The following is a 130,202-nucleotide window of genomic DNA, read 5'->3' as shown; positions in this document are numbered from 1 at the left end:
CTCAAGGCTGGCTGTACTGCACTTACATTCTTAAACCTCTTTGCACTATTAATCCTCACAATAGCCCGTTTGTAAGTTCCACTTCCCACTACAAACAGAAAAAACTGTTCAACACAGGAGATCAAGGAACTTGCCTCTAGACCCAGGGTGAGGCAACTTTCTGATTCAGGTTCCTCTCTTATCTATTGTATCTCCTAGACTATAACCCACTTCCCTCACCTTCCTTCATGGGTTTCATCCTTGTTTCTTCTACTTACCTACCACAGTTACTGTGAAACCCTCCTCTAGTGTTGATTCAGCCATGTAGGAACAGTTTTCCTGCTTTTCTGCCTCAACTAATCGCTTTTTAAAACATTCAGCTGAAAGTGCATCTTCATAGCCTACGCTCTTGAATTTTTCTCTTCCTCTGCAATTATTTACCCCTTGAAAGTGGTTTTATTTAGCTACAGTATGTATATTAAATATGAAAATGTGGTTGACTTTTTTTGGAATAGTTATTATTGGATGATTTCAGATTGCATGATGAACATGAAGTAAGTAAGTCTTGCTAAGTAGGTAGGCAATGGAAGAGTCAAAGGTCACTTCAGTGTCTCTAACAAGCATTTGGCTCTAGGTGCCACAACCTTTGAGGGTACAGGCTGCAGAATAAATTTGAGTTATAATTTGCTGGTGGACATTTTCAGGTCTTTGTCTTTCTTTTGTATAGATTTTTAGCTCCTATATGTCATACACTTTGCTCCCAGCATAATTTATGGCACAGCACCCAAGGTAGCTTGAGGCAGTAAGAAGACTTGTATTCTGCAGAGGGAGTTAAAAAGCAGTAATTTGTACCTATCTGTGCGCATGAGTACAGAAACAAACCAAACTCCAGACTTGGAGCATATGCCTCCTAAATTCAAGATAGTTTAGAAACCTGCTCAGTTAAGCTTGATCTGAAATTTGCCAGAGCTGTAATTTAGTTCAGATTTCAGGCAATCAGAGCCACTTCAGCTGCATGGGTTTCAGCCTCACTTGGAACAGGCTTTGCAATGGGCTTGATAGAAATATACAACAGACATCTGATCTCTGCGGCAGCACAGCTGATTCTGGGACCAGTTTAGCTGAGCTGAAACCAGTTTGAATTATGAACAAATGTTTGCTTTTACTGCTCTGATATAACAACATACTTCAATAGTGGGGCTGGCATGGTTTGTCTTAAGCATACTGTTCTCCACAAGGCTGGCTGTTTGTTGTCCTGTCCAGTCTTCATCAAGAGCCGATAATGGATTGCACATGCTATTCTCATTAATATGTTTGTATAATGTATATCTACGTCATACTACATCTACATAGTTTTCTACATTTCTCTGCACTTTTCAAAGCTTCAGTTGGCTTGAATCATAAGGCTTGAGTCTTGCTAGATTCAAACACTCCCTTTTATTTGGTAGGGTGTTAGGACTTCTCAGCTTGGACAAGAGATGTCTGAGTAGGACATGACAGAGGTCTAGGAGGATCACAGAGATGGGTAGGATATGACTGTTTTCTTTTAATATCAAAAGCAGGAATTCCCAGTTAATCTATCAGTCAAAAGCAAAAAGAGGCAGTTTTTCTCATCTGGTGCATTCTTAAACTGTGGAGTTCACTAGATGGTGTGGAGGGCAAAATTCTAAATAGTTCTAAAAGCATCTTCACACATTTATGGTGGGAAAAAAAAAACCCATTAAAATCTACCAAACAGATTGATGCAGATGTGGTCTTTGGCTCAGGAAACTCTCAGCTGCAGATATCTGGCTGCTGGGAGAATAGAGTAGGAGAAGGATCACTGTATATTTGCACTGTCTTTGCCTAAGCCTTTGCTGTTTCCTGTTGCAGTCAGAGAGCTGAGCTGGGTGGTCCTTTGGGTCCACTACCAGGCATGTGCTCTGAGAGTCTTAGCAGTATTTCTTTTAAGAGCATGCAAACAGCTTGTTTGGAGTCAAGTTAAACACTGGTGTTTAACTTCACCAGCAGAGGATGAATTCTTGTCAGGAATTATTCCTAGATATCAAGGGACAGCAGCAGCATCACTGAAGTTAAGACAGTCAATAATCATTTGGAAGAAATGTTAACAAACCTTAATTAAATATTAATGTTATGAGTCATAGGGAGTTCTTGGAGGTTGGGGAGAATGGGAAGAAGGCTTAACTGTTGGTGGAACCCTGTGAGGGAACTATGTGTTTAACATATCCAGTATGTGTCTGAGTAATACTCACGACAAAGGTCTTAGCTGAAATTTGGATCCCTGATACAAGGACTGTGTTCTAGCATCTTTTTAGCTGGACGAAGCAGAGAGTGAACTTCTGGCAACTTAACTATAGCAAAAATCTGGTTTTTTTAATTGACGTATACCTGTCTCTAAGCTTAGCAATTCTATTTTTAATATAGGAATTGCAGCAAATATCCTATATCTTTAATTTTATCTTAACCTCCTTGTTTGCTGTTAGAAGTGCCTTAGGGAAGACTGAACTCCAGAAGCTCTGTTCCCAAGGGAATGTTGAACCATAAACCACTCTCACAGTGTCTTGGGACAAACTCAAGCTCCCTCATTAATTTTTCTGGGCTTGTGTGAGAGCTGGCAACACAAGATGTCAACCTGGGAAAGCTGATTTCCATCAACAAAATTTACCCAGTCTGCTTTTAACGTGAAGTGAAATGGTGAGATGAATTCCTGAACCTTAAGGCTTCTCCATGAGTTTATAAAATCAGGCCAAGCAAATTTTGCAATAGTTGGGAGCTGCAGCGGAGGCAAGTCTTGGTGCAGTAGGAATGGCATAATGCGCTATTTTGTTGCTTTTGATTACCGGAGTGTTTTTTGCTTTGACCAGCAAAACCTCCTTCCTCACAGTTAGCAAAGGCATTTGTTTTGAAGCAGGGGGTGCCAGTGTTGGCATGTATGGGGACCAGGAGAGTAGAGGCCCAATATGAAAGGAGGCAGATTTTGAAACTGCTTATGATATTCCTAATGTCTGTTTAACTTGAGAGCTGGAGTATGTCACAAAAGTGATGAACACTTCATGACTTCTAACGACCTGAGCTTTGATTCATGCTCATGGAGGTGCCGTGGAAATACCAAGACCTACACATACCACACACCACAGCTCATTGCCTTCCTATATGAATTCCTTTCAGCTTTGATCTCTTTTGCAGTTCTTCATGTTTCCCACTAAAAGGGCTAATCTACCTGACAAGTGGCTGTGTCTGACATGCTACCCAGCTGCCCTCTCCCTTCCCTTCCTCATGCAATATATACTAAACAGATTCTCATTATTCTCCGGTAACCAGGCAACGACAAAATGTCAGCTTGGCCTAAATAAATAAAAAAGACATACATATCTTCATGTTATATTTATATCTACATACGTGTAGTTATCGATATATGTGATCATCTGAGCATGTCTATATGTGTGTGAAATCCTACTAAATGTGACAATACTTTTGTGCTTCCGTCTGTGATCTTGAAGCTTTTTGTTTAAGTATACCCATGCTCTCTTAATGGAAATATTATCACTGCCTCCAAGTGACAGGTAAGTAAGCTATGGTATACAGAAAAAAAGTGACATTTCAAGGTCATAGAAATACCCAGCCGAAAATGCAGGAACAGCTTCTTGAAAACTGTGTGCACAAATATTCTGTACTGAATCCAAATCATTCACTCTATCACTATTTCCAGTATTGCAAATAGCAAACTGGCATCTCCCTGTCTTTTCTCCATGCATCTGCTCCTCTTTTCCTCTCTCATTTTGCTCACTCAATGCGTCCCTGCAGTTGTTCCCCAATTTTTTCCTATTTTTTCCCTCGTGACTGTTCCCCTTCATCAGATGTACTTTTAATTCATAGACACACTTTCCTTAGACTCTCTCTGGCTTATTCTCCCTTCACTGCCACATCTCCTTTCTTCTCTCCAATTGTACTTCAGTCCACTCTTTTTCCACCCTTCACCCACATATGCAGAACTTGGCACAATGCAAAACACGGCCATTCTAAGAGAAACTAGTGGCATATCCTCAGAGCTGGGAGTGTCTATAGATTACACAGAAAAGCACTTCCCAATTTGGAGGTGCAGAATTCCTTTCGATAAGAGGCACAAGGATTACCTGGTGAGGAGGAAAGAATAACCACCAAATTTTGTTGCTGTCTGTAGCTCCTCTGCTTTCCAGATAAGGAGGATTTCAGGAAGTTTCTCTCATATGAACTGCATCTATGCGAATACTTGCTATGAGCCAGACATGAGTCTTTGCTTTGGCAATGCAGGACTAGTACTTAGGAACTTCAGTCCCCACTCAGGAATTTCATGGTATAAAAAAAAGCCCTTTATAGAGTTGTGGGCTGTTCTCGGCACCCTGCTTACTTGATGAGTCCAAAGCATCTTTGTGTATTGACAGTCTCTTGTCACCAACCAGGACATTTCCCAATATCAGGTCCAAAATAAAGCTTGCCTCCCCCTGTGAGTGCCTGGGAATTCCCCAGGATCTGTCTGTGTTCTTCTAGTGTGTATTTCTTAGAGGCTTAACCAAAATACTGTTTGGATGCTGTTCAAGACCTGGGGCAAAAACTGAGTCAGGCAAACATCAGGTCTCAGTGGATGTCTTGAGTTCTTCCTTGGTTGCCTAGGGAAGAATTCAGGTTTCTCAGGCTAAGGATCACTGCACTGAGTTGTTCAGCACTGAAAGAAGCCAGATCCCAGGTCAGAACTAGGGATCAAGGGCTGGGGAGTTCAGGGTTTTTTTGTTAATGTAATGTGCACCTGACAAAAATAGCAAGGGCCTGTACAGAAAACTGCATGCTCAGGGTCCATTTTAGTTAGGGATGTGTTTATACAGTCAAGAGGTTTGCTCTAACATAAGCACGACAGCTTATCCTGTGTAAGTTGAGTGGGCTTAAAAGAGGAGTGGGAGGAAAAGAACTGCAGCAGAGCTGGAGGCAAAAAGGGCAGGAGCAGCTACCTTAAAGCATGACTATTCCAAATTTCCTGACCCATGTGGGCACCATTCCCTTCCCTTAGCTGAAAACACACATTCAAGGCTGTGCAACTGAACAGATCTTCCATCACTCACATTCAGCCATGACAATCTTTGCAGGTCCATTGTAAGCCAGGACAGAAACCAGGGCGGATTTTCAGCTGGCTGCAGAAACCAAAGCTGCCACCAACCTTTCAGGGATGCAGTCAGAGCCCATTGCTGCTGACATGCCAGCAGCAGGCTGACAGGACTTAGTGGGTGAACCTATAAGAGAGGCAGTCTTTCCAGTGAGGCAGAACATCACTGCCTTCAACTCCCTGCTTCCCTCACGCTGTTGTGGTTTCTTATTCATCCACAGTGGGTGCTGAGAGAGCAGCCTGCCCTCCCACCTCCCCTGGAGTAGGGGAACAATAGCAAATGCTGATCATGAGAGTCTCTGTGAGTAGACTGGGCAGGGCCAGGGCACTCTCTGTCCCATGATCATCATGAACATCATGTGGTAGAGCAATCCCCAGCACAGATTTAGCCTGTGCCAACTCACAGACAAAGCCTGGCTCCAGCTCAGGGATGGCTTTGTCCCAGGAGGATGGACTGATCCCAGGAGGTGTGAAGGGACAAAAGAGGAAGGTAGCTGCATGGACATGAGCCCCACTGTGCCACTTGCCTTGCAAGTGAGCCCTGGACCATTTTAGCCCCTAGGATTCACTAAGCCAGCTGATTGCTAGTGGCAGAGGGCCAAGATAGGTGTAGAAATATTTTCTTTCTAGAATGCAAGGTGGGGGGCAGATGAGCCTCATCCCTGACTAGGCCAGACAGCTAGGTCACCCAATGATGCTAAATTGCTTAAAAAAGAGAATTAATGGCTTTTAAGTGATGTTTCCTACAGTAATTCTTCTTTTGCCTTCTACAGGGAAAGATTTGGGGCAGCTGGTGTTGTAGCTCCATCTACCAGGAAGCAACAAGTCAGGCTCCACTGTCAGTCACAGATGGTGTAATTAATTCTTCTAGGTAGTGTAATTAGTCCGTCCTATCAGCTACATATTTTCTCAGTCAAAATTATGCTAAACCTAATAATACATAAAACACAGAAAACAAAAAAGGAACCCAAAAAAGGGGAAGAAATAATGGGAGGAGAAGGGATTAGAACAAAATTTACCAGTGTATAATTTTTTCTTGTTGTACATTTCCTCTTCCCTTCAGCTTCAAACACAATTCAGAACAACTGGTGAATGTAGCAAGCAGAATGAATACAAATTGGCTTACTTTAAATAGCAGCATGTAGGACTTAGCCAAAGTCTGCTTTCAGATGCTGAGGCGAGATAAGGCATGGATCCTGCAACGAACTCTGTGCAGGCATTGTGTCAGGGCTGATGCTTCTGCACTGTGCCCAGAAGTGTGGGATGCAGGAATGCAGCGTGTCCACTGCTGATGAGTGCTTTTCTATGACTGGAGTCCCAGCAGGGCACAGCTGCTGGCAGGACTGTGTGTAAATCTGCACACAAGTCTCCTGCAACACATTGTGGGGTGTGTTGGATGTCTCTGCCTCCAAGCAAAGGAGAGGTACCCAGGGGTGGTCATCACAGATTTGGGAATTGGTTCCCAAAGCAGGGAAGCGCTGGGTTACCTGGAATGGCACCCATAAAAGAGGTCTCATAGCTATCCATAGATGGGGGACTGTTGCCCAGAAGACTCTTGAGGGCTTTTTTCTTTTCCAACTCAGGTGCTAATGCAGAGCAGCTCTTTCAAATGGCGTCTGGTTGTGGGAATAAAGAACCACCCCAAAATGTAGCTGCTGTGGGAATTTCCTTGGGGCTGAGGTTTGAGGGTTGAACCTCAAGATAGGAAACCAGAAACTGCTGGGTGAAACCTTCCTCCACCATGACATGAGTTGCTTCCCCAGAGGTTGGGCAGGAAGGTGGTAACTGGCCTGAGCAAGCTGGAAAAGGGACCTGTGGGGCTCTGAAATGTGTTCAGCCTGTTGTCATGTCACCTCCTTTCTCCCTGAGCTGTTTTGGCCCCCTGGCTTACCCAAAGCATCCCATGGATTTGCAGTGCTCAGCTTGGGAGAGGATGCAGGGGGGGTTTGTGGGAGGACGGGGATGCTGCAGCGCAGCTGGGGGGGACTTCTGTGAGCAGGACATGTCTGGCTCTCTGTGGTGGGAGGGAGGGCAGTGAGTGGTTTTGCAGAGAAAACTGGTGCTGAGAACATGAAGCTATTTTGGGCATAAAAGAAGAAGATTCAAAGCAGACTGCACGAGTCAGTCTCGGTAATGAGATACTTCTGAGCACAGTCGATCTCCGTAATCACTCTTCTGTGAGCTCTCCAGGGCTGGGCAGGCTCACGAAGGTCCTGTGGTGGCCCTGACTCCAGCATGGAGACCCGCACATATTGCCTTAGTGTGCTCCTGGCCTGGGGTGGCCCCACGAGCCAGATGCCCCACGGCACCTGTGTGTCTCAGCCTCACTGCTGAGTGACCCCATGGCAAAAGGAGGGGGAGAGATGGCTGAGTCTCTGTGAGCACAGAGAGCCTGTTTCCCTGGAGATAGAGTTATCTCTTTCTAAGAGTGGATTTAGCCCAGATGGGGGAAAAAGAAAAAAAATAAAAAATGCTGAGCAGGAACAAAGTCCTTTTTTTAGAGCTTGAGGAGGCACAGCCTTCCCTAGTGCTGACCTCTGAGTCTCTAAGAGCATCCCCTCCTCTGGGAAGAGGTGGTGAGGCAGCCTGGCCATTCCCACTGATACTAATACTGATATTGGTTTCCTGCGGATACTAGTGATGGCTGCAGTGTGGTATGTACCGGGAGAAGGCACAGGGCTCTGACCACTGGTGGGGGTTATCCCCTTTGCAGCGTTTGATGTCATCGGTCCTCCCCATGGCTTCAGGTTCAGGAAAACAAGCTATGGCAGTGCTCACTTGCTGCACCTCAGTGGGCATGGCAAGGGCTGCCTCGTGACTGCCTTTTGACAGGGCACTTTTTGCCACCTGGTGAGAGGCAGGTTCGAGGTAAATCCATGCACTGCAAATGGTGAAGACTTCTGCTTACAACCGAGCTGGTTACAGAGCTTCTGATATGCAGGTCAAAGCACAGGAGCCCACTGACCTGCAGCGTGGCTCAGGAGAATGCTGGATGTGTCCTTCACCCCATGACAGGTGGTCATGGTTTCTCAGGAAGGCCAGAGAGCAGAAGGGACTCTGCTACCCTCAAACTTTGTCATACAGAAACTCAAGCTTCAGGCACCGCACCCACCCCTTAGTCTCCCTGGCAATTTGGTTTCTGTCTTTCTCATCTCATTTTGCTTCAACATCTCTCCTAACACCCCCCCATCCATCCGTCTGTCTTGTTGCTAGGTGAAAAACTCAGAGCAGCAGCCATTGAAGCTGACTCACGGCCCGTATGTGGGAAACAGAGACACCAAATATTGCCTAATGCCCGGAGTGTGCTGCTGTCAAGACCCGACTGCCCTGATGGGCTGTAATTGCCCTGAGCAGCCTCATCTGGGACCCTCACCCACACACACTTTGCTCGTTAGCCTGGGCGTGCTATATAGCCTCAGCCTTGGTCTGTGCCTAAGCTATATAGTGAGCAGGTTTGCTCTTATCTTTCATGAATTTGGTTGGGCTTTCCGGACTGATTGTGGATTTCATTTGCAGTTGTTGGATGATTGCTGTATTGGCCCTGCTCAGGTGTTGTGGGGCTGAGCCTGTGTAAGTGACAAGATGATCCTGGAGTCCTTATCTTCTCTTGCCTTTTCCATGTGGAGAAGCCTGCCCCTTCTACTCCTTGAGAACCTGGTGGCAAATAGAGATCCTGGGAGGCGCTTGGGTCTTGTCTCGTCTCAGGAACCTCCCCAAGATGCTACACTTTGTTTTTCTTCATCACAGGTACTTCTCAAAGCATTATTGGAAGTAGTGTTGGTACTTCTTTGGCTTTCATTAATCCAGTGCAAAAATGTTCATGTAACAAAATGTGGCTATAAGGAAATGGCTGTTTAGCTACTTCCTGGAGACAAAAACCTCATTATAGCTATAAGACTCCTGCTGGTAATCTTGATGTTTTTGTTAATTTTGGATTGCTGTCCTTTTGTGCTGGTGACCTGAAAACTTTCTGTAGCAACATGGTTGATACACCACCTTGAACCATGTTTCTCCCGCAGCAGGGTGGTGTGAGGTGTCTCACTTTACCCTGTGACAGTGAGTACCAGGCAGTATGAAGAGATGGGGCTTGGGATGCTGTGATACTAAATATTTCTGGAAGAAATATGTAAGGCAGAGTGTGGGGAGCTTAGCCAGATTTTTTTCAGATTTTTCTTGATTTACTTTAGAATGGAAAGTATGCAGTGACTTGTAGTATCCATGGTGATCTTCATTCACATTCTTAAGTAAGACCTGATCACCAATTAGGCTAGCATGGCAATTTTTCTCTTTGGTACATAATGGTAGGCATTTAGGGTGTTGAATCTGTCCAGGTTTTGCATACCTCTAGAAGGCTGATGTAACTACTAACCACCAGCTCTGAAGCTGTCAGCCTGGCTTAGGGAGGTTATTGGAGAGGATGCAGGAGCATATAGCTCTCCATTATATCTTTCTACTCCTGCTTCTGATCTCATCTAAGTACTAAGGGTACTTCAAATTCATACTCTTAAATCTTCCTAGAGTGCAGAACCAAAGGCTTGATTTGGAGGCAGGTTAATCTGGCAGAATAATTGCTCCTCTCAGGATCAGGAGAGGAGAAACCAATTTATATATGTAATTTTGGGGCTTTGTCATGACTGCTCACTGCACAGGACAGGAGCTCATTACATGCAGTTGAAGCAGCCTGGGTAGAATTTTGATTTTAACCAGGATCAAATAATAGACTGCTTTAGGGTCTTGCCCCACTCTGGGAAGAGCATTGCTAAAGTGGCTAGAGTATATTGGCTCATATTGCATAGTGGCTGGGATGGAGTGCTGGGAGATAAAAAGCAGATTAATTGAAGGAATGAAAGACAGTTCACTATCAGCATAGCATAGAGATCTTTGCTTAGGTGTATTGTACTGTATGCTTTCTTCTTTACCATGTGTACTTCTCCTATTTGGGTCCATGGGGGAGTCCCATACATTGATTCATTTTAGAAGCCATATTCAGACCTTGAGTGTTGGTCAGCTGTGTAGGTGACGACAGGCCCTGTTCCTTGCAGTGAAAAGGGACTTTAATTTGGCTCTTTCATGAGGTCCAGTATTTGTGATGTATTCACATTTTGCATCAATAAAATGAAGTCTTAGTTCCTTCTTGTACTTATGTGTAGTGTGCTGTTAGAAATAGTACGTATTTTTAATGTTTTGATAGCTTTTTATTGAAATAAAATGGAAATGGAAACCACATTCCTTAAATGAATTTTATCTCTATGGCAGTTCCAGCAATTCAGATCTGTGTCAGTGCCAGTTTATTGCAGTCTATTTTCTCCTCAGTGAGCATCTGCTTAACAGTTCAGTGCAGATACAGACAGATAGGAACATTCTAGCATGCACCTAACTCCACCCTGGGGCATGGCAGAAGTTACTTAGGGTACTAATTCATCTCTCTTAAAGCAAAAAGATTTTGGTCAAACAAGATGTTTTGACCACTGAACAGGTTAAAATGATCTTGGAATAACAAAATGAAGATTATACTCTCCCTCTCCCTGTTATTTCCCTCAACCTGTTTTTCCTAGCAGCAGTATGTTAAACAATTGTTGCACAAATTGTATATTAATCTTTGCATGCTTTACCCTGGTTTACTATCTTAGGTCTTGTGTTGTAATGTAACATAATGGCTATGACCTACTGTAACAAGTTACAGAGCAATAGGCCATGAAGCTCCACAAACTCATGCTTTTTCCCTTCCTCTTTCTGCCCACTGACTATAGGATTAATTTATTTTTTAAGGCTTATGCACTCTCAAATCAAGAAATGGATCTTAGTATCATGTGGAGAATAAGTACAAGATTGAAATCAAAGTGCTCTTGTCGATGTTTATGGAATTGTTTAAGAAATACAATTTTGGTTAAGCTGAGCATGGAAACAGATATAATTATCCAACTAATGGGAAGAGTACTGTGAAGAAGGAGGAGGATGACTTCCTGCTCCAATAAAGGTAGGGCGCTTTCCTGCAGTGGAACTGCTGTCCTTGCCACTGAGCAGTGTCCAGTCAGCCATAGATTTGCGGTGCAAAATGAGGCCAAGGTTCTTTAAACAACAAAGAACTATCTACTATTTTGAACAAAAGAAAACTCCTGTGTTTGTACCTTTATGCTCCTTAAAGAAGCTGCTTTTTGAAATGTTCCTCTGTCAAGAAGCTTTCTCTGAGCAGTGCTCCTGGAAGGAAAGGATCTGGTTGTAAGGGTCTTGCTGCAGGGTTCGGATACCACTGAAGAGACCTCCTAGGTCAGTGAGCTTAGTTCACCACTCTGACAAGCCCTACCTTAGACAAGCACAGAGGTAGGTACTTGCTGATGGCCATGCTGTCTCTGGCATGCATATGCATAACTATGCTTCCTTATAGGGTTGCTTGCAGAGCTGGAGCTTGCATACTTGGTGGGGAAACAGGCATACATCCAGAGCAAATGGACCCATTTGCTGTCAAACAAACAAGAACCGTTTTGCCAAATAAGGTGCTCAGACTTTCAACTGGGAAAACGTGATGAATTATATCTATCTCCAGCATGCACTTCATGTAGAAGATTTCAAAGTGATTTTCAGGATTCTTACTGCTGTGTCACGATCTCGGCAAAATGGAGGGAACTGGCTGCTCTCTCCCATGAGAGACCATTGCAGGGACACAGCATTGTACTTCCCAGAAGAAGGTATGGTACTTGTGGTGAGGCAAGCAAATATCACCCAGGTGACTTTTGGACTATTCTTGGCAAAACTAAGGGCAGCCAGGCCAAGGTTTTCTGTTGTCCCACCTCCCCCTTGTTCCAGGCCTTAACTTATTTCAGTTTCTGCTCCTGATCCTTGTCACAGCAGTGGGAAGCAGAAAGGAATTCATTCATGTTTCAGAACTCCCTATCCTTCCCCCTTAGGCAGCTGTGTCTCTTCCTGTCAGACAAGTGAGATACCTGTGCCAAGACCCTGGTGCTGGTGCCTTCCCAGCCTTGGGGGGTCCTTTGAGGTCACCCTCCTGGCTTGTGATGGAGCATTGCCTTAGCAGTGCCCACACTGCTGGCTGCTGCTTTAGGCACACAAGAGTCTTAGAAAGGCTGCCACCTGCTTCTTTGCCAAAGGTGTGGTAAAACTGTCTGCAAGAGTGATGAGTCTAGAAATGCCCCTGGAGGGGGGAAGCAGTGATGGTGAGAATGGAGTAGGGTCCCCACAGCAGAGAAGTCCTCCAAGCATGTGTTTTGAGTACAGGGATCCCTCTGGCAGCAAGTGGCTGGTTCTCGCAAGTTTGCTACATGAAGCTTTGAGAAGAGAAAGTAATTTCACCTGCAAAACCATTAGATAGCACTCCCCCCACACTGACTTTGAAGTGGCAGACTGGTATAGGGAGAAGCTCCTACAGGAAGTGCATGGAAACCCAGCCTCTGGTCATCTCTGGCTGAGATTCCTACTCCTTTAGAGCAAGAAAAGTCTTTTAGCTTCTCATGTACCTGTGACCTTGGTTTGGCACGAAGTGAATACAAAGCAAGCAGCAGCTTAGTGCTCAGAAGTGTAGCTAGCTAACTACAGCTGTCTTGGATCGCCCTTCTGCAAGATCTACAGATTGCGAGGCAGGAGTGGGGGTGGGGGGAGAGGATTTAGTCAGCTGATGAGCCTGACTTCGCTGTCTCTTTCAAGAAAGCGGATTTATTGGTATTAAACATGTCTCTCTTAATTTGGGTGATTTAAAATGGAAACTGACTTTGAAAGGGGATTTCCTATTAACTAGCTGGGAAAGAAAAATAGGATAATACCATCATCCCTATACAGGGCCTATAGATGAGATGCTGGAACAGAATGATCTGGTTAACTGCTGCTGCTTCAGAAATTATAGCTTCTCTGTAAGAGTAAGCCTTGCTCAACTTCCTCTGTGAGGAATGGTTGTATGGATGCTTCCATAAAGTTATTTTTATGGAAAAATGAGCATTCTTACAGGGTCCTTTGGGGCTCAAGTAAGAACCTACTAAGTATGAATTCTGAGGGCAGGATCAGGAGTGTGCCCAGCTCTTCCATGTGTCATGTTTGAGGACAGATGGAGACACAGACATCAGAAGACTGGACTGAAGATTCACATTTATTACCATGCAATTAATGCCAATCAAAACTTGGATTAGTTAATGATTTTAATAAGAAAAATAAAGCCTTGTCTATACCCAAATTTGCAGTAGTTTAATCCAGGTTGGCCCAGTTATCAATTTAATTAAGTCTATGCAGCCCCTTTATGTGGAAGAATTGATTTACTTAATCTGAACCCTTTTAGTATGCTTCAGTTAAAATGAATCTGTATGAAGGGATGTCTGTACGGCTAATGGAGGTAGATGTATGTAAGTTACGTATGGATAAACCAAATCCAGATTTCATATCAACAGGCTACTGCACCTGGGCTGATTAATGGCAGGGGAATGCCACATTAGCATCATTGCATGTCACAATTAGGATTTTTTTAATGTCAGCATACTGTATCATGGAGCATTGTAGATGCGACTGTCAAGCCCAGCACTCAGTCTGGGGGCCAAGGCCTTTTCCAAGGTCTGTCAGTCAGGACACAAGGCAACACGTACTGGAAAGAAATAACCCCTTGATTAGGCTGAAACACCTTTGCTTTCATTGCTTGTGTCTGGGTAAGGAATGTGTCCTTTTGCAACTAATTTCCTCATTGCACACTCAGCAGTTGTGCAGATGCTGCTCAATGCTTGTGATAGGGAGATTTTTTTTTTCCTAATGTGGCCTGGGACTTGGGCTATGGGTGATGTGATGCAAAGTAAAACACAGATAACTCCAAGAGAAGGCAGTTCTGCCATGCGCCTCCTGAAAAGCTCCTTCTAAAACTATGCCTAGTGCTCAGAGTTTGGCCTTGAGCAAGGCAGTCTTCCTCTTAAGTCTTCTCCTTAGACAACTTGAAGCAAATCACGAGAGTGATCCCAAACCCTAATGGTGATGAGTAAAAACAGTGTATCTCAAGAGTCCTTTAGTTATCTGGACTGCCCTTGTATGCCACCCATACCAGACAGATGGTGCCAGCATGTGAGCCCCTGAGCTCAGTCATCTTCTAGGGTGGTTTCTGAGGTTGCCCAAGGCAGCCTAGGGAATCGCTTCCTCAGGTTGTCGTGATTTAAGCCTGAGTACACGCAGCAGCTGACTCACCCCAAAATGTCCACTTCCTCTGAACTCAGCTGGCTGCAGGCAGTGGGGCCAAACCTTCAATTTCTGGAGTGTCATGAATGCCTTACACGAGTTTGCTGCCTCCTACTTGCTCATGGTATTTGCTTAAAAACTCCAGGACAGTGAAGCACAGATAGGACCTTCTGTATCCAGCTCTTTTGTATAGGAAGCTAAATGATGGTGCGACAAGGGATTTGGTGTTTTGGAGTCACTCGTCCTGGCCCCAGGAAGTGCTGACTACCTTTTTCAGAAAAGCGGAAAAACAGATAAAAGAAAGAGCAGGGAGGGGCTGCAGCAAACAGGCACTTGTGGATCTTGCTGCTGTTTGTTTACCTCCTGCCATTGTGGTTTGCATTCCCTGGGAAACTTGTTAACAAAAGTGCGCAAGAGAAATTGGGCTCTGCGTGCCCTGTGGCTGTGGTATCTGGTTGAACCACTGCCCGCTACAGGATGGGCATGCCATTGCTTTTGCTGAGGGTCTGCAAGGACCCAGAGGCACATAAAAGCATTTTGCTTCTTTCTAACAGATCTGGGTGAAGCTGCAGGAAACGGTCAGTGTATTGCAACAGCCCTGTTGAGCCAAAGGAAAACATGAGGCAGGTGGCGGGTGCTTGGATCATGTGTCTTGGTCTGACGTTGGGGAGCTGACACTTGGTATGCTTGAAGTTTTTGAGACAAACGCAAAAAGGATCTCCTAACCAGCTCAAAAGATAAAAGGAACTGACAGCTTGTAATCGCTTGGGCAAACTGCATGGAGGCAGAGCAGGGACGGTGCTGCAGGAAGGTGGGGGGTGCTTTCCTGTGTTGTCTGCCCTGAGGCCGTGAAGATCAACTGCCCCGGAAACAAAGTGCCCGGGGAGAGCGGCACGGACGCTGCTGCGCCCTTCGGGGCACAACATGAACTGGGGCTGGGGCTCACCGGGTGCCCTGCAGTGAGCCTCCACCTGTGGGAAGGGTCCAGGAGAACCTGACCCTCTAAAAAGGCAGCCGTCCTGCAGTCCTGTGGTGCGTTCCTCCACCCTGGATCCCAGCAGGCTTACTGATCACAAGGACTTCAAGGACTACAACTGAAAGCATTTCCATTCCCTGCCCGAGAAGGCATTGCTGGATCCATGGGTGGTGATCCTATTTTCTGTTTTCTTTTTGTCTTCCTTTCCTTTCTCCTTTTCTTCTTCTAGTGTTTTATGTGCGAATATGATTTTTGTGCCTCCTGACACAGTTTAGGGAAGTTTGCCATAAAATTAATTGTTTCAGTTTTTAATCTCTGGAAAGCTTGTGGTTTGTCCTGTGAAGTGTGCAGGGTATTGTAAAAGACCACCTTCCCCCACGCACGCCGAGCAGAATGGGACAGTATGTAGGATGGTTATGGGAAGAGCAGAGATGGGGATAGGCTTTAAAACAGTGCTAAGCCTTCTCCTCGGGTCTCAGCTCTGTCTTTGGAGACACAGGAGGGCAGCCTGTTGCAGCTGTCAGAATGTAGAGAGGCCAGGGAATGAATGGGGGACAGGTTGGAGGTGTGGAGGGGTATATAAATGTAAGGCCTATGTTGAAGATATGACTGCTGTCCCAAGTTGCCCTCGTTGGTATTCTGCATGTGCAGACCAGACTGGTCAGCATGCCACCTGGAGATGGTACAGTTCTGTGTGGATGTTGTGGAGCAGTGTCCTCACCACCTTCAGTGTGTGACCACCAGGGTAAAGGGGAAGAGACAAGGAATAAGAGAAGACTGGTGATCCATGCAAGACAGGGAAGTGTTTGGTGCCTGTATGAGGGCCATTCCTGGTTGGACTTCCTTGGCCTCTGTGCTTGTGTGTGTTACACGTATTGATTAACTGTGGGCGTATTGGCTGCTTGGCAATGGCATGAGCGCCTTGGCCAGTGCTCGTGAGTGATAAGGGAAGAGAAAAGGATGAGTAGGAGTAGGTCCTAGTTATGGTTGGGTGGAAGAGCTGCTGAGACATAAAATGGTGGCGGGCCCACTGTCTTTTGAATTGATTTGCGATGGGTTGCTGCAATCTGCCGTGGTTGGTTGCTTGGAGGATTCGTGTTGCTTGGCAACCCTGTTGTCAGGTTCATCTGGCATTACTGGAGGAGGGGGCACTTTGGAGGACACTGCTACTGGGAGGGGAAGGGGGAGCTAGGGGAGGAGGGTAAGTATGATAACTACAGTGATACACACTGGTTGTGCTTTGCTCAGGGCTGTAGGTGGAGCAAGAACTGGGTCTGGTTATGCCTGTGTGTGTCCCTCATGGATTTGGTGGGGATAGGGAACTGGTGAGTATCTTGATGCTGCAAAGGGGTGTGGTCAGGGCAGTTGACGAGGGGGCTGGGCACCCTGTATTGATACCTGTATTTAAACCTTGGGTTTTGAAGAGGCATATGGGGTGTGAGGACCCTGCAGCATGCCTCCCCATAACCTTGTGAAGGTAGGCTGGTAAACATGGGGGCTGTAGTCTTCCCATCCAACATGGTCTTTCTCAGAAGTTTGGGCTCACAGACCCTGCAGAGTGTACTTCTGTACTTTTGCAGAAATTGGCTGAGGACAGGAAAGCCATGGGACAGGTTGCCCAGAGAAGCTGTGTAGTTTCCATCCTTGGGTATGCTCAAGACCCAACTGGTTAAAGCCCTGAGCAACCTGATCTGGTCTCTCAGCTGATCCTGTTTTGAGCAGGCTGTTGGACTAAAGCCTCTTGAGGTCCCTCCCAGACTGAATTATCCTATGATCCCATGACTCCCTGATGGTGAGGAGTGGCTGCTGTTCCTCTGTCAACTGTGCTGTGAGAGTCAAGCACTTCAGGTCAGTACAGCAACTCTGTAGTTTTCAACCGTTGCAGCCACCAAGAGAAGTTTGAAAACAAAAATATCAAATGCAATGACAGCCAGATATGCAGTTGATAGTGAAGCCAATTGTTCCTATTCACCACCTTAAGGAGATTACACTCCTTTCATTGCAGCACACTGAGACATCAAGCAGTTCTGACCTCTGTCAGACTTCAAAAGAAACAACTGATTTTAAAGGAGCCAGTCCTTTCTGATGAAAACTCTGAAACTGGTCTTGAGCTGTAACTCCAGGGGACATTTATCATCTGTACATATGCTAGATGCTCGCAATCATAAAGCTTGAGGTCTTCCATTATTACCTGAGATTGTGTGATCAGTTATTTCAGTTCTATTCAGCTGAGCTATAGCTGCTGTTGGTCTCACAGAAGAGTAACTGGTGTGTGGGGGATGGAATTGTCACCAGTCTGGTATTGCTGGTCTGTGACTCGGGAAGTTAGCCAGTATCAATGGTCTTGTCATGCTGTTTCCATGAATCAAAGGAACTATATACAACTCAGTGTATCTTTTGGGTGAGCCGATTTAGTTACAGCTGGTATACCTAAGGACTTGTTGTTTCCTGAACTCCTGTAGAAGCAGATGATAATAGCCAGTTTCCTTGCTCATAATTTCCATGGCTCTCTTACCAGTCAGCCCTCAAGGCAGGAGATAATCTAACACTGCTCCATGTTCGTGTCGTGTTCAAGTGCACCAGTGCCTCTCAGAAAAGCTGTCCTTTCAGAGCACTGGATTGCAAAGTGGTGCTAGCATTGTGCAGCAGAGATGTATTCAACACCAGCTCTTGGTGACCAGAATGGTCCACTTGCGAACCTTTGTAGCACACTACCACCAATCTGTATTCCAAATTATGCAGCTTATCTTGCTCCTTACATGTCTTTCCAAAAGTGTGTGGCCATTACAGGCATTGCACTAGGCCTTCAGCTCCTGCTAAATTGTCATAATATGCATGTTCAGTCATTTACTTGTAACAGCGTCTCAAAGTTTGCTGACATTTCTGTAGCCTGTTCTGGGTAACACAAGACAGCAAGGTCAACAAGGAGCCATCCCATCAACACTGGATTTTCTGGAGTCGAATCTGCTGTTGCTTAGCCCAACAGAGCCACCAGCATTGGGTTGACTCCTGGTAGGTAAAGGGTCCTCTTGATGTGTATGGGAGAAAGGAGTGTAATAACATAATTCAGAGCTAGAATTGCCATTTAATGGGTTTGTCAAATACTGTACCCTCCCAACAGTCTCATTATTCTCTTCCAGCATCTCTCTTCCTCCTTATGCATATGCTGAGATGCCACGAAGAACAATATAACAGAGACCCAGACCTCCTCTGATGGTTCTGAAGTCAAAAATATGTGGGAAAAGCAGCATTAGTGATACCTGTTTTTCTTGCATTAGGCAATGGACTGTCCCTTGTGCCATGTGTGCCACTGAGACAGTGTCCTTTGCAGGGGCTGTTCTACAGCAACAAAGCTCTTGGCTGGCAAAGGCAAGAATATGGGAGTCAATGGAAGTTGTCATGTGAGAGACACAGATCAATTATTAAAAAAAAAAAGAAGTACAATTCCTTCAGGTAGCATGAGAACCCATGGCCATCCTTGACCCGGAATAAGGACATGACCATCAAGGACACAACAGCCTGCAGGCTTGCTCTTTGTAGCATGAGAAAGCCTGGTAGCACGGCAAGCTCAGCAACCAACTTCTGAATGACATAGGGGCTGGAGCAGAGATGCCCAGCTGCTCTTTTGCCAGGAGAACGAGCTACAGCTCCCCAGGAGCATTATGTACTTGCATCTGAAGGGCATAACAAAGGACAAATGGCTCTATAAAACTGGTCAGAGCATAAATACAGGGGATTGCCATGAAAAGAGCACAGAATATAGTCACAGCTTCTCCCCTTCTCAGATAAACCTATTTATGAGGGCAAGAGGAAGCCAGACCTTTCACTGTAAGATGCTTTGAGCTGTCCTTCCAAATAAATGTTGCCTTGCTCTAGTGCCCAGCCTTTGTCCTTGGACTGGGAAAGTTGCCAGAGTGTGGCCAAAGCCCTAGGTGGGCATTTTCTAAAGATGATGACGGGAGAGGGACAGAACAGTGTGTGCTTTTCTGACCTCAGTGATTGGTAAGGGGGTGAGGAAAAGGCAAGGGAGTTCTTTCCCATGCCTGGGAAAGGTTCCTACATTCCATTTTCCCACCGCCAGGCCATAGAAACACAGTCACCACTTGGGTCCTCGTAGTAACATGTTGGGGAGAGGGCAAACTTACAGGCTTACTGGAGGAGCTCAGCTCGACCTCACTCTGTTGAGTTCATAATCACTGTGGAGGTGAAAGAGAGCTCATGTTTGAGTAAGGCCTGGTCCTGGGATCAGGTTTACAGCTGATGTGTGTTTAAAAAAAAGGCAAAAAAAACGAGTAGCCAGAGCATGAGCCTATCTGTGGGCTGTGCGTACAATCAAGATGCTGAGGCTTGAGTTTGGGTTAGGCCTAGAATGAAAGGGAAAATGCGCTGCTGGGCTTCAGCTGAGGTAAATGTCCTCCATTTCAATTTAACGGTAGATTAAAAGAGGCGGCTGAAGTGTACCAGGGGTATTTTGCTTATTGCCACTTCCTAGATGTCTAAGTAAAGGAGAGAAGAAGCTGGCAGTTTTCTTTAGAATATAGAGCAATCTGACAGAAATCTTAATGCTGCTTCTAGCTAGAGGGCTGAACTATTGAGTCAGCTGGCTCACCTGGAAACAGCTCAGGCAAAGGAACACTGTCTCCATCTGCATAAAGTAGGTAGGCATCCTTTTTTTTCGGGAAGGTGTGGTGGTGATGGGGCAGCATGATAACTGCAGTTGTTGGGGGTAGATACTCTCTTCTGGCCCTGTGAATTCAGATTTAGCACACACTTTTTCACCTTTTAACTTAATGAGACTACTAAATAAACAGGCGCAGGAGCAGGCGACCCTGATCCTGCTGGCTTTCAACTGACCATGGATGCAGTGGTTTTCAGAGCTACTTATAAGTTCGTTAACATCTCTCTTCTGTTTGCCCCTGGGCAAGGAGTTATCTCAGGAACCACAGCTGCATGTTAACTGAGATAATTTTTTACTTTTAAATGACCCTGCAGAAAACATTTGTCTTAAATGAGGTGGCCAATACAAATGTGCAATAAATACTGCTGTGAACACCTAAACCAAACCCTGTGGGAACATTACCAGCTTGCAGGCTCTTGGTTCACTGATGAAATTATTGTTACTTCTGTTTTGAAGAATGCTTTTCAGACCCACATCTCTGTTAGGAAAGTGATCCGCTTTCCCAATGCCATGCAGCTCCTTGTTCGGAATCCTTGTCAGTACGAATAATATTTTCTTTCGCTACCATTTTTCCCTCTGCTTGGAAAGTTATTTGCAATACCATCTGATTCACATGAGGGAGGAATGAGAGGAACAGAGAGAGCCTCAGTGCTGTTACTGACCCCAAATTTTTCTGGAAAGATCTGGGTCTGTTAGGAGGTCCTGAGAGATGGGGATTTTCAGAACAGTTGTACTGGCAGGAAGCTCAGCTGGTGACACTAACCAGTGCCTCTGCTTTGCCACATTGCTATGAAAGTGAATCCGCTCACTGGATATGCCCTGTTCGATATGTACGTGTGTATTAAATGGTATCAAAAGTTCTGACAGAGCTTGGCAGTGAAGAAGGGTATGAGAGGTGGGTAGGATTTAATCTTTGCTTTGTGCATATCGTTTTCCTGTGTTAAGGACTGAAAGGAATCCATGGAGAAAAGATAGGAACCATGTGTTTGGGAAGAAAAAAGTAGTGATGCTTTGGTGACAGTATTTTTAGGTCATAAGGTGTTTAAAAAAAAAAAAACATTCTTTGGAAGGAAACCAAATATTTGTGTATCCTGCTGCTGCCAGCTTTTGCCTCAGTGATGACATGTATATTTTTAAGAGGAATTTATTTTTTACCTGCAGTAATTTAATGTTCTGAGTGAGTTTATAATAGCATTGGTTAGCTGGTAGCATTTAGTTTAAGTGAAATACCAGCCCTGATGTCTGTATTCCACTTTTATCAGTCTCAGAGCTATTTAACTTTACTTATTCCTTTCACAGGAGGTGGTTCATGTTGTAGCAATGTCCCACAGAACAAGCATTAAGGATTTGAGGCTGTGTAAGTGAAGGTGAAGTATTCTGTGTAGCCTGAAGAAATCGGTGGGATAGCAAATGAAAAGCTGGGTATGTCCCACTACTGTGTCTAGACACCATTTGAAGGGAGTAGGATTTCTGTGTAAGAAAACTTATTTGCGGTAGCACTGATACTATTGCACTTTGACCCAACTATAACATACGGAGCAAAGAAATTTCATGTTATTAACTATGCTATTATCTACAACAAAGCAAAATAAAAAGTGAAAAGTAGGGAGTTTCAGTGACCAAATCTTACTGCCCTGTGTTTATGTAGTGGATGGTTTCCCTGGTAATACTGAGAGCTGGGAAGCTGAATTTCTTGGAATGCGGCTAGCTGAGTTTTTGCCTTTATGTGGATATTGTGTTAAAGACAAGACTGGCTAGGTAGAGCCATGGTATCCGATCCCTGAGGGTGTGTGCAGCAGCTCTCAGTAGCACGACCAGTAAACGAGATAATTGGTGTGTTGGTTCTCATCCAATAATAATTTATTTCCTGAGAGCAACTTCAAAGCTTAATCCTAGAATTAAATCCCCTATTCCTCCTTGGGATTTTAATTTAGTTTTGAATGCTCTGATGGATCCTCTTCTAGAACATTGAAGACAGCTTTCAGATATAAGGGCGATTTTCCTGGCTGCTGTATGTCCTGTATGGCGAATAGGTGAATGCAGGCACTTTCTTGAAAACACTCTTTTTTAGCTTTTCATCACAATCAGCTGGCAAAAGCTCCATCTTATCTCTTACTGAAAGTGGTTTTCCAGTTTCCTTTAAACCATGAAGGCAATCTGCCTAATCCATTTTGCAGCTCCTCCAGTAAGGAGAAGAGTGTCATTACTTGAATCTGGAGAGAACCAGTAAGGTTTTCATCAAGCAGAAAGTTGATTTTAGAAGAAAACCCCGATAATCTGTTTGCCTCGTTAGGGTTGGAACAGGACGGAGATGATTCCTGGAGGGCTGTGGTTTCCCATTCATTCAAGTGTGTCAGGAAATCATGCCTTGTTAAGATGAGCGAGGTGCAACAAATTCTCCAGCTACTGGAATTATCTTTGCACCCCAGAGGTGGAAGAGAAAGGCTTCTTTCTCAGTGCAGAGTGGTGTAAGGCAGTGCTTCAGCCTTTCCTTCTTGTTTCTGAGTACCATGTGAAAAGGTATGGCATGTAAGGCTAATGTTTGTTCCATGCTTTGATATATGGTACAGCATCTGATTATAATTACTATTTATTATTAGGTCTGGTGGCTTTCAATGGATAGGTTCTTCAGTATGGGTGAGCTGTAGATAGAGGAGCTATGTATCATCTTAAAAAAGTGACAGTGTTAGTTTGAAATCTAGTCTGTGCTTTTGCACTTTAAAAATAACACATTTCCATTTGAAAGGAAGAACTCCACAGTTTCTTAGTTGAATGTGTATGTATTTCATATATTAATGACCATCCAGGAAAACCAATTTCAGTGAGCCTGATCTTCCATACTCAAAAGAATAAACCAAGTCTATAAAGACACAGAGAAAGCTATTTCTCCTTTAATCTACTTCACACTTCTTTTGATTCTGCATGGCAAAAAACCAGTCTGTTAGTTGTTTAGGATTTCTGGGGACAGACTGACCATGGCAGAGACAGTAGTGGATGCTGCAATTATTGTGATGTAAAATGATGAGAGCTCAGCTAAGTGTCCTGGTATGACAGCTGAGAGAACATACATCGTTTCAAAGCAAATGCAACAGTGCTTACAGTTCTCTTCTGCAGAGCTGCTGGCAAGGGTGAGTGTCCTCTGAGCCAGCAAGCAAAGTGAGCGTTCTCTTTCTGCCCAGGTGTCTTTACAAAAGACTGACTAGAAGCACCCCAACCCCTCTGAGTGGCTTCTGGCTCATTCCTGCATTCGCATCTCTTGGTCCTGGGCCATGTGCAAAAGAAAGGATAAAAGGTTTCCTGCCAAAATTCAGCCAAGTCCTTCAGCCGGGTTGTGACACTGTCAGGATTGTGTGCTTATTTCTCTGTTTGCTTTCTTTTTAATTATCTGATAAAATTTCTTCCCGCTGCTCTTTATGCAGCGTAACATGGCATCCTTGCTTATGGATCTGTGGTCAACATTATGGTGGTGTTCTAAAAATGTCATAGGCTTTGTACCTCACCACCAGAACTTCCCACAGTATTTCAGATGGTGGGAAGATCTGAGATGTGAACATAGTCTTTTGTCCACTTTATAGTCAGATTGGCAGAGTGTACTGGGGTACAGAGCACTGTATAAAACAGCTGGAGACCTGGTTACCATGCTCTGCAGCCCATTGCAAACACCCAAAGGTATAATGAAAAACCTTTTTAAGGTGTGAATTATCCAGAGCAATTGATCCATTTAATTAATTATAAGAAATAGCTCCTCATAGACATGGCTTTTCTTACACTTGATGCAACTGCATCTGTGTTTGTGCAGATGACCTATAAATTGCCAGTCTTTTCCCTTAGCTGCAGACCCTATTTATCTAGGGACGTAATTCACTGGAAGTGGGCTCTGATTTTATGAAGTTAGTGGGGCATTCACTGAGAATTAAAGATAGTGGAGGGCCTTTGGTGTCTGTCAGTGCTGACAGATGCTGTTCTGTGGTGGCAGAACAGCTTTGCTGCTCAGCATCCTCCCAAACACTGTGTCTGCCATATCCAGCCCTGGTTGCTTGTAATATAAGAACTTTCATCCACATTCTTTTATCTTAGGCAGGACAAGAATAATATGGCCCTAAATTTATAGTAAGCATGGACACATTTAAAATAAATCCCTCAATTTGTCTTACAAATAACATTTAAGTGTTTTTGAATTGAGGAGATGGTTGAAAACCCATTTCCAGTCAGAGATGCTATTTGTTTCATTTTATGGAGTTCATTCATCTTAGTTGATTAGAAGAAAAATAAAGCCAACCCCAGCTAGTGAGAGTAAACCTTGTCATAATACTATGCTGCTGGAGATTTTGTAACAATTTTTATTTAAAGCCTAATTCCACAACCATTATTTACAATAAAGATTACATCTTAATCTAAAAGTAATTTGGGGGTTGGATGCCATACAGAATCTCAAGAAGATAATTCTGAAGCAGCCAGCATTTTTGCGTGCTCAATTTCAAACTTGTAATTGAGCCCAATTTCTTTGGTCGGGGGAATGGACCACCTTTCTCTGAGAAAGGTATCATATCAGACACTCGGGCCCCTAATCACTGTAGGGAACTTGGCCCTTTTGATTTGAGAGAATGATAAATTTACATAGATATAACATTTAAAGAAGATGTACATATACATCTATTAAGTAGAAAGGCAACTAGCCTTATCCTTAAAATTCAGCAACAACACAGGCTGCCACATACCATGTAACTGTGGACTTCTGTAGTTTTAGATGGAAAACTTGTGGTGGATTAATTCCTTCTAAGGTCACAGAGAATGATAATCTTAAATATTGCTGACTTGCTTAAAATAATTGCAGCTGTTCTCTTCTGATTGATGGGCCCCTTTTCAGAATGGTTCCTAAGATACTTCTTAACCCTCCATTTTGTGTTTCTAAGCAATATGCTGGATGACAACCATTCCATCTCTTTTTTGTAAAGCTCCTTCTCTGCTTGTTTCATCCCTAAAAATGTAGGAGGACCTGCACAGTCCTAGTTTATCCCTTCTTGCCATACAGAAAGGAAAAACATCCCTTGGCCAAATCCTATCTGCTATTCTTGTATCACTATCATCAGTGAAAGGAATGAGAAAGTCAAATGACTAATCTCTTCAGCTATTAGCAACTTCTGTATGTAAGTATCACTCTACATTCCTTTCCTCCAACTGTTCTGAGATAATTTCAGATTACTTCAGGCTTTGGCTAATATGTCTTCCATTTTTACTGAAATTAGAATGAAAAAGATCAGAGTCACTTTTTTTAAGCATGCCTAAAAATGTTAGGAAAATCTTTCCAACAGAACAGACCTTACTAGCACCCTCAAGAAGATCCTGGCTGTCAAAATTAAAATCTTGGTGTCTGCTTTTGGCAAGGAACTCAAGCACAGATTGATATTGCTTGTGGTCACTGCAGCTATGAAAAATACCATTGCACACTCACTGTACATGGACACAGAAATCCATTCGAGCTCCAGGTGGCATATTGATACATGCACAGGATGCTACAGCCACATTGTCATCCATAGCCTTCCTGACAGACCAGCAAACCCTGCTTGAGCCATGTGGATGAATTCTGAGGCACCAGATGTCAGGAGCTGAGGGTTGAGAGACAGTCCGGAGCTGCTGTGGTGTTTTTAGGAGGTTTCCTCCCTCAGGAACCTCAGCCGTACCTACGGCCCCGTAGGTACATACCTGCAGCAAAGGGCCAGCACTGAGCTCTTGGCTGCTCACTGGAACACAACTCTTCAGAATGTGGGATCCAGCCCTCCTTGCCTGTCTTTTAAGGGGTACATTCTTCACCACTCCTGAAAACAGAGCATGCCTAGGTAGGTACAGGCTACTGTGTTTTTCTTGAAGGATGCTTTTAGTGAGAGGGATGCAAAGGCTGGACTGTGCAGCCCACATCAGAAATGAAGCAGAGATGTGGTGTTGAGCATGGGGTCTGATTTCCTGCAGGATAAGTGCAACTAGCAGGGCAGCAGGGGGAGAGCTTTTCTCATTGCCCTTGTCTCCAGGGGGTCCCTGAAGGCCTGGCTGAGCCCTTCCAAAGTTCCTGCCAAGACCCAGCCAGTGGCAGGGTGGGAATTTGTGACTCTAATGTGACTACATATCCTGAAGGATGCATTTGGCATGCTGCTTGGAGGGGCTCTTGTTATCTGTCTTGCCTTGTTTTAGGGGTAGACTGCAGTGCTGTGAAGGGCAGATGGGCACGCTCTGCTCAGGCCACCCAAAGCTAAACCCGGGCATGGAAGTGAGAGGATTGGATCTGTGACCACAGAGGGGTTTGCGCCATAGGGGTGAGGCTGAGAGCATCCCAGGTAGCAAGGGCACAGACACCAGTGGGCAGGGCAGCGCGGGGTGTGCAAATGCATATTGCTTTCTGTTCAGACTGATTTTGTGTTGCTTAGCTTTCCAGGGGGCTCTGAGAATAGCAATTAAAGTGCTGAGTTTAATTGTGGAGTATCCAATTTGGATATTAGCATTATCTCCACTCTCATTCTTTTATTTCAGATCCAATTCTGCTGGCTGAGGGCCTGTTCCTTTCTTCTTATTACTACCATTTTATGGTTATTGTTAATAGAAATAAATATATATATATATTTAATCATTCCTAATCTCAGTCGCTTCATTCCACGTGGGTCACAGTCCCAGGGGGCCGCACCCACGGCTCGGTCTGGGTCTCAGCCCCGGCCTGGCTGCAGGCACCAGTGCTGCTGGGGGCCCTGTCCCGGGCTGCTCCTTCGCCCCTGCAGGGCACTGGGGGCTGGACCTGCCCCCTCCGGCAGCGGGTAGGGGTGGATCTCCTGTTCCCTGCATGGTCTCTCCTCCTCCTCTCCCCCCCGTTCTAACCACGGCTCACTCGCACAGGCTCCCGCCCTCCCCCCCTTCCCCGAGCCTCGATTTTTTTCCCCCCTCCCCACCATTTTCCTTGTGTATATTTTCTTATTACTAATCATTAAGCTGCTTTATCAGCTCCCCTTCCCGTGCTTTCTCCAGCTCCGGGAAGCATTCTTGGAGCTTTTCTATTGCAGAGGATATTTTTCTTTTTTTTTTCTTTTTTTTTTTTTTTTTTTGCTTAAATGTATTTTTAGGGTGATGCTCTGAACACTTCCCCCTCCCCGCCCCATATCTCCTACCCGGGCAGTGTCATAGAAGCGACTGAAGTTGAGCATGTCTGAGGCGGATCAGCCTTGCAGGGAGAGAGGGGGGCAGTAGCTGCTCAGAGCAGCCCCGAGTGCTTGGAGCAGGATTTGCTGGTATGTATGTGGGTCTGTGTTTTATGACAGCTCTAAGTGTGAATTGTTTGCCGTGAGAGATGGGAGGGGAGAGGGAAATAAATAAAATAATACCTGCGACTTCATTAAATAAATGCCTGCAGAGCTATAATCCCTGTCCGCGTGGGCTGGAGGAGCTGGGGGGGGGGATTGAGGGACGACCCCCAGCCATCAACCCACCCCTAGGAAAAAAGCATCCAAGTGCTCAACCCAAGCCCCAGATAGCCAAGGGCTGTTTTCCAGGGGGAGGGGGGGAAGCATAGTGCAAAGCGGCCACACAGCAGTTGACCCCCCCAACCCCACCCGTGGCAGTGCGTGAGTGTGTGTGTGCTCCCCGCGCAGCCCATTGAGCAGAGCGGAGCGGTGCGGGCAGCACTGCAGAGGGTGGGCACGGCCCTCGCCAGCCCGCCGGGGGCTGGGCCCGGGTGGGCGCGATGCTGTGCGTGCGTGGGGAGGGGGGGGCCTCGCCTTCTCGCCGCGATTCACATCGCGCCCGCTTCTTCCCTATCTCGTATGCATGCCTATCCCGGGAATGGTGTAGTCAGCCCGTATCTGAATTATTTAGACACCCGTGCCAGCTGGGTTTTTTTTTTTTCCGTTTTTTTTAATATATTTTTTGTAATTCCGCTTGTGTGCACTGTTGGGAAATGCGTTTTGCCTCCCTTTCTTCTCAAGATATTAATGTCTTTGTTGGGGAGCGATTTTTATCCCCTTCAGACCCCTCTAAAACAAAATTGATGCTTATTTTTCCCTTCAGGAAGGGGACGCTTTGAGGATAATCATGCTTCACAGAAGAGCGGCACCGACCTCCAGTTGCTTTAAACACAACCTCCTCCACTAGGGCTCCAGGAAAAAAAACCCAGAAAAATAATAAGAATAATCATAAAAAAGGCTAAAGGAATGCTTACTCTGGAACCTGCATTTGACGATCCTCACCACTTGTTCTGAATATCCGCTGAAGTGATTCTCTCCAGCTTTTGAATTTGCACTGCTTCAAGACGCAAGATTGCCACAAAGAATCCTCTATTTTTTTTTTTTTTACAGCCAAATAGGATTTTCTTTGTAACTCATTTCCCAACGTTTGCCCCCCCTGACCCTTATTCTTCTTATGTGGATATGCAAGCAAGAAGAGACTGGACATTCCCAACATGCTCTCTCCCTTGATCTGTCCGTCTAGAGGTTCTGCTTCTACAAACCAAGGTAGGGAAATTCCTCTTTCTCTGTTGTACTGGCAGCTCATTCTGGTACATGCGTTTGCCCAGGGAAGACCACTCATGGTAGAACAAAAGGTTTAGTGATACTGCTCTTAGAAGCAGATACAGGGGTAAAAAAAGGGGAGAAATATTCACCAGACATGTTGATTCCCTCTTGGCTCATCAAATAGGACATGAAGGAAAGGCGAGAGGGATGCTTTGAGCTATGAACCGCATTGTGAATCAGAGGAAAGTCCCTTGAGATTTTATTTTGAGGGTGGGCAGGTGGGGTCAGGGAGAGACACAGAAGGAGGAACATGGCTTTTGGAAAGGGTGAAACGATAATTCCTATCCATCTATCCATCCATCCATTCTTCCATCCATCCATCCAGCCGCAAACTGCCTCTTTCTTTTCACTGGTCCAGCGGCTCCTTGCCGTGCTTCGATGTGAAAATAGAGCTCATTAGGAATTACAGTACGTTGAAAGCTGCTTGTTGCCGAGGAGAGTGGTGCATTACTTAAAACCCACGCTGGCCTCTCGATCGTGAGCGGCCTAACACGGGGGCCGGGGACCCGGGGGGCAGGGGCCGCCCCTGGCTCCGCCGCAGGAGCTCGCCCAGCGCCGGGGCGAGTGAGCCTGCTTGCGTGGAGGTTAAGGGCTATTTTAAGTCCAAGCACGTCAAGAGACTTAACCTGAACCTACGAGGTGCTGTATTCAGGCAACTCCACGGGTTTTAATTTATCTCTGTCCGCCCCGCCCCCCCCCCCCCCCCCCCCCCCCGGTGCTGTCAGCGGGCATCGTGGTCTCTCTCTGACGCCCTCCCGCGCCTCACACCCCGCGTCCCCAGCGCAGGCAGCCCCTTCCCCAGCCCACTCGGGAGGGATGCAAAATGGCTATTGTGCCGCTCGGCTCAAGATACGTGAGAGATACCGGTGCATCCCGACCGTAATCGTGACATGTGAGTCTTTCCGTAAGATGGTGGCAAGACAAAGGGAGCGGAGTGCCGCGGGATGTGGGAGCTCCAGGCACAAGGTGTTGAGCGTCTCGGGGTTATTTTAAGCCTGAACCCGTGCCCGCCGCGCAGCTTTGCCCGGCATGCGTGGGGCTGCTCAGCTCCACGCCGGGAGAGGGGCAGGGGAGCTGGGTGAACTGCTGCACCCCCACCCCGGGGCGGACCCCCACCACCCTTACCCTCACTGTCAGCCCCCCACCCGCGCTCCCCCCGACCCGCCTCCCACTTCCTCTCTTCGCTACAGCAGACCGGAGGCCTGGCAGTGGGCGCGGGGTGGTAATACAGGGCGGGGGGCTCATCCCACACCCCCACAGGAAGAGTATGACGGAGGGGGGCTGTCCCCCCCAGCCCTGTCGCAGGGAGAGCCGGGGCGGTGGCGGGTCCCCGGCCCTTGAGGCACCCGGAGCATCCTGTGGCGGGGGCGCCTCTTCCACCCCTCCCTCCTTTGCCTTGATCCTTCCAGTGGCTCTTTCCCACATTTCCCAAGGAATTTTGTCATGCTATTGTTAAAAACCGGGAGCAGTTCCCTGTCGAAGGGTTGAGAACCACCTTTTCTGCCATATTCTGGCTGTGCTTCTATAAATATCTAAGGCTTCCCAGGATTTATCTGCGCCTGGATCCTCCCTGGCAGAGCGCTCCCTCCCTCCCTCCCGCTGCCTCCGCAAGTGGGAGTAGAAAGTTTACCTGTGCGGGGAGGAGGGCGTGTGGGAGCCTTTCTCCTGTTTCTGGGGGGAATTTCTCAGGCCCCGCATCCACCTTCGACCCCAGTAGCGACCAGGTTGGGAGATTGTTGCCTCCTCCAGCAGGTCTTATTTAGCCGTGAGAGCCCCTAAAAGCCCCATCCCCAGGGGGATGCCAGCTGAGTCTGGGTGGGATGCCTGGCAAGGGAAGATGCTGGGTGAGCCTGGCTCAGCCCTTGTCCCTCTGCTGCCCCCCCCCCCCCCCCCCACCTCCCTGGGCAGATTGGAGGGAGGTGGGGAAGCTGCTTTGCGTTCCTGGCAAGGGTAGCAGCCCCCCGGCAGCAAGGCTGGGCTGTGTGCTCCCCCAGGGCTGCCCGGTGCCTGCCACAGCCTCCAGCCCTGCCTGCAGGCACCGGGCCCAGGCAGTGCCGACTCCCTGCCATGGTCCTTCCCAGCTTTAACCTGGGCAAGGGTTAGGCAGAAGGTAGAGCAGGGTGGATGGGAACTGGGGAGGGGTCTTGTAGCTCTGATGCTCAGCCGTGGTGGCAGGAAGCATGGGCCCACATCCTCATCCTGCCTTTACCTCCCTCTCTCTCTTGCTGCTACCTTTACCTGAGACTTTTCCTCACCTTCCCTGCCAGCTCCAGCAGAGGTAAAATGAGATGTCTTCTAATATTGTCCCCCTAATCATTAAGCACAGTTATCTCAGGCCTTATAAGCAGTGTAGGGGTGCAGCTGGTTCCCCCCTGAGCTGCCCCTTGCGCAGGGAGGGAGGGCTGAATATGCAACACCGCAGTGCTGCCCCACTGCCCGAGGCCTTGGGGAGCAGAGAAGGGGCATGGCACCCTGGTGTGTGGGGTGACCTGGTGTGCCCCAACTGTAGTTCTGAAGAGAGACAGCGTGTGTGTGGGTGCAGGGTGCTCTGTCAGAGGGGAGGTGTGGGTATGGGAGATTTTGAAGTGCTCACCCACGCAGTCCCAAAGCAGCAGCTCTTGTCGCCTCCGCGTATCCTGGTTTGCTGTGGTCCTCACCAAAACAGCTTGTCTCCCAGTTCTGGTTGGGGGTCTCAGAGGGTTGGGACAGGTTGGAGCAGGTCAAGGGTGGAGTGGGGAAACAGCCTGTGGGTGGTGAGACCCACTTTATCTTCCTCTTGGCTCTGCCTCTGGTATGCAGGCGCAGATCTCAGCAGGGAGAAGGGAAGAAGCATGGTCAAAGCCACTACTCCCCTTTCCTGGGGACCCTGGGCTCTGATCCAGTGACACACACCTGCTGCACCAACTCAGCACAGCCTGCACAAGTCCTGTGCCTCTTGTGATCCTTTTGGCAGTGAGACAAAGCTGGGAGAAGGAAGGGGGCAAAGGAGTAGCCCCCAGCCATCCTGGTCTGGGCAGGGTATCTGTGTTGATGGCTGAGTTTTATGTTGTACCTGTGAACACAAAAGCACATAGAGATTGTGGAGAGATGGAAAATATAGTGCATGGGCAAAATTTCCAACCCTCTATCCTCATCTAATGATTTGGGCTTTGACTTGTTTTATCCTCATTCTGGATTATTGTCTACGCCTGTATAAACCCCTATCAACCTATGAACCAGCACCCCATACCCAAGTGCATGGCTAACAGGGGGAGAGGTGGCAGCATTAATTCCTGTGTTTCATTTGCTGTTGGAGCTCAGCTGGGGCCGTTTCTTGTGCTTGGTTTTGAAAAGGGGAGGTGGGCCTTGTCTCCAGTGCCAGAGCCATTCTGCGCTAGCGCATAGAGCTGCGCTTGGATTCCCACGCTGGACTCATGTCTGCTGGGCTGGCACTGGGAATCAGTTTCTCTGCAGTACCATGTGGGAGGTCTGGATTTGATTCCCAGTGCTGTTTTCTCATTCCCCCAAGCTGGCAGAGGATGGGAGTGCTGTACAGACAGTGCTGCTTGTCTGCAATGGGCTCCATTCCCCGCTCCCGTCTTTTGCTTAGGATGCGCAAAAGCTGCTTGTGAGATAGTCCAGGATGAGGTCTGGTCTCTAGAGGTTTAATCTTCCCAGCCTTCAGGGAGGCCACAGCTGTACTCTGCCTGTACCCTACTTATCAGCATGGCTTGGTGGGCAGTGGGGAAAGAGAGTTATCTTGCAGCTGGAGAATACACAAAGGGTTTTTTAAACATCTTTTTTCTTTGTGTAAGCTGCAGTTTATCACAAAGAGGTGGATTAGTTAATTGGAGAGATGGACTAGATGATCTTTTAAAGAGAGATGACTCCGTGTATTGTGATTACCTAATCTCCAGTGGAATACTGGTAGTAGTCGCTCTGCCTGACATCGGGGCTCTAGAACTGCCTGACTTTTGGAATTCTGTGGTTAGCTTTCTTCAAGATCTATGTATACCTGATAGAAAAGCAGGGAGTGGTTGGGAGAAGCATGGCTGGTAAGTTACCTGCTATTATGTGATCTGTCCTCTACCACCCGTCCACAAGAATTCTTTAAACCACAGTGAATCAACTAACTCATTTTGTTGCTTCACCTCAGTCAGACGGACTAGCTACTGCCCTGGGTGCCTCCCTGCATAAGATGAAATGGCCGTTTGAAGACTGCAGCACTTACATATGTGAAAGGGTAACCAGAGGAAAATAAGATACTTAAAGCAAGCATGGCCCTCCTGCTACCACTGCCTTGTCCTTTCTTCTGAGCCTTGTATTTCTGCTTCAGCCAAGTGCATCGTAATGGAAACTAAAAAGACTATTTCTCCAGCCACATCCCTCTGACTTCTCCATCTTTCTTGTCTGTTCATCTGAAGACAGGGAGGGAGGCAGGCATGGACTGACGCTTGCTTGGCAAAATCAGTACCATGGTCCTAACCACCTGGGAACCAGGAGGCTGACCCAGATGGGTTAAATGTCAAAGCTACTTTTCATGTTGGGGAAAGAAAAAAAAAATCATTCGAACAACCCCACCCTTTATAGTTCAAGAGCTCATGGCTTCCTTAAGCTGCAAACCACCAACTCCCAGGTCGAATTTCACATCAGTATGGAACTGGTGTGTGTAGAAGTCGACCAAGTGCATGGTGATCTGTGCAGCCCAGGCAGTGTACCTCCATGCGCCTGAGGTCAGCTGCACAGAGAAAAGTCTCTCTGTGTGCTCAGAAACAAATGCATGGCACCTAGGTAGTGTGCAAACTGTGCTGTGATCAAGCCAACTCAAACCATGGCTAATTTGTACCTCTTGAGGCAAGGCTGCTTTTTATTTAGTGTTTTCTTAGAAGCAGGAGAGAACGCTGGCTACGGGCAGGAGGAGGGACTGGCTTCTCTTTCTTCAATTTTTACACATATGCTGAATATGCTTAATGGAAGCGGAATAAAAATACTGCTTTTTCTGTACTCAGGACCACTAAAAGGAGGAGAAGGAAAGGTTATGTATTCTGAGACTCACTGTCAGCTGATACTTCCTAATACAGAGGCTATTTGCAGACTATGAAGTATGCTGGGTGGCTCCCTTTCCTTTCTAATGCAAGCAGTCAAAGACCACGTTTCAGAGCCTTCAATATAGATGGATTGATTAAGCATCTCGGGAAGAAAGAGAAATTATGAATGAGAATGTAGTTACTGGCTCAAAGCAAAAGGGATACTAAGCTGAGCCCTTTGCAACATTCACTCCCTATACCTCTAAACCCCACCCACAAGGAAGGTTCAAAACTGAAAAGAATCATTGAAAGTGGCTCAGGTAAAATGTTAGGTTGCCAGCTCTGAGTACCAAAGATGTTTCTGTACATATAGCATCATTAATACTGGTGTGTGTGTGTGTGGCTGTGCTGAAACACTCATAGGGAAGAAACACTTCCCCATAGGGAAAAATGGGAATTTAGTCTTCATGATCTATTTGGTTTCTTGTCTCCACTGATTGCTATCCACCAAAACAGGTGTGGGGCCACCAGTTTATCTGACCTGAATAATCCATGGGACATTATTCTGTCGCTTCCTCCTACACCTGGCATGTGAAGGGACTAAGAGCTCACTGCCAGTTAACTCTCCCTGCGACAAACTTCTAAGTTATTTCTCCAGGCAGCAGTCAGCCTACACTACTTTGTGTGTAGCTATATAGTTGTGAAATGGAAACAGTTCTTGCTTATTACACTCTACTCCTAGTCCGATTTGAACCACTGATCAAGAAATGAATCACTCTAGCTATCAGCATCCTAGAATCATAGAATAGTTAGGGTTGGAAAAGACCTTAAGATTGTCTAGTTCCACCCCCTCTGCCATGGGCAGGGGCACCTCACACTAAACCATCTCACCCAAGGCTTTGTCCAGCCTGGCCTTGAACACTGCCAGGGATGGAGCTTTCACAACCTCCCTGGGCAACCTATTCCAATGCCTCACCACCCTCACAGTAAAGAATTTCTTCCTGATATCCAATCTAAACTTCCCCTGTTTAAGTTTTAACCCATTACCCCTTGTCCTGTCACTACAGTTCTTAATGAAGAGTCCCTCCCCAGCATCCCTATAGGCCTCCTTCAGATACTGGAAAGCTGCTATGAGGTCTATCCTCTACCGGACCTGCTGTCTAGCCCATGGGTGAGCTCTATATGCAGACTTTGCTTGTTTGAAATGGTGAAATGGTATGTCTAGCACTTATTTACAGATGCGGTTAAGCTTGGATAACTGCATTCTGTTTGGGGACTGCACTTCTAAGAGAGGGAAGGGCCAGGGAGAGTGTGGGGGAGTGAACAAAGACAATGATCACAGATGAGAGAAAACAAGACCTGTGAAGAAAGGTTGGGAGAGCCAAGCAAGTTCAGCCTAGAGAAAAGACAACTGTGGGTGGATACCTAACTGTCTGCAAATGCATTAAAGATTGTTACAGAAAGAGGACAGGGGCCAATTATTCTCATTAGTCACCGAGGACAAATCGGGAAATAAATGAGTTTAAGATGAAGCAGAGAGAATACAGATTAAACATAAAATTAAATGTTTACTGCAATAATGGCTTATTGACAGAAGATGCTGATGAACATGGAAGAATGGTTGTGACTGAAGATATTTAAAGCTAGATGTAGGTGCTGAACTATAAGGATTTTGTATCTAATAAAGTCTGTCTCCGGTGAACCGTAGATCATGATAGTTACATGCCTAATGGACCAACTTTGGAAGAAAGATAAGGAGGCTGATCTGTTCTCTGTACAGGAGGGAGAGACTGACTTGTCCCGTTGGAGGAAACCTTCTCCACCTGAGTGAGCTTAGTTTGCGCTCCAAATCTCTCATGGTAGTTGTAGGAGTCAACATGGTGGTGTTGACTGGTGGCACAGCTCGAGCATATTTGGAACTCCCCAGAGATGTCTGTTTTCTGAAACCTCTGGTGTGTTGTGATGGTGTGTCCTGTCCCGGGGGGGATGGCTACAGCTTCAGTATAGAAATCTGTGCAGAAAAGACATAAACCTGTCCCATATGAACAATGCTTTAGTGTTTGCAGGCACAGTTCTTGAATTCTGGGATAATTTGGGCTGTTTCAGATTGCAACCATGTCCCTTTCATTAAGAAGCTTCACTGGTCTGTTGCCATTGCTTCCAAGGTTTTACACTATCACAGCACCTGAATACCTAGTGTTCCAAAACCTGAGACTGCAAGGGGAGGTGATGTATATCATCACATACTAAACAATGTGAAAATACACACCTTGCTATTTCATGATGTCATTCTTTTTTCTTGCAAGATGAGTTGCAGTTTAAAGGTGCCTTCTGTTTACTTACCTTTGCTGCTTCCTGAAGATAAAATTGGATCTGGGGAGCCACAAGCATTGAGGTTTCTGAAAATCATCACTTCACTAGCCAGCCTTCACAGTCTCACACCTCTGTGCTCTGAGTTGGAGGAGCTTCCTCTGTATGGTTGAGGTTTGGATGGGTGGCTCTTTTAATGGGTTGAGGGAATGGTCTCCCTAATTTGAGTCAGTAGAGATTCCACTGCCCTTAGGTGGGAGGGCTGAAAGTGCCATTTTGAGACTGCAAGTTTGGCTAACTTTGGGAATGTGGTGTGCAGTCTAAAGCCTATGCCAGTTTATATCCCCCTGTGCAGCAGCAAAAGCAGGGACTGTAGTGCAACCTTGCTAGTGGATTACACTTATTTTTCAGCAGAGCAACAAGCAAGTAATCCTGACCTCTGGTGCTTTCTGTAAGAATCAGGAGTTTTCTATGCAGGTGTCCAGGACAAACACAAATGCAAATGGAGGAAATGACATGATAAGCTCTCCTTTCTATTATACTTGGATTTAACATTTTTATTTCACCTCTTCTTGTAATCTCTTAGTTAAGGTTGTGGTGCGCTGTTGAAGAGCTAATATGCACAACTCTTTCACATGGATGTAGTTTCTTGCTTGTATGACCTCTGAAGAATTTGGGGGATTTTGCAAAAGGAGACAAATGTAAAATTTATAAAGTTCACTGTTCCAAAACAGACTAGAAAGTGAGATGGTTACTAAGAACCTGCTGAGACAGATGAGATTGGGTGTCATGAACTGCTGATAATTTACTAGCACAAATGCCATGTCCTACATCACAGCTGATTGCCTAATGAACAGAAAATTGTTTTCAGGTGATAGGTGTAATAGCCTAATGATAGCTGAAGACAGCAATGGCCCTGCATTGCCTCTGGCTGTGGGACACAGGTGGATATTGTGTAGGTGAAAGGTAGTCTGCCATAACAAGGGATTGTAGTTTTTCTTTGCACATGGGACTTCTGCTACTCCAGCATCCCCAGCTGGAAATATGACCCTGGAGACACCCAGTGGATGTTTTGAATGTGAAAGGTGAAAGCCCTAAATGAATGCCACCTGCAAGTGAATTGCAGAAGATCTGCTAGGAGCTTAAAGCTGGCTCTGATTCCGAGGGTAATCCTAAATCTTCACAGCATCTGAGGGCAGGTGGTTTTGAAGCCTGTGCAGTGAGAAGAAAGGCTGTACCACTCTATGGAAAAATGTTGGGATGCTGCCAGCCGCCCCAGGAAGAGGATGGAGAAAAGGTTGCTGCTGTTAATCTGTTTGTGCCAGGTAAAGTGGGATGTTAATGAATTGCACACAACTGGATTGCTGGGGATCTTCTGTCATAGGGCTCTGCTGAGAAACATATTTGAAGTGCATTGTGGAAGAAGAAATGCACAAAAATGCACGAGCTTGTGGCTACTCGCACGTAGGCACATGCTTGCGTGGAAAGCACGCAGGAGAGATCTACATAGCCCTGCATCCCTTTCTCTCCTCCTCTGTAATTCTCTGTTGTTGCTGGCTGCTGTAGTTAGTGGCCTAAGCATCTCAGGGGAGATTCCCTCATGTTAGATGTGTTTCAGCAGAGGCAAGCTGAAACATCAGAGGCTGACAATGCCCAAGGGAGAGTCTAATGAAAGCGACAGAATGACATAATCTGTTCTCACAGTCTCCCCTCTTCAGCTCTCCACGTTTCTGGTGCAACTTGAAATTACCCTTTAATATATTACTGAAAAGGTGACTATTATATATAATTAAAATTGCCAAGATAGTGTCCTGAAACATGGAAATTTGACTGATAAAAGCAGCTTGGATGTGTTCTGAGGTACCATGTATTTGAGTATTATGGGAGGAAGGTTTTAACATTCCATCTGGAGGTAGCAAAGTGTTAAATGCCACAAAAGCATAACTGAAATCTCAGAAAAAACATAGGAATAATTTTATTAACATGATGGGGCACCTGTATTCTAAACAGGAAGAGATAAAAACTAAATAGCTTAGAAGAGTAGGGTAGCTGTGGGATGGCTGCCTTGAAAGATACAGCAACTCTTACAGAAAGCTTTCTTTGAATTCCTGGTTTGAAAGTTTGCAAACTTTCAAACCAGGAATTCAGAAACAGCTGTGAGGATCATACTTTATCCCACTTTTAATTTGCACCATTTCAATGGGGCTAAAAGGCTCTTTGAACTTCAGGGTTCAGAGAACTTTGCAGGAGCTGAGCGCCTGTGCTGTGGTGCTCTCAGAAGCCCACAGTGGGTATCTTACATGAGTGACCCTTTTCTGTGCAAGGTTTTGTGTTTTTTTGGTGGTTCTTGGTTTTTGTTTTTGTTTTGTGGGGTTTTTTTTTGGAGATATATGTGTATATTCTATAATTTTTGTTTTTAATTTTTTTTTTTTTTACTGGAGGGAATAATACCTTTCAGAAACCAGATTATAGAATGCAAGATAGGAGATGAGTGTTGGCTAGTGACATACCTCACCTTAATACTCTTACACTTTTTCTCATTAAGACTTTGAGGTGAAATCACATTCCTTATTCACAGCTTGTCTGTGAGATCCCTGACTTATGATGTTAGAGATGGTGATAAAGTTTTTTGACAGAAGAGGTTTGTTATGGAGTGAACGTGGCAAGAAACGGGTTTACTGCCCCTCACAAAAAATTATTAATTTCATAGGTTTTGCTAGTTCTGCACTCAAATTAGAGCATTTGATGTGTTTTCATGAAAAAGAGAAAAGCCCAGAATAGCTAGCAGCCTAGTAAGTAGAAAAGTAACTGCATTTTGACATATTCCTGTTCTGCATACTTTGGAGTGGGGGCTTGACCCCGAGGCTGTCCTAGCCAGCATGAGAGCCCAGACTACCAGGTCCTCTGCAGTAATGCTTTTTCAGTTGGAGCTTTTCCAGTTGGAGCTCTTCTACTTTATATAAATGCCTATTCATTGTGATGGAGAGTGAATGCTCTAACAACTGGGCTGTGGAGGTAGTTTGTTTCTTTAGCCCAATATGAAGTAATTACTTATATAAAGGGAAATGGCTTCAGCATGAAAGAAATAGAGAAGCAGGCTCTATAGCCCAGAAGCTGTAGACTCCTCTGAGATATGTGAGACATGGGAGCTAGTTCTACCTCCCAATTAGGCAGTGCAGGTTTGATCTTGTTCTGCTTTAGATGCATTTGTATTTCTAGTGACAACAAAATGTTTCATTTAGCATCCAGATCCAGTGCTGACTCCAGGTGAGAGAAAAAGTGACAGGATGCGGTGAATTCCCAGGGAACAAAGACCCGATCCTCGAGCAAATGCTCTTTAAGAAAGAATGAGGGATGATAACTACAGAGGCACTGTACAGGAAACCAGAGTTATTGCTTCAATTAAAATTTTTATAATTTCTCTAATGTGCAGGTAGTTTAAAGTTGTCTCAAGATCTTTAAAATCACTGGGGATTTTCATTCCTGCAGATTGTATCCCTCGGCATATCTCCTCTCATTCATTACATGTTTGCTTTTATAATCTTGGTGAGATGTTTGACTTCTATATGGAAAGGGAAGTTTTTCCAGAAGCTAACATTAGCTTTGGGAGACTTATTTCCAGAGGATCTTGGGAGTCAGTGGAGAAAGGGGGGGGGTCCTTCGAAGGGCAGTGTAGAGGTGAAGCGCAATGGATGTAATCCTGAAGCTCTCTGGAGAAGCAAATCTCTATTGAGTACAAAGGCAGCCTATATATGTGAGCTTCCTAAAGGTTTCTATATCTCTCTTTTCTGTGTGTATGCATTTTAAAGATACGCAGGGCTTGGGGCTGGAAGGCAGGAAGTTGTATTAAATTATCCTGCTTTTACCACCCAGTTTGGAAAGCGGTCACAATCCAGGAGGAATCCAAAGTCTCCTAATCCCTGGTCTTCCATTTTGTGTTTTTCCACTGTAACAAAACTGGCTGCCTGATAGTCGCATCTTTTTGAATGTGAAGGCCTGGAGACCCCTCAGTCTGATATAAATGGTTTGCAAATGTGATTTGAATTTTCAAGAAATGGCAATGTCCATATAGCTCAGCCCACCTGTGATCTCTGGAATTCTCAGACCTTAATTTCAAGCCAGAGAGTGGCAAGTTGGCACATGAGGTCCTTTGACATGACCAGGTATCATAGGGCTGGTCCTTGCTGCCCCACAGAGAACTCTCAGGATGCTGCAAGAAGACTAAGGAGAGATGGCTGGGTCTTGCTTCTTCTATAACCACTGTGTCCAGGAGGGAGCTGGTGTAAGAATGACATTTAATTGTACATCTTCACACATTTTTTGCCTGCATGCATTTAGAAGGATTGCCCATTTCCACCAGGGCGGATCTTTCTCAAGAAAATACTGCTTGCATGATGAAGCATAAAAATCAAATAAAACAGAAAATTAGAGAGAGGGTTTGCCCCTGCAGTCTGTGTCCTTTTAAGTACACAGGCTAATACAGCAATCCGTGTACCTTCTCTGATGTGACAGTCTTCTGTGGTACTGCAGTTCATCAACTGTGGCAGGACTAATTGCGATGTGTAGCTACACAAGGGTTCAGGTGCATCCCAGAGGCCAGATCTACTCTCCCTTTGAAATCGGTCAGAATCTTGGCATTTGTGTGGTGAGGCTTGGATTTTGGGTGGCTGCCCTGTGGTTCAAGGCACAAGGGCTTGCAATATTTTTTCTCTTTTAAATCAGTTTCATTCCGAAGTATTGTTGTTTATGAACTTTTTGCTTTTGTCATCTGAGGAACATCTTAAAGAGCTATTGAGGTAATGTCTAGGTTGCTATTTTAATGCCTGCGATGAATGTTGCATAAAACTGTGCTGCATACAATGGGTGGGTTGTTTTTTTTTCATATTTGGTCAATTCCTTGTTTTTCAAACATTAAATGATGTGATTTTAAGGATACCAACACATTCATCAGCATTTGCTATGTATAAGTTTTCAGGTGTTTTCTTGATCGCATAATGTATTGCTTTTCCTGCAGTATAAAACAGCAATAAGTATAGAATCTGACATTCAGTTTTGGGATCAGATTAAGTTGTGCTGAGTTTCCTCCCCCAGATCCTTGTGGACTGTGCCTGGAGGAGAAAAATCAATGACTGTCTGTTAAGAATTGCTTAAAATGACTGTATTTGGCATAGCTGAAATTTCCATTTGAACAGAATTTGAAACTTTTAAAGCAACTTAATGGTGTTTTCTCATAATCTGAATGTCTGAATGACTTTGAAAGAGTAATACAAAATGATGGTTTAAAAGTTGCAGGGCAAAACTTTACGGAATATCCTGGAATCTGATTTTTAACGTCAGAGATCTAGAGGGAGAGAAAAAAGAAAGAGTTAAAGACCTAAATTCCTTTTCAACCGCCTAATTGCTTTTATTATAGGATGTCTAAACATTTAGTGAACTTAAAGGAGATGGCAGAAAGAAAGTGTGTGGTCCAATGCTTCTGGATATGAACGAATTTACATGCTCTTTAGGTGAAGCCTGGAGGTTTAGACAAGTTTGTATGCAAAAGACTCAACTTGAACCTTGGCTTTACTGAAATGCCACATTTATTACACCAGCTAAAAAAGTACAGAACTTGGATAAAAGCATCTGGAGATAGTCTGTTCAATGAAAGATCAGCACAGCAATGTAAAGAGAAGGCAAATTTCACTTGGAAGCAGCAGGTTAAGCTGTACCTCTTAATACAGCTGGAAGTAAAACATTAGCACAGAAGAACATACTGGGGAGCAGCTGTACAACCTTGAGCAGCACTTGCAGTCCAACAAATGGATGGAGTTTTCTGGTGCAAAACTGTAGGGTTTGAAGAAGATGTAATTGGAAATTGTCTCATTGTTTGCTAGAGCAAGATTGTAAGAGCCCTACTAAGGTTTTTCTTGGCCATAGTCAGGTACCATTTGCCTGAAGTGAAGCCGACCTTCTCCATCCCAGCTGAGCTGGTCTAGTATATGCTGATCAGCATTTGGCAGAAGGTGGCCATCCTTGGTCTGTGCCAGGAGATAGAGTCAGGTGGTTTGGCTGGAGCTTCTCTCCTCTAGATGTATGCATAGGTCTGGTCTTTCTTTCAGGCTAAAAGCATCCCAAGATCTTGTAGGCTAGTCTGCAAGGAGGACCCATGGACTTCAAGTAAATCCAAAGTGTAGAGGTGGAAGAAGTGTATGCATGTATATATACCATCTCACATTTTCTGAACATCCAAAAGATACATACTCTGCAGATTTGTACTTACATTCTGTTCACTTTGTTTTCCCTCTGCTGAAACTGATCCCGTTGCTTGTAGTGAAGAACTTAGTGGTGGCAGTAGCAACTGTTATAATTCAGCCCATTCACACACATTGTGGCTCTACAAGTGACTTGAGTTGGGCTAAGCTTCTTTCCTCACTTCTTTCTGTTGGTACACACACTGTAAAGTTAAGCAGACCTTCTCTTGCTGCTGGTGAAAACTGGGCTGATGTGGGTCATGAGAAAAGGTGGTGGCATGAGGACAGATTTATATACCTCATTGGACTTGCAGTGGCAGTAAATTGCATTCCAGTCCTGGGAAAGCCTGGACTATGAGGGACTGTGAGAGCTAACTCATAAATTTATCTGCAGTAGCAATACATATGCATGGGAGAGGGTGGGAGGGAATAGCTGGTGCTGTATTTTCCACTGTTTTCTAGGGAGAGGTAAACTGATGCTACATCCTGCTCAGTGCAGGTAGATGTGTCCTGCTTTGGTACAGGTAGATGTGTTCTGCTTCATCTGGGGCCCAGAGAAGAGGGGGAGCAGGCAGGCACAACCAGAAGCAGAGTGGCAAGGACCCCTTACCCACTTCATTTAGACACTGCTGAGCCACAGATGCTTTGTGGCTATTGGGAGCAGGCCTAGTCTGGACAGTATCTATCCCCTTCCCTGAGCTGAACAACCATGGAGGTGATGCGTCAGTGCTGCCTAGGGCTAGCTCTCCATCCACCCTTCATCCTGAGGCGCCCCACCTTCCCCTTGCTCCTCCATCCTCTTTTTTTCCTCCTTCAGGCAGGACAAGCCTGACTTGATTTCATTCTGTTACCCACAGCTTGGGGCTAGGGCAGCTCTGCAGGTGATAGATGGGGCTGGGGGAGCAAAGCCACCCTGCCTCAGAGCCTTTGAACTAGTCTGGGAGCTGTTGGAAGCTCTGGTGTCTGGGGAATGGTGGTGGTGAGTCAGAAGAAGAGTTCTGGAGGAGACTTCAGAGGGGCAAGATTTGGAGGAGGTGGAAAGGTTTTTACTTCTACTTCCTAAAAAAATCTTTGGTCTGAGATCCATGTTCTGTGACTGCCCAGTGTTTGGGCAGTGTTTGGGGTGCTTTGCATCAATGTGATCTTTCTCAGAAAGGCTTTGAAGAAATCTTCTCCCCCGTGTGCCCTGCTTTGTGATGAAGGAGGAGGGAAGCATTTGACAACACGGTTTGGAGTGAGCTGATGTTCATGCCATTACGAAAGTTCTTATGTCTACTATGAGGGTGCATATGGAGAAAGTCAGCATACAGAAATGTATCTCAGCAATGGTGCCTTTGTGTAATGCTTAATTGGCACCTGGCCGCTGCTCCCAGTTATTCTTGCAGGGCCCTGCACAGGTCTGAGGGGCCACTGTTTTTTGTGCGAGCATCAGGGACTGATGCAGTGGCACAGCATTGGTAAGCCAACAAAGCTGAACTGCAGTGTTTGAAAACCCTTTGGCAGTTTTCAGTGAGGGACTGATGGTGGGGACAGGTGTGTGAAAAATCCATATTGTCTTGTGATGTGCCTTGACTTTACTCTGATGACAAACCCCCGTGCCTTTTGCTTTGTGAGAGTATTTCCATTGGAAATCAAAGAGATTTGAGATATATAGCTGGCTAAGCAGTCATACCTCAGAATAGGATTTGGGGATTAGCAGAGGGGATAGTAAATTGAATAGTAGGAGTTAAAATCAGAGTACACTTGGAAAGAAAGCAGAGATGAGAAGTGCACCCCTAGAAAGCAGTGGTGCTAGAAATGACACAGGGGTTACGCCAGTTAGCAAATGAGATCTGGGCTCGCAATACAGTGCGGCAGCAAAGAGGCTGATGTGATTTCTGGATTGCATAAGCAGAACTGTTGCATCTTGGAGCAAGGAAAGGTTTTCTATGTGTTTCTAGTCATGTTTTCTTCATGTGCCTCGTCTGAGTGTACCTGGGCTATTGAGTTCATTTCTGAAGAACTCAGTGCCCCAAAGATGGCAGCAAATTAGAACAAATTCAGTGGAGCAACAAAAATGATTAAGATGCTGGAGGGATTGATCTAAGAGGGAAGATTAAAGTAACTAATTACATTTAGCTTGGCCAAATGACAATTAAATGAGAGATGTGATGACTGCCTTAAAATGTGTGCTTAAGAATGTAAACACTGAGGAGAGAGAGAACGAGGAACTGTTTAGTGGTGTTGGAATGGCTGTTGGTTAGATGTCTTGTCTGCACTGCTAAAGGAGTTGTGTAGGAGCCTAACCAGAACTGAAGAAGAAGTAGCTGTAACCAAACAATAGTAGAGAACAGAACAAAAGGAAACACTGAATAGACAGCACAGTTGCCACAGAAATGTGGCAGAGGCTGAAGTACCATTCCCAGACAAGCGATGGTATTCTCTGAATGAGAGTAGCCCTGGGAGCTTTGCTACAAGGTGTGTTGAAAATTCTCCAGAGAGGATGGAAAGGATGTAGTGTTCCCCTAGGAGTCTTCCGCCTCTAATTTGCAGGACCTGTAGATCATTTCCTCCCATCCTTTTGGCTGTGATTGTGTACTGTTGCATCCATGTCAGGATGTAGTGTTTTTAAAAGGTAGTTTGCAGGCTAGAGGGAGAGCAAGCAAGAGGCTAGGGGTAAATGACAGTAGGCAATAAGTTCTGTAAGAATTGCTAAGAGAGCCAGGCATGATCAGTCTAGAGGAAAGAAAACTTGTGGGTGTAAACCTAACTGCATATCTGTAAAGTACTGTTATAAAGAGAGGACAGGGGCCAATTATTCCCTTTAGTTACTAAGGGGAGATCTGTAAGGAATTCGGCCCTTAGCTAAAGCTGAGAAAAGCAGAATCCTTATGAAGCAGAAGTCTAAGTCAGGCGACAGGGAGGCTAGGAGGGGCTGGGGGAATTGCCAAAAGTATAGATACCCAGGGATGACATTAGACAATCACTTACCAGAGTGCAACATAGGCATCATGAAACCAGCCTTGTTTCAGTGATATTTCATATGATTTCATAGTCTTTAAAAGGCTGTTGAGCTTCTACACAAGCAAGTGCTGTGGTGCTTTTTCTTCGCAGGTTATTTGTTCATGACATGTTTGTTATTGTTTCTGTTTAATTATATTTTCTTCTTTGATTATGGATCTATCTGAATGCTGTCTTTTACAATGGAAGGACTACAGATGAAATGCACACTTACAAAAAATGCAAGGAGGAACTAATTTCAAGAGAGTGTGGATTAGATGGGTTTTTTTTTTTTCCCCCTTTGGTGTGAATCTTTTTTAAGGTATAAAATAGCTTAATTGGCTTTAAAAAAAGAGTCTCAATGCAGTACTGTATCTCCTCATTTTGACAGGCACAGGAAAATATCATGAAGAAAGAGCTGTTATCACAGTATTTCTTGTCCAGTTGTTTCTTAAGTTGTACTTAAGAAATTACTTTTTCGTATAAGGCCATTTTAATGTGAGGAGGATATTCCATACCTGCAAATTTTCTGATCTGCTTTTAAGACTGAGTGCATTTCCAAGTGAAATGAAGAGGTGAGGGTAAGAAACAGAGCCATGAGCTGGTGCAGTATCTCAGCTGGTGGCTTCAGTCTCTCTGAATGTTCACACTGATGTGAACAGCATCCTAAATTTATTATTTTGTAATACCTTTTTGGAGAGCCATTTGTAAAATAAATGTTTCAGCTTAGTTCCTTGTATGACAGTGACTGTGTCCCAGTGACACAGCTAGTTCCTGGGCAGTTTTAAGAGGGAGTTCAGAGTGACAGGAGCCCTGGATCAAAGAAATGGATTCTTGCTCGTAAACTTGGATGAGCACCTTTTAAAGAAAAGGCTGAAGCGCTGCATGCAAGTGGGGCTGTGCTGACCTGGGCTCCAGGGAAGACTCTTGTGGTAGAGCTAGGAGGTTGGTCTGCAGGGTCCCTTATCTAACGTTTCCATGCATTGACTCTTACTCAGTTAACCAACAGCTGTGGTCATTCAAGTAATTTCCCTTCCCTCCCCCAGCAGTGCCCTGCAGAATTTCAGTGGCCTTCACTGTTGGTTGAGGATAGCATGTCAGGCTGTCAACTGCAGTTGGTGAAGTGCATGCACGTGTCTCGTTGCCAGCTACAAGCAGTACCTTCTCACAACCATGGCAAGCTGGGGTTGGACAAGTCTTAAACAGAAGCATGGTTTGTCAGAGCCCAGGAGCAAGTCACTCAGTGTACCTGTTTGTCTGTGAGCTGGGATGACAGGACATGCACACCATACAGCTGTATTCAAAAGTCATGCTTTCTTTTGTGTTTGTGAAGAGCCCTGAGTCTTTTCAGCTGATGATGCCACAGAAAAATACTCTTTACTTGGTCTTGACTTTCAGAATTCTACCCTTGGCATTCTTCAGTGGTTTGGCACTTACTGAAAGAAATAAAGTGAAAGCATTGTACAGAGCACTTCACAAGGCATATTCTGATGAAGTCAGCTCCTTGAACAGCTGCTACAGGGACAGGGAGGCAGCCAGAAATGCAGAAAGGGGAAGGAATATGATGGGAGATTTATGCTTGTGAATATGGGTCTATGATAAGTTCTGCAAGTTCTATGCCTAGAGAAGATCTCAGTTCTGTGTTAGCTGCAAAACCCTCATCCCAGACTTGCAAGGCTCTGTAGGCAGTGTTAGATTTGCAGATGTCCTGAGTGATAAAGGGATTTAGATACAGTAATATACAACGCCCACTGCGAAACCAGTATGGGGCATGTTGCATGTTACATTTCTGTCAAGATTTTCCACTTAGATATCTGTCTGTCTATCTGTCTATTTATTTTTGGAAGGCAGCTGCTGGGCTCATGCACATTATGACTTGTCAGTGCCAGTGCAGTGAATCAACTGCGTGTCCTGGACCCATATAGTCCTTAGGAAGAACTGCACTCCTGTTGCTGGTGCATTGGATGATGGTGACAAACTTGGTTTGGAGCTCTCTGCAGCAGAGCAGAATATTTCTACCTTTAAGTTAGCTTTGGAAAATTTAAAATGTTACATTTTGTTACATTCTATGATTATACATAAATATATAAATAACCCCCCCAACCACATAATTCTAGGAATTAGTTTAGACAATACAAAATTATTAAGAAGAAAGTCTCCCTCTCTGGAGACTTTCAAAACCTGCCTGATCTGTTCCTGTATAACTTGCTCTAGGTGGCCCTGCCTTGGCATGGCAGTTGTACTGGATGATTTCCAGAGGTCCCTCGCAACCGTAATGATTCTGTCATTCTTGACAAAGGTCCAAGAAGCGTCTGTCTGGGAGTATACACTCAGGTCCAATGCCTCTGCTCAGGGACACCAGAGCTGACGTGGACAGCAGCTGCTCTGAAAGTAGTGTAGGTAGAGTCAGTAAAGTGAGAGCCTGCACTGGATGTGCAAACGTATGTGTGTGTATGCCCCTGTTAGCAGGTAGCTGGCCGTTCTTCCCCCTCACTACACTGCAGGACTGGCTAATGAGGTTTCCTACCTCAAAGGTATACTTACATGCATCCCACTAGTCCTGCCATGCTCTCGTGTACTGGAGTTAGGAGAAGCATATATAGGGTGTTCTGACCTGCTTCATGATAGACAGATGGTAGAAGCTGACCGCTGGAGGCAGCCTTTGGTCTGCTCGCAGGTTGGCTTCAGGGATTATGTGCAGGGAAGAGTAGGGCCATTAGAACTGCAGCCTCAGTGTACTGCAGTTCTGGGTGCTTGAGAGGCATGAACCTCACTGTGTGCAGTGTGCTGTGATTTCTGGAGGAGACAGTATATCTAACTTCTACTTGACTGTAGTTTGCGCTGGAAGCCAAGCTACATAAGCTGTGCCTTTCCCATTCCCTGTTTCTGCTGTTAATATCCATTGATAACTTTTTTCCTGAACAATGTTAGAGGTTGGAAATGCTGGTGGCACCCAGGGTGAATTGCTACATGTTGATGTATTTACTTTACCTGTTGCTCTGTAGAAGCCTGAGACCCAGACACTGAGGTTTTAACAGCTCCCTGCCAATCAGATTAAATATTTAGCAGCAAAAGGTTTTGGGCATCACATTCCTGACAGTGTATTTCATGCATCATTTGCTGTGAACGTTAGGAGATTTTTAGCTTGCGAAGTAACTCCCTCTCCACTCTCTCTCCTGTTATTATCTCCTCTTTTCACTGCCCTGCTCACTTTTCATTTTCATTCTCATCCTCTCTTCCTCTGCCCTGCTGCTTCCTTCCCCTTAGCGTTTACCCTTTTTCTCTGATTGTTGTTCGCATGCGCGTAGTTGTGTACGTTGCACCTGGAATGGATGTCAGCCTTACACATGACAGGAGGAGGGTGCAGGCTGGTGATCTTGGGGAGTGGGTACCCCTTGACTCATGGAAGCACCCTGAGGACAAGGAAAATAAAAACATCTCTGTCATCCCTCTCTCCATGATGCAGCTCATCTATCTGTAAGCACTATCTGCTTTGCTCTTGGCACATGTGCTGGCAGCCTCTTTTCAGCCCCTTTCTAGCTGAAACTTCTGTAGGAAAAGGGTGCATAGTCCCATCCATCCCCATGGGATTTTCTTGTCTCACTAATTGTAGGTTTGCAGCAGGATTCTGTGTCAGCTGTGCCCACACAACTGGCTGACACCCCCAGTGCTGGGATTGGGCCCCTCAAAACCAATAATCCAATGAAGGCTTGAAAGAAGAAGGAAAAGAAGGGTATCTCTAGGTGAGGTTTCAGTATGGGATGGTGTTTTCTATATTGGCAGAGGATTGTCTCCTGGGACACAGAGGGTGAGGAGGGGGCAATGATCTTCCTCCAGTTCCTTCAGTGTGTTGGTTTAACTTGTACAGTTGTCTGGTGATCATCTGAGTTTTCAGCCTTGATGCCTAAGGAGGTGGCCTTCAGAGGGTCTGTATGAAACAAGGATGAGCACTGGCAGGAGTGGTGGGTCTGGGCTGATACTGGGTTGAGGAAAGTGAAGTCTCCTGGGCCAGTGAGCTCCATAGGCAGGCTGGTGCACTGCCTGTTTTAAGCTGCAGAGCCTTCTCTAGAACTTGCTCTTCTTTCACCCATTGCTTGCAGTGTTTTGATGCTGCTTATTATAAGCTGTGGTCAGATGTTTTGGCTCTTCATTACCTTATTCCTTTGACTGTTTGGCATGTGGATTTTTTCCTCTGCTCTTGCTCCAAACATTCTGCATGTGAACATGTCATTGCAGCCCAGAGGAAGCCTGTGGTTCTCACTGCCTCCATGTTTGCCCTGTGTGATTGCTGGTCCACATCACTGCCATCTTACATCTGGTACTCAGCCCCAACTCCAGTGGTCCTGTGCTACCAGTCTAGGAGATGATGATAATTGGTGCCAGGCAGGGCCAGGTTTTTCAAGCAGTTTCTCTCCCTGCTGTGACAAGTCTGAAGCCATCTGGTGAAACATCAACCTCTTTGTCTCACATTTCTGTTGGCATGGACATATCCTCTGTTCACCAATGTCAGCTTGAGATTGTGAGAGAGATGGGACTGTCTCCTCATGGCCACTTTTGAAGTGGTGGTTGGGAGGGCGCATTGTTTTGAAAGCTGGGATGTGAATGCTTGTGTATGTGATTATTTTTGCTCATGAGATGATTGGGGTGTGTTTAAGTAAAGGAAAGAGGAGAGTGGGCCCATCAGGCCACAATGGCTAGAGAAGACGGCTCTTTTTCAGTGCCTACTGCAGCAGAGCAAGAAATCTTTTTGGCTGTGAGTATGCTGGGTTGGGGTCTGGTGGGCCAGATGGTTTGAAGCAGGTATTAGGACATTTGGGAAGATGCTTCAGAGGTAAAGAGTGAAAGACAAATGTAAATTCTGTAAGCATAATAACATATGTATCCTAACATATATATCATAAAGCATAATGGCTTTGCCCATAATAGTGATGGGCAAACCAACCTTCTTAATTTCTTATTTCTCTCTCTCCATCCAGCTCCACTGCTCTGGGCCCCTCCAGTCCGTTCACCTGCATCTGGTGGCTTATTTCCCAACAGGTGTCATCTTGGCAGTAATTCAAACCTAAGCACTTCTGGGGAATTTGTGCACTGCCTGAGCACTTTTTCTTTCTCTAATACTTCAGGACACCTGATTTTATTTTTTTTTTAAATGTGTACTTTTCAGCAATTGCTTTCTATAAATAAATAAAGATTTTAGCCGTGGTGGAAGCTGTAAAGCAAATGGATCTGGAGAGGACAGTCTCTTAGCTGCATGCCAGGCCAGCATGGGTAAATGACTCAGCTAGAGGGGCTGCACTACTTGCCCACTGACTCACCTCAGCTGCAGGGCCAGAAGCTCAGCTGTGGTCTGATATGTCCTCCGACATCTTTAATTAGGAAAGAGGAGTGATAAATGAGTATTACTTTTAGTCTTGCTGAAGTATCCCTGGCTTCTGGATGGGGTGGTGACAGGGCTGTGCTAGGAATATGGTCAGGGAGGTGGTTTAGGGTCCCCGAAGCTTTGCAGGCTCAGAAAATGGAGTACAAACAAGAGGGGGATCCCAGAGCAGGCAGTGTAGTCAGGTGATCATGCATACATGTCTTTGTTCCACCTTTTCCCTCTCTCCTGAGATAGGTACCAGGGAGCATGGCAAGAGGTCAGTAGCTGGATGTATGCTCTGTTAATAGATCATGAGCCCCCTCCCGTGGCATCCCATGCCTCACAAAGGTGCTAACTCCTGTGCAAAGTGAGTTTAAAACGCTGCCACATCAGATCAGATGGGCTTTACATGCCTCTGGCAAAGAGGTAGTGGAAACACATAGTGCAAAGGCCTTCGGGAATTTTACTACACTTGAGCATCTTCATTTTTGCTGCATGCGAAAATGCCTCCTGGCCTGGAAATTAGGTCGTGCCACAGTGTTACCTTGACAGGACACCGAAGCAAGGGGCCATGTCATAGAGGCTTTGCAGGAGTCCAAAATAACATTGGAGGGCTGATTTTTCTTCTTCAACTGAAAACAGGGACCAGTGGGCTGTAGTTCAACACTGTGGACTAGACCTGACCTGGAGAAGTGTGAAAGCTGCTATGAGAAGGAGAAACAAGGAAACCTATAAATGAGCATAGTCCCAGGAGGTTCCAGGGATGTGATTATTGTGTTTGAGGTGAAATTTGGAGGGGCAGTTCATACAGCCAACCACATTTGCTTTCTCTACTTTATTTTAGGGGTCAGAAGATACTAGCAGTGTGTAATCTTTGGCTGTTCAGTATGTGAATATTGGTTCTGTTATATACAAACAAGGGAGATACCTAGCTGAAAACTTTAGCCTGTTGCTCACTGAATGCTTTAATGTGATGGTTATCTGGTGCTATAACCTCAGGACAGTGCAGAAGCCCCTCACAAGGCAGAACTGGTGCCTCAGATGCTACTTTAGCATTTCAAGATGGCCAGTGTGAAATCAGCCCTGACTCTATATCCACCAAACCTCCACCTCCTGGCTGAGCGGTGCCTCTGCTCCTTCCATAAGCAACTTGTGGGAGGAAGAGCAGCTGCTCTGTGCCAGCGGCTGACCCCTGGCATGGCAGCAAGGTTTGGGTTTCTATCTTAGAAGCTGATTTCCTACAAAGGCTAGTCCAGGTGTAAAAGAGTTGCAGCCTGAACATTGTCTCCACTTCCTGTTTTCAGGAATACAGGGATTTAGTGCATTTAGGAACTGGTGCTATTTCATGTGTGGCAGGAAAGGGGTAACTGGTCATCCTGCAAAGAGTTGCTTCTCCCACCTGCTTTTCTCCTTCAAAGAAATGCAGCCTCATCTGCTGGCCCAAGATGAGGTGAAGTGCACAGATACTAATTTATATATATATATACCTACACACACACATACACTAGTATTTTATATATATAATAACAAATGTTTATGTATAAATATATAGTGTGTGCATATATTAAAAAAACCACATACACACCCTCATTTTACCTTATACATAATTCTGCAGAGGGCACTCACCATAGTCTTCCAACATTTGCTCTGTGGCAGCATAACCCAGAAAATGGTGGAAACTTGAAGAAGAATTTGAGTCGGGGTGGACTACAACACCTTTTCTCTTGACTCTAAGACTACTCCAGTTTTTATTGACTGTCCCTGGTCAACAAAAAACTCCCCCAGAGCAGACCAGTTGCTCTCTGTACAGTTATCAATGACAACAGACACCCTGTGGCTGCCAGCACTCCTCAAAAACTGTGTTTCTCCACAGGTCTCACTCAGGTGTTCAGCAGGTACAGCACAGCACAGTTTGTGACAACCACAGGGCAGCAGGCTGCATACAATTTGCCAGGCAGGGGCTCAGTCAGAGGTAGAAACTTACTTTTATTCTGAACTTAATGGCAAAATTCCCTCCTTCTCCCTGCAAGTATTGGGAAACTACAAGTTCAGAGGAACCAATAAAAGAGACTAATGACTGCAGAGAAGCTGTCAAAGCTATTAGTCTCTTCCCCTGCGTCCCAGGGCTTGTAGGGTTTGTAGCTATAGGGCCCTTTTGCTTGTGGCCTGGCCCGAGGGCATGAGTTATATGAATTATATCTGAAAACTTATTCTCTATGAATCCCAGGTTTTTGGCACCTCAGGCACTGTAGCCCTAGCCAGAACTTGGGGTCTCTGGGCTCTGTGGTGTAAGACCTGGTGTAAGACCAGGATTTTTGCTCCCAGGACTTTCAGGTCATGCTGGTGAACTCTCTGGCCACCCTCCCCAGATCTGTTTAAAGCAAGGGTCTCCGCTTTCAAGGCACTCACACCAGGAGATACTGTATTTTGAATTTCTGCAATTGAATTGAGATGGAGCTGGGCTTTACATTCCACTGTTAAAGAGCTGCTGGAACCAGGCTCCCTGGATCCGTGTCAGACCCCAGGGCAGATCTCTTGATGAAATAGGAGATTTCTAGGTCTGGATTGAAATTTCTGGATGGATGGGTGCTAGTGTTCAGAAAAGCTGCCCCTCCAGCCCAGAACCCTGGAGGCTGGCTGCCCACTGCAGCTCTGCCTTGCTCTCCAAAGCTCTGCATTGCTCTTGCTTTTCCTTGCCAGCAAGGAAACTGCTCTGGAGTAACTGAAAATTTGTCATTATGAGTTGAGATATTTTCATGAGAATAGGCTTAACAAACCAGCATTTGCTGACAACGTGTTGTTTCATCAGAAACTACTGATCAGCAGTATGTTGCAGTTTGAGTCGATGTGGCAAAGTCAATATTGAGTATCAGGGATTTTGCTTGGAAACCGACAGCTATTTATGGTATTACAGCAATTCTTCTCTCTCTGCTCCTAGCTAAACCAGGATTTATTGTCCTGAAGATCTTGGACATACAGGTTTTAATACACTCTACTGGGATCCTGTGAGTAATGTTGGGTATGATCTCACAAGAAGACATTGCTGCCTTCAGGGAAATGCAATAGAAGGCAATAATAATAATCTCAGCTCCTGTGAGGTTATTATCCTGTGAGATTATTATCTCAGCTCCTGTGGCTTCCATCGCTTAAGAGCCAAAAGTACTTTAAATACAATAAATAATTAAACATTATAACTCTATGAAGCAGAGAAGATGCATCTCTATCTCTTTGATGAGGAGAATAAGGCAAAGGGTGAGGAAGAAAACAGTGGTGTTTACACTTTCAAAAAATGATTATTGATTTTAGATGGTGGTATGAAGGATTAGAACAAGACTTCACTTGCTGTGGTGCATCCCCTACATGCTTTCAAGATTTGAAACCAGTTATCTAACAGTGTGAATACAAGTGAGCAAAGAGGTACCAAGGATGGACCAAAAATATGATAGTGAGGAATAGAATGACTGTGGGAGCCATGAATGACAAAAAAATAGTTTAGAGGTAAGTGATGGATAGAGAAATCTGAGAAGTGTGGTAGTTCATGGCATATATTGTACCTTGAAGGAACTTCATGTGAAATATTGTAATTCTGGATTTTCTTTTATACTTAAACTCTTACACTGTTCTGAAAGTGTAAACTGACATAAAAGCATAAGTAACTCACAGCTGCACTTTGCCCATATTATTTTTTTATTTACTGGTAGGGTATTCTTTATTGCGACAATTGTCCGGGCTTGGTGTTTTTTCTCTCTTACTACTAATGCTTTTTTCTCCTTATACGAATGTAAGCTATAGTGACTTCTTTTGTGTAAATGAGATGTGATCTAAGGGTGCTGAGCTGCACCCTGAGGGAGCCAGTGGTGGAAATGGGCTAGGAGGAGGCATGGGCTGGTACCTCTACACATCCTTTGACTGGCACATGGAAGAACAAACAGCTAGGTGAGCTACTGAAGAGGTAGCTGAAGCAGCCAGCATGAATGGATCCAGGAAGTTAGAGAAAACAGTAAAACAGAGGATAAAATGCATGGAAATGGCATTCAGCTGAACCAGATGCAATCTGTTTGCTTGTGCTGGACTGGGACTTCCCATCCCTGTCCCTGAAGCATCAACTGCAAGTGACTAGCTGTGGTCCAGATGTGGCTTTGCCTGTGCATGTTTCTGTCATTGCAACTCTATAAATATGATCGAGTGCTGAGCAGAGGGAGAGGTCAGTGGCTGCTGGGCTGGGTCCCTCCAGCTGGGAAAGCTTTCTGGACACTATTGATTGAAGGTCTTGGTGAGATGAAGTGGCCCTGACCTGTCATACAATTGCAGGCACAGCATGGTCCGGTGCACAGCACTAATGTACTGTGAAAGCATATTGTATCCAGAGGCTTCATGGCTGGTGCCTTAGTGGTCATTGAACTCAGGGAGAGAGAGATAGGGAAGGGGGAGAATGTTGGGTGGGGAGAGTAAAGAGAGAAAGGACAAGAAATATGAGACCACAAAGATTTCCTGATTTGCAGTTGTCAGTTCTCCCTTCATTCTGGCTTTAGAATTAATTGTAAGGATCAAGTCCTTTTAAATGGATGAATCCTTTTTTTCATGCTTCTGGGTTGGAAGTGTACAACTCCTAACATCTTGAATGGCACTATCTTTGATGACACGCACAGGGTTTCCCTTGTTACTTCTAGGCAGATTTTGTTATGTTTTTCTGTAAGTGCTAATAACAGGAGCATAGAAGTCCTTTACCAAGAACTGAAGTGAGGAAAATGAAAGGGACAAGGGATGGGCAATTACAAGGAAGGAGACTCACAATAATGTTTTCCGGGTACTCAGCCTTCTTTTCTGGTGGCCTGATCAGAGCTAGATTTTGACCCCCCTTGGTTCTGGCATGCCTTTTTGCCCATGCTAAACACATGTCTTGGTCCCTCTCACTTCCAGGTTAATTCCCTGCCTCGTTTCATGAGCAATGCTGGCATTTTCATGATGACCCTTGGTGACCAAACCCCATTTTCCAAAATGCTGCATCCTAGTGGAAATCAGAGGTCAAGGGCTCCTGAGAGGTGCTGCCAGTTTGTAAAATGTGACCCATCAGTGTCCATAGCACTGCTGCTAGTGAACCAGCTCAACGGATGTGTCTCTTTCTGCATCTTGGTGCCTCCACTTATTGGCTCCTTTGCCCCCCTCGTGTCTTTGCCCCCCTTGCATCTTTGCGTTTTGGGCATCAAGCCAACTTCTCTGCCATTTCTGCTGTTTGTAACACCTTTATGAAAGCCTGATCAAGTCTGGTGAGCTCTGGTACTCTGCTTTAGGGCTGTTTAAGATTTGCTGAAACAGTGTCACCGTGAGCAGAGGCTGTGAGAATAGTTCTCCTAGCTTGCCCTTGCTGCATAGGCTCCAAGACTGAAACATGCACTCATGGAGGTCTTTCCTAAGGGCCAGGCAGGTTTAAGTTTTGAAGCTTTATCCCATGTCATACACGATATCCGAGGAGATTGGCAGGGAACTGGATGACTGTATCCAAAGTGCAGGTGTAGTTTGAGGCTGTTTCCCTCTGGTTCAGGTGTCCTTTTTGGGGTTTTCAGCATTGTAGGAGAAGCTATCACTCAATTTCTTGTGGTATGTTTTAAGAAACCTTTTGAGATTTGGTTTTTATAGTATTTACATCTGGCATCCAAGGAACTTAAGATTCTCTCTTGATGTGAGACTTTAAGTAACCCATAGGATCCCAGCAGTGGCATAGCGTTTGGCAGCTGCCTTCAGGAGACAGTGCAGTCTCTGCCTCTCTGCTCCCTGTTTTTCCTTTAACAAAATGATGCAGGTAGCAAACAGGTACTGAGTGAGGTGCAATAGAGAGTTTCAGGAATGTAAAAGTCCTTCCAGCCTTGGAAGCAAAAATTCTCTTTTTTAAGTTTGAATTTCAATATAATAATCTGCCAATACACTAAATGCAGAGTTGATTAAGATGGAATAGAAAACCTCAGATTAATACAGCAAATAGTGAGAAATGAGGAGGATGTGTTCTCCAAGCCATCCAAGTGAAGTTAAATGTGCATTTCTCATGGGTATTAATGGATTGGAGGTATTTAAATCCTGAGCTTTGGAAAATGCTTGTTCTCATGTTGTTACTGTGCTGTTGATTCCTGCTTGGAGATGAAAACTGGAAGTGGAGAAATAAGAAAGGAAGGAAGGGATTGACATATGGATTACTGTATTGTTCCAGTTTGATTTTAATTGGCAAAACCAGTGTTGCTCTGGTGCGGTGTTCTGCTGCCTGTTTATACCCAGTCTTGCACTTCAGGAAGCAAAGCTGCTTTTGACCATACTGAAATCCCTTTGGAGGGGCCCTATGCACACAGCAGTGCATCCCTTGTTTTGTATGATCTTGCTGTGAGCCTGATCCAGTTCTGAGATGAGACAGATGACAGTTGGAAGTGGGAAATGGTGCATGTCTCGTAAACTTTGAAACTCTTGTTTTAAATGGAGCATGCATGGAGTGACAGCTGTGGTAACTGAACCCTCCAGGTGGTGAGGATATTTCAGTCTCTGGCAGGGAGGGCCTGTCTCATCCCCGTAAACTTGTCCAGCAGGATTCTGGTGGGGGGTGTGAGATCCTGGCAGGGGAATAGTGTCTCCAGTCCGGCTCTGCAAGCCAGGCTCGCAGAAGACGGTGGCTGTGCCAAGCCTCTATGCTCTGGCATTTAGAAGTTGGCACTGGGCAATGCCAGACTGACCTGCTGTCTTGCTTAATGGCTTTTGTGTGTGTGACACTGAGTCCCGCAGCTCTGCACGTGTGTACCAGCCTGGGTAAGCAGGTCAGACTTGCTCCTGCTCTCCATTGCCCAGCCATTACCTTCATCCTCCCTTGCTCATCCTGATGAGGACCTGAGGGGACTCAGCTTACAAGTAGTGGTGAACACAGCTGAACTTCTATTCCAGCAGAGGAAAGTCCCAAGGGGTGATCAGACAGCCATTTACAGGCATTTTCACGGTGGAAGCGGTGAGTCGAGAGGGAGAAATTGTTTAGTCTGAGTGAAGGAGATATTATTAAAGTAACATGGTAGCTGAGAAAAGGGAAAATTTGGATTGAGTTTAGGGAGATGTTTCTAAACGTGAGCCTTGGAGCCATCTCCTAGCAGTGGTAAAATCTTAGTAAGCCATTTCAGAGCAGGTAGTGTGCTAAAGCAGATGCCATAGACAGCTATCCTGAAGTGACTGGGGGAAGGGCAAGACTATTAAGCAGAGTATTTTAATTTGTAATTTCTATGAATCACTTGGTGTTGGTCTCAACAGAAGCTCTCAGGCTGTGGCTCTATCAGCTATCACCCGTGATATGCAAAATATGTGGGTGGGAGGGAGTGGGAAGGACACTGGGAACTTACCCTTGGGCAAGCTTACAATAATAAGACATAGTTCTTCATCTGTTAGGAATGATATGGGTCTAATTGATGATCAAAGCGTTCGATGTACTGCCTAAGTGTAGGGAGAGAATTCTCTTTTTCATGGGGCAGAAAAGAGAAGCACTTTTTCACCACATCCTTCTGTACACCTGTTGGATATACAGAGCAAGCTAGCCATTGAAGATGGGGAAGAATGAATATGTGATATATAGGATGAATCTGACACTGCCCAAGTCATGGAGGAGTTGTTACCTGGTTTAATTAAAAAAAAAAAAAAACCAAACAACAAAACAACAGCTTGAAAGAAAATAAATAGAGAATAGAAGTTAAATGTATGTGCTACTTTCCATCCAGCATCCATGGAAGGAAAGCTAGCAGCGAGGTATTGTGAGAGAACTCCAAGGGCTTTGAAATCTTTGTTTGGGGGTGTGTGATGCATTCCCCCAAATAAAAAGACTGACTTGAGAGAAATTTTGCAAGTAATTTAGATAAAAATTAATCTGTGGGACAGTACAGGCATGGATAAAGGTACATGTTGGAGAGGGAGTGGTTGTGAAGAGTAGAAAGAAGACCTGCCTAAAAGGCCTTGGAGAAACATTTCTGCTACTGTCATAGGAGCATTCATATATCAGAATGAGAATATAAGTGATGTTCAAAGCTAGTTAAAATAAACTGAGCTGCACAAGATTTCATCTAAACCTACTGAAATGCCCTTGGTGGAGTGTTTACTCAGAGTCACCATAATGAACCATTTTGGTCTAGGTGATGGATTGTTCTTGCATTCATCACTGTGCATGGCACTTTCCATTGTCTCCAGTCTTTGCCATCTTCCTACTGTGAATGTCATGCAGCATCATTCATTTTGTTTATCAGCACCTGAAGTGCGCAGGCACTTCTAAGACATATTCATCGTGCCCCAGATCCATCCCCCTCTTCGTCTTTGTTTACAAAATTCCTGGAACAACAGTGCTGTGAGCCAGAAGAAGATTTATGGGCACTTATGTCACCTGCCTAGTAAGCAGTAATAGGGGGAACAGCAGTGCAAGAGTTGTCAGCGTACAAATAGCCCGAGCTGAAGGTGCAGTAGGACAGTGGTTAAAGCAGTGTTAGAACATGAATAATGCTTCTTCAGAGGTATACAATAAGCAGTGTGTTTGGGCTGGGGATGGCACGAACCATGAGAATGGGAGGCTGTCCTAAGCTGGAATCAGGTTGCCAAAAATCAGGCAGTTGGAGAAACTTAGGTGTAAATTATAGCATGATATACAGCTTTAAGCCCCAGCTTTTAGGAGTAACAGTTCAAGACTGCAATCAGTCCTGCTCCGTTCTTTGCATGGATGGTCGTAGCACCTCAAGTTTGCCTGTAAGGAAAGTAGTAGACAGAAAGATTAAATATGTAGTAATTTTTTGCAGTAAACGTGGAAATCATGTTCTTCTTTGGTCTGGGCATAGAGTCATTTCCTTGCCAGACAGCCCAGTAGAATGCCTAGTGCAGTGTTAATTTCCCTACAGCTTCTTCTAGTGTACTTGCTATTCCCTGGTGCTGTGTTGGATACCAGGCACAGAGCATCTTCCAGCTTTGCAAAGTGTCTCACAGGTGAGATGGATTTCTTCCTACCCCCAGCTAGGGCCTGAAACACAAGGACTGCTTTTTGATTCATTGTCTGATGCTGCTCGAACTGTCAGATAAATGAAGGCAGTGTGAGTTATGATGCTATCAAAGATTATAAAATACTGAAGGATATGGTAACACTGATGGCTAATGCTGGGGCTGGCAGGACATTTCTTTCTAGGTAGCAGTGGGATTGAGGGTGGTGGTGAGTCCTGGAACGGGGCTAGGGATCAAGGATGAATGTAGGACTGGGAATTAGTATTGTAGTTGGTGCAGATGCAAAACTAGCTGTTGAATTTGGATCCTGTGGTTTGAAGTCCTTTAACCAGTACTGGGACCTCATTGGAGCTCCCAGTGAGCGGAGCCCAGAAAGCACTGGAATATGAACTTTCCCATGGCCCTCCAGGGAAATACAGAATAGGGAGGCTGGAGGTAGGGTGGTGCTGCTCTTCTTCCAATACGGAGCCAATATACCTGTGAAGTTCTCTTCGCTGCTGGCTAGCGCACACTGTTCAGCCTCCTGTCCCAAGCATTGTTGTCTTCCTAATTAGGAAAACTGCTTTCAAGACAGATTTTTGTTGGGGACTGCACTATCACAGGGCTTCCTTTCCTCTTGCTGTCTTGAGCTTGGAGATCAGGTTTTGGGGACCCTGCAAATATCTTCCCTAGAGGCTATTGTGCAAGGCTGCCTAACTGGCACGATTGCAGAAAAAGGAAGGACCAGCATAGGCACACGACAAAACTGCCCCCAAACTCCTGAGACCAGCCCATGTTCTCCCTCAGTTTCTTTATCTGACCTGAAGATTGCCTAGCGTTGTTGTAGGCTGCCTGAGTAGTACTCTGTTTACAGTTAGCCTGGTTGAGTGCACAATGACCTATTTGTGTACTTTCTGTATTTTGAAATATCGTCCAGAAATATCTCTAAATGCTGAGCTGTATTTTGTCTGTGCAGCCTAATAATCTTCTATTAATACCTATCTTAGGTCTGATCCACATAAAAATGCAGTGTCAAATAGGGTTCTCGTGATATTTTTAAGCAATCTAACCTTTGGTCCTGGCCAAATTCCAATCTGAATAATTACTGTCTGACTACCTACATTCCTCTTGTATTTTCAATTGGAGAAGTTAGCTTTCCCTTCCTGCTTTAACAGTGATTGTGTAACATTGCTCTGCAGCACTAAGTAGATACTGCATTCCTCTACAATGGTGGATGTGTTTTATTGGTAAGTAAAATGAGATTATAGAGGTGTAACGGTTTTACAGGCATGTTTATACCTAAATATAGATATGTCCCAAAAACACTTTGTCTAATGGCCTTGTCACATATTATTTTCCAGGGAGTAAGAGACAATACAGTAGTGTAGAGTAATGTGTAAAGGATTTTGCTTACCAGACTGGAGTTTGGGATTTGCTACATTCTTTTGGAGTGGCCAAATCACAGAAAAGACTCCAACCAGTGTTGCCCCACACCACCACTAAGAGAAAAACCTGCTCATGTAAAATACTTTGTAATAAAATATACTGGCACGTTTTAAAAATTATTTTTGATTGGTGAAATTAGACTCTAGCGATATTAAAGTTACTTCAAACAACTAAGGGCAAATACCCTGTTTCACAGCTGCAACCTTGTAAGGTGCTTTTGAAATTCTTCATCTGTGAATTTCTCCATTTCTTTTCCTTGTTGGACAAGAACATCACTCAGGAGGAGGTTTGCATGCTGCCTCCAGTGCTTCCTTGACTGTGTGCCTCAAACTTTTGCATTTGAACAGTGTAGAAATTAATGGATGAAACTCATGGCTGTGTGTGCAAAAACACATTTACACAATCGTTCTGCAGTCACCTTTGATAGTAAGTCTGTGCTGGCTCACCCGTGTCTCTCCTCTACTAGCGCACATTCAAAAGGGGCTTGTAGTGAGCCCGACCAGAAGAAAAAATGGAGATGGAGTTGGTGCTGGCACGTTTGTCCCTTTCCCCAGCACCTGGCATGTGCATGTGAGCAGAAGTGGCCCCGAGGAGCGTAGGGAAGGGATTGTAACACTGAGCACCCCTGTTGTAGTCTTGGAGCAGCTCAGCTCTGTGCTGTGAACCTGTTGCTGCCTTATGGGAGCTGAATAGTGGAGGCCACCACTCAGCACTGGCTTAGGTGTGATTTATTTGTGTTCCGCAGCCTTATTGCATCCCTGGGTCCCATCCTATGAGGGAGCCCTCCCTGGGCCTGGTACCTGTTATTCCCTCAGAAGGATACTGGTCTCTGACTTGCAGATTGCTGATCACCTGAAACACATCATGGTCATGACAGAAGTGTTATGTGTGAGTGAGAGAAAAAGAGAGAGCTGTTTTGGATGGTACAACACAGGCTATCTACATATTTCTCTGCCTGATCCAGAGAGAGCTTATAGCTGAGGATCCAAAATGGAGATGCTAGATTGGCTGTGGAGGCACTGATGACCTCCTCTTTGCATTAGCTTCTTCCTAGTTCTTGCTGCTCCCTGCATATCTGGCCAACTCCTGAGGATCTGGCACTGCATAGGAATTCCATTTTCCATTTATCTTGTATTGAATGGAAAAATCTGCCAGGGGGCCACATCTCATGAGCTAGACACCCGACAGATTGGCATGTGTGCTCTTCAGGATGTGGGCTCTTTGCTGCTGCTTGGAGGTAGAGATGCGAGAGATTTCTTGGCTTTGATGCAGGTGAAAAGAAGGGAACAGGGTTCTTGGATCTTGGTTCTTATTTTTCCCAGTGGGAGAACTCTGTATTTGGGCACGAAGGCAGACAGCTGCCATGATTGCCTGCATATCTCCTGCATATCACTGCTATATGAGCTCTGGGTTGCAAGGCCCTGTAAAGTATTCCTGGTGGGAGGGGGCTGGGAAAAAACTACACTTTGGTCCCTTGGCGTCACAGCTAGCCATTGCCTAACCAAGTGAAATATACTGTGTAAGTCTATGCAGAGGGATCACAGGAGACATATTTTAAAGAGAACAAATATAGCATTAAAGTCAGTGAGCAAGAGAGTGAGAGACAGAGAGCGTGTAGCATGCATTAAAGTTAATAAAGCATTGCAGGAGTGGGGACTGCATTTCACTGTGAAGGAATCTAATTTAGTGACTCGTAATTGGAGGATAACAGTCCTGCTGGAATGAAGTTATCTGTTCATTTTGCCAAACTCTCAAAGTCTCTTGGTTCTCCTTGTGAGCATCTCTTGGAAAGTGGATCCGTCAGAGAGTTTAGAATCGATTGGTGCTTCACACCCGTGGTCCCTTTCAGCCTCTTAAGTGGATTTGGTTCCTCCGGTGCATATTTATTATCTATTTTATTATCTGCTTATTTTTCTGGTACTATCAATGCAGGATGCATACCCTCTGCTTAGCATGACAATGAGGGAGCGTGTGCTGAGCCTGTATGTTCTCCTGGGCAGGACAAGTTGAGGCCCCTTGTGCTCTTTCTCTTTCTGTGGGTGATGTCAGCTATGGCTGTTTTTTGGACAACCAGCCTCCCCAAAGAATTGCCATCCTTCTCCATGCTCTTGTTGCTTTCTGTTCATTTGATAGAGGCACGTGTAGCAGCAAACAGTATGGAAGCGTCCTGTTCGTGGACCAGAAGTGTAGTGCAAAGAAGCACAGGGCTGGTGTATTTATTCCAAGCGAGCCTGGCTGCTGAAGAACAGTCATGGGTGTGAATAGCTGTCCAGGATGTTTTGTGCTGAGGGAAAGTCTTCTTTGGTTTGAAATGCCTGAAATCTCCTTGTGACAGCAGCATGGCCCTGGGTGGGCACACCGAGCAGGGCTGACTCCCACAGGGTTGGTGGGCAAATGGGGGAACATTGCTCAGCTGTTGCCCCCAGACCGGGGGTTCTGGTATTAGCACTGCATAGATGCTGCAAGGATTAATTCATTGGTGTTTGTGAAGTGCCTTGAGGATGAAAAATGCTGTGAAAATGTGAACTATTATTAAAACAAGACTGAATAAAGAAAGAGCTAGGAACAGTCCCGCAGGGAACAGTCCTGCTCAGGCAGGGGCTGGAGAGATGACCTCATCGGGTTTTTCTATTTATACTGTTATGATTACAAAATAAAGTGGACATGTTCAGGGATAAGATCTGTGTAACATCCCTGGCTGTAGTAGCTGAGGGTGAACCTTTGTAAGCTTTGTGGGTCTTTCTGCTTCTGGGCAAAAATAGCTGTCACAGGGGCTTGGAGGGAATGTCTTCCCCATGCTGCATTGATCCACTTTTGGACACAACTGATAGGGATTTTTGGGTTCTTGGATTTTGTGTTCCTGGATTTTTAAAAAGAAATGAACCTAGTATGGGTAAAAGGCATATGGCTGACTGTACTACAGACTGGAGCTGTGTGTGTCCTGGTGGTAAGAAGGTTGTGTTTAATGGATACACCATACACATAGATTCAATAGTCTTGCTCATTTGTCCTCACTTTATTCTGGAGGGGCTGTGCTAAGAAAGTAAAAGGAAGCCCTTATCTGCCTGGTCCCTTTAGCCTTTCTGCCTACACCTCCAGCACAAGACCAAACTGATCACAAGCACCAGTAATTCCTTTGTGTTGGGTATAAGTACTTAGACATGGCCTTGACATAAGCAATTAATTTCACCAAGACAGCTGATCAGCCCTCAAAGGACAATTCTCTATCAGTTTTGACTTGGGTCTTAGAGTGACATGGGACCTGAGAGATGACGTGATCCTATCTTCTGCTGACAGCTGTTCTTTGAAGTGACTCTAAACTCTGAACTGCAGATTGGACTGGTCTGACTCCTCCAAGTTCAACAGAGTACTGAATGCAGCCAAAGGGCTGGGTGTCAGGCAAGAAGGGATGGGTGGGAGGAGAGCTAGTGGCTGAGGAAGATCAATGGATCAGCCTTGAAGGCTGAGTGCATGATTGACTTGTCAATTAACCAGTTTCTCTTACTTTCCCCTTTTTCTGTTTTTTTTCTTCCTCACTCAGGGAGTGTAAGAGCCGAAGATGAGGCCCAGGGTGGAGTGCTACTCTCCAGGGTTTTGGCTGGTGCTGGCAGTCCTCGCGACAACAGGGAGCGGGGCCCGTGCACAGAAAAGCCACCCGAGCATTGGCATTGCGGTCATCCTGGTGGGGACCTCAGACGAAGTGGCCATCAAAGATGCCCACGAGAAAGATGACTTCCACCACCTCTCAGTGGTGCCTCGGGTGGAACTGGTGGCCATGAATGAAACAGATCCCAAGAGCATCATAACCCGCATCTGTGACCTCATGTCAGACCGGAAGATTCAAGGTGTGGTATTTGCTGATGATACAGACCAGGAAGCCATTGCCCAGATCCTGGACTTCATCTCTGCCCAGACCCTCACTCCCATCCTGGGCATCCATGGAGGCTCCTCTATGATCATGGCAGATAAGGTAAATTTCAGCTTTCTTCTATTGCACGCCTGCAGATTGAAACATAAAATAGAAAAAAATAGCTTATTCTGTGATCCTAAGGTGTAGTCTCATGGGGCCGAAGGGCTGGGGGACTAGAGATTCTCAGATTCAAAGGGAGATTAACAGAGCTAACTGTGTGTAGCACTGCTGAGAAGAGCCTATTTATCATGTGGAATTTTCTGCAACAGAAAAACCGAGAAGAGCAGGTAGAAGAGAGCTACAGAAGAATCAGCTCTTTTTTTCCTTCCTTAAAAGGATAAAGAGCCCCTGACAATTGTGATTTTTTTTTTTTTTTTTTTAAGGTTTTATTTTTCCCTGTATTTTACCTTGGAAGAGCCAGAGATGCTGGCTTGGATTTTTCCTGCATGCATCTGGAGGACATTGTGGTATTTTCAGGGACGCTTCATACAGCTCTTACATCTTAATTGGAAAATAATTGAATCTTTAATAAAGCCATTCTCTCTCAGAAGTGTTCATTAGCTCCTGAAGTTAAACAGGTGTTAGCTAGAGCAACTAACCAGTCTGAACCAGTCAGGCTAAGTCTTTCTTTTTTCCACTGCTCTACTTTATTCCTTCATATCACTGACGTTTCGCTGTTTTCCCAGGCCTCAGCCAGTCTTCTGGGGAATTACTTCACAAACAAGCCTTCGTGCTACTGGTCTTAAACAGGGCAAGATACAGAGGGAGCTGCATCTTTGACCAGCTGATAACTCTTAGTTTAGGGGAGCCTCCATGGGATGCAGCTGGACCTGACACAAGTCTTCCCCTGGGAGGAGCAGGGAACCCAGCAATTCCTACATGAGTATGCATTTGACTAGATGTTGTGGCTAAGGGTGGCCTTTGGGCTGCTGTGGGCCAGTGGGACTGCCTGAGGGAAGTGTGCTGTCCCTTTCCCTGCAGGCTCAGTGCTAGACTGAGTGAGGGCCAAGCCCTTTACTGGGAAGACACTTTTGACCACACTTTGTGCATGGTGAAAAAGTAAACAGGGACACAAACCAACAGCCTTTTTCTTTTAGAGGTCACTTTCATCAAATCTGAGACATTTAACTAGGCAGAATCAAATATAATTGAATGAAGGGGGAGAATTAAACTGGCCACTGTGGCAGCTTTTCCTCAGAAAGAGATCTAGTGGGCTGAGAAATACAGGCACTGTATGCTTTATTTACCTGGTAAATAAATAATCCAGTGAAGGTTATTGTAGGTGAGTAAATGGGAATGAATTAATCACTAATTATTTTCTCACTCTTTGACCAACTGTTCAGTTGTCAAATAACATTAATTTAAAATGCAGTGTTATTTTCTCGTATCAGCCTTTGCACTAAAGTAGTCACTGAATAGAAAAGTCACAGGTCTTTTTTCTCTCTCTCTCCTGGAATAGTTGCACATGTGATAAAGTCATTCTGCCCCATTCCACCCACATGTTTTGGAGGACAGGCAACAATGCTGCTTCTCCATGCTCTCCTGCGGGCTGCATTGCATGGTCATTGGTGTCTGTGCAAAAGGGGTCTGAAGCATTACTTTAGTGCTGCACTTCACACTTGTGGTGTTATTTTATATCCTCTTTGAACAAGTGTAAGAGTTACTGACACCAGACCTCCTAAGCACTGGGGAAAGGTCCTTGTGAATTTGAACGTGGCAGGCCAAATTCTGATTCAGATTCCTGCAGTGTAAATCCAGCATAGTCCCATTGCCTTTGGCAGGATTAGAACAGATTTACGCTGCTGTAATTCAAAGAGAAATTTGGCCTATTGCACTTTGCAAAGATCATTCTTTCTACCCCTCTAGTCTCTCCTTGGGAAGGCAGGATCTCCCATGTCTGCCCTGTGTACCCCACTGGTTCACTTCTAAAGAGTGTTCAGGCTGTCCACAAGGAGCAGAAAGGTGGAAGCCTTATGAATAGTGACCTCTGTTTTATCCAACTCCCTCTTTTGTAGTTTTGCAGAGAGGAGAAGCAGGTTACATACAAAGATCTGCAGTTTTAGGAAAGGCCAAATTTTATTTATTTATTTATTTATTAATATAAATTGAAAAGGCTGACCTTTACAGCTTCTGATTCACAAGTGCGTAATCTTTAATGGATAGTATTTATTTGATGAATTGAATTAAAATAGGGTAAAGAGTAGATATATTGATATTCTACTAAAAATACTGAAGTCAGCCTGGCAAGTCCTTAAGAAAAAAATAATCTATTTTCCACAGAGGGCCTTGACAGAGGCTTTGCTTTTAGTGACTCTTAGTCATATTCTTTGCAGATGAGTTGTGTGACTGGGGTTTGATCCTGCAAGCATGGATTGCTTCTTCCAGCATCCCCTCAACACCCACAGCAGTCAGCTGCGTTTGAACTTGCTCAGCATTTCACAGGTTCATCCCTGCACTTATAGCTTTGTTATGCTCCCTGTGCGTTTGTGATCAGTAGTGCCAATGCAAACCTAAAGAACACTACAAGCCACTAACGCCTTAGTGTGACAAATTAGCCCCTCTTCTCTGGAGGTTAAAGCAAAAAAACTCCTCAGTCAAACCACTTTTCTTGGAGTAGCATGCAAAATTCTTTCACTTTCATTGAGAGTTGTATAAGTGTTTCTGGGAGGAAATTTGAGTCCATGTGTAAAAAAGGCTTTGCAATGTACTATGAAGCTGGTAAATTACGACACAAAAGGGGAGGCAAAAAAAAAAAAAAGAAAAAAAGAGAGCATTTCAAGCTTGAATTTTCTTTTCTCCTGTATATATAGACAGAAATATTGTATAATGTGCACCACAGGCTGGCTTCCTCCCAGTTAATGTCCATCTAGCAGTTTGCTACCTGCCAGCTGGAGGTCTGGGCATTGTTACAACCAGTGGGGAGGGGGGAACCGCCTGAGGGCAGTTCACCCCACCCACCTTAGGGTGCCCTGAAATGCTCATAGGACAGTCCTGTCTCCCTCTGCCAAGTGCTGAAGAAGGCTGTATCCTGACTTGCTTGTGATGCCTTAAGTTAAATGCTATGAAACCTACTGCAGGTGTAACATAGCAGGTGTAGGTACGTTGCTGGAAGTGTAACATCTGGATTTCCTGATGGTTTTGTTCAAACTCATGCTCTTTAGTATTGCATTTGATTAGATTTTATGGATAATGTTTATATCTTCTGTTTTCCCCGTGTTTTGCCTTTTCCTTCTGAAAAATAAGTAAACAGGAATTTGCATGTGTTTTTTGCTGTTTCTTTCCTCGGTGCTGGTGTCTCTAATCCCACCTGCTTAGCTGTTAAAAAGTGTTATGTTTAATCTCTGCCTAATTTGGCATCAGAAGAAAATGACCAGATGATCTGTGTGCACACTGTGATCTCGGTTTAGTTCCAGGAAAACAGTGAAGCGTAGACACACGATGTGCCTCGCTTGAGCTCTGGAGAGACCACTTGGCTGAGGGAGAGTCTTGACATCACTTGTTCAGTCCGTTTAGTCTCTGAATGTGCCAGCAGTGACACCAAACAGTGTGAACTGCAGCAATCATTTTGTCTGGGCTGGGTGGCCTGAGAGTGCTGGCTGAGGGGGTCCAATAGCCACTGTGATAGCTATTCTCAGAGGAACAAGGTCTGCAGCTGTGAGGCAGGGTAGAAACCTGATCACACTTTTTCAGCCCTGCAAGGAAGCACCTGTCCTTGTTTTGGTAGTAATATCTTGAAAATGGACTAGGATGGTGGTATCATGTCACCTGGACCTTTGATGAGAAAGGGGTCACTGATGATCTGTGTTTCATCTGGAATAGATGAGATGGAAAGAAATGTGCACCACGACCAGTGCTAGGTTCTTGTGATCCAAGAACTTTGCTAGTGGAAGCTTCCTAGTCTCTTCAGTTTGCCTGAAATTGCCATAATGACCCTTTTTTTTACAGCTTTGTGATGCCTGATCTTAGACGTTAGTTTGCATTGTCCAGAGGACTGGAATGCACTTGTGACTGGTGAGCATATCTGCTCCCATTCTAGTATTTAAAATAAGTTCTTTCTCATTTGTTTTTTGAATGCAGAAATTTGATGCGATCACAGTATGGAAATAGATGATGGATAAGAATGCTGTGTGATAAGAGACTGATGGTGGAAGGAAACCTTTAAGGCTGCAAACCAAGCTTCAGCTCAGATAAAGCAGACAAACCAATACCTTCTGTTTGCAGACCTGAAACTGGAAATCTGGGCTGGGCTTTTTGTCATTATATTTTTAATATTAGTTAAAATAACTTCTTCCCGGAACTTGAAGTAGAGGAGCAGTTACAGAAAAGGAAATAGCAATACCAATATACATTCATACGTATCTTGTATCAGTGAATTATTCAGATTTAGGATGCTTATCATGTTGGCAAATATTTAGTTTTTTGCCTAAAAAATGACCACACCATTCGGCTGGTTGGTCTGTTTTGTAATGAGAGATTATTTGTTTAAAAAACATAACAGGAAATCTCAACTTGGTGATAATGAAAGCAGAAAAGGTAAGGACAGAAAATGCCTTGGGTGCTCTTTATAGCACAGCTGGTGATTATAGTTTTTGGTGGAACTGCCCCTCACTATTTCTCCACAGTCATGTTATTTTGCCAAAGCTTCTTGGCCTGTTCAGCTTTACAATAACACAGTAGTGCCCAGGCATCACCTAGGAAAAATATTGGAAGAAGAGGATGATTATGTTTTCCCAGCTGAAAATAATTCTCCTCTATCTTTGCATCCCTTTCTATTTTTTCCAGGGCTTCCCTACACAGGTTAGCCATACTGATGGAAATAAAATGTTAGGAAAGAATAATCTGTTAAATTCAGTTGTGTTTATAATAAAATCTGTATGAAAGCTGCATGAAACTGACCTGAGATCTAAAATCCCTGATCCATTCTAGGCCAGATTTTCCTTCATTTTCTCACACAGCACAGAGGTGACTTTTCTGCTACTCCCTCCACTACCTTGCTCTTTCTTCCCCATTCACACCAAAGCTGCACCTCCACCTTTCCATCCCCACTTCATAATTCTCTGTCCCCTTTCCTTTGGTTTTCTGTCAAGATTTCCAAGACATACTGTGTCTGTCTCAATGCTGAATGTGACTGTGATCTCCATGATGCAGCAATGGTATTCTTTGGTATTTTGATAGGGAGGAAGTCCAAATTTGGACAATAGGTGGAAAGCACCAGGAAAGAAAATTAGCTGCTGGTCAGAGTGCAGTGAAGTGATGCTGCAGGTACAGGGAAGCTAAAAAGTGTGGGATAAGCTGAGCACCTAGAGTCGCACTGAAACCAGGACAAAGTCAAAGACACTGGGACGGTGCTGCTAAAAGCAGAAGATCTGTAATTAAAAGGAAAGCACTTTCACTCTCTGGTTTCCAAAGGTTAAATAATAGGGATGCATGGGGAATGCAAACCTCATTGCTTGGATGCAAATTTGTTTCATTTCCATTAGGGATGGCATCTGAAATTTTTTGAGTCCTTTTGTGAAGGAAAAAAGCAAAAGAAAAAGTTCCCTTTGACTGGATTATATGAATTGAAGTGAAATAAATTCCAAACAAAATGCTGCTTAGAAGCAGGAAGGGGAAAAGACACATTTTGATCTACAGATGTTGAAAGAGTATGGTTCAATGTTGTCAGAAGATTTCTATCCTTTTTTTCCCTCCGAAGCAACACTATATGCAGTTCATGTAGTTTTACAAAGCATTTTCATTCCTCTGAAAAAACATTTGATGATAGTAGTAGTTTAAATGTTCTTCGACTAATCTAGTGGTTAACAAAGATGAATTTGATTTGAAAAAAAAAATAATATCAGCAGTTTCCCTTCAAGCTTTTAATAATTTTATTAAGGACATGATTAATACACTTCTGCTTTCGGTACTCAATTTCCTCTTGCTGCCAAATGAAAGTGCTGTGTTGCTTACCAATAATGAACTAAATATCATGTGTTCTGAAACTACAAGTCTGCTTGCAAAAGTTTGGGGAGGGAAAAGAAACAACATTGACATACAATACTGGCTTTATAGCACAGCTGGTGATTATATCTCTGTGAGATATAAACAATGAAAGCCAGTATTGTATGTCAATGTTGTTTTTTCCCATAACAGCAGGCCAGGTGGATCTGTAATTTGGTTATACATCTCTATCTAATCCACCCAAACAAAATGACATTTTTTTCATATAAAGAAAAGGAATATAGGTAGCGTATTTGTGTGGATTTTAATTATCATCTGAGAATTTCCCTAGAACAATTTTTATTACTTTACAAATGAATTACAGCACTTAAAATCCCTCAGATATTAGGAAACCTTGAAATGAACTTCTAAGAGCTTTAACCTCTCCCCAGGGCCATTAAATCCATCAATGTTAGCTCTCATTTTCTAAACAAAAGCTCAAGTGCTTTCATCAATATTATTTCAATTAAAAAAAAAAAAGACTTCAAAGAAATATTTTATTTCTTTTATTAAATATCCTATCAAAATAGCCTGCCTTTAAACTTGTGAAGTTTTCCTCTACTTTATCTCCCCCCCCCCCTTTTTTTTTTTTTTTTGAGGAAATACATTTCAAAGCCTCAACTTTTTTTTGGGTATTCTTTTCAAGAGTCACAAGAGAAAATAAGGAGTTTGATTTTCCCCCCACACACTCCACTTAAAAAAAAGGAAAAAAAAAAAAAATCTGGTATCTTTCCCTGAAATATCTCCATCCAGTAGTTTCTACTTGATTCACTTTATATCTGCCCTGAGCCTTGGAAATAAAAAGCCTTGGAGACCTGAAGCCTGAAGGCACCCTCTGAGCTTGAGTGTCTCAGTGTTGGGGAAGAGAAAACCTGGAGGGACCCTGGTGAGGCTCACACCCTCCCAATGTATCCTGGGTGCTTTTGGGCTGCGGCAGTGCTGGGGCAGGGATAGGGTGCTGAAGGAGAAGATGACTACACAGAGGCACGGTTGTCTTCTCTTGATACAAGTTGTCCCAGACCCAACACCAAGCAAAACTGAAGTCTGATTCCTTTACATCAGCCTTCTGTAGCTATTTATAAGCTACTTTATTTTGAGCCATAGAGTTCTTTTTCCAGAAGTACTGAGCATTAGTTTTCTTCTCTTGTTATAGTGATGTTTTCTTTTGAGTGACAGAAGACCTTTCCTGGCCTAGCTCTGAACGTAACTGCTACAACATACCTGAGGGAGAGGGAAGCTGAATTAACTTCTTTCCAACTATTATTTAAATACGGTGTTGCCATTGTCTACCTGGGAATAGAAGTATTGCAATATCTGTGAGGAAAAGACTGATTTCCACCCAGCTTGGACCTGGCAAGTAATGAGGCTTTTGTGAAGTTCTTTCTTGCTAGATTTCTAACTTTGATATTCACACTAATGATGTGTTGTTAGACCTCCAAATCTGTGAGCACTCATCTAAATAAAACCTGGGAGCTTGATGGGATCTGACCCATAGTTATTTATAATCATCATTATAACCCTTTTCTTCAAAACAAAAAAAAAAAAACCAACACAAAAGTATTAAATCAATTTGTGCCATCCCCAGCCGGACAAGGAGATTAGTTTCTTCATTCTAGAGCAGGCAGTCCTTTATTACAACCCCAAGCGGTTACTTGTCTCAGAAAATCTAAATTAATTACACTCAAATTTGTCCCTACCCTAAACTGGCCTCAAAATGAAATTGAAAACACAGAGTGTGAAATTGCCCAATGCTGCTGCTTTAGATCCGCATGTCATTCCCCAGTAACCGCAGGACAGAGAGAAACTGTTCTTTCCAGGGAATCTCTTATTCTCTTTGCCTTTTATTTGCCTCATTAACCAAGTTTGGAGGGGATGGATTATGAAGGAAGTTAAGGGAATTACGTATACACAAGCTGGAAAAAAACAGGGTATAGATAAAGGTATAATTGTAGTCTGTGACTGTTAAGGGTCTGGAGGAGCTGATATATGAAGACAGAGTGAAACAGCTGTATGTGTGTATTGTAGATTGGCTGAACAATGAGTCAGGGTGTGATTTATACACACAGTGAATAGAAGTAGACTGAGATTAGAGAAAATAATGCTTGGTGTAGCTGCCAGAAGTCAGAGAGACAGGATAAAGTTGAGGAAAATATATTAAATGATATGTTGTGATATGTTAAATGACAATATTAAATGATACTTTAGTGTATCAAGGAAAAATTCAGGCACTGAGTTTTATCAGGATGTGCTCTAGTCTCCTTAGGGAAGAGCGTGGAAACCATACTGCTGTTTTCAAGCAGGACTGAACCAAGTACTGGAGAATGTTATGTTGCTGGAGTGGAGGAGAAAGGAGATGAACAAGATGAGACAGAGGAAAGAAAACAGAATCTAGGATAGTGGGAGGAAAAACAATAGAGTAAGTTCTGAGGGTGACTGAAAAAAAAACCCTGAGCGAAATCTATAGGCTCTGTTGAGACATTTTTTTTTCTCTGTGTTTTAGCAATAGCTTCTACCTGTGCATCTGTGAGGCTTCTGATAATAACAACATATGTATGTTTCAGAGGAAGAGGGGAAGAAGGAATGATGCAGAGAGTCTAAAGGCAGGCAGGAAAAAGGCAAGAAAGGCAAGCACACGTAGTGAGGAGGACTGATCTACAGGGTATCTGCAGAGTCAAGCAGGTATAGTAGAATGGAGTCCGCTCAGCTATAAAACATGACTTTAAAACAGTTGCTCAACTTCTGTCTACAGCAATTTGCACTTTGCAAGAAGACGATAACAATGTTTTTGTAAAGTGCTTTGAGCTCTACAAAAGGCAAAAGCTACCTAATTGCTAGGGAGCAATTAACAGATTTTTCTAACTGAAGCAAATACAATGCTTGATATGAAAATGTGGACTCTAGAAGGATAAGCTGTAACTCCTATTAGAGGTGGTTGAATAGCTGCAGCATACATGAGAACTTGTATTCAGGGCTGATAGTAATGTCTATTGTAAGCTTGCCCAGCATTTCTCATTAGAAGATCCTCTTGGGGGTTTCCTGTAACTTTGCCAGGCCATGACTGTTTGTGCAAAGTGTCCTATGCCAGGTGTATGCCTCAAGCTGATGGATTTATTTCACTATTTATTTGGAAAATAAAAGAGCTCTCTCTGAAAATGTGGCACAGGAAGATGTGTGATTTACCTGTGTAAATGTGCTGGCACATTTTCCTTCAAAGGTTCTTCCTGATCACCACAGGTCCTCAGAGTAAAGGCACAGGTTTGATGCAGGTGTCTCACAGGGGAGGACTTTAAACCAGAAATGTGCTGGTTGCCCCAAGTTTGGCCTTGTTATAGGCATGATAAACTGTGTATGTGCACCAGAGTCTTTTTAGATGTCTGTCACATGTCTTTAAAAGATCTTGTCCGTGCAAACTGTGCTTCAAAACTGCACCTGGACCTTGGGGGCTGCACAGGTCATGCTGGGGCTGGAGCTCTGCTGTGAGGTCCTGGTGGGATCCAGACAGGAGAAATGTGCAGCAGGGAATCTGGACTGGGACAGGGAGAGTTTGGGGGGCACACAGGGTGTCATGGACAGCCAGTGCAGAGGAGGATCATCTGAAAGAAATACTGAAACAAGGAGATGGGCAGGCAGTTGAAAAAGGCAGAAAACAGGATGGGGAATAGGAAAAGGCAGAGAAGAAAGAGGAGGAGACGTGCTTGCCCAGGTGATGCTGCCCAAGTTGCCATTGAAGAGCAAAACCTGTCAGGTGAAAACTGGTTGAGGAGAGCAGGGCTTGGCTGAGGCAAGGCAGAGGGCAATGGCATCAGCAGCCATGCTTTCCCTGTGAGTGCTGCCTGACCCTTCAGTTAAACAGGAATGTTTCCTCCTTGCTCTGCACTGAGCCACAAAGGGAGTCAGAAATGGCTCCTTGGGGGGGGGGGGGGGGGGATGACGGACGACATGGGACGACAGGGACACTGTCATCAGTGCTCCCCTTGAGGGAAGGCAACCAGGTCTCCCAAAGTGTGCCTGGGGCTGACTTGGCTGCACCCTCCTTAGCCAATACAGCCTGTGCTAGGGCCCCAGGCCTGCTGGAGAGGGGGGAAATGCCCTGTGAGGAGAGGGGAAGACCCCACAGCCTCCACCAGCTGCGTGGCTTGGGGCCAGTGTGGTCACTGCTGAGGCTCTGCACTGGAGGGCACAGATGGGAGCCGTTGGGAGGATGCCCTGTGATAGAGCTGCTGACTCCTCAAGGTGTGCGCTCACGCAGTGCGGTGCTTTGTCCTGGCTCTTGCTCCAGAACTTGCTTTGCTGCTCCCTTTCTGCAGAGGCAGAGCTGTGTCCTTACCCTCCCTCCCCAGCTTGCTGCAGCAGTATGGAAGTGTGGGATGAAAAGCCACATGGCATGGCTCTGCCATGGGGCTGGGCAGCGTGTCCACTGGGATGCCAGCCTTCCTGGATCTCAAATACCGCTCCATGCCTGCTCCCCTTCCCCTCCTCTTGCTTCTTGCAGTTCCCTTCCTCTCACCCTCTCCTGTCTGTCACTCTACCCATTTCTTAATTATTGTTTGCACTGTGTTTTGAAAATGTGGTGTGCTGTATAAATGCTAAGTGTTTTTATTATTATTATTATTATTATTATTTCTGCTTTTTCATTTGCATCCCTCACCCTGTCTTCTCTCTCTATTGTGGCTTCCAGAGAGAATGTGTGGGCTTACATTATTTATAGCTGTGTGAGAGTAATTACAGAAGTGATTTAATTACTCAGTTAATACCGTTCTCCACATCACCAGCTTGTCAAGCTGGTGATCTTCTCACCACAGCTAAACATGAAGTTTAGTGTTGCCTATTCCACATTGTGGTTGAGCAGCTATGGGAGGTGAAGCTTGAGAGAAAGGTTTGTGACAGATTTATAAGTTGCTTGTTACTCCCCTTGGGCTAAGGGATGAGCCTGAGGGGACCTGGCCAGAGGTAAAGTGGTGTCACCTCAGCTGGGGCAGAGCTGCCTGTGAGGATGTTGTGTGTTGTGAGGGTTCATAGCTCCTGGCTGATGGGGACTTCCTCCAACAGAAACCTACTTGAGCTAAAGTTTAATATTTGGTGTGCTGCATTAATCAGCTGTTCATGTTTATCAAAGGTCAGAGATCTGGGAGGATTTTATTGTCTTAACTTCTATTTAAGCCTAACAAATCATAGGGTTTACACACCTGCATGGCCTGAGTGCGAGGTAATACTGCTATTTCCAGAAATTTTCATCCTTGCAAGTGGCTGCATGTAGCTCTCACCCTCTTGAAATAAATGAATTTTCCTTCTGAAGTGGATGTCCTGCTCTTGCTGAAACTCCCCTCATTGGAAATACAGTGTTTCCGTCATGTTCAGTTCATGAAGACTTGTGGGGAGCAGGAAATCTCCCGTTGCTGGTGCAGTATGGAAGAAGGTTGAGAGAGGAAAGGGCTTTCCTTGGGACGACACATTGAGCTGATAGTTACCAATACCATTTAATTATTTACTAGATACAGTTAAAAACAAACCTCAAACCACCTAGTGAGCTCAGGAGAAATGTAAGGAAGGTAACCCTTTTCTGAAGGTACTATAGATATAAAGGAGGGGTCAATGGATCCTTAATAAAGGAAACAGTCATTTGGGAAGCGTAGAGGCTCTTGTTGCATAGTGGCGCATTTTTTTGATAATGGCGTATAGAGGCAGCATCTCTCAGAAAGTGCCTGCCTTCTGTGTCTCCAAGTTGCCTGGCTCCATTTGGGCCCCTGCAGGGCCCTGGCTGTGGGTCAGGCTCAGCCTGTTCCTCGGCGCAGGGAACAGGAGGGTTGGGAGCAGGTGGCATCAACGCTGGTAGAGTGGAGTGCCTTTTCCATGAGGCATTGCATGCCAAGCTGCCAGGCGCAGGACACCCGGTAGCTGAATGGGCTCTGCCCACCTCCCAGAGAGTGGTGGCAATTGAAGAAGTAGGCGTCAGTGTTTTGGAGTATGAACAGTGATTATAGGTGCCATTTTTTTCTCTTGACATCCAGCATGAGGCAGGCTAGGGCAGCCCAAAATTGAAAAAAGGTTGGGTATCTCCACATTCTGAAAGTTGGGCCTTTCATGTTGTATCTCTGAATGGACATCCAGAGTCTCTTACCACTTTTGCAAATCCACACCAGAGGCTTTTCTGCCCCCAGTTTGGCATTAAAAGTGAATTTTATGACCTGACATTGGAATCGCTTGTTGAGAAGACAGAGTGAGTGGAAGGGTGATGGAACAAGTAGTTTTGTCAGCTCCCAAATGAATGAATCCTGTTTTCAGCAGATTCACATCTCATGGTTAATTGACTCTTTAAATGAATTATATACTAAGACTGTAATGTGAGCTCAACTTAGTAGACACCAGAGAGTCCACAGAGAAGAGAACCTGAGCTGGGTGAAGAGATTTCAGAAGAGCTGAACTCATCCTTCCCACAGTGGTGAGGACCAGGGGCCCTAAAAGGATCTAATTTCTCCACCCACTGCATTGCTTCAACTAGAAGACGTCCAGTCCAAGTAAGTGGGTGTGCAGCTTCAAGTTTTCAGGAGCTGACTACACCGCCCCCTACAACAATTCTATTCCTCCCCAGGTCTTCTACTGCTTTTCTTCCAGTTTCCACTGTGGTTTTTTATACCCACTGGCTGGGCAAAAGGGAGATGTACTGTTGTGTCCCAGGGTTCTGTTTATAGGGGCTGCCCACTACAGGCATGTTACCAAGGCAGGATGAAGTTTATTTGATTGCCTAGTGAGGCTTTAGCTGTGAATGAATGAATGATATGCACTGCTGTGGGGCCAGAGAAAGGACTGCATGCAGTTGTAGGCTGTATTTTATAGAATCATAGAATCATAGAATAGTTAGGGTTGGAAAGGACCTCAAGATCATCTAGTTCCAACCCCCCTGCCATGGGCAGGGACACCTCACACTAAACCATCCCACCCAAGGCTTCATCCAACCTGGCCTTGAACACTGACAGGGATGTATGCAGCACTGTAGGAATTTAATTCTTCTCGAGTCCTCTGCCCCTTTATCAAATCAGGTGGAAATTGGCCAGCGGGTCCAAGAGTTACTGGGAAGCTGACTCACATACACACGAACACACATGCATCAGGTTTGCAAGAGATTGTTTCCTAAAGAAAAGGAGCTAAAATTGCATAGAGAAGATGGGCAATGCCTCTGCAACATCTTGGGAGCTGTGATTTCTGCACAAGTGACCCATGCATAGCGTGTCCCAAACATGCTTGCAGCATGCTCTCCTTCCCTGCCACATGCTCCCATGGTGACTCACTCTGATTCACCCCAGTGCCGTCCTGCTTTGTGATTCGCATACGAGCATCTAATGTGAGTGAGCGGCACCGTCTCTCAGGGTTGGACGCTTGGTTCGCACTTGTGCTCTGTGCACATGTGCGCACTCTGTGACTCACGCTACCACACCGTGATGGCTTGAATTGCAGCAGCAAATGAGACATAGTCATGAACAGGAGTTTTCTCAGTGTCGCATGCTCATGCCGGTTAGCTTTTGAAGGAGAACATGGTGCAAGGCTTGGAGATTTTAATATTTCTATCCAAAACCGGACCTCTTTAGGAAAGAAATTGGCCCAATGACAGCAACAATAATTGGATTATTCCACCGAATTATTCCACTGGTATCCTCTGTGCCTTTTACTGTATTTTCAATGCAGAGACTAAAAAATTGCACTTAAAATGTGAATTGTACCTTGGTTTTCTTCGTAACCGACAAGCAGACATCTGTTTTCTGCCTCAATTTGTTTTCTGCCTTTGGGGCTGGCTGAGCTTTCTGTCTAGTCTTATTCTTAGCCTTGTGGCAAGTCTGCAGCAAACTGTAGTGGTCTGGGTTCCTCAGGTGGCACTGAAGGAGATCAGGCATACTCTAACCAGTGGGTACCTTCAGTTGGACAGAGGATGAACCAGGCAGCCTTCTCTCTCTGCTTGTTTTGGTCATATGACAGACTCCCTAAACTCATGGCACCTCCCTCTCTTTTGTTTTAAAAGTCTCTGATTATGTTTTGGTAAACTTTCGCATATTTGGAATCTGTCAGGTGAGTTTTGCTGCACTTTTGGCGCATCAAAATGTTTGCTACAGCCATTAACTGGCCAGAGAAGTAATTTTTTTGCTAGTCATTTAGTTCCTTAATTTAGATTTAATAAGTCACTTTGTGTTCCATTAATTAGGCCTTCATGCAAAATGTTTAATGCCAAAGTGTGCTCGCCTGCAGATGGTGGAACAGCTTCATTTAAAGGATGGTTAGAGACCTCACTTGGCTGCGCTGTTCCTCATGCCCATGATCTGTTCTCCCACAATGAGCCATGCTGCCGTTAACCTTCACTGTTTCCATGTCCTGGTGTGAGGCCATGGGGCTCATATTCACAAGGGCTTGTCCCAGCTGTTCTCTCTGTTCCCTCTGCCCTTTCCTGAGCTCCCTTAGAAGATTTAATGCATACATGTGGATTTTAAGTTTCATCTGTTTAATCGTTATAAACTGAAGCTGGGGCTGGCAGATTTCTCACCAGAGGCAAAACAGGCTGACAAGAACACGCTGTGATACTGACCACTGGGAGGAGAAATGGAGGTTGTGAGTGGTATTTGTCTCCTGCTGTGCTTCGGTCACATTTCTGTTGACAGTGTTGCTCACTGGTCACTGTACTGGTCCAGCAGTGTTACTCTATATAGAGACATGCCTGTAATAATACTCAGTAATATACAGTACAAGCTGTGAGGAAGCATTTTGTGCTTCCAGAGTGCCAGTAGCCAGCCAGCAGCTCCTGCCGTGCTGCTGCTATAAAATAAACCAATTTCTCAAATGAAACACCAATGGCTTTTTTGTTTGGTGGTAGGAGAGTGAGTTTAGTTTTTCTGTTTCCTTCTGTCTTGGTTTAGTCTAGATTGCAAGGATTTTATTGCTTGGCATATTTGGGTTTCTGTAGCCAGGGAGAAGTGGTTTTGCGTGGGAATCGGTAACATGGAAGAGGTGTGTCATGTCTCTGTGTAACCATGCCCATGCAGAAGTATGTCCTGTCATTCTCCATGCTGCATGCGTCCCAGCTATCAAGGAATCCTTTTGGCTGGCATTTTGCTGTTGCTTGATGAATAAATTGGATAAGAAAATGATGTAACATGAAAAGGTTACACTGAAGTTGACACAGATCTTGTTGCGACAATTTTTCTCTTTGCACTTAGGAATCTGTAGGGGATGGTCCTCTGGGAGCTCATCTCCTGGGATTTGTTCCTTCAGTTACAAGGAGGGAACCTCTAGACGGTAAAATCACATTCTGATATTCCTTCCTTGCTGCTCATCTGGCCTTGTTAGTCTTTGCACTGGTCCACCTCCATGTGCTAAGCACACTTTGGGGGGTAGCCCCTGCAGATGGGTGGGACTTCTTGTGGAGGCTGAGAAAAGGTGGTAGAACTGTGCCAGGGTAAGAAAAGAATGTTGAGACCTGCTGAATGGAGGTGTTCAATAAGACACAGCAGTGTGGAGGAAGGGCTCAGGGTACCCCAAGAGTGAGTGTGAAAGGAGGCTGGGGTGTGGAAAGATGAGGTTTGACAACATGTTCAGAGTAATTCATAGACTAAAGTGGCAGAAAGGTCTCAGGGTGAGATCAGATAATTAACGACTGTAGGGGTGCATCTTCCTTTCTCAGCCAGCAATATGTGCATTGTGTGACTTCTTGTAAGTATATCTCTCCCACCACTTCTTTTGCTTACCCCATGGCCACATGTGCTCAGCAGCCTTCAGCTTTCCTGAAAAGATCCTTTATGTGCCTGTTAAACACCACAGACCATATGCTGCGATGGCTGGTGGCTACTGTCACCCTGTAATGTGTTGGCACCTCCTCGATGACATGTGCTGCCACATTGCACTGTCACCATTGCATTTGCCATGCATTCCCAATTTCTGCCTTGTCCTGGGAGGTCTTTGTAGGGGACTTTGAAGAAAGGAGCGGGGGCTGTAGTTGCCTTTAGTTCGCATGTTGCATGGGAGACAGGATCTGGCCCCGCTGCTGGTGAGCACTAGGCTGGGGAGGGAAGGCAGTGCAGTGAGGAGTGACTCATTCTCCAGAAACGAAGCAAATGAACAATGTGTCTGCACCTAAAGATGGGGAAAAAAAAAAACTTAAGACTCAAAGGGTTCATTTTAGTTACCCAAGTCCCCCCAGAGGAAAACTCTTTGCTGCCAGATACTTTCCCTTACACAGCCCCATAATTCCCCCCCCCCCCCCCCCCTTAGTATTTTCTCTTAATGGTTGAACCGTTTAACACCACATACAAAGTCAGATCTGGCTGCTCTGGGGCGATTCTGGGTTGCCATGGCAATGAAGCCTGTCTTTCCAAATTAGGACATTTTTCCTGCTGCCTTTTTTATGCGAGGCATTCTCTCATCTCTTCTTCTCTTACTCTCCCTTGATGTCTAAAGTGAGGAGCGCTGCCTCCTCTCTCGCAGGCTCTCTGAAAAGGATCAGACTCTGCACATCTGAATTAATTCCTCTGAAGCCCGTGACAGGTTGTCATGTGCCGGCTCAGCGAGGACCAACTTTGTGCTCCTCAATGAACCCGCCATAGGATCAGGGCGAAGAGGGGTAGGAGAGGTGTAAAGGTGATGAGGTTAGTGAGGATGGTAGCGTGGGACCGTGGCATGCTTATTCCCTGCTTGGGGAATTGCCTCATCTTTGCCTGTGTGCTGTCTGGAGGTGGGTGTTGGGGAGAGAGCTGCTTAGCTTGAAACATTTCATAGGACTAGAAAAGCCAGTCGAAGAAACGTGAACATGAATGTGTTGGCATTCAGAAATCTGTCAGACAGCTCTGGCTCCCCAGGGTCCAGTCTTCTCTGGGGCAGGTACCTGCAGTGAGACCATAGGAGTCTCTTCGGGGTGTTGTACTGCTGGGTCTTGTCCCCTGGGTATGCTGAGCTGTGCCTGGTATGTGTCAGTGTGCTCAAGCAGACAAGTGTCTTTATACCACTTTTGCAGCAGTATATTCCCCTTGTTGGCTTGGGATTTGGTGTAAGTCAGGCTCACCTCAGTTCTGTTCTGGCTGCTGGCAGACTCCATGGCCTCAGTGACAGCTGGGATTAGTCTGACACAGAGATGCCCCTGACCAAACTGTCTTCCCTGGGTTATGCCTCTGACCCAGGGGAGTAGGAAAAGAAAGGTGCTGGCACAGGCAGCACTAGAAACTTGCAGAAATGGAGGCATGCCTGTTGTGGGCAGGTCTGGGTGGCTGAATAATGCCAGGGGCTAGGAGAGGATCTGCTATCCCGGAGGAGTGTCATCACGCCTGTGTGAGGTGATGAGTGGCAGAGCAGCATGGTCCAATATTTTTTACCCATTAGGGCAGAAATGAAAAGGTGATATGGTGAGGTTTCCTTGCTCATTCTTCTGCTGGCCAAATGAGCTACTAACCCAAGACCAGTTTTTAACCTTGTGATGTATTTTGGGACTTTCATGTATAGCAGAGGGCAGAAAATCAAGGGAGAGTAAAAGTCATGGATTGTAAATGTTTGGAGTGGTGATGAAGGTGTAAATTTTGGTTGAGATGATTGGCCTCGAAGCCTGTTCTGTTATGGCCATGGTATGGCGTTCCTATTTTTCGTAAAAGATGCTTTAGAGCTGGGGGCAGTTGGCTGTGAAGAGTCTAGCAGAGTGATGTGCCATTGCTGAAGTCCTTAGGCTCAATCCCAGGTGCTCTGCACCTTTGGCTGCCATGTGATGGCATTAATATCCTGCTGAGCTGATGGGGTGGTCAGGCACACTCCCCTTTTTTCCAGAAAGCCAAGAGTCTTGATTCTGTTGAATGATACAGTATTTAAATAAAAGTAGGTGTGTGGACTTGTAAATTGGTTTGACTTTGCTATACTATCCCAGTAGACTTGAAGTTGTCTAGTAAAGGTTAATTTAGAAACCTTTTTGTAATGTTGTGTGAACTAGTTTAGATCAAAAGCTGATTTAGCCCAGTATTCTGCAGCCAACAGGAACTGGTAGAGGATCAATTAGTTATACTTCCTCAGAACATTTTCCAAGCATCCTGTGAGTTATGGCTCAGGACTTCCTAAGCTAGTCAGCATATCTTTGTATTTAGTAATGCTGGATGGGTTTTTTTTCTTCCATATACTTACCCACATGCAAATTTTGGCATTTGTGAACCCATGAACGTTTTTAGCATCCAAAAGACAAGGACTTTCACCACGTAACTGCTCATTGAGTGAAGAAGTTCTCCTTTGTTGGAAACTTACCACTTGGCATTCTCTTTTGATGATCTGTCATTCTTTTACTAAAAAAAAAATAGCTAACAGTTATTCCCTCTTCAACATCTGTATCCAGCCCAAAATCTTAGAGGTCCTCACCATATTCCCCCCAGCTGTCAATTTTCTGCAGGGGACTTGTAATTTATTTAGTTGATTCTCAGGAAGACCTTTCCAGTTGTGCAATCCATTCTCCTACCTTTTTTTGCCTCTTCTACATCCCTCTGGGGGAGGAATTCAACAGAGATTCTCCAGTGGAAACAAGGAAGGTCTGAAGTCAGTGGGTATTACTTGCAGTGTCTAACTGGGCTGGCCATGACACAGATACAGCATGTCCTGTGGTGTCCTGAGGGAGTGGTTTTGTGTCTGCCCTCTGAGATGTGAGTAAGAGGTGGCCGTGAGTAATGTGAGTAATGAGAGGCTGTGGTATCGCTTTGGACATCAGGAAGAATTTTTCCAGGAAGATGATAGTGCAATGCTGAAACAAGGGCCCTGAGGTAAGCCACAGTTGATTGGGTCCAGTGTTGATGATGGTGTTGTTGCAATGGGATCTTTCAGAGCCCTGTCCTGCCAGCGTTTCTGTGATGGCATGAAGCGTCATTAAGGTCCCTCAGAAATGATACATGAGCCTGAGGTACAGAAACTTTCTAGGATTGTCCTTATTGTACAAAACCTCTTTGTGACTCTTTTTTCCCCTACGATTTCAGTCTGTACTAACATTGATCTATTTTTTTTTTTTTTTCCTTTGCTGTGTCCCTCTAGCAAGCACACTGCAAGCTTTTGGGCTGTGATGCTGAACAGGAGGGTGTTTAGCACTCTGTGGTCTAGGAGTGGATCCTGTATCCCTGGAAATCTGCACCATGCTGAATAGCTGCTGTAGAAGTGTCCTGCTGTTACTATCAGCCTCCTGTCTGCGGCATGCCAGCACTGCCTGCCCAGCTTCATGGGGATGCTTGAGCAGGCTCCAGCTAGCAGACAGCAAGGCGGTGGGGCGTGGCTCAGAGAGAAGCTTGGTTTGCTGAGCAGAGCAGCAGCTGGGTCACAGGGGGGATGCATCAGAGGTCTTGTAGAAACAACTGATGCCTGAATCATTGCATGCCTGGGAGAGGGAAAAGCAAGTTGAAACAACAATTAGAACAGAGCAAAACTCCCAAGACTTCCTACAATTGCAGCAGATGTCTCTGAAACTTCCCCAGGTGATGAGCAGGTTTTGGTGGTGCAAGCTTGAAAGATGACTGAAAACTTAGATGTGCTGGGATGTGGAGGAGCAGTGCTTCCCAAACACCCATCTGCTTCCTAAACTTTCAGTAACTTCTCCTTACAATTGTTCCTGAAATACTCTGAAGCTTGTCTTTCTTATAATGCAATTTCAGGTGCTTATCTTGTCTGGAACGCAGAGATAGCTTCAGCAGTTGGAATGTGCAGGATTGGAAGATTAAATTTCTGGTCACCTTATTTTGTGTCTGCACTGACCCTAACTGTTTCTGGCCTCAGCATCTTCATTGTTGTGCTGCTCTTGTATCTTCATGACTTAGAGAATGTAAAGATTGAAAATGAATGGGGGACAGGAAAAACGTAGCTGGACTCGACAAAATTGTGGTGGTGTGTGTATGTGTCTGGGAGAGGTTACAGTGAAAATAATTTGTTCTGAAATTATATGAGGCTTGCAGAATGAATAGGATTTCAAAGGCTTTGCTTAACATTAATAATGCTACATTATACATGTAAATGCCATTATTAAAGGCTTCTGGGTATTTCAGGAATATAATTAGAAGGAAAACTTTGGGGCAACTAGTGTAAATCAAAACCAGGAGAATGAGCTGATGGCAAGCATGAATAATTATTCCCTTGCCTCATACTGCATTCCTGCCTTAATTTCTACTGCATCCTTTCCCCTGGTCTAGAACAAATAGCCCCAGAACAAAACAAGAACAAAACAAGAGCACTCTGTGCTCTGAGCATCATCTGCAAAGAGGGAACTTAAGTTCTCTTTCAGTGGCTGGGAGAATTGAGGGAGGAGTAAGACAAAAGCGACATGAAGAAACTCTTAGGCCTCCCTAGAAGTACAAAGATTTTAAATCAGGGCTTGTAAAATGCAATGATGAATAAGACAGGTAGGTAAAATTCTTGCATGTAATACCCAAGTACTTGAAATTTTTGCCAGAGGGGAACTTTTTCACCCCCTTGCTTTCCTTGAGAAACGACTCCCTTTAAATTGGCTTGAAAAATGCAAGATGACTCTTTATGTGTGGATTACTGCTACAGGATGACTGCCAAAACAGTCAACTACGGTGAACAAAATAGGAAATATAATTATTGCTGCAATTTCAGATCACAGAGACAGAATTGTAGCCGCCTCTAGGAAAAACAGAGACATAGCATTTGAAGGAAACAAAATTTTAATTTTCCCAGCCATGGAGTCCCATGGGAGAGAGCTCCTGGGGATGAGGGGAGCTTTCAAAAAAAGACTAAGTTGAGACTGCGATCCATTATGCGTATGTAATATCCACACGCTTCTGTGCGACAGAAAACGTACAGGGACAGTGCACTTGGATTCTGCGTGCTGATATAATGCTTGTGTCTCCAGCTCCTCAGCAGATCCTTACAGACTCCACTGGGGCTCTTCACAGGCATGGCAGAAACTGCTATGCAGTCAGCAGTGGAATCAAAGCCCAAAGCAGCTAAATGCTGCTAACAAAAAATGAGGAGGGAACCAGAACCTTTGGATAGAGATTAAGGGAAAGAATGAAAATCAGGGTCCACTTATGAGTTCCTCTTGCAAAACCTCATGCTGATAATTTGTCATTTCAACTGTGATTGGCATTTTAAGGGGCATATTCTACTTCGTTCTTTCTTTGGAGACAGGCACTTAAAATATCTGGAGATTATAAAACGTGAATAGCGTATGAATATGCGCTCAGCATACTGGTGTATATGAAACATTTCTAAATGTATTGTAGAGCTGCCTGAAAGGTTTTCCAGTGGAACAATTTTCTGCTGGAAAATGTTGATTCTACAGTATTGAAAAGTCCCCATGGAACACGTCAGGCCTGTCACAACTGTGGATGAAAGTGAGCAGGTTTGTTGGTCTGCAGAGAGGCCATGCAGCTTTTCCAGATCCCTCGTCTGCCATCTGAGTAGATGACAGGCTAAAAAAAACCAAAAAATCTTTTTTTTGGTGATGTCCTGAAAATTAGTTTTTCAAGTATTTCTCTTTTGTAGATTGTGTCTAATATTTGACTTTTCATACATGATCATGTGAGAACTTTTCGCCCTCAACTAAGAAAAAAACAGCAATTCTGTTTTCTTGCCAGCTGAAGAAATGCAGTGCGATTACCTGCATACCCCCCTTCAGACAAAATCCACTGCTGGAATGCTCTCCAAGCTGCTCTGGTGCCTTTTTCATCAGCAGAAGTCCCAGACATGCAGGGCCCATTGCTATCAAAACTCCCCTTTCCTCCAGGTAGTCTGCAACCTCACCCTCCCATCATCACCCACTGCACAGGTGCTTCCTCATCGTGCACCATCACATATTTAGGTGCAGGTTGTACGGTGGGATGGGGCAAAGGAAAAGAACTAGCTACTACCGAAATCATAGAATGTGGAGGAGGGTGGCAGGAAATTAGTATTTATGATTCCCCCGTTTCTTCTTTCTTTGCTAAGATTCCACCTTTAGTTTGTGGCTCATTGGAGCTATCTCAACCTCCATTGCACCCCCTTGCTAAGGACCCATATCTCTTTTTTCTAGGGGGCAGTGGTGGCCTGTAGGGCTTGTAGGAGGAGAGAAAGGCACTGGTAATTTATAAGTGCAGGATGACATCATTATCAGTACTGGGGAGACAGAGGCTGTGCTTGCTAGGAGCAGTGACGGGACATCAAGATGAAGCTGTTAGAGATCTGGGGAAGGCAGGTGGCATGGGGGATGTCCTGGGTTCAGCAGTAGCAGTCATTTTTTCTCCTTAGTAGCTGGTGCAGTGCTATGTTTTTTATTTTCGGCCTGGGAACAGCGCTGATAACACTGATGTTTTTAGTTACTGCTCAGATGTTTAGTCTGACCAAGGACTTTGTGAGCCTCATGCTCTGCCAGGGAGGAGGGAAAGCTGGGATTGAAGCAGAGACAGGACACCTGACCCAAACTGACCAAAGAGGTATTCCATACCACAGCACGTCATGCCCAGGATGTAACTGAGAGTTACCTGGAAGGGCTAGTAGACTGCGGGTTGAACTAGGTATCGGTCAGTGCTCGGTCAGGCAGGGTGGGGCAAGTTATCGGTTGGTGGGTGGTGAGGTGTTGTATTCTCTTCCCTTGCCTTGTTATTTCCTTTATCATTATTATTATTGGTGGTAGCAGCAGTGATTTGTGTTATACCTTAGTTACTAAACTGTTCTTATCTCAACCCATGGGAGTTGCATTCTTTTGATTCTCCTCCCCATCCCTCCTGGAGCAGGGGGAGGGTAAGAAGGTGGGGGGGGGGGTGGGTGAGAGAGCAACTGTGTGATTTATGGCCAACTGGGTTTAAACCACAATAAGGGGGCATGATGGGTTGAGAATTAAGAGAGTTCCATTCTGAGTACGCATGCATAGTCTGTTGGAGGGGAGTTGTGCTCAGCACTCAGTGCTGACATCTTGCATAACATCTTGCTCTGCTGTGTTCAGTGGGAATCTGTGCGGGTCCAAGTTACCATGCCTGCATAGTTGTGTCTGAAAATATATCTTTTGAAGAGTCTACATAAAAAAAGGATGCTTTTCAACTTTGCTGTGACATGCTGCTCTCTGGGCCTAGTATATCAAAACCACCTATTAAAGAGTTACATCCATTTCCCGTATAGGTCTGTGTTCTTCTGTCCAAATCATGATGAGTAGCACAGTGGGTAGAAGTGCTTTGCTTGGACTCTGTACAGTGATAGTCCAGGATGCTTATAATTTTATATTCTGCAATTGGACTTACCTGCAATTTGATGCGTTTTGTGACTGTGAGCAGAGTGATCTTTGCAGGTCTTCTTGGTCATGCTACAAAGCAATGTCAGTCCAAACTACATTGTTATGGATGCCATCTGGGGATTATGGGCGTGCAAAAATGAAAAATCTGTGAGGGGCACGGCTGATAAAATAACTGAGCCAGACATACCTGTTAAAGGGAGTTTATTCTGCAGCTGTGCACGGGTGACTAAATCTGCTTCCAAAGTTTGCAGTGAGGATGGCCCATCACTACCATTAGCATCTGCTTGTGTTTCTGCATGACCAGAAGCCCTTGGAAAATGGAGTGATCACCAGGCCTTTTCAAGAAAGGCGTGGCCATCACCAGAAATATGTTCCAAATTTGTAATGTGTCCTTCATTTTGAGCAGCTTTTGACTAGTCCATTCTGAGATGCCTGAGCAAGTCCATGCACAGAGGACATGTTCTCCAGCACTTGTGGGGACATGCAACTTTAAGATGCTTTGACAGGAGTCAGCTCTAGCTAGCTGTTTGTGTTACAGGGATGCTCCCCTTACTCCTGTGGAGCAACCTGTGAATGGATGCTGAATGAAGCTGGCTCCTTGGCTCTGAGTGGCTGCTGGAAAGCACATGGCACCAGGAGTAAAATGAGCTAAGAAAACATGCTGAGTAGAGCATAGCAGACAAAAGCCTTGCCAGAGCTGAGTCTCACTGAAAATGCAGGTGATGCAAGGGAACACATACATGGAAACCAACCCTAAGCCTGCAAGCAAAATGAAAATTATGGGTAGCTGGGAGCATGGGCTCTCAGGGGATTTCAGCCATATGAGGTTTCATTTGGAATGGGACTATATAATTGGAGCAACCCTGCGGTAGGTGCAAATTCAACCTGTGTTTTTGAACCAGAATATTAAGAAGACAAAAAAAAAAAATCAAGAGGGCTTGTGAAAACAGAAAGGATGAAGACCCCATCTGGTAGTCCTGGGAGGTTAAACCAGTCCCTAATAGAAGACTGGATGGTGATAAGATGGGACAAAACTCAGTGAGGGTGACCAGAGAGAGAACACAAACACAAGACTTTTCATGGTAAAACTCAGAAGAATACTCAGAATTTCCCAAGGGGTGGAATCACTGAGTCAACAGAGAGCCTGGGTTTGGTGAGGAATTTTATGTGCTGCAAAAGGGGAAATCTACAAAAACCACTCTGGCCACCTTCCAGCTTCAAATTCAGTAGCCACCAAAAATTGCAGCAAACAGCAATACCCAACACAGTGCCAATATTTGAGAAAAGGGTATAAGAACTGCAGTGCTGTGCTTTATTTTGCAAATGCCTTCCCAGTATAGTTAAGGAAGATGCCAACATCAGCATTAAAACTGGACGGCTCTTTGAAAGTTTTGCAATGGCAGATGATTTTGTTGTCAGTATCAAGGCAAACGGAACACTTCTTCAAGTGAAGTTGCATTCGAGTATGTTAGCCTGATGCTAGGAAAAAATAAGGAAACCTAATGAAAGGAATGATAAAGTAGGGAAATTCAGAAATTAGTCTTTTGCGGGGAAGTGGCTGAATTAAAAGTATGGCTAAAAGCCCAATTAACTTGAGAAGGAATGATCCGTAATCCTATCATTGTAAGGTTGAAAGTCAGCTAAGTCAAGGTCTTCTCAAGATACCATTTGAGGATATTTTCCTGGGGTGAGGTAAGGTGCCTGGCTGTAGGGTAGAGTGGAAGGAGCCAAGTCAGCCTATGATTCATGACCCTAGAAAATTTCTTTTTGATTGTAAATGGAGATTAGAGTAAATCAAAGATTTCATTCCTCTGGAAATAATCAGGTGATGAAGTATGTAAAGCTAGACACAGAGGATCTAAAAGAGTAAATAAATGTTCAAAATTAATCCGTTCCTGCTACTGTGAGGGAAGGAATTCTGATATCGAGAGCGTGAATGTTTAGATAGCGGAGATTTTGAGCATTCAAACACCATAAAACTGTTGTCAGATGATCTGAGAAGCTTTGTGAGGGACCAGTACTGGTGTAGTGTAAATGACATACTTTGAAGATTTGTTAATGCAGGTAGATCATAGTATGGCCAATACTGCCTCACAGACAAGGAAAAAGTACCACAATCTTTGTAAGAAATATCAGTGCCTCATTTAGTTTCAGCAGTCCTGCTCTTGACAGCACTTCTGTGCAAGGTGTCCGGTGAATACGAGATGAGAGACTGAAGATTATACGAAGGTAATTTAGGGATTTAAAAGGAACTTGAGAGGGGCCAAAGAGGTTTTACCCTGAGCTCAGAAGAGCAGTGATGTTGAAGAGGCTGTCAAAGCTTTACACACATCAACTAAAAATGTAGGCTATGTCAAGCGGAAGAGTTAGTGGTACAAGGAAGACTGACCCCTCGCAGCGAAGTAGCCACTGATCTTTTCTTGCTGCATGGACCCTCTCTTCCCCCCTACCCCCCGAATAAAGCAATTCAGTATGTACTTGTCCTAAACTGTTATTCCATCTTCCTTGAGTTAACCTTATTAGAAGACACAGCAGCTAAGTAGGTGATCATGCATACCAAATTTGTTTTTCCAGACACAGTACACCTGACTTAGTAACATATAATTATAGGCCAGTTTAGTAGGCATGAATTTTAAATAGTTTTCATGGATTTTGCGATGTAACTGCTAGTTTTCTTCATCCATGATTTAACAGATGGGTTGAAAACCTCATCAAAATAATAAAGGACAGAGTGAAAATGATGGGAGTTATACTTTGGTCTGTATTAAGCTCTTTGAAATCACAGCATGGCATTAGTGGAGTGAGAGTTGCCTCCTTCGGGTGGTTGTTCAACAGAAAACTGGAGTCCAGGACTCGGATTGAAGTGCCTTGGGATTTGTAGTCAGATATATGAAGGGACAAGTAAGGCAAATCAAGAAGCTTGAAGTATTTGGGTTTCAAGAAGCTTCTTTTCTTCATGAAGTGATATTATGCTTGCACGTGCTGGAGAATAAAAGCTAGAGGTGGGCCTGGCAACACAGGAAAATTCTTGTCATTATAGGAGACTGTGAGGTCAGGTGGATGCATATAATGAAAGACAGGTGATCTCCTTCACACTCCACAAGGGAATGCAATATATCAGTCATTTTGCTCAGCAAGGTTTCAGATGACTTAGAGCCACGGTAGGTGAGAGAGATGTGGCCCAGGTCATGATGTGACTGATATACTCAGCATTGCTCCAATATGGAAAAGAGCTGGTTCACATGATGGCACAGGTTGACTCAGAGAGTAATGCGATGTGCTTGTTTGGGTGGGCAGTGGACAGGTTATGAATATGCAAAACTTGGTGTTATGTTGATATTTGTTAATTGCTGTTATTCTGACATTTGCTTGAGAAAGGAAGATGTCAGGGGCTGTGCCCTTGATGGGGTCTGACCTAAGCCAGTTGGAACTGGTCTGTCTTCCATCAAGGGGTTCACTTTGCTCCATGCATGTCAGATGAGAGCTGCCATTTTTGACAGCATATAAAGTAGCTCTTTGTCATTGGCTGTGGGTATTTTCCAAACCACTTGGAGCAAATTTTTCTGGCCTATTCTGGTGACACAATATTCTTTTCTATAATAATTCCAGAGTCCAGGGTGCAAGTAAAGCAGAGAGATCAGATTTCTTTCTCACTCAGGGTATGGTTCTTCCCTCAAGAACCATGGTGGAGGGTCATAAGATGAATCTTTTACTCTTTGCTCCCTGCCAATTACATCTTGACTCTTACTTGCTTTTCTGGTGCTGTTCCTCTAAAATCTAGACCTTCCTTTGCTTGTCCCATTCCTAGGGTAGTGTCTAAACACTACAACTCAAACTTCTTGTGATGACCAAGGCTGTTAGGGACTGACCTGTCAAGGTGCTGGGCAGACTTGTGGCCTCGCAGCCAGTGGAGATGGCTTGCTAACACTCATAGGCTATATCTGTTTGAGATGCTGTATGTCAGCTCTACGTGCTGTGTAAGCACTCAGTGGATGCAGAGGGGAAATTACACGTATCTTGTATATACCAGTTGTCTGTTTCTCCCTCCATTTTATGGAGCCTTTTCCATGAATTTTTTTAGTGTGAGCTGTGGGATGGGAAGCAAAAAGTAAAAAACAAAACCAGAGGGGAAGATTAAGGGGAGCCTATCCTACATTCTAACAGTTAATTCAATCCTTCACTTTTAGAAGCTGGTGTCCAGGCAGACAAAAGAAGTGGAAAGAACCCACTGAATGAGAATATTGGGTTTGTACTTTAATATATTACCAGGTGAAATTTTACTTGTGCAATTTCAAGTTGAGGAATTTTAACTGTCATTTTTTCTGCTTTTATGTGTGGAAGGGGGAGAAAGAAGTATGCTGTTAGTATTTTTCTTCAAAGGACACTTTTACATATTATGATCCAGGGAGGAGCCAAGCAGGGTCCTGCTTTTCCTATGTACCGCACCCTTTAATCTTCCGAGACATACAAGGAGGTGTACAGGCTTGTAGTGTGGAGGTGGGTGCTGGGGAGGAGCAGAGAGATGTTCAGCTGCAGAGGGGCCCGAAGGCACAAATTCGCAAAGCGCTGTTTCCATGGCAGTGCTATGGAAACCAGGTTCTGCTGCTCACTGCTGCTAAGGGTGGAATTTCAATGCTTCATGCAGCTCTGGTACCCAAGAAACAGCAAACCCACAAACAAAACCACACCAGACCTGTAGATGCCTCATCAGAGCACCGTTTCTCATTCAGGCTGTATGCCTTGCCTGCCACCGTGGGGGAGGAAAGGATGAGCAAACCCAAATCAGCTAAAATTAGAGCTTGTTACACACCTGCGTCCCAGCTTCCATCTGGGTCCCTCAGAATAGTTTTGGAGATTCAAATAAGTTTGATTAGCTTTAGGATCTTTGATCTGCTGTTATATGTGGGTTGCTGCATGCAGTCTGGAAGCTGAGTGGTTGCATTGCATAGGGCAGGGTTGGAAGGCTAAGGAAGACTCAAAGCAAAAAATGCTCTCTTCTGCTTTTGGTTCATCTCCATGACCCTGTCTGAATCACTTGGGTTTCCCATGCCTCAGTTTCCCCATCTGTAGAACAAAGATGATAATAATATCTCCCCACAGGCTGGGCAAGTTTGACTTCACCAGTCAGTGCAAGGAAGCACTCAGAGGATTTGAGCTACTATGAAATGTATTTAGTTAATATTTGGAAAGTAGTTTGAGTCTCTGATGAAAGTGGTTAAAAACCTGCCAGGTTTTTTGCCAGATTCCAGATTAACAGCCTGTAAAAAGGTTGTACTTAAAGCTTATAGAGGCCTCACCCTCATGTTCCCTCTGAGCTGTGTTTCTCCTGCAGGATGGAGCTCTGGCACTGTGATGTAGTAGCGCAGAGACTGGAATACATTCGTTTTAGTAGCAATACTGGGAGCATTAGACCGGCAGTACCAAAATCATCCCTGGCATGGGAAGGAAAAGGTAAACAGTGCAAAGGCTGGTCTTCCATTTTACAACCTTTCAGTGCTGGTGGACTTTGACCAGTATAGCTTGAAACCCAGCAATCAGTTTAGCAGACTTAAAATTTGCCAGTGATTTGCCTGGGATACTGGTGAATATTTCCCTATGCCAGTAGCCATGTCTAAACACCCTTCGGCTGGGGGAACAAGAGTCAGAAGAAACCATAGGAGACAACCTTCTACAGTATCTTATCCCTCCTCTCTACCACTAGTGCTAGTTCTGGGCTTTGGAGCCCCAGGATGTCACCTGCTAGGGGAATTAGGCTCTGAAATTCCCTGGGTGCTGAGAGCATCCCTGGGGCATTCCACCACCATCTCTGAGCTGCCCCTTCAGTCATCCCAGCAAGTATAGCACACCACATCAGGTCAATGGGAGCAGTCCACACCTAAAGTGAGGCACCTGTTTCCGAGTGTGTGCCCTATGGAGTGGAAAAGCACATAGCTTGTGACAGCATGAATGTGCAAAGTCACAGCAGTGCAGTTTGTGATGCAGTGCAGAGCTGGAGAGAAAGCAGAGAGGGAAGTGTGGGTGCCAAAGGTCTTACGCGCAGGTCCAGTGCTCCTCCAGTCACCTTGGGGATTGCTCCTCATCTGGCTGTATTTCTTTAGGGCTCAGAGAGAGCCAAGCAGGGGGAACATAGTACCTCACAACCTTTGAGGGCTCTCAGGATGATGGTAATAATAAGTGATAACTTGCTGTAAGTGCTGACAGCCTTATAAATACCAAGCCTATGACAGTAGCAAGAGGATGGTCCTTAGTCATTTATGGGGGGCAGGATTTTTGAGAATCCTTTGGGGGCCCTGGCTGTGTTGTCAGAGCAGCATCCCTTCGCTTGCCAGGGATGTGGGCAAAGCTGGGGCCATCTCTTATCCTGAGAGCAACATTCTTTTCGGAATCAGCTGCCCCTCTCCCCCTGCGGAGGAATTGCCTTCTGCTTAATAAATGTCTGCTTGTAATATTCTGAAACAAGGAGGCTAATCAAAGGCCCCGTTCTGTGGAACAGGGATGCTAAATGACAAGATTAATTTCAGTAATCAAGCAGCTTAATTTGGACATTTTTCCCCTCTTCTCTGTTGCTGATGGAAATTGAGGCAAATCTTTTTTTGGAGAGACACTCCTTCCCTGCCTGCTAGTACCACTTTCCAGTGCTGAAAATGGTTGTGTAGAGATGGGAGGAAAGGCTATGTAGGGATGGGGAAGAAAGAAGAGTAGGAAAGGGTCACAAAAGACAGTATCAGAGAAGGTGTGTGGACTGGTATGACTGATGTTTCTTGAGCATCTTTCCTCTGGAAATCTCCCAAAGTGTTTTATAGACTGCATCGCAAAGGCTCCAGTCAGCACTGAAGTGCAGTCATCTTGGCTGGATTGCAGCAAGTCTTTGAAGGACATGGAAATTTGACTGGTAAGGAGAGGGCAGGCAGGTGGAAGACTATGATACCACTATATCATTAAATGAGAGCCTGTGCAATGGGTGGGACATTATCTGAAAAACACCAGTGGGGCAGAAAGGGCTCACTCCTGCAGTTAAGAATGAATTAGGCTTTATCTTTCAGTGATTTGGAGCACTGAGGACCCCTTTGCTCAGCTCAAGGCAGGGCTGGTACCACCAGCACAGCCTCCTGCACACTGAGACCTCGCCCTCATCCATCTGCCCACCCATCGCTGCTGTCACCTCACCTGCCCCAGGTCCACCTGTGGAACCTCGCCAGGCATGATGTCACTGAGCTCTGGTGTCATGGCTACCTGAGGGCATTTTTCAGTGACCATCTAGGGGTCCTCAACCCACCTTGTCCGTGCCCTGGGGTCAGAAGATGGTGGAGACAGCTGGTGAGAAGGCTGGGAAAATACCCAGAAAATGTGATATATGGTGAGGCTGGAGGAGCTGGGTCCCTGCTCTGATCTTTTTAGTAGCAATGTGGAGAGGGGAATAGACTGCCAAGAGATATAGTGAAGCTGACGACTGGGTAAAGCCCTGGAAGGGTGTTTTCTTGGGGTAGTTTTGTGCTGACTTGAGGCTGAGGTGTGTGTGTGTGTGGGCAGGCTAGAGAGGACAGTCTAATAATAGCTATTTACTCATTCAATTGCCTGCGATCTGGAGAAGCCTGGACAGGCACCCAGTGGCGTGTGACTGAGCCCTCCAGAGGGAGCAGAGGGGGTTTAAGGGAATGACGTCCTTGCCTGAGGCAGGAAGGTTTGAAGTCTGGCAGCTTTCCATGCCGGCCTGTCCAATCCCCTCACTGCCTGTCAGCGCACTCCACCGGTGCCGGCACCTCTCTTGCACGTCCCCCCTCTCCCTTTCACTCCCTGTGGGAGGCATCTTTAACTTGACTGCACCCCCTGCCATCTTCTGGCAATCAATTTTTCGGAGACAATCTGTGACGTTCCTGACCCCCCTCCTTTCCCTCTCCTCCTTCCCCTCTCTCTTTCCCTCCCGCTGACTTGTTATTATGTACTGCAGCTGCCCGGAGGATTTTAAATAGACCCATAATCGCACAGCAGCTCCTCTTGGAAGTTTAAATATAACCTCCTTGCTAATCTCGTGTGTGGCAGCAGCACAGCACCTAGGGAAGGGAGGAATGGACAAGCACTAACCCATGGTTTTGCATCAGGCCTGGGAGGGCCCAGGATTTTCTTTTTAGTGAAATGATCAGGGAATTGCCTTGTTTCATTTAACCAGAATAGTTCTGAGGCTGGTGCAAGGTGCCAAACTGACGAGTTTTGCAGCACAAAATGGTTTTCTTGGTTGCTGTTCCAGACACAGCATGAGGGAAGGCTATGCTGCCATTTCCCCTGGGTTGGGCCATTCTCTTAACCTTGCCCCAGGAAAACCTTCCTGGGAGGCAGTGGACAGCTCAGACCTCCTCCACCCTTTGCCTTCCTTTAAGAAGTTGCAAATGTCGTGCTGAAGGAGGTGTTTTGGAGAGATTGATAGGGACCTGGGGCAGAGATCCTGCAGATCACAAATTGTTTTACGGTAACAGGCTGATTTCAATCTCATTTCTAGCTCTCCAAATAACTAATTCACCTCTCAGACAGGAGTATGGTTTGCTGAACATCATAGTTCAGTGACACCACAGAAAAGATCACGATTAGTAATGAATTTTCCCAAACAACCTGTTCTAAAAGGGCAAATCTAGCACACATGAACCCATTACATCTAGAGAGACACTTTCAAACAGTAACTGTTGCCTGTTGCTTTAGGCTAATAGGATCCCTACTCTTCCTGAATCCCGAATGCAGCCATTTCCTTGTACAGAGAGATGAGGATTGTCCATGAGGATCATAACTAGTTCTTGAGCTGTTGTTGGAGGGGGGATCTAGCTGGCTCTTCAGGGATGTGGGTTGTATTTCCTCCAGTCTGCTGAGCTGGTTCATACTGAGAAGTTTGGTACACACGGACACCAGGAAGATTGATTCTCTACTTTACTTATTTCCTCTGTATTCAAAAAAAAAAAAAAAAAAAGGGGACACTATAATTTAATTTGTTTTGAGCAGTGCTATAGAAGACCTAAGTAGTATTATCTGAGTACCCAAAACAGAAAATAGTACTATTGATGCTAAATTAGCCATCCATTTTAATAATCCAGCCACAGTGATTGCTAGAGCTGGGGGACTAATTCACAACACGTAATTTATTCAGTGAATTTAGCTTCTTTTTCTGCTTATGGAATATCAATTGTGTGGATCATAATTTCCTCAAATTTATTTGAATTTATTCAGTGAACTTCTTGGAAAATATTTACTCTATGGATTGATACAGGCTACATTACTTAATTATGGTTGGTCAGAGGTATCTATTTGGTATTGTTTCTGTTCCCTTGTTGAATGAGCACACAAGCACTTCTGGCTTGAATACTTGCATATGAACAGGGGAGATGTACACTTGTGCAAGTTTTTGCACATTTCCATACATGAATATGCAGATGAAACTCCTGTACAGGAGCATTGACAGCAAACAAACACAGACAAGCCAGGTCTAAGTAATTTTGCATGAAAAATGTGAATAAATATTTTTAAAAGGCCTAAATTACCAGGATAAAAGTCTAATTTTACAGCAAAGTAACCTGGTCCTCAGTAAATGGCATCTTGAATAGCCATAACGGCATGTTGAATCAGAACCTAATAATTCACCTCTTTGCTTCTTTCTGCTGCTCCGTACAATGATTTCCTGTAGTAATATAGTCCCTAGCTTGGATATATTGTATGAAAACAGTTCCCTTTTTTTTTTTTTTTAAACTGGCTGTATTCATGTGACACTCTCTGTAAATGTGCTTTTGTCCTGCAGTAGGTAGTGCTTCTTTGAATGGGAAACCTGATTGTCTCTCCATCAGTTATCCATCTCTAACCTGTCTCCCTTGCTCCCTTCTCCCACATCAGATATGAGATGAAGTGTAGTGTGGCTAATCTGAAACTTTCTAAACCACAGAACTGTCAATGTTTCCAAATGTCGGCTTCTGATTTATGGTGTAGGAGCGTGAGGGATCATGTTCATGAGGACATTTGTGCACACTTGAAGTTTAGAGGCACATGCAGATAGACACATCTACAGTGCCTGGTATGAAGCCACATGTTGGAACCCACACTAGATCTGAAGGACTTGAGCAGCAGAAATTGTTTGGGCTTCTATTGTTTATTACTTCTATTTCTTCTAGATGGTCTGGGTGCCTTTGCACAGTCTGCTGGCTTGTATGAGAAGATTCTTTGTTACTCCTACTAATTGATCTTAAAAACAATGAGATTATCAGTTAGAAGCAAATGAAAATGAGAAAAAGTGGGAGTATTATTTACTGATGTGATGACTGAGGCTTAGATATGAGACGTCAGCATAAAAGACAATTATGTTCCCAGGTGCCAGGCAGGATATTCCCTGCCAAGACAGGGAAGTATCAGTATCATTGTAACAGGCTCTAGTATAATTTCCTCTGTGTACAATTCTGTGTATAATTCCAGTTATCCCAATTAAAGCAAAATGGAATCAGAAAAGTATCTGGTTGGTAATGAGAAGAAAGAACACATTTTAAAAGAGGAAACTAAGATAGTGTAGCTTACTTAACCTGGCAAAATGCAGGCTGAGAGAATATAAAAGGCTGCCCTGCATTAAAAAAAGAGTGAGAGGAAAATACTGTGACAATAGGAGAGCTCTTCAAGGTAAAGAGGAACTAGGCATTAACTGGCCTGGAATGGGCTTCAGCAGAAAGTCGTCAGTATGGCAAAATTCTGCACCAGCTTCCAAAATGCACAGGGAAAGCAAGAAACCTAATCCCTTTCCAGTGGGAGAATGATAGGTTCTTGAAAAGACTAATATGGAGAGACTGTCTGGGAGACCAGGGCTGGGACATCCCTTCCAGACTGCTGTTCCTTAATTACAACAAACCCCATGTAGGCACTCTGTTCTTCAGGATTAAAAGGACCTTAATTCGGTTTAGTTCAATTTTCTTCTAAGTATTGCTTTAATTTGGAAGAAATGTGTCCATTCAAGGCTAATGTGATTTAATGAATTCATGCTAAACTCACAACTTCAGTTAATTTGGATTAATTTTCCCAGTCGTTTCTCAGCAGACAACCCTGAAGACATGTAGTAGAAATGGCTAGGAAATCATGAATACTTCAGTCCTGCTTGTGGTTCAGTTGTAAGATGGCAGGTAGATTTTCTGAGTGCAGAAGGCCTGAAGAAACATGTAGCCATGTCCTACATGCCTTTCCCTGTGGAGCTGCTAAGAAGGGTGTGCGCTGCCAAGACCCAGGGTCTCATCTATCCTCTTGTGTTTCACCACCCTACCACAAGGACCAAGGTATTAGTACTGTCTCATGGGAAGATGGGCTGCATGGGACCACCTGTCCTGAAAGGTGGAGTTGGCTTTGGTTGCAAGTGGCATTTGGTAGTAGATTCAGAGGAGTGCTGGCTGCTTGGCTGTGTGCTAAGGAGCTACCTGCGCATAGGAAAAAATATCTTCCTTTAATTCTGTGAGCTGCAGTCCATTGATTATCATTGCCAGCTTCCAGGAGAGAAAAGGCATTTCTTTGTAATGCTGTTCTAAGGGGTTTACAGCTTGACTGTGACGGGTAGTGTTATTTCTGTTACCACTATTAGTGTGCATCCTTATTTTCCTGTTTTCTGAACATCGCATCATGAGTGGGAAACCTGCAAGCCTTAATCTGCTGAGCTTTGGAAGGTGTGTAAAAGGGTCACTGCAGGCCCTGGCAGTGGCTGGGAGCAGCAGGAGGATTTAGGGGTGCAGGGCATGGCTGCCATTGCTGCGTGGGAACGGACCATTCTGCTGCGGCTCTGCACGTTGCCATGGAAACAAAGCTGGATCCTTAATCGGGATGTGCGTGTATGTGGACGTGAACCCACCGTCTGCTGTCCTTTTGCCCTCATCTTCTTCTGCTCCAGTCCCAGGATGGTCACGGCTGCCCTGCACTCGGTGGGTGGGAGGGAAGCTTATGCATAGGGACCATGTGGGGCTGTAGAAGTGTCCAAGGTGTGGTTGAGAGAAGAGATTTTAGATTTTAGGATTCTATGTTCCCTGGGCCCTGAGGAAGACAGAACAGCCTCTGCTGAGGCAGTGGGGGCAAAGGGAGCCAGAGGAGCAGGCAGCAATTGTAAATGTCCCATGGCGGCTATGGTGGGAACTGCCTCAAGATATTGGGGTGCCTAGGCACTGCAGGGAATGAGTGAGACTGAGGAGGTCATAGCTGCGTGGCATGTTGTGCAGACCCTCAGGTAGCACCCAACAGACTAGCTCTAAGAGTGGTACAATTGTGACATCAGAAATTTATCTCACGGACTGTACTGAAATCACTCTTCAGCTTCAGGGATCTGAGCTAGTACTTCTGCAGGGTGTTGCTGTGCCTTGTGGACTTACTAGGGAGTCCGGATTAACTCTGGCAACTCTGATATTGAGCTGTGGCATTACACAATCCAGGCATGCTTTTTGAGAGGCCTGGAGATGCGAGGAGGCTGTTGGTGGGAAGTTGAAGTAATCAGACAATGTACTTAAAATAAGCTTATGCAGATATGGACGAGCAAAGCAATCTCATCTGTTGTACTCCATCTGCATTGAGTAAATCAACTGAGGAAAAAAAAGTTGCTAAATGAAAATCTTTCAATCTTTCAGTTGTAATACCTCTCTCATTCAATACCTGGAGAGGAGCACTTCAGGGAAAATCTAGGAATTGTAGCAAAAGCTCTTGGCACTTTGGGAGGCAGTAATCCCCCTTCTGAGCCCATAAAGACTGCAGGATGCTATTAAACTCTGAGGAGGTGGTTTGGTGGAAGCTGTAGGATGCAAGGTGTTGTCTACTTACAGTCCTGAAAAATCCCCTTCCAGGACTCAACAGGAACGGGACCAACTTGTCTACTGTTCACATCCCAGCAGGAGGGATTATGACTACCCTGCTGAAAGTCCTCCTGCCACTTCCATTTGAAATACTGTTGATCTTCAGACTGCAAACTGTTGAGCAGCACCTGTTGAGTTAAAATGTTGCTGTCAGTGTGCCCAGGGGACTGAGGGCTTCCTTTGTCAAAGTCCGAGATGCACAATTTACCTTGTGTAAGGAAGTAAACTGCCCTGTTTAGAGGAGCCCTGAGAAGGGTTGAGTCCAAGGCTGGGAGGGCCCGTATGATTAATCTCTGTTGAAACAGGCATGCTGATGCTTATGAAGTGAAATTCTTCTGGGGACCCAACAATTTTCTTGTTGCATAGCAATGAAATACAGAAATACAGAAATTATGAATGGGCTGCACAAAGTCCCCCACACAAGGCAGCTGAAGGGCCCTCAGAAAGCTCCCTGTGAAAGAGGAAATTTATGATCCTCAGCCCTTTATATGTGGAGGGAATATGTACATTTTTAAATGCATACTTTTCCTTTCTTGGGTATCCTAGAGCTACATAATAGAGAGATTCCATGGGAAGAAAGGCCAGTGAGGGATAGCTGTAAAGGCCATGTCTTCCTACTGATGAGTAGAATGGTTGTATCCATAGCCTACTGCTGAATGCACAAGGAGCCTGACCACATTCTCACTTCCACCTAGAGAGTATGGTGTGACTTTGAAGTTAGTGGGATTAGTGTGATGAGTGAAAGGAGAAGATCTATTACCAACCCTTAAAAATTACTGGGTAATATAACAAGAGCAGCTGGATACCACTGGGTTGATGCCTTCCATGCAGTGTGCTTCATTCACCAAGCAAGCCCACTCTGCAAGGCTGCATGCCTTGAAGAGCACCGATGCCAAGACTATGATCTGCTCCTACGCAGTGCAGATGGATGCGTAGTGTAGGAATGTACACATCCTGCATCCATTGAGATAATTAAAAGGTTGAGCTTCTTACGCTAGCCACCAGACTTGAAGAAAAGGTTTTTCAGCTTGTTACTTCTCAGAAGGCAGATATTCAGAGGTTTTGCATGAAAAGGAGAAAACACAATTCTTCCTAGAAAGAAAAAAAAAAAGTATCTTGAAGCTAAATGACAAGAGCAATGACTGTCTCACCTTCCAGAATTGCTTAGCTGCACCCTGAAATAAACCTTTGTGTGGCTATTCCCTTCCCACAAGTATTTCTTCTGACCTGGTGAAAGGAAAGACAGAGTTGTGGGGGTTTTTGGGTTTGTTTTGTTTTTTTTGTTTTTTTTTAATAGCTCAGATCCTCTTGGTGTATATTAATAGATGACTACTTGCCTCCATGAAAGATGAGTCCTGAAGGGCTGTATTTGTCAGGAAGAACAAAGTCTGTTAAAACTATGTCTTCAATGCTTTCACCCACGATTTGAAGGCATGCAAACTCTCTTCCTCTGGGCTCTGGCCAGGGCTGTGTAGTGAAGCAGCCTGTGTAATCCTTGGCTTCTTTCTGAGAGCACTAACCAGAAGTTTAGTTAGCACTGAATGCATGTGTTGTGATGTAGACATTTATTGTCAGTAAGGCCAGACTGCACCATCACCTCATTTCATAAAGATCATTGTTGGATGCTAATCCGTTTCAGGTGCTGCCAGCCTGAGTTGGTATACCAGAGATGAGGCAATTTGCCTATCTTTAGCCATCCTCCATGTAGAATTGCCTATGTGCACTTGCCCCTGTGTATGCATAGATATGTATGTATACGTACATATACACACACACATATCCAACTGCACTTGAAGCACCTGAAGGCAACTGTGTGCAGGAAGACAGAAAATAACGAGACAGAGTGATACAAAGTGAGAGGAAAAGACAAAACATCACAGCCAATGCCTCTTCCCTTGCAGGAGGTGCAGTGCTGGACATGGCTTTTTCTTTCCCCTCTTTTATAGTTATTTGTTCCATCTTTTGTCATGGGCCCTGACCAGGCAATGTTCAGATTGAATAGCTCGTTTCTACCCAGCTTGCCAGAGCTCCTGCTGATGCTTCCATCTACTTCCCACTCCCCCACTGTGCTGGAGTGTGTGGTTAATAAAGAGGACAGACAATGGGCGATGCAGGAAAACAAGATGCATTGGCTTTGCCTTTGAGTCAGTTGAAGAGCTATTTCTAAACCTTACATGCCTCACCCTGGGTCTTACTCTCTTAGATGTTTTTGTTACTCTTATTATTAATGGCCAGCAGAGGCAAATACTTTTGCTGCTCCATCAATCCCTTTCTCTGCTGTGCTGATCCTCAACAGAAATCTCACTGCCTCATGTCTGTGTGTGATCTTCAAAAAGAGATGTCAGTTCAGTTCCAGACTCAGGTTTTGGTTAAAAAAGTACAAAGCCTAATATAGATAGAAAAATATGGTTTCAAGTACAAAAAGAGCATCTTATTTGTAATGTTGCTGCTTTAAAGTTATGTCTAGGTCATATTGAATATATAGATGGCACTTTTTATTGATGTGCAGGTAACTATAGAAAAAAAGTTAATTTAATTATGTGTGCTCCATCAGAGAGTTAAGCTGACTAGAAATGGACTTGCAGATTTTCATTGCCCAAGCAATAAGAAGTTCAGAACTGAAACTCATAGCACCCTTATTGCAAGCTCAGAGGGACTGATTTCCTCTTTCAAACTGTCTTCACCAAACCCTGCGAAGTGTAAACATTCATGTTCTTAGATCATGGAGGTGGATATAATGGTGCTTACAGCACCAATCTCTGTAGCAACCATGAATGTGAAGTGCTTCAGGAGCTGTGGGGAATATTACAAGCTCCATCTCTGTATGACTCCTATAGTCCAGTCTTACCAAGAACAATTTTCAATTCATTGGAGTGCAGAAATGGCTTTTTCTTGAATAGGAAGTTTGCCATGATTTGTGCCTCAGTCTCATAGCAGTAAAGGGGCATGGCAAATGGCTGTTAATCATCAGGGCAAAGAAAAGGAACTGAAGAGTTATGATCCCAATAGAAAATAATAGAAAGCAATAATTCAGCTGGTGTGGTTTTGGCAGAACATCCTGCAAACGTTTGGATGGGCTTGTGTGTGTGCAGGGAACTTAACGTATTTATGAGTGCTTTTGTCTGTAAAATTGTAGAAAAACTCCTATTTTCTGAGACTTAATAGATGGGAACTCAAAAAGAACATCTGAGGATGGAGCTTCTTTCCTTTCTAATATCTGTGTAAATAACTCCATGGTCTCAATGTCTCCACAGTGGGGAAGAGGAGAATCAATAATTGTTTAAAACTTTGTGAATCAATTACATGAGCAAGACGGGCATGACAGCAGCTTCCTGACAGGAGCACTGCTCACTGGTTGATTAGGAAGGAGAGCTGTGTAGAGAGAAAGTAGGTGCTGCTATGCTTTCATCCATCCTGGATTGTAACTTGCTGTGGCCAAAGCCATCTCTGATGGGGATCAGGTCTTCAAGCATGACAAATCAGGCTGCATATTGAAATCTATATTGTTTGTTCCAGCCAAGGACTCTTGTAAAACTCTTCAGTGATACAGTCACTTTACAAAGCAGGGACTGAATTCATAGTCCAGGTCCAGTGGTTCAGGAATCCACCTCTCTTTCTTCTCCTCAGGCTTAGCAAATTCCCAGCTAGATCTGAAATCAGGAGTGTCACCAGGGTGGTGCAGGCTGGGGTCTGAACTAGTTAGCTCTCCAGACAGGGCAGCTCTACTGGACATGAGCTGGGGTTTCCACCCAGTGCTAATGCACAGATGCCTTAGGGCCAGTTCATGGTTCCTCTGCCTCCTGTTGTCTGGTGCAGACATACATGTTATGTGCTAATGAGGAGACGCTTGCCAGCAGGATGTCCAAACAAAAATGGAAAACCTGCAGCAGGGTACTGTTTCTTCATTTTATGCCAGTGCTATTTTATACTATCTTGGCAACATAAGGAAGGTAGTAAAATCTCTCTTAAAATGCACCACACAGCCTTCTCACCTGGTGCACAGAAGGGCTTCAACATTGCTGCCATTCCAGCCCATGCTGTAAAACACAGGTTGGAGTGAGCTGGGGTGAGTCAGGTTGGGAGAGCTCAGGGCAGAGAGGAGGTATACTCTTGAGCAAGAAGCACCTCCTTTCCAATGTGATTGGGTCTGATTTGGAGGGTGCTGTGAAGGGCATTGTGCTCTCATAAAGCTGTGAGTATGAAATGTCTGAATGTACTCCCAGGCTGAGAAGGACAAAAGGTGGACTCCCTTCTTTCGGAGTTTTGGGGCAGCCTCACGGCAGAAAGCCAGTGACCTGGGCTATCTGAATAAACCTGGCTGTGTTTGTGTGACTGAACCTTCAAGTTAAGAGCAGTGCATAAACACAGGGCAACAAAGACAGCACATACACACTCCACACCTTCCTCTCACACCACAGAGGAAAACAGCTCCAAGGAGCACGAAGGCCGTCAGGAACCACCCGCGAAGAAGGAGGCCTGGGTGAGCAGGATGAGGGCAAATCTTGACTTACCTCCTGCTTGCCCCTAGTTACCTGGCACAAGAAGCCCAGTGGGCCGTTAGCCACCCTCCTCTTCCTGAGCATCTTTGAAGGTCCAGCAGGCTGCCAGGCAATGAGTTTCTCTCTTGGGTGTAGGTAGTGATGTGCAGCCCCAGTCTTTTCAGCCCCAGCACTGGTGGGCTGTGCGGTACCCTGTGTAGTGCTGCAGGGAGCAATGGTTGCCCTTCCGCTGGCTGTGGTGGGGAGCGTATGGCCATGGCTGCATTACATGTGTGTGGTTGCCAGGGAAACTCCACTGCTTAAGTGGGACCAAAGCGGTGGGAGCTGAACCTTTTTTTATCTCTTTTATTTATTTTTTCCTTTTTTATCTCTTTTCTTCCTTTTTTTTTTTTTTTTTGTTTTTTTTGTACTCAGAGCATAATTATGACCCCTTAGAGAAGAAGCAACCAGGTATGGGGCAGTGGGAAATCTGGAGTCTGTGAGCTGAGCTTCTTCCCCTTGCTGGAGAGCTCTCCCATTTAAAGAGTATGGGACTGTTTGTTTTTTGTGGGGTGTTTTGTTTTGTTTTGTTTTTTGGGTTTTTTGTTTTTGTTTTTTTTTTTTTTTGAGTAAGAGAATTACCATTTACTGCTGGGCAGAATGCATGAGGCTGAAGCCTTTTATTGCTCCTTGCCTTACGGAAAGTGAAGGGCACATCTATACGGGCTTTTCTTCAGCTGCTTACTCACTTGCACTCTGAAGCAAGCCAGATGCCATATCGAAGAGTATGTAAGCTATTATCAATGCTTTGAAAATTACCTAAACTGGTTAATAAGGCCAGCCTCAAAGAAAAGATTAAGTCTTGGCACAATATTTTCTTAAATTGACTACTTTGCTTCAGCTGTGATCTGGCCAGCTCAGAGTGCAGACACAGCTAACTTCGCTCTGTTCATAAAGGCTGAGTAGACACTGGAATCGTCAGGACTGTGGGTGACATGTGTTAGGACATAGAGCAACTAACAGTTTTTCCTGCAGAAGATAATTATTTAAATAAACTGCAGAATTTTGAGAGAAAAGGGGTATCACTACTTCATGAGACAGAAAGGGAATGGAGGCCCTCACAGACACACTCTGACCTGTCTGCAGCTGGATCACAGCACAAAGAGATTGCCAGCTCCTGAGACACTCAGGGGGTATTGGATGCAATGCTGGGCTTCCAGGGCTTATTTAAATAGATTCTGTGAAATTTTGAAGGTTCAGTTCATAATAAGGTTTGCTCACAATAAGAGACCAAAGGCATACTTGATGAAATGAAAGAGCAGTTAATTTAAAAATTATTAAAAGAAATACTCTTTCACCCTGGATAGCTGATTGGAGAAATTTATTCAACAACATCTTGCCAAATACTGTGACTGGACTTTTTAAGAGTGTTGGATAGTTTTATGGCTACTATTGATTAATATGGCTATACCAAAGACATCTCATTCAGCTTGCAGTCAAAATTCACCCCTAAGTCTGGAGGGTAAGACAGCCAGAAAAGAAGTCCCAGGCAAACACCATGATGTAATTGAGTAATGATATAAATGAGCAATGGGATGGTCTGAATTTCCTCTAACTGTTCTGGGCTGGCAATGTCAAGATATTAAGCCAGCCTAGGGGACTTGTCGGAGCTGGGACAGAGAAGCTAGGGTTGTCCATATTGCCATTGCGGTATAACATGGCACCTGGCAGGCAGCATCTACACAGAGTGACCAATAGTTTAATCCATCCATGTGAGCTCATCAAACAAGGAACCACACATATACAGAGGTGAAAATGGAAATGCAACAAGCCTGGTGTGAAAACTGTTTATCCTGGCAGCTTTCTAGCTGCCATTTCCCCTCTGTGGAAAAGTGCTGGCATCCAAATGTGATGCTCTGGGAAGCTAGTATGGCATACCAGCATATACTAGCCTGCTTTGACCAGTGATTGTGTATAAAAGTCACAAATTGCGCACTCCCTCCTTAGCCAAAAGACGTCTGAGGTTTTTCTCTGAATTGTATGTCAGTCAATGGCCCTGAGTATGTTCGGCTTTTTCATCTTTTTTTGTTAACGACATGTGGTATGGAGTGAAACAATCCTAAAATCAAGATTATAGAATCCAGGGTATCTTGAGTTTTCTCTGTTGCAAAATGTTTCAAATGAATGATTTCTGTAGACCCTTAAGTGGAAAGTGGAAATCACTTAGCTGTTTTCAGCCCTTGAGTCATCTTTAATCAGAGACGTTTTTATTGCAGCTCTCAGGAACTCCTTGGTGCTGGAGCACTTACACAGTTGCCCCTGGGCTAAGGCTCTGCAGCAGATCTGTTTCCACTGCTACAGAGAGATTAATGTCCAAGCCATGAGTGGGATCTGTGTATATGATGATACGTATGTCTATAGTTAATGTCATTATACATGTGAATCTTGCTACATTTGTTACCGTTTACCCTGGTGACAAAATTGAGCTATACTAGCAACTCTAGATTTGTTATTGCAATTATTCTTTGTAGCCACCAGGGATCGTGGCTTCCAGAGAAGACCTAGAGAATCAACCATTTTCCTAATTGCTGCAGACCTCCTGTTTTGGCCACTTGTATGCCCTGCCTAGCAGGGACCAGAAGGAGAGCACCATGCTCTCCTGGAAGAGAGGGGCTTTTACAGACCTCCACTAATTTATCAGTATACCCTGCCTGCCATTCCACCAGTGGGGACAGTGAACTGGGTCTCTCCCTTTCACTCATCCACCAGTTTCTGTAATCATTTCTCTCTAACCATCATCTATGAGCTACGTATACTTATGTCAAACAAGGCCAGTGTATTCAGTAGTTATTATGAGAACAAGGGAAGAAATTGATAAATGATAGGTTTATGTAAACCACATTTCTGCTACTAACAAATCTGAACTTCCCACTGAGGGCACATTTCCAGGGTAGCTTGGAGGATTTTCACCAACAACAATCCACTCATCAGTGAATCAGAGCACTGGGAAAGGATTGCAGGAGGTCACTGCTCCATCTGCTGTGCAAGCCAAAATCAGTAATAACTCAGGAAACCTGTTCTAATGAGACAGGAAAGTTTTGAAATCCTACTAAATAGTATCAACTAGGCAGAGTCATTCAGAAATTACATAGTCCAGTGTGCTCCAACCTTACTTTGAGCAGGTTTTGCTGTCAATATGTGTACTTGTGGAAATCTGAGCATGTATGTGTGTAAGAGATGCAGAAACATGTTGTTCTAGATGACAATCCCACCACAAGAACATTTTGCTAGGGCTGTAGTGTTACTGTGTTCTCATAGTCCCTACTGCAAGTACTCAGGGAAAGGACTCACACAGGATGATACAGCATGTAATATTAAAAAAAGAGTTTTATTGTATTGATTTGTTGAAAGCTAAATAAATTAAATGTGGGGAGAAAAAACAAACAGGCAGAAGATCCTGACTTCAGGCTAGCCTGAGGCAGTGATGCATTTGCGGCCAGAATAAACAGGAGTAAATGAACACTTAAGCAGCAAAGATCCTGATTTCCTGTCAGATCTGTTATAACAAATGGGACTCAGAAATATAGAAAATTTAATTATAAGACTTTGAACTGTTGCAGCATTTTCCATCATGGACAATAAAACTCCCAGTGAATCAGGTATCCACCGGCACTGTAACAAATAAGTGCACATGGTGTCTCAATTTTGAAGAAAAGAAATACATAGGTGAGGAAATTAAAATCGTTGTTTTCCCAGAAGTTGTTCAGTGCTTTCTCACTACTTTTTGCCCCCACAAAGTGTGTGGTAGGCAGGACTGAAGTTTAAACAAGTGACATCCCTATGTAATTTGTTTGTAGGTCATAGAGGAATTTTGCAAATTAAGACCCTATTAAAGACTAACACTAAACACTAACAGTTTTTCTTCTGAATCAGTAAAATTAGAAGAGGACTTTGGAAAACGATAGTAGCTTAAGTTGTTAGGATCTTATAGGAGTCCCTTTACAAATGGGAAAGAAAAGGAAGACCAGATACCAGTTGTTAAATTATGGCTGCAAAGGAAGCTTAATGAAGCAGCAAATGGGGATAGATATACTGATGTTCCCAAAAGCCTAATAAAAAGGGGTTACTTCCAGAGCAGCACATATTGTATTTTTGCTGCATTTTTGAAGTTATAGCAGCTTAGGCCATTTTGCAAAAGCATGGTTTATTTCTTCAGATGCAGGAAGCAAACATATGCTCTTGACTTTCTCCTCACTCAAGTTCCTTGTGCACAGCTTGACACACCTGGCCCCTGCAGGGTCTGGCACTTGGACTGGAGCTAAAGGGACTTGCCGCCAATAGCAAAGAGCTCAGAGCATAGCACACCAAAACTGAATACATTCAGATAGGCTGCACAGAGGAAATGTAACGTGCTGATCTCCTCAGTTCCCAAGTGAGCAGTTATACTGCGCCTAAGTAGAAGTCTTTCTAGTTCCTCAAGATGACTGGACCACTGCAACTGTTTTTGGAGATCTTGCATTCCTCTGCTTTAGGAATGTTCACTAGACTGCCCAATGCAGAACAGTTTAGCTCTGGATTAAGATGTTGTTTGTAAAGCAGTAATTGCTTTTGCTTGCCTGGGGAATCCAGAGAGGCTGTTAGGAAGGAACTTGTGAGAACAGCACCCCAGGGACCTCTCCTACCACATCTGAGGTAATCTAATGGTTCATTAAATGGCAGTGATTGGTTTCAAATGGTGCAGCTGTAGGAGGGTTCCTCAGAGAGTCACCTGCAGCCTTGCCAGGGGTCTGCATCTTGGGTGAGGTGTTCGCCAGACCTGGCCTTTGTGCAATATCTGCATGGGCCTGTCTGTCCCTTGAGGGGCAGAAGGCACTGGGCAGCTTAGAAGTGGTGGCAATAACACTTGCTTGGTCTCTAACCTTTGTGCCACCTCTGCAAACCCTCTTCCATCCACCAAGGAAGTCACCAGCTACCAGTTTCCAAGAAGAGGCTTCACAGTGAGTGCTTTTGCACCTTCCCCATGTGCAATCTAGCCTCCTTATCGGAGGGGTTAAACGTGCAGGAGGAGGAGGAGGCAATACTTGTCCCAGCAGCAGTAAACTCAAAGCAGATTTTCTGTGGGAAGCCATCTGTCAGCTTGGGAGTGGTGCTGTGTCAATTGATCAACTCCACCTCCAGCTCAGCTCTGCAAACTACAGATCTCTGACCTTGCAGGGTGACAGTGGGGGAGTACTAGGATCTCTGGAGGCATTGAGATCCTGTAATGGAGCCTCTACTCTTTCAGACTGGGTGGGGGATACCCAGCAACATCTTGCTGTCTCTTGCACCAGTTAGCTATGGAAAGCCTGAGCTTGCAGGTGAAAGAGCTGTAGGAGAAAGACAAGCTTTTTGCTGTAGCCAGGGGATTGTGTTACACCTTTATGATGTGCAGTGTAAGGGGCTTCTGCTTTGAACCCAACCTATGCCAAACTTAAGTCTGTCTCCTAGTGGCAATGTTGAACCATGTTTTGGCTGTTCCAAGGTGAAAAGGGGAGGCGGAGAGCATGACATTTCTGCAGGAGAAAAATAGAAGCCTGTAAGATTCTGTAAAATCCCTTAATATCTGGGGGTTGGAGGGCTAAAATATTCCTTTTTTGTTTGAGGCTGTAATAAAGCTATAATGATTCTATGGTGTATATGTAAAACGTCCTTAGATCTATCTCCTAATTTAAAAGCTTTCACTGTAACACCACAGTGAAGTCAAATTCCTGCTCTGTCTGGTAGCCCAGTGGTTCTCTAAGTTCAACTGCTTCTCTTTTCCCCTGATTTTCCATCAGGTGTGGTCAAAAATAAGGAAGGAAATTGTGGCTCTCATGCATTCTTATTAGTTTGCTTTTTGTCCCCCAAAAGGCACTTACTGAGATTTCTATCCAGCTTGATCAGCAGTTCTCCTGATATATTATGAGGGACACTTCTACAATGTTATTATTTCTTCTTCCCTTGCCCTGTCTTTTCTGAGTGCTGAATTGGTTAAGGAATGAACATTTGGCTACACCCAAGTATTGGGGTGATCAAGTGCCAAGAGACGTATTGGCAAGCTGAAAGCTAGACTGGCTTGCACATCCTTACTGCTCTCATTTTAAATAGAAGTTGTCTCTTCTTGCTCCTTCTTTAATAAAAATGCAAGCGGTTGCTCAAGAGCAATTATTATATGCACAGCCAAGTGGTCCGTGCTGTTTGATTTAGGGAGGGGTGCTTACATTTCTCAGTGGAGAGGAATTGTTTATCTGGATTGTGATAAAGCTATCTATTTGGTGTATTGATTTTTGATGTTCTGATACACTCTGGTTAGTGAGGAGCTCCAAATTTTCTCCCTGAGTCTTGGGGCTTATTTCAACAGTTGGGTTGTGTACTCGTGTGGAATGAGCTGTCAGTGAACACTTTTGACTGGAGTATTTGACCCTGTTTAAAATCACATGGAGGGCAATACCTCCTGCACCTTGCACCTCCCTCACACCTGCCTACTAGCTTCTGTGTGTGTGTTTATATGCAGCCTTGAAACACGAGTGGATTTATCATCTCCCATCCTTTATTTGTCACGGAGAAAAGGACCCAGAATTTTTTCATATGAGACTTCAAGATGATCTGTGTCAAATGTTCCTGTAATTCAATAGCCAGGTCCTTCAACTCCTAGACTTTCTGATAGAAACTGAAAATTGACAGGCAATTCAGAGGTTCTTATGCATGAGTATAGAAAAGCTTTTGTGGAAATTAATATAAAAATAAATACTAGTTATCAGTGTAGCTGTCTTGCCTTTTCATGTTACATTAAGGCTGAGTCTTAACACTCTAGCATTCAGTTTGCTACAAGTGGCTTTCAAAGGCCCAGTGAAGGGTATTGGAGATGCTTGTTCAGGCTTTCTTCAAATTCTGGTACATGCCATGAGAATAGTTTAATCATTCCTCTGCCTTTCCTGATTTTCTACATAAGCTTCAAAGATAAAAAGATTTTTTTATATTGGAAGAGTAAGTTTTATTCCTGAGCAGATCTGGGAGAACAGGCTGAATTCCGGTCTCAGAAAGTACAAGCTATTTTCCACAGGTCGAGGGGCTCAGTTGCCACTCCTGTTTATTTAACGTATCTCTAATTGTTGATGCCTTCTTTTTCTTTGTGTGTACTTTTTTATTTTTGCAGTGAGCAAAGAACAGCCCTTAGAGTACTTTCACAAGTAGGTGGTGAGCTGTATGGAACTGAGCAGAGTTTAATCACCAAGCGTCATAGGAGAGGCATGGGGATATAGGAGCAAGGACTCTTTCATATAGGACGTGACTCATAGGGAGTTCAGGAAAGAGCAACAAACAGCTTAAGGTTGCATGCAGGATCAAAGCTTTCTTTCTTTCTTTTTTTTTTTTTTTTCTTTTTCCTGGAGTTCCTGAGCTATGGCCTATTTTGCTAATAGAGAAAATGGCTATAGGTAATCAAAACCATGGCTAAAGAAGGGATGGATGGATGGATGGATGGAAGGAAGGATGGATGGATAACTAACTGGCATCCTTGCTGAAAAACAGGTTTACCTGCCAGGCTGTAGGAGAATGAATTTGGTAAAGAACTGTTCTAAATGCAAGTATCTTGAGGTAATGTCTTGAGGCATTTGCACAATGAGCTTCCCTAGGTGTGAAACTCCTGACTGCCTCCTTTTGAATCTCTGCTTCAGCTTTTCTGGCTTATTGAAAAGAAGGCGGGGCTTCTATCTCATTCCTAAAAGTAGTGATTGTATTTGGAGAACTTTCTAATTGTAATGGGAATCTCTGCAGAGAAGCAGATTTCATTCTGTGTTTTTTGTTTGTTTGTGATCTAATCCTACTCTACAGAAGTCAGTGGGAGAGAGCATATTGGCAAATGCTTTTTCCATTCTTTTCCATCATGAATTGCGAAAAAGCAAGTATTTGGATTTTACTGGATCTGTCACAAATTGGAAGCCTGATATCTTGTGAAATTATGGGATGAAAAAGGCTTACAGTATACCATTGGAGAGCTGAGACCTGTACAAAACTTCCTTGGAGTCCTGGAGGTTATAAAATGATACAAGTTCTGGTTTTGGCAAAGATGCACTTGATATGGTAAAAGCGTATGAATGCAATACCAAGAGAAATATTGAGCTGACATTTCTCTAAAACATGGTATAAACAAACCCCATAATAGTTTAGAATTTTATTTTTTCCATTTTAGTAATGTTTTATGATGTTCTGAGATGGAACCTTCACAGTTGCAGCACTCTGTGCTACTGCTTGCTTTGCGAGGAGCTCGCAGTGGAAATTCTCAGAGCTATTTGTGTCTCATGGTTTTGTCTACTCTACTACTTCAATCTGGATACTCAAACTGGGATGACCATCCCAAACTGAATCAGTATCAAAGCTGCTGTGTTCCCTGTTTATACTACATGTAAGGTTATGATAATCTGGGGATTAAAACTCTATATTTCTTCAGCCATGGCGTATTTTGTACATATTCTCTTTTTCTCTGGTCACTTGTGTACCACTTGTTCCCTGTCTGTTAGAATCATGCCTAACATTTGAAATCTTTAAGTAATTTTGGCAACCTCCCTTTAAAAATAAAGTAAGGACAGCTGGTCATAGAAAAGCTTTTACTTCCTTCCCACTTGCTTCACTTAAATTTTAAAATTTTAAAAGAAGAATCTCTAAGCTCTGGCCAAGACATGAAGTGTAAGATTCTGATTGCATGCCTCCCCCTCCACACTCAATGGGTTGACTAGGAATGCTGTTTATTTCCTTTGACCTATTCTTGTTTTCTTTTTTTCTCTCTTCCTCTCTTTGACTTCCTATCTAGGATGAGTCATCCATGTTCTTCCAGTTTGGTCCATCAATAGAACAGCAAGCCTCTGTCATGCTCAACATCATGGAAGAATATGACTGGTACATCTTCTCCATTGTCACTACTTATTTCCCTGGTTATCAGGACTTCGTGAACAAGATCCGCAGTACCATTGAGCACAGCTTTGTGGGTTGGGAATTGGAGGAAGTCCTCCTGTTGGACATGTCCCTGGATGATGGGGACTCAAAGATCCAGAACCAGCTCAAGAAGCTCCAAAGCCCTGTTATCCTCCTCTACTGCACAAAGGAAGAGGCTACCTACATTTTTGAGGTGGCCAATTCTGTGGGTCTGACAGGCTATGGTTACACGTGGATCGTGCCCAGCCTGGTGGCAGGGGATACAGACACAGTGCCATCTGAGTTCCCCACTGGGCTCATCTCTGTCTCATATGATGAATGGGACTATGGTCTTCCTGCCAGAGTGAGGGATGGAATAGCCATAATCACCACAGCTGCTTCTGATATGCTGTCTGAACACAGCTTCATCCCTGAGCCCAAGAGCAGCTGTTACAACACCCAGGAGAAAAGGATTTACCAGTCCAACATGCTCAACAGGTAAGCGAAAGGACTGGGCCAGCCTTACAAAAGAGACCCTTACAGAAGGGACCTTTGAGGCCAGAATGATTCTGCTAGGCTATGTGATGCTCCAGGGCAGTGGGCAATGTTGGCCAGAACCTGGGCAAGGGGAGGCGTGTTGATGGTGGAGCTTGAGCTGCTATGTGTCATGAGTACCAGTACTGTTACCCCCTTAGAAAGACTCTATAGGACACAGGGGGCAAGCCAGCATGAGCAAAAGGAACAATGAAGGCATCATGCAAAGACTGAGTGTGCCCCTTGGGGCACCAAATTTTCCATTTATAACAGTGGTGAATTTCTTGGAACGTCTTTGCATGAATGGGTCTGGTAACTCTCAGGTGGGTTCTTGCTTCAAGCACTGGGGATGTTTGCATGTAAATCTAGTAGGCATCAGGTTCTGTTCCAGGCACCAGCCCTATGTAAACAGGTGTGTGACCCACCTGGAATAGTTTTATGGCACCTGCTGTCTGAGGACCAAGTGTCCATCTGCTGTCCATTAGCTCTGAATTACAGGAAAGAGTGAAGTGCAGAGAGGTGTGGAGAACTAAAGCTGCAAAAAGAGTAAGAGGCAATAACTCTGCCTCACTCCTGCTTTATACTGGAAGCCTTTAAAACCCTTGGGTGTCTTAAGAATCCAGTTTACCTCAAAGAGGAGTACTTGTGCTATCACACTGTTCATTGGCACCTTGTTGGCCATTGTCTGCTGGGTGTTTTGGGTCCCATTCTCTCTTGTGCATGTTATATGCGGAGCTTAGGCACCTATATCAGAATGGCAAGTTTTTCTAGATGGAAAATGGCATTTTAAAATAGGGAAAACCTATTTGAATAACAATCTTCTTTTAATCCAGATTCAGGTTTTCTGAAGAAATGGTGCTAAGATACCTATTTAAGGTCATAGAGGAGGCCTGTGGTGGAACAATCTCTAGAACAGCACTCTGATTACTAGATCTTCCTTTTTCTCTCAGCTGGAGTTTTAGTGTGTCACTAAGCAACCCAGATAATTAGACATGGGATCTGCAATTAGCCAGATGCCCCCTGACTTGCTCAGCTGTTATTCTCCAATGTTTTACATATAAAATCCTTGGGCAGATTGGTCCCTTTGTGGTAGGACAAGGTCAATCCAAGCAGTAGCCATCAGGAGAGGTGGCCACACAGAGCTCAGTATCTTTATTCATTTGTCATGATGAATCATGGAACTGTGAAAATGTGATCGATTGGTTTGCATGCTGAGGCCCCTCACTGTCAGCTGTACTAGGCAGATACAGAGACTGGTGAACAAGAAAGCAGATTTTGCTTTGCCTGGAAGTTGGGGACTGAAAGAAAGGTCTATTCTTTGAGCCATTTTATTATCCATAATGTTATCTGCTGTCTCTATGATCCATTTGGCATGTACGAGATCTTACTGCCTTTACTTCCCTATCCCTGTATTACCTTTTTGGTGTCTGCGAGCCTTGGAACTACTAAAGGACTAAAGGCTCCCAAACCTTTATCGGTTTCCTTCCCATCTATGCTTAGGGATAAGGGTTGTATTCTGCTTCTCTTTTGACTCATAGCTGGAATGATTAAGCAGGGAAATATACTTAGTAGATACAAAGTTATCAGATATCAAAGTTATACAACAACAGAAAGGCAGGCTGTTGTTCTACCTTTCCAAATGAATAAGGTGTGGGTTTTTTTTTCCAGAGAGCTGTACTGTGTCTTTTCAGCAGTTATGTAGAAAACAAAATGTTGTCCCCCGCTATGTGATGCAGTGTTCTGCAGAGACCTTTTGCTAATTAGTTCTGTTGACACTGTATTAGCCTATGCATATCATACCCACATAGCTACACTGCTTCAAGGACCCAGTATAACCTCTCAGCATAGCACTTCTTTGTGTTGTATAAAAGTTGCCAGCTCAGAGACTCTTGAGTCTCTGGATATGACAGTACTGTTGTGCAGTGTAGATATGCCCTGAAGCCTGGGCACCCCACATGAAAGCAGTTCTTGTCACTTTTGAAGATACTAGCTTTCTTCTCACCTTCATGGCCCAAATCATGCCGTTCCTTCTGCCCTGTCTGCTTTGGGTACAGCTTTCACAGGAAAGACTGCGAATGCATGTAGATACACCCAGCTTAGTTTGGGTAACTGGCATTAGTCTCTCTGAGAAACAGAGTGAATTAGTCCATGCCAAGCTCTGTTCTGCCACTGCCTACACTGCTTCAGGCACCTGGGCTCGCGCAGAAATAATTACACTGTGTTGCAGTTGCTTCTGTCACCATTGTGCAAATATTCGCTTTGCCTTGCATGGCACTGGCTTGTGCTCTGTTCCCTCCGCCCCCCTAGATGTTTCCACCCTCTCTGCTTCTGAGTGACATGGTTAAGAAGTTTGACTTCAGTGAGTTGGGTGCTTAGTTTTCTGTTTAAGTGATTACTTTCTGGCACCTTTTGATGTATAAAACTAATGGTGTCCAAAATAAACCATTGCTTTTGCAAATCCAAAGGTTCAGTAGAAATATGACAGCTTCATGCTCAGCCTCACAGACTGGAGTCTGTGTAGGAGGAAAGGTAGAGGTGAGAGAGGGACAAGATGTGGAAAGGAGCAGCCATGAAGATATGAATTCACTTCACTGAACCAAAACTCACAGAGATAAATGGCTGTAATCTGTGTTCATACCTTCAAGTCCTGTTGTACTTGCTGGAATTTACAATGTGTTAAACTTTAAACCCTTCCTGATATACTCTGTCTATCTGAGGTCTTTAAATCTCTCCTGAAATGCTTTGTCTATCTGGAGTATTACAGATTCTGCAGACCTGGATGCTTCACACCTTCTCTAACCCCTTCCACCTACTAAGATCCCACAGCACTTGTGCATTGTGAGCACCAGGGAGCAGCAATACCTGCATGTCTGGGACATTGTCTTGCTCATTTTGGACTGGGCTGAAGGTTCTAGAAAACTAATTTTAGCCTTGCCCTGAACCCGGCAATACTATATTCAGCCATCTGCAACTTACAGTTCCCCCTCCGCATGCCTACACAGAATAGAGAAATGCATGTATGTGGGCTTGATGTCTGGGGAGGCTGCAAAGTGTATGTGACCTCAGATAATACATCACCATGTAGCTGTGCTTCAGAAACACTTGAAGCTAATCCAAAGTGGTCCAATTTGCTTCAAATCCATAGCTGGGAAGCAGTGTGATAAGGGAATTTTCCCATTTTTCCAAGAGTGACACATCCAACTGAAAAAATGTGTAATTTAGTTCAGCTGGGGCACATTATACATTAAGACTGTGAATTAGTCATTTCCCAAGATCTGCCTTTGAACTTTGACCATTTCTTCCTTTTTTCTTCTCTTCCCCCCCCCCCCCCCTTTCTCTTTCTGAATGCAGCTAAAATTGAAGGGTCTTGTTCAGTGTGGTCTTGGTGGTTGATCTGGGTGTATAATGGAGGAACTGAACTGAAAGTTGTTCATGTTTAGAAAGAAAGCCCAGTTTCTCTGTCTTTCCCCCTTCTTACACTGTCACTTGTTCGCTTTTGCAAGAGCTGTGCAAACAAAGTTTTGTTTGAAGTATGGCTGCAAGCACAAAAAGAAACAAGACAGACTGTTATCTAAATGCCATTTTTTGCCAATGTAGGTGTTTGGTCTGAATCTTCTTGTATTAATAATGGTCTCATAGCAACTGTTTCTTGTCTGTCTCGAAACTTGTTCTCTTTTGTGTTAGACTGGAACTGCAGAAGTATGATCAAGACCACTGAACATTGCAAATTTTGTCCTGGAAATGAGCCCACTGGTGAGATAACTCCACTAACTAATAGGAAAGTAATACTTTAAAGAAGGTTTTTTCTACAAGAATTATTGGTTTTCTTTTTGAATGAAGTTTTCCTCAAGTGAGGGATTTATCTCAATTTATGCTGATAATAGGCTTAGGTGATCATTTGGAGTCTGTATATGCAAATGCTGTTTTCCAGTTCAATTGCACTCTTTAGTTACTTGTATTGTTTGTGATAATTACCTGTTCATTTATTTCTTCATTGCCCCAGAAGAAATGGGATTTGAATATTCCAGTCTACCAAGTTTGCAGTTATCTCAATGGCCAGTCTTCTCCTGAGTACCCAGGAAACCACTGCGCTCTCTGCTCTCTTCTACTGGATGAGATTACAAAGCTTGGGAAGGAGTTTCTAACACAGTTTTTCTCTGGAGAAATGCTCAAATGTGGATTTCTTCCTTCTTGGCCCTTCGAAGGAGAGTTGCTAACATAGGCATTCTGCAGAGCTCATCTATTCTTGCTTCACCATGGCTGCTGAGGAGTGAGTGGGCAGAGGTGGATGTGTTTATAGGCAGCCTTCTGCTTATTTCATTATTTTAATTGATGGAACAGATTTCCTTGCGCTCGGGATTGGTGCTTCTCATTACATTTTAGAAATGAGAAGAAATAACTAAATGACAGGAGCATTCTTGGGAGTGGAATTCAGGGATGAGTCATGAGAAAAGAACATGATTTCTGGCACATATTTGAGGAATAGAAGCTCACCGTTTTGTATGGATATTCACAATCATGGGGCTACATAAGCTGTGTTTTTATTATAGCCTTCAATAAGACCTGGGTTCTTCCTACTGGTTGTCATGGGTGCTTGTGAATGCTGGGCCATAACTACTAGTTTGTTGTAGGGTTACTAATGAGTTCTCCACTGATTGGCTTTAATAGTCTCTCATTTAACACCAGGCTGCACACACCAGATTCATTTTAATAAAAAGTGCAGTGAAGCATTTGCTTTAGAATGAAAATACAAATATGGAATTATACTGCCTTTGCAAAGAAATACTTTAAGAGGGGAACAAAGATAGATTCAATTCTGCACCTCAGATTCCTCAAATATGAAAACAGCTGGAAAGCTAGCTTGGTGCATTGTGCGGACATGATACTTCCAGTTTGGGGGAAATACTAACTTTCATCTGGAGCTTTCCATACCAGCCAGTTAAGAAGTGCAAAAGAGCCCTTAATGAATGGTTCGAAACTATTTTCCCTCAAACACCCAGGGCAAGCTCTGTTCTCATGTGGCCACGTTGCCCTACTGGAAACTAGGAACTGCGGGGGCTCACACAGCTGAACAGTGAGTCAGTGAGCAGAGAAAGTACTTGCAATAGGATTGTACAAATCTATTGCTTCCCTGGAGACTCAAGACCATAGGGGCTGTATGTATCCCTGTAAAGTTGCAGTGCCCCTATAGGTATTGTGTCATCCTGATAGCTGGAAACAGCACTGTGACCATATCATCCTAGACCTGCTTTCCCCAAGTCAGTGTGAAGGACAGCACCCAGGCAGCACCTCTCCTTGTTTCCCAGGCTTCTCCCAACCCTCTCTCCTGCACTCTCCTTTGCAGTCACAGCAGCTATTGCCTGCTGTATCAGACATGGAGATCATCATACGTCATTTTCAGGAGCTGACATGGCTCCACTCTGTTGTCTCCTGGACGAGTGAGCCACACACCTTCATACAATGCAACAAGGGAGTTGAGAGCAGAAATGGAGAAAGGACTGTTTGTGTCACCCTTTCTCCATTGGACTGTGGAGTTAACTTCGTGCTAAGAGACAGGAGCACTGGCTGGCACTGAAGTCTTACTGGCTTCACATCTACCTGCTTGACAGCTGACTGGGAAGCCCTGCTCCGGCAGTGGGAGGCATGGTGCTGGGACTTGTTTCCTTACTGTGGAGGAGAAAAGGTATAAATGACATGTTCCCACGGATGCAAAAATTGCCCTTTTCAGAAACTTGGAGGGTGAGGGAGCATATGTAACTTTTGACCTTTTGGAGCCTTTAAGCTGGTGTCTTGTTAGCAGCTCATTATGTTTCCACTGGTTGGTGAGTCCGGCTGCTGTCAGGCTGGTGCTAGCTGGCAGCATGTGGCGTGAGCGCTGCTGACAGATTAGAGATCCCTGCTGCTGAAATCTGCTTGTTCCTGTCACGGCTCCAGCAGCAGCTGGAGGCCGGTGCTGGCCCATGCCTCCTGCCTCCACTGGGGTCTCTCTGCCTCCCCACATCCTTTGTAGATTACTCTGCTCACTGCTGCTTGCATGCTGCCATCACTTTCTTTTCTTTCTGCTTTCCGCCTTCCATCTCCTGTTGCATTTCATTTGCCCTGCATGTGTTACTCTCTGCCATGGTGGTTTCATGCTGGTGAAAGGTGCTGAGTTCACTGCCCTGAGGCTACCAGTTATTCACACTGTCTGCCAAGGAGGTGGGCAGTGGGTGGGAGCAGCAGCATTTATCCATGTACCACCACATCTTGGGGGCACTGTAGGTTCCTCTCACTTCATTTTTCTGTCTCCTGGAGGGTGATGCTGAGGGCAGCTTTATAACATTCTCTCAACCCAAATCTCCCCTATATGGGTGGGCTGCCAAGGATGCCTGATGCAGAAGGGCACATTCTCTGCCTGGATGTCCTCTTTGCTTTGCCCAGCCCTTAAGCACTGAAGCAGTGATGCTTTGGCGGTGGAAGGCACCAGTGACAGGTAGAGGAAAGTCTAACATCAACCCCACTCAGTGTGCTTGTACAATACTGCAGACCCCCAGCTTCTCAGAGGGAGTATATGGTGGGGGAACAGCAAAAAATATTTGTCCCTCAGCAGGCACCACAGGGTGCCTTGGTCCTGCAGAGCTGGGCTTTGTCAGAGGTGGAGAGGAGGCACTTGCTCTGTGTGGACAGCTGTATTTTTCATCCTTTTTGCAATTAAAATAGGATGGGAGGGTTCAAGTGAAGTGCTGGGTTTTTGGCAAGGGTTATCTTGATCAGTGGACAGACCCTTTCATAATGGCCTCCAAAATCCACCAGCTGGGAATTAATTTTGGTATGCGCCATCAGTTTCCAGATGGGAAAATGTCCATGTTCTGCTTCCAGCCCTCTGAGACATCTTCTGCTCTGCAGCCAAGTCCAATTAGTGCTAATACCGTGGCAACTTTGCTTGCTGGTGACAATATGCTTTAAGTTGGGCATTCAGGCTCTCTCTGCTCTTCGCGGAATGCGAATCAAAATCCTTCCTCTGTAGTGAAGCTGAAGGAAGCAGTGTGAAACTGCAAACCCAGCTCTGGCTGCAGTTCAGCGTCTGCTACAGTGGCATCTTCCCCAGTCATAAAATGTTGTTGGGGTCCTGCGGGCTTTGAAGTGCCCGAGGGAATTTGAAAACCTGCTTTAGCAGATCAGTGGAGGGAAGGTGAGAAATAGCCTCCTTCCTTCAGGAAATAGCTTGATGGGTCTGTGGTTATTTTCTGACTTGCACACCTGCAAATCCATGGTTGGCCATATGTGGTTTCATCACTAGAGCCTGTAAGGAACACGGGTTTTTTTTCCCTTCTGATAGAAATGTGGGTTTTTTTCCTTTTTTTTTCCCTTCCTTCCTTTTTTTTTTTCCCCCCTCAGACTTAATGTTCTTACTATCTTTCAAGTTTTTAAAAATAGGAACTGCCGTGTTGCTATGGCTCCCTGTGCAACTCTGAAGCAGGTTCTGCTTCTCTTCACTTTGGTGCAATTTGGGTTCACAGTGCAGTTTGACAAGACACCAGGCCAGCTTGCTGCCTAGCGGCTCCTTCCCAAGGGGACAGGGGGGCCACAACAGCATCCACCGTTGACAGTAATTCATGAATAAAAGGGGAAAACAAAATCAGATGTCCTTTCCTGGAGAACAGTCAAGGCATTAACCCTGGTGCATCAGGCTGAGACATTTTTTGTTACGTTCTGCAGTGTTAACACTATTCCTGTGATTTAAATTTTGATGGGATATTCTTTTCCCCTCTCTGTCCTACATCCTTGTGCGCTGGAGCTGAGTGCTATCAAACAGCTGGTCTGTTCCCCTTGAGAAGCACCTGCTCTTCAGTGGTCTTTTCCGTATATGCTTTGTCTAAGAGGTCATTGTGCAGGCTTCAAGCTAAGCTGGCAATTAAGTGCTTTGCTGAATTGAGGCTTAGGCCACTCCTGGCTAGATGCTGCTGCTGATATTCCTCTCAAAATCATTGCTTTAAGGGTGTACTCGAGTCTTGCATCCAAATTTTGGGAAAATGTGGATCTGCATTTCTGTGGGGCAGCTGAATACTTATGTCAAAGGGACCAAACGTAACTGTGGTTTGGAACATCTGTTGCCTGTGCAGGATCCAGACCTCCCTCTGCAGCTCACAGACCTCTCCACTGGCCTATTTTCAAGTAGCTGTTATTTTTAAAGCATGTTTTCTTTCATGTTGCAGATTTTAATTTTCATTCTTAGTACAAAGGTGAGCATTTTGGAAAAATCTGAGCAAAAAACCCCTCTCCATCCAATTTTGAGTTATGACAGTGTGAAATGAATTAATTTGTTCTGCTTTTGAATAATTACCCAGCAGTGGGGTTTTTGTTGGCATGGACAAATAACTCAAAGCTAGCTTCACTTCAAGCTTCAAAAATAGGTTTGCAGCATAGAAAGAAGGGTTACCTGCTTTGTTAAGGTTAGAAAATTTGATTTTGTATTGAAGGTCGTGTATGTTAACGTAGTGTAATTTTTTCTCTTACTGCGCATTCACTGTGCACTATATTTCTTGAAGTACTTGAATGAAAGATAATCCAGAAATGTGGTATTTAAAATGCTCCAGTGTGAGCGAAATAGTAACAAAGAAAACAGAAATGGCATGTCAGCTTGTCCAGTCCACTACCTGCTCTATCATTCCCGCAGCATATTCTCTCCTGATTTAAGTAATAAAAATGGCCGTACTCAAACACCTTTATATAAAATGAATATTAAAATCTAATCATAGTGCCCTTATAAGGATCAATCAGACCGAATGCTGCCAGCCATCTTCCTACAAAGAATGCTCTCTTCCACCCCTGTGGAGAGATTTCTGAGCTTGCTATACCACACTGAACAGGTCACCATACCTGTCTTGATTGAGTAAAGACTGTAAGGTGATTAGAGGTCCCCTCTGCAGTAGCATGTCATGAAAAATGCTTGAAAAACAGATTTTGTGAACCGAGAGCTGGTCTTTGCCAAGGACCTGGCAACATGTCAGGTAATCAGATGAAGGATTCACCCACCCACTGATGGTGTGGTCAGGGTGGAAAAGAGCCTGAAAACCTGTGACTCTCTGGGGCCTGACAGTGGTTAAAAATGCACAAATGCTGACTAGACACCGACTTTCTTCCTGGTTTTGAAGCTGTATTAAAACAAGATGGAAATGAGTTTTCAGTGTCTTGCCCTGCGTTCTTCCCTGTATTATTAGTGTCACACATGAAATCATTTTGCAGCAAGATGGCTACCTCCAGTAGCAGTGTCAGCATCTTACATTTATTTATGGCAGGCCATAGGATCTTTTATCTGCAGTTCCAAAGCACTTTACAGAGTAGAAAGGGACGGCTTAATTCATCGCTAAAATTCAGCCATCTCTGGGGTGAAATAGAGCAACTGTTTAACAGCACACAGTATGAAACAGAGATTAATACTGCACCTTACTGGAGCTGCACGAGGAGTTTCAGCCAGCAGAATGAAATTGCTAGAGGTGGATTTTCGCCAAGACATTGGGGCTGTTTAATAAGCACAAGAGATTAGCAGCAGTGCCACACATGCCTCTTCTGTGCCTGTGTGAAGCAGGCAGCCAGCAGTTCCAGAAGTGGTTTCAGGAAGGAGGTTGGCAGCTTTTCCAACACGCAGACTTCACCAGCAGATAATATCTGCTTTCAGAGACCTCCTTCATCACAAGATCATGACATATTTTGGGCATATGTACCTAGATTCTACACCGATTATCTGCTTATTTCCCCTGGAAACTCAGCCCTGGGCAGAGGGAGACATCCAACAAGGCTGCTGTGTACCTGCTGCTGAGAAGAAGCAAGTGATAACCAGAACTGTATGAGAAGCAAAAGGGTCAACTACAATGAAGTTCTGGGAGGATGTAGCCACATAGGTAATAGATGCCATAAATAAAAGATGGTCCCACCGCAATGGGTGTTTTTCATGGCTTTCTTCCCCTTTAAAATAACCTGTCACTGGCAGATGAAGCTCCGTGAGTGACATGAGGTACCTGAAACAGATTGCTACAAGAAATGCTTTTCATCCTCTTCTCAAAGATGCTGACGCTGCTCTTCTGCATCTGAGTGGTGACGCATGGCATGCATGCATCACTCAGATGCCCTTCTGCGTCTGAGTAGTGAGAGCTTAGAAGAGCTGGTACTTAAGCCATGGTGAAATGCTCTCCAGCATCACCAAGGGGCTGTGAAGACTTTGAGGTGCAAAGTACAGATGCTTACAGCCTCCAAATAAATCTGAACATCTAGCAACTGCTCTTCGGTATGCCTAGTACATATTAATGTTAAATAGCTGTTTGGGGAAGAGAGTGTGGGATACTGGGCTTTCCAGCGATTAACTTGCCCAAATCCAAGAGGTGCAGGATCAGTCTTTCAGGGTTCTTCTGCATGTTCTGCTGCCCTCTTCTCAGTTTCCTTTTCCTTCTCTTTCCTTGCAGGCATGTAATTGAGACAATGGGAGAGCTCTACTTGCAGATCTATTTTTGTTTTAATGCTGCTGTGGGGAGGAGAAGGTGTCTATTTTTACCAATGTGGGACTACTGGTCAGATGAAGCAAGTGTTTTGGAGATGTGGTGCCAAGCCATGGTTTCTCTGGTGGCTGTGGAAAGATGCTAGTTCTGAAAAGGCCCCAGAGTGGAATTTTACTGATTTTTATTTTTTTTCTCCAAGCAATTTTTCATGGAAAGCTCAAGTTTGAATTGATGAAGGCACAAGCTTAGCAATGCTGTGAAATTGATTTGGGATAGTTTATTGTAGTTCCATGAAATTGCGTAAGTAGAAAGTTTGGCAGAGCGAGGGAGCCAAACGAGAAAAATATGGCACTGCCAAAAGTGAGTGGCACTGGAAGTACCAAGTAGGCTGGTACATTGGGTTATGTAGTCATTCAGATGTAGGATTAGCCACAGGGGAGTGAAGATGCTCAGGAGAGAGGCATCCACCGCCTTCCATTGGGGATCAGGCTCGTTGCACTACTGCTGGTTGCCTTCCTATTTGCCACCTGCTTCTGGATCCTCACAAAGTGTGGAGAAGGGATCCTGCACTTGGTGATCAGATGCAGCAGCTGTGAAACTCCATCGCAGCCATCAATTGGCATTGTGGAAATGGGTCCCTGGAGAAGGGCACTGATAGAAAGGCAGCAAAGGAAAGCTGGGATGTGGTGCAGAAGGAGGAGCACTTGGGGAAATAAAAAGCATCACTAGGCTTGGTTTTACAGCACTTGCTGTGAAGGGCATGCAGGCCACTGCCAAGCTTGGAATACAGCCAGTTCCCCAAAAGGGAGGGCTGTGGGTGGCACTGACCTTTATTCCTCCATGCAGTTAGTACCTTACCTTTTCAAGTTGCCTTTGGTCATAGCAGCAGTGCCAAAAGCCTGGAGAGCTGCATGGATGTTGCAACCTTGGCTGTGGCCATTCTGCTGAAGGCAGGCAGCAGGGACTCCTACACTAGCACATTTGCCTTTGTCCACCCTCCTCACCATTATAGAAGAAAAGAGACGTGGGGCTGATCAAGGAGGCAAACGCTGTTGTGCATGTGGCTATTTACATAATTCTTACACACCCAGGAAGGTGCTGCAGAAGACCATGAGCCCTCAACACTTATTGTAGCAGTGCTCTGGCGATGTGCCAAGCAGCTGGTTTGGTACCACCAGGAAGCCATGGAATAAGTTATTCTGTGGTGGCACATGCAGGTGGGAATGTGAAAGATGATGAAGAGCAGGAGGTCTGTTTTACAAGAATGGCCCTCTGGAAGAAGCTCACACTTTCACTGATGTAGACTATGCCAAAAAGCTTGATTTCCTAGTCAAGTCATTATGTCTCTTGGTTTTGCAATGTCTTCTGTGTTTTTCAGCACTAAAGATGCTGTTTCTTTATATTTCTTTTACAGGCCTGGAATCATTTCTTTGCCCTTTTGTCATGTTTAGCAGGCATGGGAGTGGTGGGCTTGTTCTGGCTAGTGAGTACAGAGTAAATTAAGAATGTATTCTTCTGCAGTATTCAGAATATGTTCTTCTGCAGTGCATCTAACCAAGGATGTAAACCATGGGTAGTCAAGTAGAGGAACAATGGTTGAGCAAGTACTTAGATGTTTGAACTAACAATTTTTTTACTTCCTCCTCAACCCGCTGAACCTAATGGGTTTCCAACTGTTTGCCTGTTCGTGCTGAGAGAGGTTGGGAGTGGGAATCCTGTGAGCTTGCCAGATCAACACTAGTCTTTGCTAATTGACATTTTCTCCATTTTCAACATAATTTTGGGGCAGGCTTGCAGGAGTACATTGTGGAAGGGGAGAATAAGAGGGTTGTAGGGGAGGCAATAACCTGTAGGCAAAGCCCTAAGATTGCACTTATGTATCCATGTCTCCATGCTCATTGTGATTTGCAAAAAGCCACGGATGAACCCACTGTTTTTGTTAGCAGTCATGTCCCCTTTGTGTGTCTCTGTGTCCTTCCCTTACTCCCATCCTCCATCTTTCTCATCCTTCTCTCAGTAGGTGATTCTTTTCTATAGAAATATTTAATCTTGGTTTAAAACAGAAGAACCACCCCATTTTCCCCACCCCCTTTCTTTTCTCTCTTTCATCTTTTCTTCACATGGAAGTGTTTGAAGTAGCACAAGTTCCTGAGAAAGGCGTGTTGGTTTTTTTTCCTTCCTTTGTGCTTTGGCTCTGTGTCCCTTCTTCATTATATCTTCCCTTTGTTATTTTGTTCTGCCTGCCTCATCTCTCTGTTTTCTCCCTATCTCTCAACCCTTCTTCAAGGCTCTTTCTTCATTAATATGTTAATTTCTAGCCCAGGAATGCTTCTTGAGGCTCACTGTTCACCAGGGAGAGCCAGAGGAGAGAGCCAGGAGAGAGAGAGGAAGGGAGAGAAGGAATAGAAAAAGGGGGAGGACAATAACTTTTAACAGGACAGGGTAAAGGATGTTATCAAAGAAGGAATCTTGTCCTGACTGGTGTCATGATGCCAGGGAGAAGAGGATTATCTATGTTTTGAACTGGGTTGGTCTTTTTCTTTTGTTTAGATATTTTAGAAAAAAGAAGAAGTTCAAAAATAAAAAGCACCATATTTTTTTTTCTTAATTTTTTTTAAGTAGCTCGTTTTTGACAATTTCCAAATTATTTTTCCCTCTAAATAGATTTTTTTTTTAAACACCAGGCCCTACTCCCACCTTAATATGGTGCCTTTGTTTCTTTCAATGCAAACATGTTTCCTGCACATTCTTTACATCAGTCTCTGAGCATGTTTTGCAGGATGAACAGAACTACACCAGAAGTTCTCTGAAGGGGTTTTACCCCCAACAGAGGTTTCCAGAATTTTTGTCTTCTTCAGATGAGAAGCAGGGGATGGCTCAGCTTCAGGTAAAGAGGTATGGATGAATACTATAAGATCATAGAAGCTGTATAGCGGTAAAAATGTTAGGGAATCTGGGGCTAAGAGGAGCCTGTGAACTGCAATTAAAGACAGTTGTGGTGAATCAAGGGTTCTCTTTCTGCCTCTCACCAGTACAGTTATTGTGTGGCAGGCTGCAAAGGAGCAAGTGTTGGAAGGAGGCACCTCTGCAGTATGGACCACATCCGGGAAGAATGCAAACAGCCAACGCTATCGCGCTGAAAATGGGAGATATCTCTTGTATTTGCTGCTTTGTATCTGATGTAGCGAGACCTCTGTGCTTGGAGTCCTATGGTCATTATATTTCCCAAGCAAATAATTATCAATGCAGTGATGAAAGTCAGAGCAGGGGAGCTTGCTGGTGGGTGGCTGGAGGTGAGAAAGAAGGTCTGAAGAAGGGCATGTGGTGACAGAGGGAGATAGGCTCTAATACAGTGCTACAAAACCGGTATGAGCTGGAAGCAAAATAGCTGGGGAGGAAATCTCAGGGGCGCTGCTGCAATGTTCTGTGAAGTCCAAGGCCCCCGAGCCAAGAGCCTTTCATATATTACACACAACTGTGTCAGACGAATATTATTTAGGTTGCAAAGGCAAGCACTTCAAAAGGAAGAAAATGCCAGAATTAAGGCTGCAGTGTTATTTGGCACTCTTAAGTCTCCGCATTACAGAGCAGCGGTTTCAAGACTGCATACTATCTTACAAGATAGGACCCCTGCCTGCTTTTGTACACAGGATGGGTGACATTTCCTGACTGAGCGGTGATTCAGTGTTTTGTTTTCTTTGCCTTGTTTAATGTGTAGCCTTAAGCTTTGTATTGTGCCTGCTTTCACAGGCTGCGGAGAACAGTGTTTGTCTCAAGGTGTTATCTGTGGCACACGTGAAGGCAGTAACTCAGTGCATCATGAAGTTCGTGGATTCTCACCCTACTCCTGTGAGACGAGAGACACAAGCAGCTTTATGTAAATCCATTGTATAGGTGGAGAACTGAGGTGCAGTAAGATTAAGGTCAAAGATGTCTATTAATTTTTCATGTCCCATCTGAGACACCTCAAACTTGTTATCAAAGTACTGATCATTACTGAAAGCTTTCTGTGTTCAAAGCAAATTCCTCTTTGACTTCAACTCAGCAATTCCTTAAATTGCTGCCTTCCAAATCTTGACTACGACTGAACACCATTTTTCATTGATTTTTTTATTAGTGTAGAAATGGAGATTCGGTGGCACGCAAGCTGTATGGGCTGTTTGTTTGTATCCTGTGTAACTGTTTGTTTTACAGAAATCATCTTTAACCCAAGAGAAAAAAAAATCCACTTTTCAAATTGTTTCCTTTTTTAAATTTTAGTTTTAATTTTAATAATTTCTTTCAATATATTTTAGATGAAACATTTTAGTTCTTATTCAAATTAGTGTACAGTTTTAAAATGTATCTTTTATTTGAAAAAATATGTTTGAAAATGTTCAGATTCAAAAGAGGGGGTCTAAACTTTTGTTTCAACAAAGTCAAAATTTTATACTTACTGATTTGCCAGAACTGGGCTCTCAGTACGGTATCTATTTTGTTTGGAATTGCCACCAGACCAAAAAAGGGCCAGAGGGTTTGTTCAGCTTCTGTCAAGCATCCAGAAAATGAGGCACACAGATTTAGTGACTGCTTGCAAAGAATCTGGTTTAAGAGATTTACTGATCTCTTCTCCCTGGTATCCAGCAATAGGATGCATGGGAATGGTTCAAAGGTGTGCCAAGAAAGGTTTAGACTGGACATTAGGAAGCATTTCTCTGTTGAGAGGGTGGCCAGACACTGGAACAGGCCTCCTAGAGAGGTGTTTAGTGCCCTAAGCCTGTTAATGAAGAAACATTTGGAAAATGCTCTTAATAACATGGTTTAGCATCTGGTCAGCCCTGAAGTGGTCAGACAATTGGACTTGATTGTTATTGTAGGTCCCTTCCAACAGAACTATTCTGCTTCATCTGCTCTGTTCCATTCTGTCCTGTCCTATTCTGTACTATTTGCATCACCCTGACCCTTCTGCAGAGGTAGGGATGAATTCAGCCTTGCAGTACAGCTGAAAGCTAGCTTAGCTATATGGTTGTCCTGTTTATACCAGCCAATCTCTACCTCTTCCTTGATTACTGCCCACTTTCCAAACAGCTAAGTTTGATTCTCAGTTCAATCCATCTGGTGCA

At 44.5% G+C, this 130,202-nt stretch overlaps 1 protein-coding gene across 9 annotated transcripts; it reads left to right on the top strand.

The window, feature by feature from the left end:
• Positions 1–8,572: 8,572 nt before the first annotated feature.
• On the top strand, positions 8,573–114,596 carry LOC136013062 (glutamate receptor ionotropic, NMDA 2B-like). Of its 9 annotated transcripts, none has more exons than XM_065676349.1 (5): positions 8,573–8,683; positions 27,027–27,191; positions 27,967–28,409; positions 64,311–64,739; positions 113,994–114,596. In XM_065676349.1, exons 4-5 carry the CDS (start codon positions 64,329–64,331, stop codon positions 114,594–114,596), a joined length of 1,014 nt encoding a protein of 337 aa, XP_065532421.1. In that variant the 5' UTR covers positions 8,573–8,683; positions 27,027–27,191; positions 27,967–28,409; positions 64,311–64,328. The 9 variants fall into 9 exon arrangements, 8 of the variants coding, with proteins under 8 accessions (XP_065532421.1, XP_065532412.1, XP_065532430.1 ...); XM_065676340.1 differs by having other exon boundaries at positions 8,573–8,860; XM_065676358.1 differs by lacking the exon at positions 27,027–27,191.
• Positions 114,597–130,202: the final 15,606 nt, after the last annotated feature.

This window comes from Lathamus discolor, chromosome 1, assembly GCF_037157495.1.
Source record: "Lathamus discolor isolate bLatDis1 chromosome 1, bLatDis1.hap1, whole genome shotgun sequence".
NCBI classification, from domain to species: Eukaryota; Metazoa; Chordata; class Aves; order Psittaciformes; family Psittacidae; genus Lathamus; species Lathamus discolor.
The sequence above is the reverse complement of the archived record's forward strand: the minus strand, read 5'-3'. Positions and strand labels throughout refer to the sequence as shown.

Coding starts and splice junctions, on each gene's coding strand:
- LOC136013062 (XM_065676358.1), top strand. CDS start 64,329: ATGAGGCCCAGGGTGGAGTGCTACTCTCCAGGGTTTTGGCTGGTGCTG. Junction 64,740..113,993: donor CTATGATCATGGCAGATAAG/GTAAATTTCAGC, acceptor CTTCCTATCTAG/GATGAGTCATCCATGTTCTT.